This window comes from Lonchura striata, chromosome 5 (assembly GCF_050655825.1).
Source record: "Lonchura striata isolate lonStrDom1 chromosome 5, ASM5065582v1, whole genome shotgun sequence".
Lineage (NCBI taxonomy): Eukaryota > Metazoa > Chordata > Aves > Passeriformes > Estrildidae > Lonchura > Lonchura striata.
Window position 1 is genome coordinate 30861443 of NC_140707.1, and position 121655 is coordinate 30983097.

The 121655-nt window shown below is 42.1% G+C and overlaps 4 protein-coding genes across 9 annotated transcripts; 2 read left to right on the forward strand and 2 right to left on the reverse strand.

The window, feature by feature from the left end:
* Positions 1–8815: 8815 nt before the first annotated feature.
* COMMD9 (COMM domain containing 9) lies at positions 8816–13764 on the reverse strand. The gene is made up of 6 exons (XM_077784231.2): positions 13697–13764; positions 13495–13620; positions 12583–12722; positions 11880–11914; positions 10564–10667; positions 8816–9763 (listed from the first exon to the last, which is right to left on the reverse strand). Exons 1-6 carry the CDS (start codon positions 13745–13747, stop codon positions 9623–9625), a joined length of 597 nt encoding a protein of 198 aa, XP_077640357.1. The 5' UTR covers positions 13748–13764; the 3' UTR covers positions 8816–9622.
* A 27-nt stretch (positions 13765–13791) lies between these two features.
* On the forward strand, positions 13792–74889 carry PRR5L (proline rich 5 like). 5 transcript variants are annotated; one of them, XM_085580200.1, is made up of 9 exons: positions 13792–20859; positions 46900–47258; positions 48625–48705; positions 52081–52129; positions 61532–61589; positions 64468–64559; positions 67864–68004; positions 69543–69669; positions 72014–74889. In XM_085580200.1, exons 2-9 carry the CDS (start codon positions 47089–47091, stop codon positions 72343–72345), a joined length of 1050 nt encoding a protein of 349 aa, XP_085436326.1. In that variant the 5' UTR covers positions 13792–20859; positions 46900–47088; the 3' UTR covers positions 72346–74889. The 5 variants fall into 5 exon arrangements, with proteins under 5 accessions (XP_085436326.1, XP_021410796.1, XP_085436325.1 ...); XM_021555121.3 differs by lacking the exon at positions 13792–20859 and adding an exon at positions 33671–33955; XM_085580199.1 differs by lacking the exon at positions 13792–20859 and adding an exon at positions 34001–38609.
* An 8403-nt stretch (positions 74890–83292) lies between these two features.
* On the reverse strand, positions 83293–104851 carry TRAF6 (TNF receptor associated factor 6). 2 transcript variants are annotated; one of them, XM_021555077.3, is made up of 7 exons: positions 104753–104851; positions 96749–97075; positions 92319–92469; positions 91566–91724; positions 90550–90621; positions 89213–89290; positions 83293–87717 (listed from the first exon to the last, which is right to left on the reverse strand). In XM_021555077.3, the coding sequence occupies exons 2-7, from the start codon at positions 97042–97044 to the stop codon at positions 86836–86838; spliced, it is 1638 nt and encodes a 545-aa protein (XP_021410752.1). In that variant the 5' UTR covers positions 97045–97075; positions 104753–104851; the 3' UTR covers positions 83293–86835. The 2 variants fall into 2 exon arrangements, with proteins under 2 accessions (XP_021410752.1, XP_085436321.1); XM_085580195.1 differs by lacking the exon at positions 104753–104851 and adding an exon at positions 104250–104428.
* A 6764-nt stretch (positions 104852–111615) lies between these two features.
* Positions 111616–114982, forward strand: RAG1 (recombination activating 1). Its single transcript, XM_021555100.3, has one exon. The coding sequence runs from the start codon at positions 111722–111724 to the stop codon at positions 114842–114844; it is 3123 nt and encodes a 1040-aa protein (XP_021410775.2). The 5' UTR covers positions 111616–111721; the 3' UTR covers positions 114845–114982.
* Positions 114983–121655: the final 6673 nt, after the last annotated feature.

Here is a 121655-nt window from a genome sequence, read left to right on the forward strand (position 1 = left end):
TTGCAGACATTTCTCTGTCAGGTGTGGAATGTCCAAATATCATAAATGCTATAATAAAAGCGAGTTAATAAGGCAATAAATAGCAATGATGAAGTCCCTGGTTGATTTCAGAAGAAACAATAAATCTGTATTTCTGTTTCAGTTAGGATGGCTGAAGGCCCCTTCACTGTTCTTTTAATCTGCTTCATCTCAGGTTTGTTTGAGTAATATGTCATCCCTCCACCCATGAGACACCCGTGGTATCTGCAGGCTCTGCAGACCTCCTAAAGGCCTGCTGAGGCTGTACTGTCTCCCAGGGTGCATTTATTCTGTACCAAGTCATATAGTAAATGCCTGGAAACCAGCATTTAAAACAAAAATAAAAGACCAAAACACCCTAGGCAAAAGGGACCTTAGATGTGAAAATGGAAGTAATGTCAGTGAATCGATCAGAATCATCCAGGCTTGGTTCAGTCCCTTCCCCACTCTGTATGAACATGAGCTTCATACAGCAGGGACTTTAAATACATGGAACTTACTTCCTGTGCCCATTCATCTGCCCACTCACAGCTACATGAGAGACAAGATGCTGCTGGATAAGATGCTACTGGAGAGGTGGAAAAAGGAAAGGGGGGTACACAGGGAAATTGTCTGGATAGTTGCCGATTTACATGGAAGGTCTAAAATTGAGACAAAGCAATGGGCTGGTCTAAAAAAACAAACAGATGGGCTGGTCTTTCACTGTGGCCTTTATTCACAGTTTCCTTCTGAAGCCTTTCACATGAATGAGGTAGAAGGGCACCCTGTTAAAGTGGGTCAGGGAGAGGTGAAGTGTTGCAATCAGCTATAAAGCCCAGCAGGATGCAATTCCTTTGAAGAGCAGTTGTGATAGTGATTTAGGTCCAGGAGTTGAACCCCATTGTATTTTCAAAGGCATATGGTACTGTAATCCTGAGGAACTTGAGAGAGAGAGAGAGAAATTCTTCAAAACACTCTTTTCTTTGTAGGCAGCAGAAAATCATTTCAGCCTTCTCTGTCGTAGGGAACAATACTCCAGTATTGACGTCTTTGTCTTGGCAGAATGCTCAGTACACGTGTAGGTTTTCCTTTACCTACACACTGCAAGAGGCTTAATACCAAGTGCATCAGTTAGTTATTCTGTCAGCACCACAATAGGTGTAACGTAGCTTTTTACCTGCTAGGCAGAAGTCAGGGGTAAAGTGAGATATTCAGAGACAGTGCAGAGACAAGCACTCGGCTCAGAAGTCTGCGTTCCCAGGCCTCACTCTCACCCCCACCCAGGCTGCCTGTTTGAGATTTATTGTGGTCCCAGAGCTGACAGCAAGGCTCCAGGTCTGCTGTAAAAGCCAAACTCAGTCCCACTAGCCAGGGTTGGACATGCTGTTGAGCCTGGAGAGCTGCAGCTGCCCCGTTTGTTTCTGCAGCCAAGGAGCTGTGAAAAGTTTGATTTCTTATAGGGCATGCAGAGCTCTCAGCAAAATCAGGCTGTGCTCCAGAGTTGCAGCAGTGCCTGCTGTTAGAACAGCCCTATGCTAGAGGGTACTTCTTCCCCAGAGCACTGCTGATGCGAGTAGGCTGTCTGTACTTAAGAATAAATATGATTAATGACCAGTGTGTTGATTTTGTATGCAGAGATTGTCCCCAAAGATTTTTTTCCCCTCTCTAGAGAAATACCAATTAATTGAATTTCATCACCTGAAAGTCAAGTTCATTTTCAGTTACTAGAAGGCTTCATGGCTCTCTTCACCATTTCAACAAAGGACAGTCTGTGTAATTTATTTTTTTAATTTTGGTGCTTTTCATTTATTACTGAATTTTTGAAATAGGATGCTGTTCTTACAGTGCCAGAGTGTAATCCACTGTGGAGTGGAGAATGACAGTGTGTATGATACAGAATGATATAAGGAAATGGAATTGTAGAGGAAGAAGAAATTTTAAGCAAAAATACCATGACAATTGCTTCTTTTGGGAAAAACTGTACTGAGATCCCCTCTGACACTGCAGATTAGATAGGCTTAGAGGGAGGGTTATCAGAAGTGTATCAGATGTATCTGAAGTTCCAAAGTAGTATTCCACACCTCTGAAAATTGGACCATTTCTCTGTGAGGTGACAGTGGTGACACAATCCACCCATTAAACTGCATAGATCAGCCTTATTTATCTAGGAAAAGATAAAACCACTGGTGTGTCAGGCAACTGGATATCTGATCCTGAAATAACTACAGTATTTTGGTAGTGCATTAACACCACAGGACAGAATCCTTGGTGTTACTGATGGAGTACCAGTGGCAGAGTCAGTCTCCTGTACAGGGCTGTGAAGAAAAGGTCTCTGCCTCAGACAGTCTGCAGTCTGGAGAAGTGATGTGTAAACCACAAGGTGGAATGAAGGTTCACCTTGATTAGATTTCTTGCTTAGCTGTTTTATTTTATTGTTTTGAAAGCACAGGAAAGGGGTTTTATTTTTTACTTGCCTAAGGACAAGGGGAAAATATGGCCAGCTTTCATTTTGTTTAAAAGATCTTTGCTTTATTGAAAACTATGTTACCACACCCACAAGGGAGTGGTGGAAGTGTCTATTTCAGTGTCTTTAATATTAGCCAGAACTTCCAAGACAGCACCAAAGGGAGAAATGAGGTCACTGGAAAGCAATGGCAAGAAATTGTAAATAAGATTGCTTACAGGGCTTATGTGGTAGATGGGAGTGATAGTGATGTTTGAAGTTTACCATCTGTGCCCAAGAAAAAGAAAACATCCTGAGATGCAGATGGCCAAGTACATCTAATGCTGTTCTTTTCAGAGAGGAAAAACAGTAGTTTCTAAAGGCAATTATCTTAACTTTCAGTTACGGAGTACAGTAAAGACATGCTTGTTGTTTCTTTGATTTCAGTCTGATCTTCTAATTATTTATTTGTCATCAGACACAAAAACCTATCAATTATCTGTTGAGATCCAGTTCAAACTTTCTAGACTTTCTACTGTTCTGGCTTAATAGAATGTGGAATAATACTGGCTGACACTAGTGGATTGAAAAAAAGAAAACATTTAAAAGTAGGGATCATGCCTCTATGTAGGTATGAAAATAAGATAAATGCAGAAACAGGCTTGGGAATGAGGCCCCAATGCCTAAATGCCACCCTGCACTAAGGAACCAGAATACTTCAGACAGTGGGTAACTTACTGATTCTGGTCGTAGATCTGCAGGGAGCTTTCTGTGGGTTGAGCCCTGCCACTGTGTGGAGTAGAGATACAACCTGGGGAGCCTTGCTGACTTGTACAGTGATTTGTTTGGAAGTGAAGATGCCGTTTGCCTCAAGACTTACTGATACAGAAAGTGTGTTTGAACACCCTGGACCTACACTCACTGATACAGCTGTAAAGAAATCAGTATTTCCAGTTAGCCCTGTCAGTGCAAAGCATTGGTATGCTGCAGTCATCTCATCCAGGTTTCTTATCACTTCAGCGCAGTGCAGAATGTCAAAGCAAACCTGATTTTTTTTTTTCCCAAAGAAAATAAGGGCCCACTGCAAGGCCCAGATTTTCAGTGTAGAGTTCCTCCTGCATGTTATTTACAAGGCTGAGTTATAGCCCTTTAAATTACAAACAAAAGTACTGGCCAACTCCAGCTAACAGCTCTGATGGATGCTATTATATTTCTGCTGCTAGTTGGCACTCAACCCTCACTATCTCATCAGCATAAAGAGATGCTGTCAACATGACAAATTGTGTCTTCCTTAGAGGGGGGGAAAAAAGCCGTACCTACTATTGTTCCAAAGCAGCCTTTACAAGAACAGTGACTAGAAGAGAGTGAGGATGAAAGCAGGGTACTATTTCACTGCCTCTCTTCTGTATGTTTACTTTGCATATTTGACAGCGCAGTGTGGTGTGTCAGTGTTGCTAGTGTGCATTAGCACTTCCCTTCCCGAGTGGCAAGATGATGCCTTCTGGGAGGAGGGGGTGCAGAAAGGTCAGCCAGGGGAGGGAATGCTTTCATCCCCGGCCTTGTATTAACAGCAACAGCACAAACGAGTGAAAAAGTAACAAGAGAATTTGTATATACATTGGACATGATGCCATTGTGCTTCTTGCACTAAATTGTTTTCTAACGTGCTTGGGAAAGAAGGAACTCTCCCTCCCCCCCATCTTATTTCCTTCTCCAGACTTGATTTTTACAGCGTGGTGCTCACCACTATTTAAAGACAAATCTATGCAAAACTCACATTGTCTGAGAGAGGCCAGTTTGGAAACATTCAAAGTTGTCCTCATTCCTTTAAATGCAACATTGTTCTTACCCTTGTAAGTGCCTAAGCTCTCCCTGGAGGACTGTGCATTCAAGCTGGCAAAAAGAAGGGAGAGTTCCTCCTTATTGATGTTTAAAATGACTGGCACAGTCCAGAGAACTGTCTGCTACTTCCATCTCTGCCAACTTCCCCTAAAATGTGCTCAGCTGCCTCAACCTGCAACTGTGGGAGCATGTGGGAGACCTGTTGCTGAGCAGTGAATAATACCCCTTCCATTCTGGTGCTCTTTGGACTCCAGCAGCCATTGATGTGCTCCCGGATTCTGAGAGCCCAGACCGCTGTGTCCTGCCGAGAAACTGAGGAGGCAAGAGAAACGGGAGACCGAGCTCGCCATCTCCTGGAGAAAATGAATGTGCGCTTTCAGGAATATTTCTTTTGTTGTGGCAGCCTTTGATTCTCACTCTGCTGTCATTCACACTGAGACGGTCAGGTGCTGTTCTGAGCCGAGCTGGGACAGCAGTACCAGTTTGGAAGGTTGGAAATACTCAGCTAAGTGGTTAATTTATGTCAAATTCTCTCAGTGCCATTTAGGCTTGAGTGTTTTAGCAAAGTAGGAGGACTGTAAATCTAGGCTCATTTTCTTGTTCTCTGTTAAGTTTAGCCTGGTTATTTGGAAAAAGCTCTTTGTCCAGAGAGTTGTTGGGCACTGGAACAGGCTCCTCAGGGAAGTGGTCACGCACAGAGTTGAAGGAGTGTTTGGACCACTGTCAAGCTCATAGCCGGATTGTTGGAGCTGTCCTGTGCAGGGTCAGAAGCTGGACTCCATGACCCTTTTGGGTCACTTCCAACTTGGGATATTCCATGATTCTGTCTCCTGAAGGCCATGTTACAGGCTTAGGGAGCTTGTGAGCTCTGACCCTGTCATGGTCCCTCTTCTTCCTGTGATACTCAGTAAAATACACCAGCAAATTGTCACAGGGTGGGTGTGCTGTGTTGGTATTTTTGTCATGTATTTTATGGGTACTTCAGCAGCAGCATTGTCAGTGGCAAAACTCACAGGCACTAATAAGTCCAGAAGAGAGGTTTATAAAGCATCAAGCAGCAACAATCAGATTCTTATGTGCTTAGAAAGGCAAGGGCTGTTTGGCCACTGATCCTTACAGTGAGGTTTCTAGTGCATACCTATGATTTTTTTGAGTGTAACTGAAAAACTCAAGACCTTTAACACATTCTCATCAGCCTTCCCACAAATGTGTCCCTGCTGTAGTTTGTGAGGTTTAATTGGTGGTGCTAGTGCAGCTGCCTTCAAGCAGGGGCCAGATGAATGTGAATCATGAGAGCAGATGGAAACGCTGGGCAGGATGAGCACATACTGATGGGAGGGTAAACCAGTGTCTTGCATTGTAATGATACAGGGCTGTGCTGGTGCAGTGATACTGGAGACTAAAGTACATAATCTTAACCAAGTTATACCTTGGAGAAGTCAGTTAATAAGGCAGGCCCTAGCGTCACGAGCATTATTAATCTCTTACATTAAAAACAGAGCAAAAAATCAGCAACTACCTGCACACCATTTGTGCAGATGGAGGAAAAAATACATGAGAGTTTGTGTAATTACTGTGTCATGGACTAAAGTTTCTGACAAAGGGGTCAAAATGTTAGAAAAGGATCTGGGGAGGTGGTATTCCTCAACTTCAAGTGCTGCCACTCTACAGCCCAGTGTGATCTTTTAAGGGTATATAAAAAAGAGTGGCAAATATATTAAACTGCTACTTTTGTAGGGGTTATTATGACTCAGAATAACCACAGTTATAAAACAGCTGAGGAAATCACACCACTAGGTATGTTGTTCCTAGTACCAAACACTAAGATTAAGCTGGACTGTTGTGGTTTTTAAGAGAGATGTTCATTTAACAAGAGAACCTTCCCAGATCAATCCCTTGATCCCAAAATGCCTTCTTCAATCCTGATCTGGGCAGGTGGCCCCATCTATATTGTCAAAGAAACTTTATTATATCCAGTGAAAATTAGATAGCAAAAAAATATAAACTAACATTTTTGACTTAGGTCGAAACAATGCTAAACTGCAATACTAGTAACAAAATAACTTGTTCAAAGTCAAACAGTAAGACTTCAGTTATAAACAAAGCAAAAACTTTGTATAGATGTTAGTTTCAGAAGGCCTTGAATATATAAATTTCATGTATTAAACTCAAAACTTAAGTATAGAGTAATTATTATATCTTCACCAAACCATCATGAGTCTTAGAAGGTCTTCTACTGTTTTAAACCAGTGTTTAAAGATCAGTAGTTGAAGTAGAAGCTAGGAATCTTAAAGGCATTTTCTTTCTAAGCTTTTCTTGCTCTCAATCACATCTGCACAATTTTTAGTCTGAACACCCTAAAGCACACATTTTATTGCAATAAAAGGTAGCATTGTTTGTCTCATTTTGAATAATACAAAGTAGGCTTTAATGTTTGTAATGCTTTTTCAACACTTTGACACAGATTCAACACAATGTCTGATTGTTGAAATTCCAATTTGAATTTAACTTGCATACTGTGTTTTACAGATAAATTTATCACTGTTTTGCTTACTGTAACTGAATTATCACCATTACCAAGTACACATGTAGAAAATGAGTTTTCTATTTCTCAGACACTGGAATGAGGATGGAGCTTTTAAGCTCCACTTCACAATGAAGGCTCATGGTTTCCTGGCAGGAGTTCATTCAGGTGATTCACATACTATGACAGTTCATTCTACTAAAGTACTTGGACAGTCCTCCAGAAACATTTGTGGTGATGACCCCATTCAAGGGAGATGCAAACAGTTAAGTGAAGAATGGCCACTGCAATTCTGAAAGGCACGGAATTTAGAGCTTACAAGGCTTAGTCATCAAAAGTGGAGAGGGACTTTACTGCTTAAATAGGATGGAAAAATGGAAAGGCAAGAAAGAAGTAAGCAAAAGAGGACTGTGTTGGCACAGTAACAAACTGGTAACAGAGAAGAGATGAATACATCATCTTTTAGGCTAGCCCTACCAAATAGCAACAATATGTGAAGGGCGGATGAAAATCTAACTCATTTTAAGAGAGCAGTAATTTTATGAAGAAGATCACATATGATTGCCTGCAGTAGCAGGCAATTTATTCCCTTCCTGTGCAGCAGTCTCCATAAAAAGGACTTTTATGTGAAGTTCTCCTGCTGTCTGGGTAATGATAGTCCTACTCAGCCTCCTTTGTTTTATATACCTTTTTCTGATCAGTCTCAGCTCTTCTGGCTGAGGAGGTAAGAGTCCACAATAAAATACCTAACAATTTAGGCAAAGATTTGAAGGCAAGCTCTCACAGCATCCTAAATATTTGGCTAGAAAATACCAGTGTTGTCTTGCAGAATGACTTGACATCTAGCCCTTGAAGTCACCAGATGTTTGGCGTGTCTCTGGTTTAGTGGGCACACTCCTTTTTGTTAAGACTCCACAAGCAACTTTTAGCTATCTGCAGAAAGCTCCACTCCACCACCAGAAAAGCCTTTTCAATTTTAAAAAAATCTTACAACTATTCTATAGCTGTGTAATTGTTTTACATGAGAATAACAGTTCTTCATTGCATTGGACCCTACATTTTGACTATAACTTCAGTATTTACCTCAAGGATTTCCTCTGTGTTTTGACTTCCTCAGCTCCTCTAACACTACAGTACTTCATCCTGAATTATTTACCTCCTCAGTGATTCTTACCTTCTAAAACACTACTGTACAAACTATTGGTTTTTATTATTTTTTAGGCTAGGCTGCAAAGACAACAAAAACTGAAGTACTCTGTTAGAGATTCTTTTAAGCTTGAATCTTACAGAACATATTTGTAAATATCCATCTCCTCCATTGAGATGTCCCTATTATACATGAAATGTACCAGTTTGCCTTGATATCATACTAAGCATTATAATCTTTCTCAAGACATTAACAAGGAACTTGACACGGTTCATCTTGATGCATGAGCTGCATTTCACCATTATCTTTTAAGGGCACAGCCTTCACTTACACTTATACTCTAGCCTGAACTTTGGGGAGATATGTAGAATTAATTAACAAAGTTCTTGTGGTTTATGCACACTTCTTAAATGATTTTCTGTTTCTAAACACAACAAACAATATTTTGTGTCTTGAAGGACAGCCCAGTATTGTAGGGAAGACTGGATTTTGTCATAAATACATTTGGATACAGACTTCTACGGAAGCTCATCAAAAAGAAGAATCTGAATTGTGGTGATTTTATGCGTTTAACTCCTCCACACTCACAATGCACATATATTTATAAACTTCTAGGTCAGGGTAATCACCTCTAATATTATACAGAGGTGATAGCCATGGAAAAAGGTGCCCTGAAACTGTATTACAATGAAGAGAAGGAAGTTTTAAACATTAATCAATTTGAATAGGAAATACAAGACCCTTCTTCAGCAATAAACATGAACATCCATTAAACCAGCCTAGAAATTTGGCACCATCACAAAGAGGCTGAGGTAACCAAGGACAACATCTTTTTCAGACTGAAAAGGATTCACAAAATCAATTAGGAGTTCATTCTTTAATTAAATGAAGATTTACACAAACAACAGAACACTCTGAAGACATATAGGCACATATTGACACAGAGGGGTTTCCTACAGCGCAGAAAACAGCCTTCAATTCTTTATTCTCCCAGTTTGGTTTTTGTGCATCAAAGACAAAGCCCCGAGTCCCAAACGTGAATTACCTGAACTCCTTTTTTTCTTTTCAAACAGAAGGAGGAAATTAGTTCTGCTAAAGATGTTCAGAACAGTAATTTTGCAAATGGTGCTATGAAGCTGATCAGAAGGGAATGTGTTGTAGCATAACTGCCCTATTTCAGCACATCATCCTGTAATAACAATCTGCGTGCTTCATTGAGAGGGAGAGAGTGGAACATCCAGCGGGCACCTCAGTACATGCACATCCCTGAGAGAAGCACCCTCCTTTTGTTGGAAGGCAGCCCATTGCCCAGCTTGAGCCTTTCAGAGTCTCATTTCAGGACAGAGATAGAACTTGCTTCATTGGCTGCAGCTATTTGCTGTTTCCAGTTATGACCCTTGTGATTAAGCCAGGCTCTGAGCCCTGAAATCCTCTTCTGAAACAGTCAACAGCTTTTGTTCAACAACATAATAGGAAACCATTTTTTGGCATCCAACCAAATGAGTATTTGAGTGTTAGCTTTTCAAAAGCTATCTCATTAATTCAAGAAAGAAACGTCTTTAGGTTTTTTTTTGCTGAAATAGACAACATGTTACACTAGGCTGCAACTTCTGACAGCTGTAGGTAGAGAATACTTCCCTTTGCTGCTGGAATCCGTGGCCTTGCACATTCATTTGTTTGCAACAGCAGAAAGTTGGTCCCGAATCCTTCCCAGACCTTCTAACATAGTGTCCAGAGTTTCTTTGCTCAGTTCCACAGTCAGTGCAGAAACAACAGGGTTATTTCCACATAAGGCAGCATCTTCCTGAATCTTAAAGTAGGAATGCAGATGGTTAGTTGAATGAAAAATTCATTTATGCGTTTTTCCAGAGCCACTACAAAAGTCATCAGTTAATACATAGATTAAACAAAATGGTCTGAATTTGGAATCCAGCTCCATCCTGAAGAACCATGGCACATTTTCTAAGCTGTGCCTCACTAGTGAAGTGCACTCCCATTGACAAGAGTGCAAGTAAGCACCCACTGCCATGAGTATTGGGATATTTTGAAGATAGCTGTGGCAGGAAGCTGTGGCAAAAGCATCTCAGTAGATACCACACAGATACCACATTAACCCCACCCCACACACAAAAATTAGATTTTAATTCCTCCTCTGAATCCCACTCATCTGATTTTTATTAGTTGGGGGGATCCAAAACTCTGCAGAACACAAGCAGTAAGTTAGGTATACTCCCCAAATGATAGATGTGGCCCGTGAAGGAAGTTATTAGTAATCTCAAGTAATTTCCCAACTAATGAAGTCAGCTAAACTTGCTGATGGAATGCTTAGGATTGTGGCTTCATGATTTATCTTCTTTTTTTTTGTAGAAAACAATAGTGAATAGGAACAAACATGGTGACTTTCTCACATCTTCATGCACACAAAACTTCTGTGCAAGAGAGCTTTCATCAGAGAAACCACTTCCATGCTCTGTGGCATTTCAGGTATCATCTCTGAGAAAGTCTAATGGCCCACCAGGCACGAGACAAGCATCAGATGCCTCTCTGAACTGGTTGTCCCTGGCAAGTCAGGTGTTCATTATTTCAGTCCTTCACAGCCACTGCCATTACCTTTAACTGCAGCAGGCAGGTAGGGACTGCCATTCTTACAATGCTGTCTGAAGATGTCTTGATGTCCACCCTCCAGTCCATGTCTACTAGCCGAGGCAGGGAGACTGGGGGATTAAAAAAATGTCTGTTAAGCTCAGCAGCACACGATGATACCGGACCCTGCAAGCTGACTACCACCATGCACAGACCTTTCCACTTCTGGCCCTGGGAAGCATACAAGTTTAGTTCCTACTATGTGGTTTCCCATCATTTTACTCTGGAATAAGCCAGGCTCTGAAGACCTCTCATGACTCTGGAAGGGCAAAAAGGGTTCTCCCATCATTACATGCAATGATAGTTCAGTGCAAGAAGCAGAGGTAAATTCCCAAAGCAGATGGGAGAAGGAGAGCAGTAAGATGTCTTCTCCACATCTTTATGCCCTGCCTTGCTGCCTGCTACACTCAACTAGTGTTTCATCATGAGTTGCTCTGGCACCTGCATGCTTATTACTCTGCTCTGAAACTGGTAAGAAAGCCCTCATGAAAGCTCGTAAAATCTAGCAATATAAAACATGTTATTTCAAGTTCCCCAACCAAAGCATCCTGCAGAACAGCAAATATATTGACAAACTGCAATCTTCACATGCTTTAAAAATATTTCAAATATCATCCTAATTACATGCAGCCTAACAGAAACCATTTAACAGGTGCAATACTGACACAAATAGCTCAGCTGGAGACCTCTTGGGCCCAGCCAAGGAAAGAAAGATTGGTCTAACTCAGCTGCTAAGGAAATTGCCGTCTCAGTAGACAATTGCAGCCTGTCTGGATTCTGCCTATTATAAGATGCTTAGTGTCTTCCTCAGGGGTTGATTGCCAGCCTTCCTACTGACTACAGACACTCAAGTCGCTTCCTCTCTGTGCTTTATTGTCGAACTGAATTTTTTTTCTGTCTGGGGAAAGGCTCTCTCTCCCTGCTCCTGCTGCTTCCTTGCACAGAGCTCCAGGGGGCAGTGCACAACTGGCTGCCTTGCTCGTGCTGTTGGAACAAATTCCAGTTCACAGTCTGTTAGGGCCAGCACTTGGCAGCATTTGCAACAACACAAAATACATCTGTTAAGCTTTGTATGTTAATTTGCAAAGACTGATTGCTGGTGGCGTGGGAGGGGCAGGAAACCATTCACTTTTTTATGTTAACACAGATCAATCTGTTGGAATGTCTGCCTTGGACCACTGCCTCGCTCCCTCTGCAATGCATGTCAGATACTTCATAAATACAATATTAAGGTAATCCATTATTTCCTAGCAGACAATCTCATTCCTGAGATTACTACTTACTCTGACTGGCTTGTGCTTCATTCCTCCAAGCAGAGCTGTGAAAAAATTGAGAAAACAGTATCAATAGTGCTTTGAGGAAAAAAAAAAAAAAAAAAAAAGAGGTAAGCATTTAGCATGGCTTATCCCTGACAGAAAGGGCAGCAGCAGTAAACAGGAGACAGAGACTGCCTGTGCTACTGAGTGCCATGGAAAGCCTGGGACTGGTTGGTAATGGCAGGCAAACTGGTGACCAGCTATGGGTTCTTCTGGAAGGACAGCTCGTTTAAAGCCCACACCTTCCTCCCTAGTTTTATCAAAGCAATGGGCTCCAAGCACTGAGATGTGCAAGCAGAACTGCCCTCCTCTGCCACCACCTCATGTATGCTCTATCACACACAGTGCTGCTTCACCTGAGCCATGGTGACAAGTGGATGGATATCCGGATACTAGCCAGACCTTCTAGAGCTGAAATCCAGCTTTCTAAGTTTTATCATCAACAGTAGCATTTTTTCACCACACAGCTGTTAAAATAAAAGGGGCTTTGCATCGGGAATGTGGCCCACATCCATTTCAGAAGTCATGAGAAAACTCTGTGTGCCCATGGCTGTGTTTCCTTGGCCATTTAAAGAAACAAGACTCATGTTGTCAACTATTCACATATCAAACCACGTACACAGGCTTTAAATCTTCAGCTGAAAGCAAATGGCAGGTGGATAGCACTTACATATTCTCCAAGATTATCTTGGTCAGGAGGTTTTTCAGATTTTGGTGGAAGTTTTCTGGGAAGAGACAGAGGATGTCTTCTGCGCTGGTCAAGCCGCGGTACACCACGTGCCTGGTGAGCTTGTGCAAAGCAGACACCAGCTGTCAGGAGGCAAGAGAAGGGGCTGGGTTGAAAAGGATCACATACAGTATAGGACGGGCCTTCTTAGCCAGGAGACAAAGGTTATGCTGCGAGACTCACACTGGACAGCCTTAGCAGGACGGGGGGCTGAGCTCCCCAGCGCGCCCCGGTTCGCAGCCTCAGCCCGTTCCTTTCTGCCGCGGGCTCGGGTCCTTGAAGCAGCGGCCGCGGAGCCCCGCACCCTCCCGAGGCTGCCACCCCCGTGCCGGCGCCGCCCGGCCCCGCTCGCTCCCGGCCCGGCCCCGCTCGCTCCCGGCCCGGCCCCGCTCGCTCCCGGCCCGGCCCCGCTCGCTCCCGGCCCGGCCCCGCTCGCTCCCGGCCCGGCCCCGCTCGCTCCCGGCCCGGCCCCGCTCGCTCCCGGCCCGGCCCCGCTCGCTCCCGACCCGGCCCCGCTCGCTCCCGACCCGGCCCCGCTCGCTCCCGACCCGGCCCCGCTCGCTCCCGACCCGGCCCCGCTCGCTCCCGGCCCGGCCCGGCCCGGCCCCGCTCGCTCCCGGCCCGGCTCCGCTCGCTCCCGGCCCGGCCCGGCCCCGCTCGCTCCCGGCCCGGCTCCGCTCGCTCCCGGCCCGGCCCGGCCCCGCTCGCTCCCGGCCCGGCCCGGCCCGGCCCCGCTCGCTCCCGGCCCGGCCCGGCCCGGCCCCGCTCGCTCCCGGCCCGGCCCGGCCCGGCCCCGCTCGTTCCCGGCCCGGCCCGGCCCCGCTCGTTCCCTGCTCGTTCCCCGCCCGGCCCTACCTGCTCCGCTTCCTCGGCGCTGACGGCGAGCCCGGGGCAGGCGCGCTGCGCCAGCGGGCCGAGCGCGGCGGGCGCGCTGGAGAAGCACTCCTGGCACAGCTGCCGCACGGCGTCCTTGGACGGCGCCTGGCGGGAGCAAAGCGGGGCGCTCAGCCCGGCCCGGCAGCGGCGGCCCCGCGCCCCGCGGCCCGGCCCCGCTCACCTTCAGCAGGATCTGCAGCGCCGCGAAGTCGCCGTCCCGCAGCGCCGCCATCTTGGCGCCACAGCGCCGCCGCGCCCCGCCCGCCGCCATCACGGGCCCGTCAGCGGGGCGGGGCGCGGACCGGGACCGGGACAGGGACCGGCACTGGCACAGGGAAGCCCTCTGTGTGTGGTGCTGCCCCTGCCTCTCCACCCGGGGCGTTTTCTGCTCTCAGTGCAAAACTGCTTCGGAAATTTGCTGTAAACGCGCTGCTTTCAGCCTGCGGGAACGGGAAGTGAAGGATCTAGCGTGGCACTACCGCAGCGATACGGACCGTTGCCTTTGCAAGCTGTCTTTCACTTTTAAAGGGATTTAAATAAGTCCTCTTTCTAAGAGAGAACGTCTTCTCTTTGCCTTGTGTGGCTGCCAGCACATCTGGATCCGGGGCATCACTAATCTATGGTCTTTCCCCATCACTGCCTCTGTCACACCCCATCCTTATTTCCATCTCCCTTGGTTTGTAAGCAGGATATTGCACAGTGAAAAATGCCAACATTTAAACGCTTCTTCCACTGGGCTTCAGAAGCCTGACAGGGAACAGGGTTTACTTTTGTAGAGGAACAGATTCCATGCTACATACTAGGATAGAACAGAAACTGAAGGGAAGGATAGTAATTTTTGGTTTCTGGAATGAAAGGTTTGCAGCTAGTGGGTGCAATAGCACCCCACTGGGGAAAAAGCATGGGGTAGTGGTTAGAGGTGGGGTTTAAAAGCTAGGAAACCAGAATCACATTCTCTTGACCCTGCTTCAGTCTTTAGATGAATCAAGGTAGGTCAGTTTTGTCATGAGTGCCAAGAAGGTAATGGAACTCTGTATAATATATAACATCCTGCAGTAGTAAGTATGGGCATTTATTAACATCAGTAGTAAGTGTGGAGGTTGTGAAAGGATAAACAGAATGAAGGCACTGTGAAAAAAACAGCACTGTGTTCCAATCCGAGGAAGTATGCCTGAAGGAAACAGGTATTGTTCACAGGATATACTTGTCCTTGCGTCATTGACCTCTTATAATCTGCCTGCTTGTCTTGCTTCCAAACCAATAAGGCTAACTTTTTCTAAGAGGTAAGCAGAATTTTTCTAAGCAGCAACACTTCTGAAATGCCATATCTAACTGGGGAGAGGGACACATTTTTTCAAAGTCTTTCTGAAGCAAAGACTTTACAAGACTTCAATAAAATCAGCTTGATCCATGCCTAGTGTATTAGGTTTCTGTGGCAAGGTTCTTGCAGTGGGAGGCTACAGGGGTGGCTTCTTTGGCAAGTTGTTCGAAACTTCCCCCATCTCCAACAGAGCCTGAGCCAACTGGCTCCAAGATGGACCTGCCACTGGCCAAGCCTATCAGTGATGGTGGGCTAAGAAGGAAAAAAAAATATTTATTGTACAGAAGTAATTGTGAATCAAGAATGGAGTTAAGTCCAGGTAGCAGGGAGGGGTGGGGGGAAGGTGTTTTAGGATTTTTTTTTCCTTATCCAGCTCTGATTTTAACTGGTAATAAGTTCAGTTAAATTCTCTGAATCAAGGCTGTTCTGCCCACGATGGTAATGTGAGTGATCTGTCCCTGTCTTTAATTCATGAGCCTTTTGTTACATTTTCTCTTCCCTCTCTAGTTGAGGAAGGGGGTCATAGAGTGGCTTTGGTGGGCACTGGGCATCCTGCCGAGGTCAAACCACCACACCTGTGCTAAGGACTGAATAACTGAGTAACTTTGTCAGCCAGGTAGGTGGAGAGATGCAAAGGATGGGAGGGTGTAGGGTGGGGAGAGTCGATAACTGTCACTGCCAGATCCCACGGGATTGTGTGGCAAGAGAACATTTACCTGTGAGTCACATAATCAGAGCAAAGATGCAGCAAGAACAGCTGGCATTCTACTGAATTTGTTGTCCAGCCCACCTCCTATTGCTGCCATTTCCTCACTCTGGGAGCCTTATAATTATGGGGAAATAATGACAGGTTTGATTTAATATCAAAATTGAAATGCTCTTTGTTTAATATCAAATTTGAAACAGCTGAAGCCAACAGAAATGCTTAGTAAAATGCTTTATTTGGTTTGATATTTTCTTTCTTTTATTTTCTTCTTCCCTCCCTTCCTTCCCCTCCTCCTTCCTTCCCTTCTTCTTTCCCTCTTTCCTTCCTCTTTCTTCAAGGTCAAGGCCTCCAAAATGAAATTATCAGGGATGAAGTGAGAGACTGCATCCTGTAAAGAAGGCTGGCCCTGTGATCAGTGTGATTATCAGGAAGGTTTGAGAAACACCAGTTCAATAATCTGCTGTGCCAGAGGCTGAGTTTGAAAAAAGAAACCCACTTAGGGGAGTGAGATGGTTTGGATGACCTCCAGATGTGTTTTCTCACAGCCCTTTTTTTACCATGATTTCATGTCTGTATCACCCAAGGGGACTCAGCTGTGAGTCTGAGCCTGCAGATGAGTCACAGCACCATGTGCAAGAATTGGGTTGGATCTCATGAACCAAATTGTCTAGTCGTTGAGACTGAAAATTAAATTCTGCCTCTCAGCTGGCAAGTTTGCCTGCACCCAGGCCTGGGTAATACAGCTGGAGTACTGACTGATGTGACTCTCCCTTGGTTGAGCCAGCCTAGGGTATCTGCAAATGGTTCTCCCTAAAGGAGTGTAAGTATTTTTTTTCCTCCTTGAGAAGTGAAAACAAGAAATACCAAATTAACTTGCCTACAATTCTTACCTGGAGAACTGTAATTTTTTTACACTCCAGGGAAAGAACCAAACAGTTCTAGCTTACTTTATCCATTCAAGGGTCCCTAGGAGAGAAGTCCTTGGGATATTAAGGATTTGATGGGAAGAAGTATTAGTTTTTTCCCCACAGCATAGCCTGTATTCACTGGAGCATGTGTAGCAGAGGAGTGGTCTCTTCTTTAAGGGCTTCCAGCTGCAAGGCAAGGCTCTGCTCTGTAACTGCTCCCTGCTGGGTGGGTGCAATTTTAGTAAGAAAGTTGCCTATCCTTTTCCAAATTAAAAATGCAGGATTTAGCTCCAAGAAAATGCATTAGAGAGATGAAGTCAAGTGTGTTCATGGGCCTGGATGTAGACTGTGTGAGAGAGGAAAGCTCTGTGTCCCAGCCAGTCTGTAGCTAAGCCCTGCAGCGCTTCGGAGAACAGGATTTCCAAACAGTCACCCATAATTAGTATTTTGACATGTTACTTTTTGCTGGAATTCAGAAAGACTGATTGGTCTGTGTAATTGGAGAAAGTTTCTGAATTGATCACTGCACTTGACAGGTAATCCTTGCTTTAACAGACTTAGGCAAGTCAGGTTCTTTTCATCTTACAGTTTCCTACATTTATTTATGTTGGTGAAACCCATTAACTATGTGATAGTGAGGATAGGCTAGAAGCACTGGGGATACACTATGGGCATGATGAGCAGTGCTGGCCTGGCTCTGCATGGCTGTGCACCCTGTTCATTGCCACTCTGTTGCCTCTTGCAGTGGCCCAACAAAGTTAATGTAATATAGAATGATCACCCTTCCTATTTGGCCCCATCTTTACTCACTAAGGACTCAGCATCTTGACAGGCTTTTATTGTTAGGGTTTTTTAAGAAATGGAGCCAAACCACATTGTTAACATTCGGGTTTGTACTCTTCCGTGTCAGTTTTCAATCACCTTTCAGATGACAGTATTCCTTCCTCCCTGGCCTCTCAGCTGAAACAGCTGAGCTGCCTTTTCAGTTTGGATTGCTGATACTTGAGACTCTTCAAATGGGACTGCAAATTGGAGGGTAAGACCACTGCTGACAGATGTGATCCATAAGGCTCGTGCCAACAGATACTCTGTGTGCTCTGGAAGTCTGTGGACAGTTGCCTGCATTACAGCTGGAAAGTGAGCAGCCTCACACTGCTGTAAATCTGTATTAAAACTGGAAAGTGAGCAGCCTAACACTTGTAAAGAACATATTGCACATTAACAGCTAATCTAAGGTAATTTTCTTTGTCCCCTGCTGCAAGACAATCTCTATAAAATTTGATGGGCAGCTCAGACTGTTCATGAGATTATGAAAATCTGTTCAAACTGCAAAGCATCACTGGGACAAAAAGAAGCTTTCTGAGTGTTTTCCAGCTGAGTGTATTTGTCCTAAGCATCATACCAAGCTTTTACCATTGTCTTTATTCAAGGTCTCATTCAGATTTAACAACCATTCATTGATGCTTACAAAACTCCTGGGAAAAAATTCTGTAGAAGAATCAATGGAACTGCATCTGGTTTTGTTAAGCAAATTAAAGCATGCAACAAAACATTTTCCATGAGGTATTTGCAGCCCCAGTGGCATAAAAGAGTCAGCTCTGACAAGACAGGAGGAGTAAGCCATCACAAACAAAAGCAAGACATTTAATAGCTCTTATAAAAGCAAAAAAGTAAACAAGCTTTTCCTCCCCACTCTCCTTTTGAATGTCAGTGTCCCTCAGCATGACGTGGTCATGCTGAAGCTGAACAAGGAGGCAGAGGCCAGCACCAGCATGGGCTCCCAGCTCTCCCTTTTGGCTGCTGGAGGTGATCACCTCTCTGTGCAAGCAACTCTGCAAATACGGAGAGGAAGGCAGCAAGGGAAAGTTCAAACATGCTGGAGCTCACTGGTAAACTGGTCGACAGCAGCTGCCAGAAATGTGTCCTGCGAGACAAGGTACATAAGACAGCACGCCTCAAATGTGCCTGCTTCAGTTGCACGGCTTCTTTCTTCCAGCAGAGGCAGTTACCTTCCGTAGCAAGTCGATGAGATCTGTTACTGGGAAGCATTGCTGGCAGGAGAGCAGTTCCTGCACATCTGTGGGGCCTCAGGCCACCTTGATGACTGGTGGCAGTTTAGCCTTTAGAGTGAGACATCAAGGACAGCTCTGGAGCTGAAGTGATGCTAAGTATAAACAAACCAGCTGTAGGCTAATTTCACCAGTTTAATGTTCTGTACTCATTACAAAGTCTCACTAGACCCCAGTCTGCCATGTTGCTGTGACACAACCTATAAACTCTGCCTAACCATTCTCAGTCTGCTACTTTGTCTTGCTTCCCTTCCACTTTTCCACAGCCCAATCCCACTCAGTCCTCTGCACTGCCTGCCTTCAACCACTGGGTGCCAGGTTCCCAGCAGGGAAGCCGCTCACACACTGGCTCGTTCTCCTGCACCAGGAGGAGAAGCAGCAGCCTTGAACCACTTCACCCAGCTGTGCATGTGCTCAGTTTACATTTGTGGTCAGGGCAGGTGTGTGAAACTGCCAGTGGCAGATCAAGGCAGCCTCGGTCACCTAGGGACTTCAAGGAATTGCATTTTCTCTGCTCCTGCAGCTCAGGCTGCCTGCAGAGAGGGAGGTAAGGAGAGCTGCAAGATCGTGGCTGTTACCTAAAACTGCAACAAGAGCCCCATCAGTTCATTTCATATGAGAATAGCTCACAGAGAGAGAAAAGTCACCATTAGTTTAACTCGCATCTCAGTAAGGCAAAAGGATTCATATCCCATTATCAAGGAAATACTGGAGTCATTCAGGCCCCTTTTGTTGTGATTGCTGCCTTTTATTGGTTTGAAATTACACTTTTGGAGGGCTTATTTCTGCCTTACTAGCTATGATTGCCTTTTCATTCTGTGTTAATCTGTGTTAATATACTGGCTAGCTCAAAGAGCTCCAGATTAAAGTGCTAAGAATAGCAATAAAATCATAAAGTCAAAGTTTATTTAAACAATGCCTTGATCACACATATAATTGCAACGGTAAATGGTTTCAATAGCAGTTTTCAACAAAAAGCAGTTTCTTTCTCTATTTTATATGGCTTAAAACTCAGAAAAGAGGAGGTATAACACAAACACTCAGAAAAGCCTCTGTTAATGCCTCAAAACAGAAGAGCAGAATTTTAAAAACTAAATAACTGGAATATAAATTTCTCTTTCTCTAGAAAGCTAAAGCTCTACCTCTCCACAACGACATGCTTAAATTACCAAGTCATCATAAGGGTAAATGTCAAGATAAATACTTTGAAAATGTCCTTCCCTATATTATTAACATCACTGTGGACTCTTAAAATTAAAAGGCTCTTTAAAGCGTAATTGACTTTTTCATTATTTATCTGCTGCTGCCACTGTTCTCTTCCATGTGTGTAAGCAGTAAATCCCCAGAGGGATGTTTCATATCTGTATAAATGTATATTAAATGCTTTGCCTCTGGCATTTTAGAAATAGCACAAATGCAGCTGTGTTTGTGCATCTATAATTTCAGGACATGAGCCAGTCTCTCAAAGAAGTTCCACTTGGCAGCTTATATTGTCTTCTCTGGAGTTTCATAAAATATCCAGTATTAGTAAAAGGGTGTGTGAGACGACGTCAGAACAGTAGAATTTATCTAATTATATTAAGGCTTCAGACTATGTTTATGTGAAATATTATGCCACAAGTAAATTGAATCCAGCTAGTTGTCTGCTGGGCTCTTACCAATAGCATATGAATGATATGCAAAATAGTACAAATTAATTACTTTCTTTTAAGGGATGCTCTTTAAGCAGATTATGTAAAATACACCAAAACAGAATTCATCCCCAATGCCTATCATTTATTACATAGTAAATGCAGCATGTCTAACGGAAGTTAATACTTTAGAAAAAATACCTTTAACCATTTTGTGTGCATTCATCATAACTCAAAGGGGGAAGCATGAGAGAGGTGATGTTTGGAGGTGAAAACAAACAAAAAATTGCAGTTCTGCAGGTCATGCAGTCATGCTGTGTGCTGTGCCCAGTAGCTCTGTGTCTCCAAGGGATGCAGAGCAGCAGCTGTGACCCTGTGAGCACACGAGGTGCAAAGCAAGCTGTGGTGTGGCAGGAGGGAGCTGTCAGTGGTGTGACTCTCACGCTCAGCGTGTGAGCTTTGGCAGCTCTGGTTTGTCAAAGATGGGAACTGTGTACTGGTCGCTTACTTCTGAAAGCAGAAAGTTCTGGCGTTTATGTAGTGCATGTCCCGTTGGCTGGAACTAATTTCATGAGGGTTTGTTTTCCTAATTCAGAATAGTTTATGGCTGTGGTGTTTTATGTTTCTTTTCTCTCAGTGAACTGCAGAATGGAGCCTGCAAAACCTCCAGCCTCTTAGGACACAGTGTGTTTAATCCTGCCATCCCAAGGTATGTAATTTGATGAGTTAGCTGAGTCTTTTGCTATGCTGAAAAGAGTATCTAAGCTTTGGTGTGCTTGTTGCTCTGTTTCCTCCTGACTGATACATCCTGCAAACAATCCAACTTTATTCCTTGTTCCCACAATGAGAGCATTGTACAGCACAACAGATCAGCATCAACTGATGTGTGATGCACGGTGCCTCATCGTACCACAGACTGAATCAAAGGGCTACTGAAGAGTGCCAGAGCTTTAAAAAAATGGTGTAGCTGAATCTAGAATTTGTTTTGTTTTGATAGCTGTTGTTTAAACCAGGCTCCCCAGTATATTTTCTGTTAAAAACCTCTTTTGATGTGTCTGTAAAATTACCTTAGTTGAAGTGTAAACCAAATGATCACGACTCAAACATCAACCCTATGAAGCAATTTCCTGGCTAATAACTACAGATGCTGCCCTGTCACTGGGTTGTTTTACCCAGGCTGTGCATCCCCACTCTGACAGGTTGTATCAGCAGAAGAGCCACTGCCTGGGGAACCAGAGCTCAGGGGAGACAGCTGTAGGCATGGTTTTACTGGTACAGTGTTCCTGTGACAACAATATGTTTGCTGAGGATTTGTGTCAGCTCAGGAAGAGAATCTGTGCATGCAACAGAAAGGCTGGACTTTGGTACCTGACTTTATAATTTCAGTGTGTCCACATACGATACAGACCTGTGATTATAAAATGCATAGAGTATATAAAATGTAAATACAGTGGTGTAAACCAGGCCTTAAAGGTTTCTCTAGTCTCGCCTGTAACTCTGTGCCAGTGCTACATGGGAGCACTGCTGTCTGAATCCTCCTTGCAGCATCTTGGCAATGCACAGTGATGTTATGCAACTTCATTATGCAGTGACACAAATACCATGGAGCTGAAGCACTGCTTTCAAGAAAAATTTCTTCCAGCAGTAAAAACAATGTTTAAATCAACACAAACGCACGGTTTTGGTAATAAGGCAATTGTGGGTCACCAACTGTTCTGAATCAGTGTGTCTTGAAATGAAGCAGAATGAATTCTCATACCTTCAGATACAAAATGTCAGTTTAGAGAAGTGTAGATGCTTTACACCTCAGGAAGTATGCCTAAAAGTAGGACCTTGTATACCAGTTTGGAAATAGAACCATGTGTCAGGCTGTTGTGCCTTTGCATTGTGGCTCTGGTGTGCAGTGAAGTGACAAAAGCGTGGGACAGAGCACGGCCATTGCAGCAGTTCTGCCAGCAATGCTTGTGATGTGGCTCCACTGGTGTTTTAGTTTGGATCAGGACTGTATTTTTGATGCAAATCTCCTGAACAGCTTTATTGCCTGAGCATCATTTGGCATCAGGGACTGATTTGGAGTGCAGGGGTTAGGTTCTGTTGAGTGAAATTAAACTGAAAAATGTTCTCCAGAAGTGTACCCAACATGCTCAGACCTCATTAGGCATTCACTCCAGGGGATCCTAATGAAGGTGATTTGAATTGAAAACAAACTGGAATATGTATAGTGTGCATGTCAGATCTTAGCAGCAGCTGTCTGTGTAGATCATCTATTTTACATATTCTTGGTCTGCTTGACCTTACCAGGCAGATGGGACTTGATCTGAGTTTTAAAAGTAGTTGAGAGAACCTACTGAAAATTTGGCTCCTAATTTTTAATTTAATTTTCCCCATAAATGAAATTGACCATGTAAAAATTTTACTCCTCTGTAGACTACAATCATTAGTGAATTACATAATATTACTGAAAGTGATTTGTCATTTCTGTAAATGTGCTGGTAATGGTGAGGAAAATCGCTAGTTTATTCTATAATATTCTCTAATATTTCACAACTTATACAAATGGTAAATATTTCAGTTGTTGAGGAAAATAGACTCCCTTCAAGAGTGGAATGTTCCAGCTGAATCAGCACACAAAATTACAATGTAACTATAGGAAGTTGGGGGGTAAAAAGGGAAATTGCAATAAGAATCCCATGTCCTAGGTAAAAATCAGCATATTGCAACCTAAATTGGTTTTGGACTAGCATTTGCCTCTGCTTTTATTGTAAGAATCAATGTGATTTTTAAGTAGTCAGGATCCTATCAGCAACATTTTATTGGGAAACAGTCTGGAAATGCTCTAATTCCATAAACTGAGGCAGAAGTCCTAGAGAAAACATGTTTTCTACGGTAGAACATAAAGAGTATTCACAGCACCCTTGAGAATTTTCCTGAGTGTTTCTTAAAGGAAAGGCATTTGAGATACTGTTTAATGTAAGGACTTAAATTGATAAGTAAATGTTAGACAGTGTTTGGAGAAAGTTGGATGATAATTAGTTACAGCTGCATTTTCAACAGTTCGTACTGGGACTTTTTCTTAAGCAGAAGCAAACAGGAAGCATAACTCTTTCAGTATCATGACTGATTCAAATTTGATTGAACTAGGAAAGAGAAGTCTATAGTAACAAAAATTTAAAACTCTATTTCCTTCCTGGAACAGGAAATGTAAAAATAGGAATAGTCCACTTCCAAATACTGCTAAAAGAGGTGAAAATGTCTCACTCATTTCCATAAAAAAAGCACTTTACAGTGATTTTGAAAAGCAAGTACAGTGACCTGACCAGCTTCATATATGAATATATAACATATTAAAAGAACTGACAGAAAACACAAAAGTACATAGAAACCTTAGCTACCTTGGTTTTCAACATCACTATTACAAGCTCCAAACCAGTGTCAATCAATTTAATCTCTGTGAACTATGAACCATTATTGATCCATAAAATGTAAGAGTCCAGACAATGGAATACTTGCTGATTTCTGACTGTTGGAAGAGAGCAATATCAGTATTCCACTCAAAATCCCAGTTAAAATGGCTCTGATTATAACATGTAATTTAATTTTTGTAAAATTACAACATTTTATTAATTGTTAGGTGCTTTATTTATTGAGCAAATTGGCAAACACTAATATGTAGAATGCTCCAGAGACTCCCACTTTTATTTTCCTTTTTTTTTTTTTTTTCCCTCAAACACTATTTGGCTTGTTAATTACAAAATGTTGAGAAACAGTTTTCTTACAAGTCAGGTTTATCTTGTTTATCTGAGATAAACTTGTTTATTTGAGATATTAAATCTCAGCTGGAAACTTCCTGTCCCAATTCTCTCTTTGTCTCAGCTTAAACCCACAGTAAGCCCCAAATACTACACAGTTCCAACCCCAGTCATCTTGAAATGGGAGCCTCAGAGTCTAAAAATCTCCTTCTGCTGGAGTCATGAGAATCACTGTGTTTGAACAACCATTCCTATTTCTCAAGATAAGGAGGCAGGAGAGGAGCTTTAATGTTTCTGAGGTCTGCTGCATGGGCAGCTACTTCATTAAAGAGGCAGCCGTGTTTGGGGGTACTTGAACAGACAAAACTCTCAAAATGCTGAGGCCAACTCTCCACCCATCTTAGAGCAGGGAGGTTTCTTCCACTTTCTTGGGAGCACCCAGAAGCCTGCACTCACCTCCTTCTGCAAATACGATTTACATGATTAGCTGGAACCGAGTCAACTCCCCCAGACTGGGGCACAGGATACAGCAGGATTTTAGTATGAGTTGGGTTTCCTGGAGGGAAGTCCAGCTAAAGAGGAGTCTTGCATTCTCCTCAGTCTATTGTTCAGTCTGACTTGGACCCTGGTCTTTTCTGTTTATTTGCTGGGACAGCCCATCTCCCCGCATACCAATCTGTGTGTGTACAGTAAACACTGGAAGCTCATTGTAGTGGTAATAAGGCATTGCAACTACAAGAATCCAAATCTTCCTGGGTCAGCTGCTGACCTTGGATCTTTCTGCCCTCTTGTCCCTGCTGGCAGGCTCGTGCAAGAAGGTAGGTGCAGGCAGTGTGTATCCTGTGCATATCCTGAGCACTGCTGCATACCACAACTTTCATCAGATGAGAAAAATATCTGTATGTCAGCAAAATGCCTTTTTCAAGGCTTATGGAGGTGAAAGAAATTTTTTTGCTTAAACTCCTGTATTTATAAGAGAGGAAAACTTTTATTTGGTTAATTTTGTGACCACTGTATGTTGAGAAGGGGATATGGAATCACATTAAGACTGGTTCAAATTGGCTTCATTGACTTTGCAGCTCAGGCTGTGGCTGTGTATTTGGCAGCAACTCCTATTAGTACTGTTTTTTCTCTTTGCCTCCTATGCAACATATGCCATGGAGTTTTCTCCAGCAAGACACCTGTCCTTCACAGACTTTGGGAAACACAGACGTGAAAATAATTTCAAAGCTACCTGTAAAAGAAAAGTGATTGAACTGCAGGGAGCACTTCATGCTAGCTTCAACTTAGCTAATACACTTTAAAATAGTGGTGAAAATGACTGAGAGAAGTCATCTTTCCATATGCTTTTCCTGTTCCTATGGTCCACCTAAGACATCTGTGTTTGGCTACTGTCAGAGACAGAAAACTGAGCTAAAGGGACCCATTCTGGCCCTCAATATGTTACATTGCCTAATAACCAAATGCAAGCTGGCAGGGATCCCTGCTAGCCTACCTGAGCCAGATCTATGCAATCAGGCACGTTTCCTATTTCCAGTTGCTTGTAACCATTGTATAATTGGATAAGCAAGCCTCTCTTAGTGGTAGAACAACTAATTTTTAAACAGGCTGATAATTCATGGTGATAATGGATCTGTCAGATATCATGTAGGTGCCCTTGCTTTTGCAGCTCACTTCCAAATTCCCCTGCCTAGTCCTCAATATCACCTCTCCCTCCTTAGCAGCCCTGTGTGCTGGGTGTAGCCTAATGCAAAGTCCTTTAATGAAGCACATGCCCCAGCTGCAGAACACCACAGGCTGTCACTGTCACTCTGCATTTGTACCTGGCTGGGCAGACCTCCTGGCCCGGGAGGTGACACAGTGCCAGCCAGGCATTGCTTCACTGAGCTGTCACCAGAGCTGCTTGTCCACAGGTCAGGACTGTGCCTGTCCTTAGCCATGGCCTAGCAGATTCAGTGTTGCAAGGGAAGGATGGGAGAGAGTGCCTGCTCAGGGCATGGTGTGTGTAAATCCAGTGCATAATGATCCAGGGTAAATTACTGTTTCCTTGGAATGTTTTTACCATTTTGATTTCATATATTTCAACATATGTGAAGGTGTGAAAATAGTGGGAAAGGAAAGCAAGGGGGGAGGGAGAGAGGAAGTGAAGAGGCAAAATGCTTTATTTGCTGAATTTTTTTGGTTGCAAAGCCCAGGTGTTGTCCCTGTGTCTGTTCTAGTGAGTTGGCATCACATACACACACACACACACAAAATCTCGTATTTCCTTTAAATGGCTGAAATTCCAGTCTGACCTGGCAGAAGGGTAAATTCCACGTAAGGAGCAATATCCATAGAGAATTTTTGAAAATAAATCAAAAATCCGAGAGACTGAGAAGAATTCTTAAAACTGATGATGTGTCAAACTGATTTACCCAGCTTCATATTGGCACAGTTGGGTTATGACTGTCCCTCACAAAAATGCAGAGCTCTAGACACAGATTCCACACCTGGTGTTCAAAAACCTGTGTTAGCTCACTGGAGAAGTGTGTCTGTACACACAGCCATGTGGCCACCATAAAGTGTCACTCATAAGCCATATGAACATGTGCATATGGGATTCTTGAGTTAATTACATTTATTCTGGCAATAACAAGCTGAATTTCACAGGTGCACAAACCTTCTGGTTTGCAAAGACTATGCAGAAGGTTGATATACAATCTGCATCTTCCTTTATACAGTGCTTTTAGCATCTTGTATCCTTTCTCCTGCTTTATGGTGTGTTCTGGGATAAAGGCTTTATGTGATAAAAATAGATAATTTGGGATCAGGGGCATCTGATCACGTGGTGGAATTCTATGAAGCTGTCCTTCATTTTACCATCCTCATACCTCCCACAAGCTGTGCATATTATAGGTGTTTGCATCTTACTCTGTGTATTGCAGTTCGCATTTCAAATGCGTATACTTGTTCTCCAAGCCTTCTCATCCTCCCTAGTTTAATCCTACACTCCAGCCTCACTGTACCCATCACTTCTATGCCAGAGGTCACTGACATTTCTCTGTGAGACAAGGGTTAGTCAAGAAAGAGGCATGGAGTTACTGAGTTGTGACTCACTCATTCTGCCAGGCCCTTTCTCTGTGCAGACAAACTCAGAATGGCCAAGGGTTTTCTTCTTCCCCCACACAGCCTCCAGCCACCTTCCCCACAGCACAGCCTCATTCCTGGGCAGACAAAATAATATCCTTTAGCCAGTAAAGGCATCTTCCAGTGTGCTCAGCACTGCTACGTCTGGCAAAGATGACCTGGCAATTACAGTGGAAGTCAAGAGCAGATGAGTAAGTAAGCACCAAGGTGTAAATATGTACTTTCTGTCTGTGGCACCTGGCTGCATTCTATCATTCCTCCATTTATCAAGGAAGGCAGGGTCACCTCAGGGAGGTGAAGAAATGTCAGAAGCTGTGCCAAATCAACAACATAAGCCACAAAACAACAAGTAAGAATCTTTCTCCTAGAGGAAAAGGCATATCTGCCCTCATCCCACCAACTGTGGAATGGCTGAGGCTTCAAGTTTCTCCCACATTCTCTCTGAATATAAATATAGGCAGAGCTGCTCTGCCTTTTGGTACAGCACATGATTTCCTCATGGCCCTTGACTAAACTGATTCTTGTGCCAGTCAGCTCAGGAGGTGAACATGTCCTTCTGCTTTGCACACAGATTGGTTTTCAGCTGGCTCTGAGAGCTACATCAAAGTGACAGTTCCAAATGCATTTAGGAGTTTTAAGGAGGAAAGCCTGTTTTTTTCTCACTAAGAGAAATCTACCCCCAGTAGTGACTTTCACTGTTTTGGAGTGCTTCTGTCCTGCAGAGCATAGCATGGTCTGCAAATGAGGTGTAGATAGTGAAAAAAAGACAGACTGAAAACCAAGAGATGAATCACTCAAGTCAAGAATGAGTAAAGGAAGACACCTTAGAAACCTCCTGTAATTAGAACAGTGTGCTTTGGTATTCATTCACCAGTGTTCACTCTTTTCACCTTAACAACGATGCTGGCTTTCAAAGACAATATGACCCAAAGCTGGTGCCAGCAGACAGCTGATATATGAAATACCAGACCTCTCTGCAGCTGCTAACTGAGCCATTGGCCAGCCTGCCAGAATTACCCAAATTACCCCCTGTGGTGAGATCTTCACTGGCACAGCCTACAGAACATAAATGGCCATGAAGTTGGCTCACAGCAAGGCAGCATACATGGCAGAAAAGCTTGCAACTCTACTTCCAGGCCTGTCCTTACACTGAGAGAGCACAGTGAGGTTCTCCTGGATTCTTAGGCTGGTATCATGGTGGGACTGACACAACACTGGATCCAACAGCACAAAGTCAGATCAAGCTCCCTGCGAGCAGTGAAGCCGTCTCATCTTTGTAACCCAGCTCATCTTCCTGGTCCAATTTGCTGTGCAGTCACTGAGATATTGATGGCACAAGGGAGGGGCAGGGCTGGCCAGAGCTAACAGCCAAAGCCAGTGTGAGATTGCTTTTTTCAGTGGCAATCACAGCGGACTTTGGTGCAACTAAGATATAAGAAACTGCAGTAACATGAAGACAGGAGAGGAACTGCGGTGACAAGTAGAGAAAGACAGGCCAGGAGAGGGAAGAAAGTAAAAGGTATTGTTTTCAATGTGAGAGCTGAGTGCAATGATATTTGTAGCACTATTCTTTGGAAATATGAGTGATTATATTTTTGAAAGATGGAGGAAAAGATATCACCGTAATCTTGGTATGAAGTGACTAAGGTCAGGGTGGGATATATTGCTCTGTAGGTAAGAAAGGACATTATTTGAAAGAAGACACCTAGAAAATATCTGGAAAATTTAGACATTGCCTGAAAATGAGAACCTAGAGAAAGAATAGTCTGACTTAAAAACAATGCCCAAATAAATGTGTGTGTGTGTATTTATAGTTAGTATAGTAAGCTCAAAAAGGAAGAGAAGGGACTGAAGCAGAAAAGGTAACCATGCACCGGTAATTTAATTGGTCTCTGTGTGTGAAATTACCTGAAGTCAAGATGAAAAATAGAAGTGACCAAAAGAAAAAAAGCCCCCCCTGAGGAAGCCAAAGGATGATACACTAATGAAGCAATTAAAGAGGAAAAGGAAACAGTAAGATGGAAAATGAAAGACAAAAGTACTGCCATGTGTTTCAAAGATTGCTGACATGTCAAAGATGCAAACTGCTCTGAGGATTAACTGAGTCATGGTAGTTAGAAAACTCCTCTGATGCAGGAGGCATAGAAACCACGTTGGAGGGGGTTTAGGTGGATGTGTAAGATTCCAAGTAATGAATTTAAAGATTCAATTAGTAAATTGACATCAGAGATGAAAGGCAAAAGGGAGATGGAACAGATGGAGATGCTGGAGAGACAAATGAAGTCAGGAGTAGGATGGGAAGACTTAAAGCAGGAGGATGGAAAGAACAGTGTGTTATGCTTGACCTTTGGAAATTTATATTATGGTTTCTAGCAGGGGTTAGTGGAAGGAATACTGGTTGCTACTGCCTTTGCCTGGCTCTGATTTGGGGTGTGACTGTAAAGCATCAAACACAAACATACTTCAGTTATTTTCTCCATTTAGATCTCTGCCCGTGGGTTATTTTGTTTGTCTTCTCGTCGAGGTTTGCCACTGGCGTGACAAACAGTGCTCTACAGAGGAGGAAGCTTTAGAAACACAGAAATTAAAGATGGAAAATTCCTCTGTAAAAGATCAACTAGCCCACTGTGTTTGGTAGGCCAAGGGATAAACACTGTGGGGTGCTTATTTAAAATACCACAAGAAGTCTTCCACAGCAACTGCTCCACCAGGCAGTGGATCTTACAGCCATGCCATTGTGACAGTACTCATCCTAATCTTTTTGCCTTGTTTCATCCTAGTTTTTCCCTCCTCACGATAAAAATGCTTTCACTTCTGTTAACCAAAATAGTTGTTCTCCCACAACTGCATTTATTTTTTTGTAACGTTGTGTCCTACACACCATGCACAGCTGTATTTAGTTATTTCAATTCACATGACAGGGTCTCTAAATCAAACCTCATCACTTCTGCTTTTCAAAAAATAATTAATTTATGTTTACTGATGTGTTTTTGATGAGAAGATAGTAAGGACTGAATGCAGTATTCCGAAGAGTTTCCACTACACTACCAGCAAGAGAGGCTTTTGTTACAGTTTCTGTTTATGAACTCTACTATCCCATTGTTTTCTTGTTTCTGTTTTTTTTTCCCTCCCATCATCTCAAATTATGGGCCTATCTAATTTACTGTCTGGGTCTCCTACTATTTTAGGACTCTCTCAGCACTACAGCTTCTGAGCCTTCGTCTTCTCAATGAATATCTGTGACTTGAAATATTTTTTGACAGATGTAGTAGTATAGCTGTATGTTTCCCTGTGAAACTATATTTTGTTTCCTGGATATAATTTGTACCAGAGCTTTGACTTGTAAAATTAATAGAATAGTGTACCCTCAACCCCAACAGTTTAGAGGTGTTTCCTTCCCTTCTCCTTCCATCCCCAAGCTTGAAATAATAAAAATGAACACTTAACTGCAACTAAAGAAAAAATAATTTTTTTATTATCTTTAAAAGAGTTGTTTAAGATTCATGGCATTGCTGATATATGAAATTTTCTCACTATACTCCCAAAAGGATGAATTGCTTTGTTAAATAATTTCCAGTGTCACTGAGGATTACCAGATGTGTCCTCCCTGTCTGAGATGTGATAGGAGGTTGCTGCTCCCAGCTTCTTCCCATTTATCTGCCCCATACTCCTTGCTACAATCTGCAAGGCATCTTCCAATGTAGCTATTGCCTAATCCTTTGTTGCCAAAATCATCTACTTTAGTTTAAGTTTTTTGGGTTTTTTTGCTGGCCCCTCCTTCCCACCACACATTGGACAGATGCAGTAAATACTTGCTATCCTTGCAGATGGAAAGGGCAAGAGATGCTTGTGGATAGGGTAAGAATAAAATGTAGGTTGGTGACTTCTTAGCCTGTTTTAGCTGCAACCTTCAGCTATTTGAAATTAGTGCCAGAACTGGTAATGCTCTTCAGAAATGATGACTGTCCTCACTGCCCTCCTCACAGACTACACCGTGGGTCTTTTCCCAGGACTCGTTTCTGGGAAGCACATGATGCTGAAGACCTGTTGGATCACACAGCCAAAGCGAAGGCGATGCATTGTGGGTTCATCCCATCATCAAGTGCATTAGAAGCAAACTAATAAAAGGTCACATCTGTTAGTCACAACTCTTGTGGTTAGGCTCTTATTGAGCAGCAGGCTGTGTGTGAGCAGGGCGTGTGTGCGCTCAGTCTCGCTATAGAGCGTGCTACAGAGAGGATGTGTGGTATTAAGGCAGAATGGCAAAAACAAAATTAAGGCTGTAGCTATATTCTACATGGCTGTTCATAGTAGAAATGTCTCTGACAACATTGTTGATGTTGTCAGTTTGCCTCCTATTCAGTTCTCTGAGACATGCTGTAGGACAAGGCCATAGAAGAGCCCGTTCCTCTCACAGAAAGCAACAGGAATGCATCTGCACCACACATTGTTTTTGGGGCAGAGAACAAACACCTGAGAATCATCACTTGTCTATGTAAGGCAAAGAGTTTTCTTTGAAAACCATGTTCTCTTCTTGCTCAAACCACAGCTAAAAGGGGAAAAGCAGCAATTCAAGGTATTTTTTTCTCATCTGTCAAACTGAACACAAGTCTTTTCAGATCCCTTTCACTGCTGCCTTATTCCACTTGGACAAGCTGTAGGGCAGGATTTACCTTATCTAACTTTGAAAGCTTGGTGTGTTTTTCATGGACTCGGATAGCTAAAGTTAAGTAAAATGAATCCCACCTAAGTCTTTTATCTGTTTCTGCTGGGCTAATATTTCTAGTTGTCTTTCTTGTCTGCCCTTGCCATATATTAAAGTCTTCCCAGTGCCTATGGCCCTGCATAACACAACTGGAGGCCCTCACCCTCAGAGACAAAAACTATTTTCTTTCCACAGAATCCTCACTTCTTCCTAATGAGGAAATTAAAGAGGACCTCCCCTTTCCTTCTGGTGTGGTGGCAGGGGTCTTTTCAGCTCTTTCCTTCCTCTTCTCCCACAAGTGGAAGTCCAGCCCAGCCCCTGTGACATCAGGATGGTCACAGTAAGTCTGTACTGTGGCAGTGATGTCTCTCAGTGGTAGTCCTGAAGCTAGAACCACATGGGTATGACAACCACCTTTTCCTTCAAAAACCTTATGCAGGAATTTGTCCCACACCTGAAATCTCTTGTCAAATTTTGATTCATAAATATATGAGTTAAATTTTGGGGAAAGTTGCCAGCTTGTGGGATGGTGTTTTGGTTTTTTTAGAAAACCTGGGAATTTCTCTTAAATGGAGCATGCCACCTGAACAAATATGTCAGACCACCAGACTCTTCACCTGAGAATTCCTTAGGATTTTTGCTGGCCCATGGAGAACAGTTCAAAGTACAGGAAGTCACATCCTTGCTTTGCAGCCAATCTATTTGCAGTGATGGTCACTTCCCAGCTATGCCTTGAGTCACAGATTGGGATCACCACTCAAACTCCACTTCAGCAATGCTGTCCCTGAAAAATAAGTAACTGTTGACTTGAAAAACAGGTGCAGAATGAATAGCAATATGCACTTTTAATTATTAGTAGATTAACTGATTTTATATTCTGGGTAGGTATCAACTCTCATCATGTGACACATGAGTCTGGGACGGGAAATATGTTTTTGCATGTGTCCATACAGCTTGCAGTAAAGTCTTGTCTGCAATCCCTAGGTAAGATTTTGTGTTCATAACAGTAAACCCGAACTAGCAGAAGCAATGGACAGCAGGTAAGGTTCACAGTACCTCAGTGAGTCTTTGTTTTAAACATCTGGAGATAGAAAAAAAGAGACATGAGAATACATCTCCTACAAACACATATGGCAGCTGTTCTTACCTAAGCTTACTATAGATATCGACACAACTTAAAAGCGTTAAAGATCCCAGCATTAGCTAATGGGTTTACATACTGGTTTCAGAGTAGCATTAGCTTTTTTCATTCTGAGACAGCTGTAAAGTTACAATTTGAATTCTCTTAACAAGGAGTGCGTCAGGTTACCAAGGTTCACCAGTATTGTGCATAATTCACAAAAGGCTCTTCAACAGTTCGAAAAAATCATACTATTTTACCAATTTGGTTTGTCTCCTTTAAGCACTTAAAGTCTCAAGGATTTTCAATTAATGAGTAGCTCTCCAAAAGGTAACTATTTGACTTACATGTTCCATGGGATTGCTCCCTGATTGGAACTAATTGCGGCTTTTAATCTCTTTAAGGACCCCGAATTACAAGTGGTTTTTTTCAGCAGTTTCCTGTCTGATACCTGCTGTAGGCTGTGACAGCAGAACAGAGCAAACTGCACGGCGGCGCAGCTGCCAGAGGAACCTTGAAGCATGAGATCAAAATAAAATAAACCCTAACTTTAAACGGCACATCCCTTCCCCCGTGCTGCACGACCCGTTGTCTGGCTGGGTGCGCCCCGAGCCGCGCCAGCGAGAAGCCGCCGCAGGTCCAGCATCTCCCGGCCGAGCCGGCGAGACCCGGGGCCGGCAGCGCCCCGCGGGACCCGGGCCGGCCGCCCTTCCCCGGCAGGGGCCTCCCGAGCTCCTCCATCCTTTCCATTCCTTTTCTTTCGCTTGAGGTCAGAAGAATTTAAACTTCCTGACTCCGACGGGACGGGAACCCGCAGGCGGAGCGGGCTGGGAGCCGGGGAAGGCAGGCGCGGCTGGCCCCGCTCCGCCCGGCCCGGCCCGGCCCGGCCCGGCCGGCTCTTGTCTCGGCGGGGAGGAGCCAGCCCGGGGCAGGCTGTAGCAGCAAGGGCTGGCCGGCCGCCAGGAAGTGTAAAATCCTGGCCGGTGGGTGGCAAATTTCGCCAGATCGCGGCGAGGAGGCAGCGCGTCCGTCCGTCCGTCCGTGCGTGCGTGCGGCGGGCGCGGAGCGGCAGCCCCGCGGCCCCGCGGCCCCGCAGCCGGCCCGGGTGAGTGCGAGCCGCGACCTCGGCCGGCCCCGCTCGGCCGGGGGCTCGGGCAGCCCGGGCCGGCACGGCGGGCCGGCGGCGATGCCGCTGGCGGCGCCGAGGGGATGTGATCTGTACCGGGGGGCGGCTGCGGAAGGGAGCGGGCCGGGCCGGCTCCCCGCGCTCCGCGGTGCCTCTGGAGCGCAGTGCGGGCGTGAGACCTGGGTAAGTTCTCCATTTAAAAATATTAAAAATAGACCCTCCGGCTCCATAGCGCTGCCGAGTGAGTCATTTCCAAACCAAATGTCTCGGTCTAACCCTTCCCCCCAGGAGATGCAATAATTCTGAAACCGGGGCGGAGGGAAAGAGATTCTTCTCCCGTCTCTCTCTATATAAATTGAATTAGCACGTAGAGGAGACAAAAGCCATAAGAGTAGTTGGCCACCTGTTTAACAAAGTGAAGCGTAGCTCCATCCCTTTCTTTATTCCCTTGTACCTCTCCCATGCTGTCGCCGCCCATCTTTCCCCGACGTGCAGTCGGAACCTCTCTGTCCTAGGAATATTTACAGTGCTTTCCAATTTCCTGGGCATAATCGACTTTCCACTTCCTTCCACTGCCAAACACATTCACTGCCACCGTCTTCTCCGTGGGACATCAGCCACAGCCACACGTCATTCCAGCAGTCTCCCCGGTCAATGCAGCTCCTGGCTGTCTATGCTGAAAAGAGTGGTCCAAAGCACAGCTCTTTTTTTCCACCTTTTCCAGTCATATGATGATTTGTTCATGTAAGTGAGCTGTCTTGACTAGAGGGATACTTCATTTGTCAAAAACAAGTGCTGAGCGTATTTATAGGCAATGCTGCAATTTTGTGGTGTGAAAGACCTCGGTTATGCAGAACTCTGTACCTGGATCAGCGTGCAAGACCTGTTTACATCTTGCATATAGCGCTCTTTGTGTGTGTGTGTGTGTGTGTGCATATTTCATGTATATACCCATAGATCATATTTCATGGTGAGGCAGCGTGCACAAAACACAGGAACTGATACATAATTTACGTATTTCTTTTTCTTAAACAGTCCAACTGTGCAGTAGCCCCTGACAGTATTCCTCTAAATCAGAGGAGTGGTCTACTAATGAACTGACTTTCCTGAAAGCCCCCTAGCTGCAAGTAAAATCCTCTCCTCTTACCTGTGTGAAGAACTTCGTTAGCAAAAATTTTGGCATCAAAAAATGACCTATAGTTGAAAATCTGTGCAGTAAATTATGTCAGCTGTTTTACAGCCATGACGAGGATGTTAGATTTGAGAACATGATCTGTGGTAGCAACCCAAAACTTAATGGCCTGTCTGTGTAGGTAAGTGAAGAATTGTATTGTAAAAGACTGGCATTCTTTTTTTGCTGCTTAGATTAAACTTCTCCTATTAGAGCTATGTGTACTTTTTACAGCCAAGAGAGACCATTGTGATTGATTGACCTGTCACACAGAGTGAAGAGTGCTAAGAAATTCCTGCAGAAGGCATGCAATTTTTCTTTTAGCTGTAACATAGAAGAAATTCATGAACTTAGGGGTGCTACCAAAAAATGAAAAGGTTATTCTCTTTTGTTTCAAAACACAAGAAAAAGTGGACTTCAAATCCTAAGTAAATGCAAATTTCACAGTAATCTAGGCTGAGGTATGCTCTTGGTGCACAATTCATTATCATTCAGAATGGCATTCTTGCTGAGATACAACATCTGAGGGAGCAAAGTTCTTGGGCTTGGGTCAAAAAACATGTGCATTATGATGATGTTAGGAAGAAACTTTTCCAGAGGTGGTTCATTCTTGGTTGTCTGTGAGGGGGATGTCCTAAATCTCTGGCTGAAGTAGCTGTCATGTCAGATATGGTATGTTGCACTGGGCTCTGCACAGATGGCAGTGACAAGGGTGGGCAGGGAAGTCCAAGTGCACTCAGGCCCTTTTTGGGAGTCTTTTTTGATATGCCAGCTTAATAGTAATATCTCCTTTTGGCAGTTTTACAGTACAGTTAAGGTGACAGTTTTGCATTGGTCTTCCGCCTTCAAGGTAAAACTCTTTGTAATAATTTCATGCAGTGTGTTTATGGGTTGTCTGATATCACCTGAAACTCTGATAAGACTTTCAACGTTCGCTTTCAAAGTTCAGCTGGAACACAGGTAGTGTTTACTGAGTCCTTACTCCCTTTTGGAAGAATTTCAATTCCTTAAATTTCCAGCAACCAATGACAGAATAGGTGAGATATTTAACTTTTTCTTTGATGTATCTTTCATTCCTATGGTAAGTGTGGAGGAACTTGCATGTATCAGCATGTATCAGCAAGGATTTAAAAGTAGCACACAGATAAGTACTAGAATTTTATCCTTTTTGTAACTCATATTCAGCGAGTTCAGTTTTCATGTGACTTTTTTAGGCAACTGTAGTATTTGTGGATTTTTTTGCCCATAACGTCTGGCCTTTTATACTCATTGTTTCTGCTGATGTGAGTTCAAGCATAAATATATACTGACTAAATATGTGCTGGGTTCCAGGGCCTATTCAGTAGGGCATAACAGCCTGTTTTTACTGCACAAATTGTGTTTAAGTGCAGTTCAGAAGATGGACTGAGGATTTTAGCAAAACCCCATTTACACTACAGCTGGCTGAGGATGGGCTGTGATGTATAAGCAGCTACTTAACTGCCATGTTTTGTAGCCCCAGGGTTGAAAATGTAGGGCATATTTAGATTTTTAATAACAACAACAGGAATGTGAAAACAAAAATCAAAGAAAAAGGAATAAGAATGAAGTGCAAGAAAGCACAAAAAACAATAGATTGTCATTCTAATTGCAGTACAGATAGTTCTTAAATAATTTTGGTTGCTGACTTACTGTTTGATTTTGATAAAGTATATCTTGCATGCTGTCTGATAAACATTCCTAGAAAATTAAACACGTCATTACATTTAGACTGATAATGACCTTTTTGCTTCTGAAATGACATTTTTCTCTCACTCCATGCTTTTGCTTGGCATTCAATCATAGAAATATAGAATGTTTTGGATAAGAAGGGACCTTAAAGATCATCTAGTTCCAAGCCTCAGGCATGGGCAAAGACACCTTCCAGTAGACCAGGTTGCTCAGAGCACTATGCAACCTGGCCTTGAACAATTCCAGTTTCTCTAGGCAACCTGTTCAGTGTTTCATCACCCTCACAGTACAAAGTTTCTTCCTAATGTCTAATCTAAACCTATTTTCTTTAAAGCCATTCCCTCTTCACCTATCACTGCATGCCCTTGAACACAGCTTCTCTCCAGCTCTCTTGTAAGGCCCCCTTTAAGTTCTGGAAAGTGCTCTAGGTCTCCCTGAAGCTGTCTCTTCCCCAGGCAGAACACCCCCAACTCTCCCACCCTGGTATTCCCTCCACTCCTCTGATCATCTTCATGGCCCTCCTCTGGACTCCTTCCAACAGGTCCATGTCCTTATTGTGCTGGGGGCTCCAGAGCTGGATGCAGCACTCCAGGTGGGGTCTCAGGAGAACAGAGTGGAGGGGGAGAATCAGCCCCATTAACCTGCTGGCCACACTGCTTTGGGTGCAGCCCAGGACATGGTTGTCTTTCTGGGCTGCAACTGCACATTGCTGGGTCCTGTCAAGCTGCCTGTTCACCAGCACCCCCAAGTCCTTCTCTTCAGGGCTGCTCTTAATCTATTCTTGGCCCAGCCTGTATTTGTACCTGGGATTGCTTTGACCCAAGTGCAGAGCTCTGCACTTTGCCTTGTTAGCTTCATGTTCAGGCCCTCAAACCTGTCTAGGTCCCACTGGATGGCATTCCTTCCCTCCAGTGTGTTGATTGCACCACACAACTTGGTGTCATCAGTGAACTTGCTGGGGATGTGCTCAGTGCCACTGTCCTTGTCACTAACAAAGATGTTATATGGTGCCTATCCCAGAAATGACCACTGCTCTCCACTTGGATAAGGAGCCATTCACTGTAACTCCTTGTGTGACCACCTTTAAGAAAGCAAACTGTGGCTTGTCTGTTCCTCTCTTGTGAATTCCTTTAGGAATTTGTCTAAAAGGTCAAGTGGTCTAAATGGTCAAAGTTTCTCTGATATTTGTGAAAATATTTTTAGAGCCCATGCTGAAGGGACGGTTCTTTGTGGGTGTTATCACTTCCCACATGGGTGAAATTCAGAAGGGAAAACAATGCTAAGTTACTTTCTGGGTAAGAAAACATATTTGTCAACTCAGTCCAAAGACCTTTTCTACAGAAAGTTTGATAGCTTACTCATACTTGTGTCATTCAAGTGATACATTCTTGGGCTGTTTTTCTCTGGTAGGGGTACATTTATTAGGGCATCTGTTGAATGTAGGAATACTGCCAGTGGACAGAAATAACTCAGTGTATTTCATATTCTTTGTTTTCATGTGTGTTCCCATTTAGCTGTATTTCTTGAAAATCACTGCTAATCAAGTGAATTTAAGACTGATAGGTCTGGTAACAACAAGAGCTACAGACCTGGAGGCCTGAGATCCCTGGAGTACTGCTTTGCTATTAAATCAGCTGTGGTTTTTCCAGTGTTATCTGCTTGAGTAAAGCCTTGCTGTAGAATTGGAGACAAAGCAGTGGTGATTTTACATCTGCTAAGTGTTGGTGGGTGAAACTCAAAAAACAGATGCAGGTAAGTTTGGTACTATGGATTACGATACCACCACACTGATCCATTTTGAAAGGATGGTTGCTGCACCTGTTATGGATGCAACTCTATGGAATGCCTAAAATATCCTAAAGCTTTCAGTTAATCAGAAAATGGGGATAGATCTTATTTTCTCCCCTTCATATCTATTCCTCCTCTCTATTGGATTGGTTTTTTATTGTACCAAAAAGGTGAGTGTGTTTTTTCATTCTCAAACCACTCCATCAGTTTTATTTTTCTGAGCCTGTGTGACATTTTTGCTTTTTACCTTTTATAGCTGGGTTTTGGTATGGTAATTGCTTATTGGGGGATACAATTTATTTCAACCAGATTAAATAATCTGTTAGTGCATCTAATTTAAATTTGTCTCTACCATCATTCTGGTCAGGTAAGGGATTATAATGAGCTCTTCTCTTATTCTCACCCAGGCACATCAGAGTGTTTTGCAACCATATAATGTCTTTCAATAGCGATAAAAATTTTCTCCATTTTTTTGAATGATGTGAGTTCTAGGAATTAAAAATTTTGTTTGAAATAACATAGAACATCCATGGTGGAAAACAAAATAACTTTTTTGTCTTAGATGCTGTTCCTATATAAGAAGATATTTATTTTTCTATGTGTTCTTTACTATGAGAGGATCTCTTTAGTTCACACTGAACTGGTTTGCTCTGTGTTATTATTGATTTCTTACATTTTTAAATGAGTAGTTGTACTATCATGTATATAGATGTGAAGTAGCAGTCTTACTTTGAACTGGCTGTAAACTCCAAGGGGTCTCTCAGCTACAGAGAAGGTTCTCAGACCATGGTGGGATATACACAAAGGTTTTTTCCCCTCTTTGTATATTTAGTCTCACTCCTAAGCAGAGTTTCACTTTGAGTTTCAGGTTTATCTCAGAAACTCAGAGCACAGCTGAGTGGATACCACTGAATTTCTTTATAAATGGTTCTGTTATCAAAGTCAAGTTAGATCTGTTTGTGAAGCTGTTTGAGATGTGTGGTGAATAAAGGCATGATGTGGGTCAAACTGGAAGAGGGAATATGCAAAAGATGGGGATGGAAAACAGGGATGCTTTTGTCTCTGTTGTGTAGATGGGTGTGTACTAGGAAGATAAGGAAGGTGAGATCTTGTTTTGGGTAGCCAGTGTTTTGTGGAAGTAAAATTGTTGATTGTATGATTGCATACCAGAGTGTGAGCTTTGTATCAAGAGGGCTGTTTTTCCCTATTCTATTGATGTCACTTTGATAGCAAATTTAAGCTCAATATTTAAAGTCTATCCATTTTAATTACAGATATGTGAAGCCAGTAGATCACCTCAGGACTGTTTATGGGACATCAAGTTACTACCTTTGTGGTGTTTAAGCAGGAAAAAAAAAAGACACCTTTTGGTATTGAATTAGCTTAGGAGGGGGGAGGTAAGGAGAGGTAGATCAGATTGATCCCTTTCTCTCCAGCCCTGTCAAATAATTTGAGAAGTTCATTAAAACCGCTTAGAGGGATATTTTTGTTTGATGAATAGGATGATGGCTTGCAAGGTTGAAGACCAGGCTAAGTCACTTCACTGGCTTAGCAACTTTTATTTCCTCAGCCAGAAAATTGAGCTAATTATTTTTACTCTTATTAGTATGCCTCCAAGAACGCTTGATGAAAGGAGTGATTTGCAGGACTGAGTGGCCCATCTGCCTGGGGCTGAGCCTCCCTGGGATCCCTCAGGGCTTTCCCATGGTGCAGGGCAGGGTGGGCAGGCTGCAGACCTGGGGCAGGCAGAGGGCAGCCCTGGCAGCAGCTGGCAGTGCATGGGTTGGCAGGAGGTGAGTGATGGGGTTGCAGGTAATGGGCTTTGGCTGGCTGAAGTCCTGCATTCCCCAGCTGGCATGAACCTGCACGATGAGCTTGGGGAATTGTCTTGTGTTCCCCCATGGAACAGCACCTAGGGCACAGCACTTCATTTGGCTGTGCCCAGTGGAAGTGGAGCATTGTCCTGCTTCCATGTGGATCCTGCCTTTGTGCTGAGGAGCAGGGGCATGGCCCCTGAGCCTGCCTATGGTGTATGATCCCTCATCACAGCCTCACTACAGTTTCCCATTGCAAAATTTCTGAGATGATTTTTGGGATTCAGAAACGAATGCTATTAATGTATGGGTGGAAGAAGCTGTCTTTTAAAGTTTGTGACTTGAATCAATCCTACTGATAAGACTGAAAGACCTGAAGGCTGGTCTTGCACTCTTCCACTTACCTTCCTGAACTGGGAATGTCTCCTGCAGTGCTCCTGGTGCTGGCATGAGCACACCTAGGGATAAACTTTTCCTTATGTGAGGAGTTGCTCACAAGACAAAGTGTCACCACTTTTCCATGCTGCTTTAGGAATTGATTTAAACCATATTAAGATCAATATTTAGTTCAGTTCGTGTTGTTTTATGCGTTGTAGATTAAGCACTAAACTTTAATGGGTCAGATAGCCAAAGGTGTGAAGGCATGGAAGGATGAGAGTGTAGGAAGGAGAATGCCTTGAAATTGGACCCTAGACTGCTTCAATAGTTTTGAAACTCTTGCTTTCAATAGCTTCTGAGGTGTATCTAAGACACAGCTTCTGATCATTGTTGACCAAAAATAACCTCTGTTAGTTATTGAGTGAATCTCAATTTTATCATCTTCTCTCCTGAAAAGTAGGGGAGATGATGATCAAACCTTGTTTCATTTTAAGAAACTGAGCAATTGGGAGCTATAAGAGGAACAAGACTCCAAGTTACAGGTTGTGAGCTGCTTTTCCACTTCTCAGTGGGCTGCATAGCAGGTAAATGAAGGATTTTTGTCAGAAGTAGTGTTTTCATATCTTGTCAGTTGAACTCTCATCAAGGGTTTTGCCAATCACATACTTCGTTAAAGATTTATTGGGCTGGAAGAAGAATGAGTTAACAAGAATCTGGTTAGCTCTGTGCATACTTTTTGTGTGTGAGGCAGGATGGGACTGCTCATTAAGCATTGGAGGCTTAGTACAGTGGGGCATTTTTCTAAAGATTACACTTCTTCTACACTCAAAATGATTACAAAATACTCAGGTGCATGTTGCAGTGTCCAATTTGTATATTTTATGATCACAGGTCATCAGTGCCACAATTGCATGAAGCATATAAAAGACAAATATAAGCAAGTGTATATTTTTCTTCATTAAGGGGCTATTTTTAACACTAAAAATAATTAAATGGCAAAACATCAGTTATGTCAGGATAACCCATCATTCTCTGTTGCTCTGTTTCATTCTCCACTATTTCTTTCCTTCCTGTTTTAAAGTTACTTTTGGACTTGTGGCTTTTTGGCCTGAATTTGTTGTGAAGTAATGTTGATGAAAGTTTTCTTCTAAGAAGCAAAAACAGTTGTAGGTTTTTCTTCCATGTCATTTCTGTTAGCAGCTGTTAGAGTTTTGCAGAGAAGACATCAGAGGAATTTTAAAAAGTCTGTTCTGTTAAATCTCAGTTACCATGGGCCTTTTGTTTGTTTGGCCCCAGATTATAATGAAGATTCATAATTTGGAGACCTTGCTGCCAATTTTCAATTTGGGTTATTCTTTCTTTAGTAGAGAGAGATGTTGAAGTAGGGGTGGCTCCTGATCATGCTTTTCTTCCAGACAGTCAGATGTATTGTGGTCTGTTGGGAGGGAAAGGCCGATTCATGAAATCATTTTATAATGATTTCTCTGTTGTTTTTCATGGCTAACAGAAAACAAGTAATAAAAGTTTCCTAGCTTCATGACTGTAATGTTTTTATAAATGTCTGTATCTATGTGTGCTGGAAAAGGATTTGTCTTGATGCTCAATTATTTTCTTTGAAGATTCATATTAATCCTAAAAGTGTTTACTCAGATGTGATGAATTACGCGTGGATGAAATTACATTTTTGTGAGATTGACTCATGGTCCTGCTGTGCTGCCTCAGTTGGGGACATTGACTTTCCTCTTTGCAGAGTTAGCTCCCCTGAAGACCTGAGTTTTACACAGATGACAAATCATCCTTGTTAGAGGTCTAGAGAGTTTTGGTAGCTGGACTTCAAGATGATAATTGGAGATAAGGAAAACAAAAGGACCAGGGGTTAGGACATCTGGAAGAGAAGGGAGAGCAGTACCTATCTCTCTGACTTAGTTGTGACAAGTGCCTTGCCAAAAAAGGTGTGCAGGGTCACTAAGCAAGATGAGGAGAGTGGGGAATGTTTTAGGATATATCAGCTGGCAAACAGTTTGAAATCCCCTGATGCCATGTAAAACATTATCCCAGCAGCTGAACCACGTGGCAGTGAAAAATTATCTGGTGTGGCTGTCACTGCACTTCAGTCTCTGACTCTTAATATCTTTTAGAATTGATGGAGAGAATGTTGTTTGGTTCCTGGAACATGCTGCATCCTGGTGTCTCCCATCATTCTGTGTTAAAGGGGAAAAGTAACTGCTTCTCTGTAAAGCTTTTTCAAGTTCTGTGTTTGCTAATAGGATTGTGATTATTAGAAGTTAAATTTTATTTTGTAGCCTTCTGAACAACTTTAAACCTGGCAAGAGGAAACTACAGATGTGAAAGAGTTTATACTGAAAGCCTCTAGGAGAACAGTGTCTGTTTCTGAACATTTCTGCATAATTCTGTGAAAGTTTTCACAGCAAGATGAAAATTGTCCCTTGCTCAGCATTTTGCTAAATGCTGTTTGTTCCCAATAGCCTGAATACCATGAGGGCTTCTTACTAACCTATAACTATGTTAATGCCTTTCTTGCCACAGGGGTAGCTTCTCCCAGTAAAAAGCCAAAAAATTGCACACTGCAGAATGCACACCACAGATATTGCCAAGAAACTGCTGCTGCAGCTTCCCTGTGAAAATTAAGCATTATTTACATGGCTTCCTTGCTTTGGGGAAAACTTTCAGTGGAAGCTAGTTGCTGTGAAAGGAAAATCTGGTGCGATGGAAGTGTTTGATTTGGTTCTGGTGCTTTGCTGTACCTTCAGGTAGGTGCACAGGATCTGCAGAGTACACATTACAGAAGTCAGTTTTTTAGTAAAAGATCTGTTACTTTGAGCTTTATGGAACTCTGAAAACAGTTTAAATGGGCTGTGGGCATGGGGAGAGAATGGTCTTTCTCACAGGCTGGCATTTCCAGTTCTGGTAACATGCGGGTCACTTATGCTTGGATACCATTTAGGGTTAGGCTGCCTTCACCGTAAGAGTTTGATGTTCCTGCCATTTAATAGTTCCTGGGTTTAGATAAGATAGGAGAGATTTGTGTCTCTGAGTCCTGAAGAAATGAGACTGTGGTCAGGTCCTAAAGCTGAAGATCTTGCTTTAAATTCCTAATGAGATTCTAAAGTAAGGTTGACTTGACAGTAGCATACATTGCAGGCTGGGTTGGGGAAGGAAGAGGGGTGTCTTATCTGCTTTTTCCAGGCAAAGCTTGTTTTTATCCCCTGGTGACTTTTAACAGAGATTAAAGAAAACAGCATGTATGTTTCAATGAGCCTAAGCACATTCCCTAGGTAAGAAGTGCTCAGGAAATTCATTCTGGAGCCCACTATAATGCCATGGTTCTGCTGTATGGAATGAATTTTGTAAATCCATAGCCCAAGCTCAGAAGAGACTTTCCTGGTTGTGGTGTTTTACTGTTTGCACAGAACAGGCCAAAGAATTTCCTACCCATACTTAAATTTATATATGTTAAGGCACAGAGGTTGTTATATTGTTTTACATTTCTGAATTTATGTTTTCCCCTTGCAACTTAATATAATTCAAATGAATATGAATGCATCCTATAAAATAATTTCATTGTTGGGGAGAAAGGTGCTTGCATGCCTTTGTGGCACCTGGAGTAGTGGTAGGAGGAGGCTTGTGGGTTAGCACATCTTAACCACTTCTTTCTAGCCCTGCTAAGTGCCTGCTAGAAATAATACTTATATTGCATTTTATACCTCTGAAAGTGAAAGGTGTCTCTGCCTGTGGCAGGGGGGCTGGAACCAGATGGTCTCTAAGGTCTCTTCAAACCCAAATAATTTTGTGTTTCTATGTGTAAAGATTGTTAAGTGAGAAATTTTACAGTGCTGCTGGGAGAAGTGAGCTGTCACTCAGCTCCTCATGCTGTCAGCTTTGGAACTTGTAGACAAACACTGGCACAAGCTCTTGTTTTGCAACAGAAGCAGCCTCTATACTTGGGCTTTGCCTTGTGGCCACCCTTTGGTCTGCTATGAAAAGAACCTGTCTCAGCTCTCCAAGGTGCTGTAGCTTTTTCCTCTGGTGATTCTCACGTGGTTACAGTTGTCAATGGAGAAATTGCTGGCAGATTGAAAATGTGTGAGCAATGTCAGATGAACTGGTCCTGCAAAATGCACACAAAAGATCCTGCTGATGTGTTTGTACTAGTTTACATTTAATCTTAATGTCAGAAAGTTATGATCTTGTTTTTATTTTAATTGTAACAGAGCAGCCAAACAATCAACAGATTGCTGCCCTTTCAAGCAACAACAGTTAAGGCTAAGCTTATGTCACAAAAGACTGTCTGGGCTTTGTCATCTCTGAAGACAGTCAGGAGTTGCCTAAAGGCAGGAAAAAGTTGCACTTGTAGCCTTGTTCCAGTTCCACAGAGATCTCTGCAAACTGTACTTAGCTTGTGAGGGTACAACAACCATATTTATTTCCTGACTAGCACCAAGAATGATAGTACTGTGTGTTTCAGTGTCTAAAAAGTGGAGTGTTTTTCTTCATTAACTTCCTCCTTGGCAGGGCACGTGGTGTCCATGGCACAGCAAGGGCCTTCCAAAGGCTTCATGGTGATTGATCAGAATCTGCCAAGGCTGTGCAGAATTGGGGTAACAAAGTGAGCTCAGCATGAAATGGGGCTGGCTAGGTGAGGAGAAAGCTGTTTTCTTACATGTAAGAGTTAATTATAGTTTGGGCAGTGGAAAGATTTTCACGGGGCTGAACACCAGACAAATTAGTGCAGACACATAGCATTGTTTTTGTCTGACCATCTCTCTTTTCACCTTGTGCTGAAGATGTAGTAGAAAAGACATGTTGCTTTACATCTTTCATGTGCAGTTCAGTTACACAACTTTTTTGTTTGTTTCTTTTCTCCTCTGCTCTCCTGTGTCCCACATCTCATTCTCAAAACTGCCAACTGCATCTATTCCTTGTATTCTTCTAAAGTGGGAGGATTTCAAAGTACAGAAGCTTTGCCAGAGTTTTTTTGTGGCTTTTATTCAAGCTCACTTCTTCTATTTCTGTGGTTTACTTGGGGCTACATAGTCATCTACATGGAGATGATGATCAGAGTGGAAAATACGGGCATTTCGTAACTGGCCTAGCAATTACTTCTCATGCTGTAGAAAAACCAGAAACATAAAAGCCCTGCTCATGCTCAAAATATCTGGATGTTTGAACTCTTTTGAAGAAGCTCCTTATTATATTCTTTTTGTAGTGAACTGATAGCAAATGGGTTTATTCCCTTGCACAACACTTCTCAAAAAAAAAAGTACTGTGTTAATCTATTAATCTTTTTTTCCATTGTTCATATTTTGTACCTCTCTAGTTGGAATTGTTTTCTCTTTCTCCAGTTACTACTGTTTTATATACAAACTGAGTGGCTAACTCTATTTAAAGGTATTTGTAAGGGCCTCTGACAGAAGAGTTGAGGCATCTCTGTTCTTGCATCTCTGCTAATTGAAGTCAGAGATGTGTCAATCACATTTCTCTCCCTCTGAGGATTTTTCATAGAGGTGCACAGAAAGAAATGAAAGAGAAAACAATTTCTATTTCTGCTCCTTGTTTTTTCTATGTGGAATGTGTTTAGAGAATTGTTTACCTGGAGTGAGTGCTTGATTAGATTCTGGTGAGGAATGTTTGAGCCTGATGGCCAATCCAATCCACCTGTGGCTGGACTCTTGAGAGAGGGTCACGAGTTGAGTTAAAGTTAGAGATAGGGTCAGAGAAAATAATATGTAGTTTTAGTATCCTCCTTTTATATAGTATATTGTATTTTAACATAGTTATAATAAAGAAATAATTCAGCCTTCTGAATTGAGTCAGACATAATAATTTCTTCCCATTGGGTTCGCCTGCATTTACAATAAGAGAGATCATGCTTGCATTTCTGACTGGCTCTGTTGGGTCATTGTTTAAGGGGCAAGATGAGAAATGGGGCTGTTGAAGAACTCTGGAATTCCAGAGTCTTCCCAAAGCTGCTGTGAATGGCACAGGGTGTTTTCATCCCTCCCTTCTCTTCCTTACTCTTTTCCTTTCTCTTTGCGTTGCAGGACTGCTTCAGTTCCTTCATCATGCAGCACATGCCACAACCCGACGGGACGGGGAATCGCTAGTCCAGGGCTGACTCTGGTTTTTACTGAGCCCTTGGGCTTGAAGACTCATGGACATTGCTGAGACTGATGCTTAAACCTTCGAGAGAAGAGCCTTTCTGATGGTTCTGCTCCCCTCCACCTGACCCTATGAAAGGAGGGTTCACCATAGCTGTGTCCTTTGCGCTGCAGTTCCACAAGATGGGCTCGTTCAGGAGGCCCCGGCCTCGCTTCATGAGCTCCCCTGTGCTCAGTGATCTGCCCCGGTTCCAGGCAGCCCGGCAGGCCATGCAGCTCAGCTCCAACTCTGCCTGGAACAGGTCAGCAGGACCCCTTGGCTGCACTCCTGCCCACAGCAGCTCCCAATGAGGGCCACGTGTATAAAACATATCCCTCGTGTTTCATTACCCTTGTGTTTCACACCATCTCTGCTCATCTGTTTATAAGCATGCACGAATTTTTGGCATGTCCAGGCTTTGCAGGCATTGAAAGCATCTCTGGAGTGGAAAGATTTAGACCTACTAGTGCTCGGTTGGTTTTGGCCAATGTTTTTCAGCCATAATCTCTTGAGAAACAGAATTATTTTTTGTTAACAGTTGCATTTTTAAGCGCCATTTAGGAAAACACATTCATAGTACTGTAATAAATGGCAGTGTATTAATTCACAAAGGCATGTATTTGCATATTATGAAGCTTTTATCACAGTCAAGTTCCTCTGACAACTACTAAGCTTGTGGCTTCAACCAGCATTTCCTATTGATAGCTAAATCTTGTCCGCTGTGTGTGTCATGCAGCAATGGCAACTGGAAAAACAATGTGAAAAGTAAAGGGTGAGATGTCCTGCGTCTTGATGTGATGCAATAGTCTGCTGCCACCTTCCCTCCTGCCACATGGCTCCAGCTCTGCACTCTGCAGAATGTTCTTGCTTGCTGACCTAGCTCAGTTTACCAATGTCACACAAAAGTAGCCTGGCAAAAACATTGCAGTTTTGTGCCATGATAGTGAGCTGAGGTCTGTGAAGCATGCAGATGCCATAACTGGCCCACAGAAGGGAATGTCTATTTAGGGAATGACACATGTCCTTGTTAGACATGTCAACCTTTAGACCTGCTAAACCTTCTTGTCTCTTGTCACTTTATGACTTCCTCTGTGCTGGTGAGAGAATTTGAAAATACTCCAAGAGCATCTTACAAGCATTAACAGGGCTTAAACTCAGATCTGAGGTGATGGCTGGCTGCAGAACATCTTCCAGCATGGCCAGGGTTTTGCCAGATGCTGCAGAGTGGGTAGTTTATGGTAGGATCACTGGATAATGCAGCATGATGTGTTTAGCAGATATTACAAAAAAAAATCTATGTTTCCTCATAGCAACTAGCCTACAGCATGCAGCAAAAAAGCCCCAAACTGCTGTGTTCAAGACACATCCGGCACCAGGAGTATCCCTATGACAACTTTCCCTTGCTTACCCCAGGCAGAATTTGAAGTTGGTTCTACTCTGTCTCCCAGGGGAGATGTAGGTAATTAAGAGTAACAATTTCAAGGTGAGAAGGAGTGGAACTAGTTAAGGGCAATTAACTTCACCTGGTTGTAATCTCATTGCTTTTGGTGCCTTGCTCATGTTGTGCTCTGTGGTAAATCACGCTGTTATTCATGGATGTTGTCCTGTCTTATTTCTTTTTTTGGCAGCGTACAAACAGCAGTGATAAATGTGTTCAAAGGGGGAGGCTTGCAGAACAATGAACTTTACACCCTCAATGAAAATATCAGGTAGGTTGCTAAAATGCATGAAAATGGACTTTTGTTGCTGCTTGTTTGGTATTTGCTGGGATCTGTTGCCTTCAGAACCACAGTTCAAAGATATTGGTGGGAGGAGAAGGGATGAAAGCAAATTTAGGCACAGCTTTGGGGTTTCTGCCTAAATTACTTCTTTCTTGCTATTGAGTGACATGAATGGCACAGGGTATTTGGATAACTTTTCTTCAACTTATGTAGCTTTGATAAGGATGGGTTGTGTATTGGCTAGGATTGCAAGGCTTTTGTTCCTTTCTAGGAGCTGTGCCTATTTTGGATATGTTTTATACATAATAATATTGACATCTCTTTTCTGAAACCAAGCTTCTCAGAACTGTGGACTGTTTAAAGCAAACCACAGCATTTCGTTTAAAAGCTTAATCTTCACATGATAATTTTAGAGCAAAACCTGAAAATATGAACGGTAAAGATAAAAATACTACAAACCTAGCTAACATTTTTGTCACTGATGCTAGTGATAGTTAGAAGTATCATTTTCTTTTAAAAGCAGGTTTCATGATTATCTGTGGTTTCATTCTGATTAGTTGGAAACTTTGATTAGCAATAGATAGGACTGTAGAGTAGATAAAGAACTATTTATTCTTGCCTTGGTTCCAAGTGCTGCTGAGAGGAGTGTTGTCAGGGCTAATGGTCTAGGTTCCTCCTTCTCTTTTTACCACTGCATCCATATTAATTCATCAAGAGTGCTGTCACACATGTTGCTTCCTCTTCTTTTATATGGCCTCCTCTCATTCCTATTGCATTTTTTTGAGCTCCAAAAGACTCAAATGGCAATTTGGGCTAAGTATGTGCTAAAGAGCAGTCTAAACTACCCCTTTCCCCACTTTCAAAATAAATGCAGCTATCAGGGCAGGAGACTCTGTCCAATTTGGTCTAGTCCCAAACCCAAAAAGTTTAATATAATTCCTTTTGAGAGTTGAGCAAGGGCAGCATCTTGCACTTTAATGATATTTTAGTGTGTCCAGGTCAGAAGTCTTCAAGTTAGGTTTAAGTACTTGGAGCAGTCTTAATTCTCCATGGGATGAGTATTTGTGGACTTGAAAATAAAAACAGATGTCATAAAGCTTGGGAAATACCTAAAGGCCCAGCTGGTTAGCAGACCTGGGGGTGGCTTTGGGCTTTGTGACTTGCCTGTGGCAGTGGCTACATCCTGCTTTTCGCCTGAAGCAGGAGCTCCTTCCCACCCTTCCAGGGAGGCAGAACTGCTGTGCGGTCTGGGCTTGGCCCCAGAGGCTGGACCATGCTGGTTGCTGAAGTGAATGCAATCTGGTGAAAACCAGGCAAAGAACAGGAAATTCTTTATGAACTGTGTATGCTTTGAGAACAGTGCTGATGGTGGGAGGGGAAATGCCCTTTTCCATATTCATGCACTGCCAGGCTGCACTTGGAAGCACTCACCTTGAATTACATGATTAATGTTCCTACAGGTGCCCTGAGCATTGGTTACATCTCCAAATGTCACTCTTTAAATAGACCATTTCACATCCAAGTAGCTCATTAATACCCATCTAAGGAGCAAAGGACAGGCCTCTGCATGTGTGTCAGGATGAACACCTGCAGCCTCTCACCTGTGGCTCTTGATGGAGCTCCCAGCATGGGCTGAGCTCTGTGCACAAGGTGAATCTCTAGCTTGACACTGGAGAAAAGCCAAACCTCTGAGACAACCCTTGTGTGCCATGAAGTTGAGCTGGTGCATTTTCCTTGCCTTGCCTATAGTTGTCCACTCAGCTCCAGGGTTGTGGTTTGCAAATGCAGTAAGAGGTTCTCAGGTTCTGCACAATGCTTCATCATTTGGCAGAGGAAAACATGGGACAGTTTTAAATGAGGGTGATAATGACAGGACCAGAAGATGAGTAGTAGGTGGTAACATTTTGTTCTGGGTTGCTGCCACCTAGTTTTTATCTTGCTGTGATTTTATACATTTCATTAGCTATTTTTTTTTTTTACCACTCTGAAAGTCAGTTGTCACGGCAAGAGGAAATGTAAGAAATGCTTTTGGTAAATGGAATTTCTGTAAGTGGGAAGTGACCTGGCCATCCTTAGGAAGAGACCCCTCTCTTGATTTTTTTCTAAGCCTCTGGTTGCTGGTCTTACCTGCATGAAGCCAAATCCTGCTAGGCTTGTCAGTCAGCTGGTGGAGAGCCTGCTGGATTTGGCTGAAGCCAATGGAAAAGCTTCTGACAAATTGATGCCTAAAGACTTACCTGGTTTATTGATCTCACCGACACAGACATGGGCTTTGATTTGGGTGGGTGAATATAAACACTCAGAGACAGAAAGAGTAAAGGCATGTTGGCATGCAAATAAGTGTAGAAGCATTGTAAAATGGTTAGAGAGGAAGGCTATCAAATTTGACTTTGAGCAGAGATGAGGTAAAGTGGCATAGTTTGGCAGTAAAAATCCAGCCTAAGAACTGGACGGTTGCTGATTCAAATGCTATTTTCAAGCACTCATGACTATACTTCACATTGGTAAAAAGCAAAACTCTTAGAACAGAAAGAAAAAAAATGCACAGTGTTTGGCATTGGAAAGTGTTGGGCAACCTTTAAATTTATGCAGAATTTACTGCTACAGAATTTATTCTCAATTACTGGAAGCTTAATGTGCAAATGCACTGAACTTCCTAACTTGTTTTTCAGTGCTGCCTCTGATGTAAAACAATCCTGATTTTTATATATTTTTTTGAAATATGAATGTGTATTAGAGTTTAAAACTTTTATCACAGCATGATTTAAAAGCCAACAATTTTCATCAGAAATACTTCTTTAGAGTGAGTTTTGCCTGCCTGTGTGTATTAAAACACCTCTTGTTAAATTTCTAGAATTTATTCCTTGGAAAATATGGCTTCTTTTTTATTGTTTGAAATGTGGTAGTTAAAATGTGGGTGTGGCTTCTGCTTCATTTCTCCTCTCCTTATCCTTACCTTCTACTTCCAAAAGAAAAGGAAGTACAACATTGGGGAGATATGCTGTCTTCAGTGACATGAAAGACATCATTGTTTAAACAGAAAACCAGAAAAAATGGTGGATTTCATTCTAAATAACTACAGCGTTCTGTTCATTCAGGGGGGGTAATTTCTTTTGTTTTGCTTGTTCTAGGTGTATGGTTTATAATTAGAAGACTTCAGAGAAACTGTTTAATTTCTTTAGAATTTGAGAATAGCCTTTGTAAAATACATATGTAACTGTAAGAGAAATCTAACTGTGACCAAAAGCACCCATTCCCTTACATTCCTGTATCTTTGGTATGACTGGTAGTAAAGTGCAGATATAGCTGTAAGAAATGACAGCAGTGGCTGCTACTTCATGGCTCCATTCCTTCTGTCTACAGACGGCTCCTGAAGAGTGAACTTGGATCCTTCATCACAGATTACTTTCAGGTATTGCATGACTTGCTTGCTTTATTTTGAGGTTTGCTCCCTTCAGCTTTTTAGTCTATAACAAAATTAGGATCCTTTTTACGTGCGTGTAGCCCACAAGTTTTTCTTTTGTTTTATTGTGGAAGATGATGGATGTACTGAACTTTTTAAATGTGGGCCATATATAGCCCTGGGAGTAATTATTTTTATTGATGTGAGTGCAGAATTAAGGATAATCTTCCTTTGCACTTAAGAAAGGCTGCTAGTAGCATGCCAAGATCAACAAAGAATTCACTTGAAGTTTTTAAAGAAGATGGGATGCCTTTTCTTGAGTGTAGAAAATTCAAAAGGTTTTCTGCAACAGGGGCCAGCAAAGGGAAAGAGGGGAGATAATGACGACTGCTTGGAGGCAGGAGGGGGCAAAGAGAAGGAAGTTTCTATCAGCAGGAAATCAACCTGGGTGCTATTTGCCTTTTAGTCCTGCAAATACAAATGCAGTTTATGAAAAAGGAAAATGTGCAAGATGAAGTAAGACTTGAACAATCACAAATGTGAATACATGTTGCTGTGTTTTATTGTTACTGGCCAGATAGAGGTTCACGTGTAACTGCTCGAGAGTGGGTTGGATGATTTTTAGAAGGCACTGATGTCTTTCAGTGTCTTATTTGTTCAGTTTAATTTGTTGATTAAAAAAACCAAGAAGGGCTGCTGGAATCAAGGGGGTTTTCTTCCCTTTGAGTAAGAGAGAGAAATTTCTGTACTTTCTGAAGCGGCTGATGCTGCTGTGTGCGTGCTAACAGCTTAAAAGAGGAAAAAGAAGACCAGTGTTTTTTCCTATCAGATTACATGATTTATTAGATTACATGACTTTAAAAAATCCCCCTGCTGTGCTATCAAGTGAGAAGAAAACTCCTGCCCCAGGGGTAGTTATGTTTCACTTCCTCAGCCCCTCTCTGCACAAGTTGTTTACTGCGGAGGCAGCTGTTGGCAGTACAAGGCAGGATGTTTCCTAGACCCTGAGTGAGGTGGCAGCCACCAGCACTCACATTTAATTTCTGGAGTATTTTTACTCAGTGTCAAAAGGAGCAACTTGGCATCTGTCAGACTTAGCCTGAGGTAAAATTTTTGGTGCAAGCAAGTTGTGAGAGAAACTATGAGATAAAGGCTATTGTTGGAAGTGAGATTTTTCCCTCTGTGAGCTAAGATGCAGACTTATTTCCAATTCTAGACTAACAGCATATGGCCATGATAAGTTACCACTCCCTCCTGAATGTCTTTCCTCAAAACTCCTAGGGCCATGGAGTGGGGAAATACTGTTCTTGTGCCAAAGAATGGCTGACAACATTATTTCATTTGTCTGTGGGTTCTGTTTCACTGCTGATGCCAGCTGAATTATGGCAGTACTGCTGCCACCAAAATGAGCAGAGTTGAATCAAGCTGCTGATTTGGCTGAAAAATAACCTTGAAAGAAAAAACCCAAAGTTTCCAACTACTTCCTTTGACGTGTTGTGGTCATCACCTCTGACATGGGGGAGGTGCTGGGAGTGGGTCACCAGGATGCAGAGTGGAAGTGCATCTTTTTGGCACTGACTTCCTCTGACATCTGTTAAAGCCCACTGAAAGATATTCCAAGAAGCAAGTTTTCTGTCCTCTTGCATTGAAATGGACCTAGTTCTGTGTAGCCAGGCAGTTTTAAATATCCTAGCAGCAATCAGAGCAACTAACTGGATCACGTAATATTTAGATGTGATGAACTGACTTGAATATTTTCTATTTCTTATGCCATGACACTTACAGCTGGAGCCACTAAGAGGAACTTTAAAATCACATTTGTTTTAAGTGTTGGGGAATTTATATTATGTAAATTTTAAACACACATGCACATTTTTTATAAGCATTGAATATTTGAGTATAAATGGAACAGAGCTTTTATAGTAAGACAAAGCTACCTTTGTGATCAACTTGACTTAATTACAAGTCCTTTTCATCAGCACTCATGCAAATTAACAGTTATTAGCTCCTGAAATTGCTAAAGGAATGTTTAGGAAATGGTTGGAGTTTATGCAGTCTTTTTCTGCTACCAAGTCATCATTATATCAGAGTTAATGAATCTGTGTTGTCTTCAAAAGAGAAATATAATTCCTGTAAGGGCTGCAGTGCAAACTCAGATGTTTCATTCTGAAGGAAAGTTGTGTTTATAAATCTGCCGCTTTAGCAATCCTACTGTATAAATAAACTCCTTGGATTGAAGCCTGAGTGAAAATGCCAGATAGTTGAGACTTGCAGCATTTACTGGAGGTCTACCTTAAAGCAGTGCTTCATGCTCCAGGTTTTTCAGTACTGACTTTGCCCATGAAATGATTTGAGAATTTCCTGAAAAGGGGCATTTGTACCTACCTCTCTGCTCAATAACCCAACAGGGCACCACCATTTGCTCTCACTGCTGGATTAGTTTGCTGGTGGTCAGCTGAACTGCAATAGGTGGAAATCCTATGACTATGGAAGGTAAGAGGCAGGATTTGGAGGAGCAGGGTGTACCAGGAAGTGGGACTTCTCTGGTGCAGCTGTGTGATTTTTCAGATAAGCTCTCTTCATTTTCCTACTGTCTGGCCCTCATGTTGGTGGAGAAAATATTTAAACATAAAATTAGCAAGTGGTGATAAATTGATGCACTATCTGCCCAACTCTGCAACAGCCTGAAACAAAACCTTTGGAAGGGAAGAACTGACTTTTCACTCTGTGTGGGCTTGTTAATCTTGAAACTTGTGGGGGGCAAAATGGAAATGCATTTATGTATATTAATTCCAAACTGTCTCCTCCCAAGGCAGAGAGACCTGATTCCCTTCCCAGGCACTGTAACCTCTCCCAGAACCCATAGGCTGCAAATGCAGAAAGTCAAATGCCCAGAGCTGATGCCTGATGTCCACTCCCCGCACTGGCAGAGCTGGTAGGTGAGGAATGGCAAGTGGACTGTGTTTCCTCATCTAATCCAATGAGATCTTTGATGTCTCAAAACCAGAGGCAAGCTGTTACATAATTTCCAGCCTGCTGCAGTGGAGAGCCACCGGAGGTGGCAAGTCCTGACTCAGAATTAGCTGCAGCTTTCTGTTTGTGCACCGAGCTGCAGCGTGCGAGAGCACGCATTGCTGAGGTGTCAGGCAGAGTCCAAGCAGCAAGATGACAATAAATAGCTGAAAAGTAAGCGGTGTCAGCAATGAGGCGAGCCTGGGTCCAAACCAGAGCTGATTTTATCTTCTGCCTTTGAAGCAGTCAGTAGTGGTGCTGGTGAACCTTCCTGTGGTCAGAGTCCCTCTCGCTGTAGGCTCCCCAGTTGTGCAAGTTGGCTGCGGTGACAGGGGGAAACCTGCTCTCCTCCCTCTCTTGTGGCACCATGAAGCTTTTGTTTCGGTCCCCACTGCATGTTTTCCTGGAACTCCAGCCTGGAGAGATGACTCCAGCATCTCTCATGATGTTTGCTCACTCCTTTGAAAGGCTGCTTTGTAAAGCCTAGCTAACAGCATGTGGCTGCTTAGCCAAAGAGAAAAATACAGGGTATGTGATGCATCCTTTCTTGATGCCAGGTTTTTGTCTACCTGTTTCACAGCAAGCAAGGAAATAATTGTGTAGGCCATTGCAGTGATGGTTACTGCTGGATACAGGCAGCACCAGCTTCTCTCTGGCCAAGTGCTGTCTTGTGCATGCTGTCAGGGGCTGCAGCAGCTCGGCTGCTGCACAAGGAACAGAGTTCACACTTGTGTGATTTGCAGAGCTCAGCTCTGTGCCTGCAATACTCTTTTGGGTCAAGCTGCTCTTTATTATTGTATTTGTCTTCTCATAGGCTGGGAACCTCTGTTCATGCAGGTCGGCTAATTATTTCTACTTCATCTGCCCCTTTCCAGAGCAGCTTTCATGGAGCAGCTCCAGAGGCTCCATAGCAACTGCCCAGATTTGTGATCATGGATGGAGTCCCCTGGCAGCTCAGCACTGCTGTCAAGCAGAGGACCTAGTCCTGGGTGGCAGCAGGGACACCTCCTTTCAGACCCTGCTCTCATGGAGTCTCTAGATGTGTGTGAATCCTTCCCAAGGGAGCCAGGTTGCTCCCACTCAAACCATGGTCAGTGTGCCATGGCTGGCTGAGCAGGATCCCCCCTGGAGCAGTGACAGTCAGGGGCCCTGACTGTGGGATTTTCCCAGAGCTGCTGCCTGGTCTAGATTGTAGCAGTGCTGCCTACTTGGTCTGCTCTCCTTCTTACTCTCCCTGCCTCACTTTCATCTCTTCAAGTGGGCTTTCTCTTTTATCTGTTATGAACATAACCGCCTATAGGAAGAGTCATTTTAGGATGTGATTTCATATTTATCTTGCAGTTTCTCCTCTATGTGGGATCGAAGTGATCTCTCTACTTCTGTCAGTATTTCCCCTCTTGTTAAAAAAAAAAAGGATGGGGGTGGGAGGGTGCTCTAGATATGAGATGCTGCAGCTCACACAAATTTGTGTTTTGTGAAACACTGCCAAGAATTAGGTAGGTGTTTGTGTGCAGCTGGCAATGACTTTGTAGAAAGTACTTGCCAAGTAAGTTTGAGTGATGCTTTTTTCCTCAAATTAACATCAGATTATCCACAAAGCAATGGCTATGTGCTTGTAGAGCCTGTAGAAGTGTGGTTTAGCAATAGAACACAAAGCCTCAGCTGACTATAAAAGGAGCGGCATTTAAGAAATGCTGTAGTGTTCTGTAGAATTCTTTTTCTTTTTGCACCCAGCAAAATGAGGTCAATTATTTTGAGTATGTTCTGGATCAGCGTACTTGTGTTTCAAGCTTATGATGTTTGATGAACTCATTAATTTGGATTTGAAGGTGGCTTTTAAAAGGCATGCTGGCCATGTTTGGCTTGAAGGCATGAAGGGAAGAATCTATCCATAATTAAATGGATACTTGTGTAAACCTTTTTTCTCTCAAAGATAATGACTTATTTGTCATTAGCAGGAGAATTCATTTGTACCTTGCTGTACTGCAGACATGGCTTTCAGGCAAGATGTGAAGTTGCTTGTGATGGCTTGAGCCTCCTTGATGTTTTCTGTGGAGTTGCAGCCAAAGCTACTCGGCTGCTTTTCGCCAGCCTCCTGCTTGCATGTAGCACTCACAGCAGAGCAAGTGGTGGCTATCACCCCAAAATCCTTCCTGTTGGCTCTGTGTGGAGGCTGGCACCACACCCATGTTGCTGACTGAGTGCCTCTGACAGGCAGCATCTGCTTTGCCTCGGGCACAGTCCGATGGGTACCGTTTTGCCCAGGGGCTACTGGGGGCATGCACAGGAAGGGCCCCACTGGGAATGCCCAGCCCCTGCAATGGGAGAGAGGGAAGGGGAAGGTGCTGGGCACTGCAGGCACTGCTGGTTTGAGAGAGGAGTCCCAGCTATTGTGCCTGGGACAGCTTTCACCTTCTGGGAAGATGGTGGGACTGGTATTACTCCATTGGGCACACATGGAGAAATTTGCCTCAATTTCTCTAACAGGGAAGGGAAAGAGGAGAATATCTGTGCCAGAAAAAAGGAAAGTGTGTTTTATAAGGTGGTGTCTGACTGCCTTCAAATTTTTTTTTATTCCAAATGATTTGAATATGAGTTACTTTAAAGAGTAGCAACCACAGACATGTTGTGAGAGGGTCTTTACTGAGGAGCAAATGCAAAGTGATTCTTTTCACTTTGAATACTGTCTTTAAGAACTTGGGGCATTTAAAAATTTACTTAAGAGCTTTCTTTTAGCTGCCCTTCTTACTGGTGTATCTGAGTCAGCTATTTTGGTTTTCTGCTTTGAGAAAAGGGGTCAGCCTGTGAGATTTCACAAGATCACTTCTATCTGCTGCAAAACATCTTTCTCCAGATTTCTCAACTGCACGTACATATTTTGAAGTTGGGACTTTGCTTCTCTGCACAGCAGAGCAGCAAAGAGTAAAGGCAGGTTTGCACCTCTCACAATGAGCATAGAGCATCCCGTGGTGTCCCAAGAGCAGGGTGAGGAAACCACCCTGGGGAACCAGGAGAAGCTCATTTGGGGAGGGAAGGCAATCCCTGCTTCCTCAGGCTCCCATCCCTGTTCAGCTGTAACTGCAAAGAGATGGAAGGTGGCAGCTAAACTTTTTCAAATAAATGTACCTTTCAAGCTCACTTGGTATGAGTCTTTATCTGCTCTTGCTTTAAATAGAATTTTTTTTTTCCTCTTAGCTCTGTGCTTCTGGCAAGTAGGGATGCAGCAGCAAAATGAGACTTGTAATCTAGACAAGGTCTGATACAGACCTCCACTGCAGCTGCATTGAGTAGCTTGTATTGATTTGTCAGCAGAGCCTGTAGGGTTTGTTAAGGACAATTTGTCTGTCTGGCTTGCTCTGAGGGATTAATGTTTGGATTTAATCAATTCCTAAGCCTGTGACTTCTTGCAGAAAAGATGGAGAAGTAACATTTCTAGATATTTCTAGGATGGGGAGAAGGGAAATGAAGTGTAGTTGATTTACTTAGGTTTTTTTTAAGTATCTTCCACAAGAAAAGGAAAAATCTGAGAGGATAAGTGAAAAGTCTGCAGTAACTACAGTAACTATATAGCCCTAATCTCTTTTTTTAAGGAAACCTTTAGAGTGAGATTATGCAATCTCTTTAGCACATGGAATTTATAGGAGCATTATAAATTTGTTACCATGGGGTAATGATTAAAATATCTATTTTGCAATAGATAGATCTGTGCTGTCCATTAACATGTATAAATGTGTTCTTTGGTTGCTGACATAGCTGCAAAAGAAAAAAACCAAAAAAATTCTGGAAGTAAAAAAATCAATAATATTTACTTTTAGGCAAAGTATCAGGAAAATTGTATCCAGAGTGGGAAATGTATGTAAAATGAAATCTAACATTCTATGGCAGATAGAGAAGGATTTCATATTTCCTGAGAGAAGCACAAGAAAATAAGCATCACATCCTCATATGTGTGTGTGTATATATATACACAGACCTTTATATTACCAAGTAGTTTAAAATAATACAGTATTAAAGACGAGCTGTAAATTTCCCCTGCAGTATATGAGAATTGCCTTGAGCTATAGGTTGAAAAATAAATAAATTAAGTACTTTTATTAATGAACTGAAAGGATTTGGAAGGATTCAAGTGCCATATCACTCCAACATTATCTATTGTTCAAGCAGAAAAATATTTATAGTGTGAGTTTCACTTTTTTCCCCTTATGGTTTTCTTCATTACAGATTTCTTTCTCTCTATTTTTTCACACTGTTGGTTTTCCCTGGCAAGTTTTTTTGTTGTTGTCCAGAGCATGATATGTGTAGCCATTTATTTCTGTTGAACAAATCTAAAACTTGAATGGACATCCTGACAACTTAATATTTCCCTCCAAAGCCCATATTTCTGCTAGAGTATCTTCATAAAACTGTCACCTTCCACTCATTGCTAACATTTGGAAATGCTGTAGTTTTTTTTCATTGTGTGAACGTATTTATCCAGCTTGCTAAATCCTGTTGTCATTGCCCAGGTGTAAAATATCTCCCAGCCTGAGAATGCCACAGAGCAATCTTTCCTCCTTTTTATGCCCAGCTTTGTGTTAGCTTTTTGAAGGGAAGACACAGAGGTGTGCCGCTCTCTTGGCTTGGGGTGCTTCCACAGGTGCGTGTCCCTGTGTCAGGGCTGAGCTGGGCTGGTGTGTGGCTCCTGGAGGCAGGTTACAGCGCAGAGCAGGAGCACCTGGGCAGGATGCACTGTGCAGCACTGTGGCAGCTCATCAGGAGGCTGTGGTGGTGCTGTGGGGAGAGAAAGAGGTGTGCTGTAGAGCTGTGTTTGCACTGTATATGCCCTCATAATGCTTTGTCCCTCCATATCCCCTCTTTGTACCTGTTTGGTCCATCCCAGCTTTCCCATCAGTACCTGTATGTCCATCAAACCTCAACCCACCCCCTGTCTCCTCCCAGGGGATGTGTCCATCACCTGGTGACCCTTCCCCTTTGTCCAGATCCTTCTCCCAGGGTCACCAGGTAACTGGACCCTGGCTGGGACTCCTCCCTGACCCCCTCCTCAGTGGTCACTCTGAGGCCTTGCCCCCCGAGAGCTGCTCTCATGTCCTTCCCCCATTGCCTGCTCGGGTTTCCCCGCCCCTCTATACCTGGCTGCTCCGGGCTGGGAGACCCTCTCTTGCTCTGGATGCCCTTTGAGGTCAGATGTGGCCTGGGACCTCTCCAGGCCCTCTTTAAACTTTGGAACTAATCCTGAGGCAGAGCGCCTCTTTCCTTTGCTTGTGGGACCAGCTCGTCTTTGGACTCACGTGGGAGCTTCTCCCAGCCCCCCGGGATCCAAGGAGAAGTTCCTTCCCTCTGCCCAACTCGCCCCACTGCCCAGCTGGCCGGGCTCCACAGGGGATCTGTCCCCGTGGATTCGAGAGGGAGACGCAGCAGTGTGCCTTGCTCCTTGGCTGATGGAAGGTTCAAAAGTGCAACTTTGACCTGAATCCCCATTAAAAACAGAAACAAAACAGTGGGGGAATCATCTCTGACTGTTGTGGGCTACCCTGATACTGAATCCTTTCAGAGGGGCAGAAGGCCTACATTCTCTCAGTATGATCGCTATATCTTTTTTAGGGTGCAGTAATTGTGTGTTATGTGTGATTGCAGTGCCTTTCTCTGGCATTCTCAAAGCTTTTCAGAATAACTGACTCACCTGGTGCTATCAGGAGAACAAAAAGATGCAAAAAAGTTGTTTTTGCATCATTCTTAAGTTTGGAGAAGTGGGAAGAAAAAGTTTATCAGGTATTTGGATGTCCTGAACTGCAAACAGGCATATTGATGTCTTAATCTGTCTGGTCCATGAGAGTTGAGTTTATCTAGAAAGACCAGGTCCTGCCAGTTCTTCTGCAGCTTGACACTGCATACTGAGATGATCCAACTTCTCAGTACAAAAAGAAAGGCCTCATGGAAAGACAATAGGTAGGAATAGAGAAGTAGATGTTAGGGAGCTGAACTTGGCCCACTGTGCAGTTAGACAAGCAATGAGCAAGTTCAAAAAGGAGAAGAGAGTGGGACATTTTCATAGCATTTGACTCTTTGATCACCATCATGTAATTGAGTTATAGCATATGTAGGTGCACCATTATGGTAAGAACTATTTTATTTTCTTGACTCCCTCCCTGTGACCCTTCCCATTCATGGGAGACTTTTCAGTCTTTTTAGCTGTGTCTGTTGCATTCTCATGTCTAGCTGAACAAGAGTGGGTTAAGGAATGTCTAGCACTCACACTGAGACCAGTGCTGGAAGAAGGTACTACAACATGGCTAATTTTAAGATTAATGCATGCAAAGTGGGTAATATCTGACAAAAATGCATTCTTCTATGTTGATTATAAATAAATAAAAGGCAAATGCATGTCTTTTCTCTTGGCAGAACCAGCTCCTTGCAAAAGGCTTGCTGTTTATGGAGGAGAAGGTCAAGCTGTCTGAAGGTAAGTGTAGCAGGAAACCTGTTTTGGAAGGGAGTTGTGCTTTGATGTTTGGTCAGATGAGATGATTTGCATGTCTGAAAAGTGTACAGCCCTGTCTGGTGCTGTCCTGGGGTGCCACACAGCCCCTCGGGAGCCCTTGCGAGGCTGAAGGGTGGGCTGAGGGTGGGCTGTGTGAATAGCCACAGAGACACGGTGCTCCCACCAGCCATAACTCACCTCAGGAGCAGCAGCGTGGGTCCCGTGTGGCAGCTGAACCTGGGCTCATGGCAGTTCTGCTCTGGACATGGATCCTCTTGCAAAACTCCTTGGAGCTGCCTTCTGCCTTTCATTTCTCAACATGATTTGCAGCTTGATGTAAGCATAATTTTGGTTTCTCTGTCACGCTTTTGGGAGCTGAACTATCATGCTTTGTGTAAAGAATGGTCCTTCTGGTGGGAATGAAACCCTTCAGGAATGAAGCTGATCACACATGGAGTTGTGTTCAAACTGCTGCTGCAGAGCTGTGGGCCAAGGCAAGTGTGGTGTGGCCACTCAGTGCTGAATGTGGGAAGCTGCTCCCATTTAGTAACTGCTCAAGCAAAACCAGCACAACTTCATTCAAAACCAAGCTGCTGTTTTGTTTGACCCAGTTTTCTAGCCTGCAGGGAAGATCTCTTGCTAAACACCAGTGTGTTGTATGTGGGTCATTAAATGCCAATAGATGCTTTTGATCTCACACCGTTTGCTGGGCCTGGATTCCTCTGCCCCATACTTCACCAAGTGACTTCACCCAGTTGGCAGGCTGTAGGATTTGGGCCCCAAAGGAGTTATGGGGTTGCCAGCCTCATGCTTGGGGTGTGTTTCTTCAGAATTGGCCCTGTGAGGGAGGAAAAAAGGCAGACTCCTGTATTTTCCAAGATGTGGGAACCTGCCTTGCCACTACCAGCTCTTCAGAATGAATGTTGCACAGCTTACCAGAGACTTTGGTTTCTGTATTCATATAAAACTATTCTAGGATCTGCTTTAGCATTATGAAAATTGAGTTTGAGTTTCTAATAAACTGAGAGCTGCCCAAGAGAATCTTGCAGATGTTCAGGTAGTTTGGGTCAGATGAAGTTTCCCAAACAGACAGCAAAACACCTTCTATGCCTTATTTTTCTGTCCCCAGCTTGAAGTGACACTGAAGGAACCACTTAGCTGAGCAGGCTGGCATCACTGCAGGGGATGACTCTTGGGCACCTTTCTTTTATAATGTGTGGGCTTGTTGCAGGTCTTGTGGTCACAGCAGTGAGGATTTCTTGTACACACTTCTTGGTTAGTTCTGTCTTTCTGGAAAACTTACACTGCCCCTGCACCCAGACAGAAGTGGCTGCAGGGCATGGCAATGTTTTATCTGTGTCTATTTTTCAATCACACCTCTTTAACATGATTTTTCTTTATACAGTCTGTCAGAATCTCTTTCAATGCATGCAGGATTTACAATTTCTTGAAGAAACAAACCATCCCTGTTACCACTTCAGAAGGGGAAGTGATCTCTGATGTTTCATTGTGTTTCCAGACAGCAAAGCATTGTAGTCCTGAGTAGGAGGCAGAGGAGGGAAAAATTTGAACATTCAATTGATCTGTTTCCTGCTGGTTTTTTTCACTTGCACTAGGCTGTTGTGGGAGTGTTGGGTAGTTTCTTGTCTGCCTGCAATTCCAACTTTGAAGCCATAGTCATACCTGACACAGTGAAGCATCTCTTTCAAATTTTCTGTGGTTGCTGGTGAGCTGGCTCTCTGCTCAAAGGGAAATGTTTGCAGGATCTAGTGCTGCTGGCTCCCTTCTTTCTGGCCGTGTCCTAAGCAGCACAACCCATGGGCAAGCACAGTAAAAATCTGTGTGGGTCTGGAGATGAGGAAAGCACTTCAGTGCAGAGTGATAAGATTCCTTTGAGTTACAATTTTGCATGTATTCCAGTTCCTCATTTAGGGCCTTTAGTGACCTTGAAGATGAGCCTTCAAACCTGTCTTGAGTGACCATCTTCAATTACTGCTCCTTGAGTCTAAATTGCTTCTGAGCTCCAGCTGAGACTTTGTGGGAGGTATCCTGGAAAATTCTTTTGTCATAAACTTGTGGTTTTAACTCTGAGTCTATTTGCACCTGAGATTTCCAGAGATGTATCTAAAACTTGAATTAAACATTGAAAACCTTTAACTTAAAAATTTGGAGGCTTTGGGCCCAGATGCTGAGGAGTGCACAGCTCTGTAAGTCAAACCTATGAACATAATTTGATCACAATTGTATTCCTGTTATGGGAATCCCAAGATTCATAGCTTAGCCTGCCTTGGTTTTAAGTACCCAGTTACATTTGGGGATATTTGTTTGAATTAGAGTCATACAAGCGTTGGCTACAAGTGGATTTTGTCTGGGAACCTTCACAAGTGCCTCATTTGTCATTAGTGCCTTTGCTGGGATTCCTGACAGGTACCTGGCTACTGCTTGGTACTGAGAGGATGCTGGAGGGGGCTCAGCTCCTCTAAAAGCTCTCCCTGACTCAGTTGCAGGGTGATGTTGGCTGTGACCTGCTGGTTCTCAGATTCAGCTGTTTTGTGCTAGTGAGCATGTTAACTGTGAGCTGTACAATTGCACAATCCTGTGCTGTGGAGTTAAAGCCTCTGGTTCAAGAGGGGCTTCACTCTTGTTGGAACTAGTCTCATGTTTTGCACAGAACAAACAGTGGTCACAGCTTTGTGTTGCTGTCTGTTAAGGGGAAGCTTAGCTGAGTGATGTCCAGTTTTGGGCAGAAACTGCAGAAATGAAGTCTCTTGCTTGGGGAATTAGAGAGTACTTGGAAAATCCAACCTGATTTTAGTGTCCCCCGTCACTAAAGCTCTTGCTCCAATCTCTGTTTCCATAGGTGAGGATCGCATTGATGTCCTGTCTGAAATCTGGGATCACTATTTTACAGAGACTCTTCCTACACTCCAGGCAATATTCTACCCAGTCCAGGTAATCCTAAGTACAGTTCAGTCAGGTGAAGCAATGAACTGCAATGCCTGCTAATGGCAAGTGGTAACTTCTCTGTCAGCACTGTTTGGCCAGTGGCTAAATACACGTCAAAACCTTTAAACTAAATCTTGGAGGAAGTAGAGTTTATCCAAGTATTAACTGTAAAGAAGGACTGCTAAAATCTACTGGACAAGCACGGCGTTTTGGGCTGAATTTATTCCCAGTTGTCTGCTCTCTGTGCTTAGCTAAGTTTGCACACTGAAACTGGTGGACTATATCTTGTCTAGACTGAAGCTCTGGGCTATTTGTATTTATAGTTCCTTCTCTTTTAAATAGCTGTGACTGTTGGTGCAGATGACAACACTGACAGCTTGTCTTAGAGGTGTAAATCTGAATACTAGATCAGGAGAAAACTCACCCTAATGACTTTTGAAGGACATATATCCCATTTGTGCCTTTGGAAAATCCTCAGTTGGATTTTTTGAAGCTTCAGTAATGGAACATATAAGTCTACAGGTAGAGGAAGGATGAACACTTTATGTAAAACCTTTTTACACTCTGTATTTTGAAGGCCAAGTATCCCATCAAAAGTATTGAGCTGTATCATTTTTTAATGTAGTTTTATCAGAGTTTCTATATGAGCAGTCTAATCACCTCCCCAGCCTATTTTGATTTTTCTGCCATCAGAGGAAAAGAAAACTGTACCTCATGTGGAGAATGACGTTCTTGGAAATGCTAGCCTCCTCCCCTTGACTTTTGCCTCTTCTGGAAGACATTATTCCCAGAGCCTTTTAAAATTATTTTTCCCTTGTATTGTTTGAAAGGCAGCAGGTACCGCTCAAAGCTTGCCCTTTTCCTCTAATCCTATTAAAGCTGGCATTTCTTAAAAGAGAAAGGACTTCTGCAAAGACAGACACTAACCTTTCTACTGTGTTTATTTTTGTTCTTTCCTTGCTTCAGATGCTTGAAGGTAGGTGTTTGACAGGTAAAACTGCAACTATAATACCCTCCCTTTCTCTCATTTTGCAGCTAACCCTCATTGAGGGAGTGACCTATTTAAGCAGGGGATTGTCTGCACTGCAGCTACCTGTGTACTGTGGAAACAGTTGAGTTGACTGTGTCACACCCACTGATGCTAATAATTCTGCCACTTCCCAGAAAGATCTACTGCCCTGCCATTAAATGTCTGGGATGAGAAATGGGCAGAAGTTTCTACACTGTGGGTACAGCTTTTTAGAAGTAACTTAGTCAGTGGTGAAAGAATGATTATAGGATGTTGAAATTCTTTGAAAGCATAATATTGTTTTGCTCTATTTGTCTTGTCACAATATCTGAGTCACTCAAAATATATCAGCAAAGCTGTAAAGTTTGGGGAGTATTGTCAGTTTCTGGATGAGGAACTGAAAGGTAAACAGGATATTTAAAGCTTTGTAGGCACCCAAGTACTACACTAATGTATGGATTATGCTGCCTAAATACATCCAAGAATTTAACTTGGAGTGAACTGCTCTAGGCTACCACAGAGAGAGCTGCTGGTGAAGCAAGAAATAAAAGTTGCTCTTATGCCAGGCCAGTGTCCTAATAACAAAATTGGGCTTTTCCTAGAAATAGGGAACTGTATGTAGCCACTTATGTGGTGTGTCACAACATGTAAGGAGAGCTCATCCAGTGAGTGCCTTCCATCATGCTGCAGTTCTTTGTACACTGCTCTGGTGGATGGGAAAGTCAGTTTGTTCCTGATTCCCTATGCTTTTCTGCAAATACCAGCAGGTTTATTTAGTTGTGCTCTTCTGTGATCCCAGCAATTACTCATTCAGAATGAAACTGAGTCAGCCACATGTGGGAGCATATGTTACCAAAGGTGGTAACTCACACCAGCCTCACATCTCAGCTAAGTTTAACCCCAAGGCTCATAGCTGTTGTGGAAATATGACCTTTAAGCAGCCAAGTTGGTTAAATTGCTGTACAGAGGGAAACTATGCAAACAGGTCACTCACTGGCTTTTGTATAGTTGCAGCTGTTGATGTGACTGTTGGTGTGGAAAAAAGAATAGCAAATCTTGTTTTGCTTGGCACAGAAAGGTATTTGCATTTTGAAATGGGGTATGAAGTTAATGGGACTAAACTGCATAATATAAATAAAAAGTTTGCAGCTGCTGAAATACAGTTTCAAGATATAGGTATTGGTCTTTCCTGCATGTTTTTTCCCTACACAGTGATGGTTTAAAACAGCAAACTGCTTTTATTGTGGCTGAGCTGCCCTCCATGCTATTGGTTTTAATTAATATTTGCATATTGATAATGCTGTTAATTATGACATGCAACCTGTTATGAATTAATGATTAACTGTTGTTAATTTATTCCAGCTAAATATTTGCTATGTTGAGTGTGTTATGGAGATCATAAAATGATTCCCAAGCAGACCATGAGGCAGAGATTAACATACTGAGAAGAACAAGGCAAACTTTACAGGCTGGAAAGTGTTGGGCAGGACTGAGAGGAAAACTTCTGCTATTGAGTTGCAGTGGGGCAATTGAAAGTCTTGCAGATATTAAACATAGCAGAGGGGAGGTGGTAACACCAGAATGCCAAATGGAGTTAGACTGTGTTTAAAAATGCTGAGAAATATTATATCATCTGTTAAGTCTGCTCACTTGTGTTGTTGATGTAAAATAGGAATGTCTTGCAGAGGATATTAAAGCTGTTGCTTTTTAAAATTATATTTGGTTCAAGCAGTCTTGCTAGCTTCACTCCAGCCTAAATCCTAAAATCTGTAATAGACTAACTTGTAGATTTTTGTCATATCAGCAAGGTCTAAAGTGCAGACGTTGAGCAAAAAGAGGGTACAATATAGGTCAGAGGTAGGTTTAGTTAAGAAATATTCTGAGACTGAGAAATATTCTGAGACTGAGAAATATTCTGAGTTCAGAAATATTCTGAACTTCATTCCCTGGCAAACCTTCTCTGCTTTTTAAGCTCCAAGTGCCAGAAGCTACTGGGCTTTTTTGTGAACCAATTGGAGGGCAAGTGGGTTTTGTGAATACATACATAGTCATTTGGTGAACTGCAGGCCCATTCCTGGCTACACTCCAAACCTACTGGTGCCACAGATGAGCTGACGCCCACTTCAGAATTTGTGTGAGACTGAGAGGGAAGAAATTAAAGAGTAGCATGAATCCTCAACATGAGTGACTGGGGGGGTCACTGGTTCTGCCACAGCAGCAATGGACAGAATAAACCCTCCTGTCTGTGTGCCTATGTGCTGGTATGATGCTCACACGTGGATTTTGCCTTTGTGTTTTTAGGGTCAGGAATTGACTATCCGTCAGATTGCTCTTCTTGGCTTCAGAGACTTGGTCTTGCTAAAAGTTAAGTTGGAAGAAATCCTTCCGCTGGTCCAGACAAAAGTTCCAGCTTCCATTGTCCAGATGCTGTTAATTCTGCAGGTGGGGAACCTCTGCTCTTCTTTGTCTGACTCACTTGAGTTTCTTGACTTTGTTGAAATCATACAAACGCTGGAGGGAAAGTAGGGGTGTGATGAAGGGGGTATGATATGTGCTTATTTGGGAACAGTCAGTGTTAGAATGAGAGCTGAATTTGGATGCCCTGAGCTTCCCTGGGAACATGTAAAGATGTTACCTTGAAAGAGCTGTTTTCAAGGCAACCTCTCCTCCCCATCTAGAAATAGTGTCAGGACTCTTTTTTTCCACACAAATTTTCATCTGAATGCCTCTTTGTGCCCTAGTTTTCCTGATTTCTCAGCTTTGCAAGGACAGGGCAAGTCTCTACCATTAGAGGAGAAATACCTTTTGACAGCAGGCAAAATGAGGGGCCATCTTTCAAAGGCCTCTCCCAAAAGATCTAGACATCTGTGGTAACTATCCTCTTTATCCAGATCTCAACAGAATACTTTCCAAGCATGCCAAATATAGCTAGTTTTGGTTTTTTCTCATATTGCCCAGTCTGACAGTCCTGAAAAATGCCATCTTGCATGTTTGAGTTGATAGAATCATAGAATGGTTTGGGTTTGGAGGGGATCCTAAAGATCACCTAGTTCCAGCCTCCCTGCCGTGGGCAGGGACACCTTCCACTAGACCAGGCTGTTCAGAGCTCCATCCAGCCTTCCTCTGAACCATGTGCAGGACCTTTCATTTGACCTTGTTGATTATCATGAGGTTTGCACAGGCCCATATTTCGAGCCTTTCAAAGTCCCTCTTGGTGGCATCCCTTCCCTCCAACACACCACACAGCCTGGTGGCTTTTATTTCTTCTCCAGCGTAATGTGTGTCTGAGAATTAAACTTTATGAAGCACAACCAAAATTGCAAGGTGACTAAGCTGGTAGTTCTGTATGAGTTCTCACTGTCTGGATGTTCCAGTCACCCAGACTGGAACAGCAGGTGGTATTAAAGTGCTACCTCTTAACATTTCCCTGAAATGGTTTTTAATACAAGAATCTTGAAAGCAAAGAGGATCTTAAAGCAACACATTTGAGGAAAAAAGCTAATTGAGGCTTTGCAGGAAGTCTGAACGGTTTCTGAAATTGCTGTTAAATTGGTTGGTGTTATCTATCATCTTCACAGCTGTAAGCTGAACCACAGAGGGTGCTTTGCCTGCAGTCCTGCCTAGGGGAAGAGCAGTGTTTTGCCCAAGGCGTGTTAAGGCTTTTCTACAAAGAGGTGTTTTCTGGTAGAAGCACCCTGGCACAATTCCACTGCTGCAGTACGCTGTGCACATCCTCAGTGTGAGCACACCTCGTACCTTCCTGTCCCTTGCTCAGAAAAAAGAACTGTCTGCTCGATGTCCATAAGGCGTGGCTGTAACTTGGACAGAGAGATTGATTTGAAAGGCACCCAAACCTCCATCAGCTCCAAAAGCTTTGCTGACACAGTTGGGATATTCCAGTACAGAGAGAATTGGCAGACCCCAGGCTTTATTCCAAAATCTTTTAGGGGTTATGTTGACTTTTTGTGTTTGATTTTCAGAGTGTCCATGAGCCTACTGGCCCCACTGAGGGCTACCTACAGCTAGAAGAGCTGGTGAAGCAGGTGGTATCACCATTCTTAGGTTTGTGTGAGGATCACAGCTCCTCTGGTAGCACCTACTTGCTTGGTAAGACATGCACATTGTACTGAAGCCATTATTGGGGCACACAGGTTGGGTAATGGGAGGCATTTGTGCTGGAAAAGGAAACAGTGCATGACTCCATGAGAGACAGAAAACAAAGGCTAAAACATCCTTGAGAAGGCCCTGATTAATGCTTCTGGATATAGATTTTTGTGACAGGCTTTTTCTTGTCCATGACCTAGTGAACTATTAGTGCCCCATCACTGCACACAGATCCCCACAAAGTCTCCTCTCTCTCTGGACACGGACTGAATTTTAAAACCCCTTTGTCCAGGCCTGGTGTACTGCTTTCACCACAGTGAGAGACTGTACCTGGTCCTTTGCTGCCTGCTTGCTAGCCTGCTTCAACTGCTGCATCAATCTGCTTTTGCAAACAGCAGAACTGTTGCATATTAATTCTGAGGGATGACAGGAATTTTCTTCCTTCCATCTGAGGATTCTGTTTAAAAAAAAAATTCCAAATTAAAATTCTGTGTTTAAAGTATGTACTAACATGTCTAGATGAGAGAATGGCACCTCTCTTAAGGAAGAGCATGATTATTCTGGGAAACTTCTTCACATGATGCAGGAGCTCTGCTTACATGTGTGGCCAGCCAGAAGAGATTGGCTAGCTAATGGGCATAGTGTTACTGATTTGATAGTCAAAAAGATTTAAATAGAACAAGTGAAGAAAACTCCAGTCTCCCTCTGTTTCACTAGCTTTAGCATTTGCTTCAATGCAAAATTGTAGCAAGCTGGAGATGCACAACCTGCCCTGTACTACACTTAGCAGCATATGAGGAGAGATGGTCTTGTGGTAGAAGAATTTATGGGAACTCAGAAAATCTGTGCCTGTAATAAACTCATGGCATTGCTTCAGGAAAACTGTGGCTCAGGATTTTTGTTCCTGTGGTTGCTGGTCAATCTTCTGTACGAGTGAACATGGCTGTACAGTTCAGTGTGAATTTGCAGATCTGATCCTAGGGCTCAGTCTAGACCAAAATCCCCTGTAAAAGTTGGACTTTGACAAATTTGATTGCTTTGCTGTTTATGGACATCTGCATGCTGCTGGGATGGATGAAAGGTAGCTGCCTGACCTGTGCTGAAGTTTCTAGCCATCCTGGATTTCTGCCAGCTGAACGAGGCATTTGTGCCATTAAAAAAAAAAAAAAAAACTACATAAACTGGCCTTTTAAAGTTTATATGCCTTAAAATAATTGAACTTACTTCGATTTTAGCTGTCATTTGTTTGTGAATATTTCCAAGGTGGCCTTTTACCCTTGCTCCAGCCTCTGCTGAGCATGAGGAAAGAAGGAATTTCTGTTTGCAGTACAAGACAGGGACTGCAAAACTTCACTTTTCTACAAATAATCTTGATATTTTTGAAGTGCTGCTAGGGAGGTGGCCTCTCTTCCTTAATTTTCACCTGTAATCAGACTTCTTTCTCTTCCCTCCCCCTCTTTCAGTCACCTTTTTGCTTTCTTAGAACCGGTTTCTTCTCTCACTAGGCAGTGAGAGAGGATACTGATATAAATGGCAAGCAATTCTAAAGCTTGTGACACAAAGAACCTATAAAAGAATTTGTTTCTCAGGATTTTCAAACAGCAGCACAGTTCATAACAATGAAGTAACTGCACTAAATAAAGTTGAAATTTAATAACCATCTCACACAGTCACTTAATTTATCAGTCATGGTCAGTTGATTTACTAACTATTTTACATGGTCCCCCATGATATCCTTCTCTCTAAATCAGAGAGAAATGAATTTGATGGGTGGAAATGATGGTGAAGCCCAGTAGGTTCCCCGCAGTAGATTTTGGGAAGGGTGCTGTTGGGCTCTGGGTGTGCTTGCATTCTACACAGCTGCTCTGGAGGCCAGACTGCCCTCTGGACTGGAGCCTTCAGGGTAAATGAGAATTGGGAAATGTGACTGAAGGTGTCTGCTCCCAGCTGTGAGTACACCTAAGGCTTCAACCTGCAAGGCTGCTGTATCTTAAGCTGATTTAAAGAAGAGATGTGTGAAAGGGACATTTTGATAAAAGAGAAGACTCTCAGGATGCTAAAGAGAGTCCCTTGGCTACACTGGTGACATTTTGACTCACTTCTCTTGCAGGCAGCAGCCCCTAGAGCAGGATGGGAGGTCTCTCCTCTCTGGGGCAGAGGCAGATCTCCTTTCCCAACACCTAGCAGTATGAGCTAGTGAGCTCCTGACTGTTTTCCAGTGGGAATGAAGTGGGGCGCTCTGTGGCTGCACACTGAATTCTCTGCGTTGCCCGAGGCCAGCCCAGCAGTGTGAGCAGTGCTCTCTGTGTGTGCTGTCGACCATTCCTGCTTCCTCTTTCTCTTCCAGAGAGGCGGTACTCCAGGTCCTGCCCGAAGGCCCTGACCCCGCTGACAGAGCAGGAGGGCGAGGCTTACCTGGAGAAGTGCGGGAGCATCCGGCGCCACACGGTTGCCAACGCTCACTCGGATATCCAGCTCCTGGCCATGGCCTCCATGATGCACACGGGAATGGTGGTGGAGGAATCGGACCCTGCTGACAAATGCCTGCTGCTGCAGCCCAGCTGCTTCGGCCACAGGCAGTGCTCCAGCGAGCCCAGCATCGCCGACGGCCCCGAGGGAGCCGCGGCAGCGGCCAGCAGGCAGGAGCCTGCCGAGCTGAACTGCACCTCTGTCAGCTAGAAGGAGGCTGGCTGAGGAGTGGAGAACTCTGTGCACTAAGATGGACGAAGTGGTGTGTCATCCCTGCTGGGAAAGCAAAAGAAAAATAGGAATTTTGCTCGTGTCATTGAAATGGGCTCGAGGGTTCATATGGCTGAGAATGCCATCTAGATATGTTCTTTTACCAGTCTGGGATCATTGTTGATGGAGGTACCAGGCTGCTCCCTAATGACCACTGAGGGCTGCAAAGGTTTTGCTGTTGAACAGCACAGTCTGCCTTCTGTAAGCTTTCTTTCTCTATTAGTATAAGCTTTTTGGCATCAGGTTTCCTTCTTTTTCTTTGGTATGATACAAATTGAGTTCTTTCTGCTTTTCTCCATCTTTCCCAAATGTGCTTCTTTGTTCTTTGTCCCTGCAGTGGAGGCCTCTGTGCTCAGTGTTCTCTTTGCTTCTGGTGCTAGCATGGTGAATGCTGAGCACTTCCTTTCTCTTTTAAAGTTTAACTCAGGGATGAAGCCATTTGCATCCTGCAGAAAGATCTGCTGAGGTGGCTTGTTGAGAGGAGGAGATCCTTCATTTTGCTTCCCATAGGCATGGATGAAAAGTCTAAATCAGAATAATCAGACTGTTTTCCCAGACCCAAAGAGAACCGAGTATATGTGGAGTCTGAGCTGAGTACTTCATATGAAGTACTTTATTTGGTTCCAGTCATATCTTGAGGGTTCTGGTATAAATTGGGTGCAAAGGATGGCTAGGGGTATGTAAATTTGGTGCAAAATATGCTGAGCATCCTGTCATTTAGCATCAATTTGCTCTCAAAATGCCACTGTTGATAAGGCTATGATGAAAGAGAAAATCAAATGGGTAGGAGATGCTGCACTTGTGTGGAAGGTGTAAAGGTGCTTCTCAGCACTGGGCCACCATGACTCCAGATCAGGAGGTGATCAGTGTTTCATCCTGGGCCTACCCTGGTACTTTTAGCACTTGTGGATTTTATAAGGCTGAGGATAATCAGCGGGGTGTGGAAAGGAGTCCTGTCTCAGTGTATTCATGAAGTGCTCCTGACCTCCAGTGGTATCTGACTCAGTGCAGTATAGCTTCTATGATAAAGTGAGGGCTCTTTGCAGTCTGTGGTTTTGTTTTTATTGTGAAGATTAGGAGTGGGTCTGGTCTGCAGGTGTCTGTGTTGGACACTGCAGTCTGCAGTGTCTGTTTTGTAGCATCTCTTGGTACTCCAATGCTGCTTCTGTGGGGACAGATCCAATCTGCTTGACCTGTCCCTGGGATTCTCTGCTGATGTCTTGCTAAGCAGATTTGCAAGTGTCATTATAGGCTTAGAGGTAAACTGCAGTGCTGCCTTAAATGTCAAATCCCATTAAAAATATGGACACGACACAACTACCACTTGAATCTACTCCAAGTGGTACTTTATAAATAAATGTGTATTGACAAAGAAACAGAAGGTTAGGATGAGCCTTTGGGATGTTGTTTTGCATGCTGTGACATTAACTGTAGAATTATCCCTGCTTCTGCTGGGCATTAAACATCTTCTGCTCCACTGGCTGCACTGGAGTACAGCTCTGACCTGCCAGGATTTGGCACATGTGGCAAAAGGAGAGCTGGTATTATTTGGTAACAAAGCGTCAGAAATACCAGCTATGAGCACAGGCCATGTTGCTTTGATAAATGAGGGTGTTGCTGTGACTGCCGTGGTTTGCAGTGTTGAGAGAGATACTTGGAAGAGCCTTCTTTTCCCTTCTGTCAGCAGAGCTCTTGGCATGTTTGGATCCCCAGCTGTGCTTTCCATGTCAGGAAAAGAGGTTCAGTTGTGCTGCCTCCTCCTCCTCCTCAGAGCACCCACAGTCCAGCAGAGGCCAGGAAGATGTGCCTTTAAGCAGCATTCCCTTCAGGTGGATTATAGGATAAATTGCTCTCCTGTTCATAAATTGGCCTGACCAGGCCAACTTACTGTCATCTGCCCCAGGGCAGCCATGGATTGTGCAGGAGCTTCAGAATCTCTGTGGTGGCAGCAACACCATGCTGGTCTCACCTTGGCACGGTCCCTCCAGCATGGTGGTGTCTGCTCACAGTTAATTTCTTTGGCCTCTTGCTGTGACTTAAAGTCTTCTCTTGGTCACATTGAGGTGTCAGGGGAGTGGTCACCCTACAGCATTTCAGTTCACTCTGAATGAATGAATGAATGAATGCTTTTCTTCTTTCTGTTTCTTCTGTAACCCATTTGCCTTCTGTAAATACCCAAACCATTTCATTTAGAGAGCAGCACCCTCTTTTATGGTGAAAACTAGAACAATGTATTTATTTCCTGACATATTCTTGGATCATCTCTAGGGCTGATAGGAATTAGTCCTGGTTTTAACTTGAATTTCTTTTGTTTTACACAAATGTATGATTTTAATTATTTTGGTTTTGTATCTGTTACTTTGCAAAAATTTGCACCAAACCCTCTGAATCATGCACTTCCCCCATTGTTTTGTTTTTATGGAGAATTAAAGCTGGTGGCTTTACTTTGTAAACTGAAGTAAACACAACCTGTTCTGTAAACCACACCGAGTGTATGGTCGTGACCACCACATTTACAGCCACGTGAGATTGCACAAACCTCTGCAAGTGCTTTTTTTTCACAGGCTGGGTGAACCTGAAGGTGTCTGGAAAGCTGTGCCATGGTGGCAGTGTGAGGCTGGCCTGGGAGGGCCTGGGAACAGCTCTGAGGGGCAGTGCTGAGTGGCTGCTCTCTGCTGAGGAAGCTTCCAGTCCTCTGGAAGCAAAGACTCTGTCCCCATGCCAGAGCTGCAGCATGAGAAGCACATGCATTTTGGATGCAGGGTTCTGGTTTGGGGTTGGTATTTGCTGACTATGTCACATGGCTGTGACAGGGCCACAAGCTGGGTCTTTTCTACCCTCGTGGTCACCAACTTGAGAAAACCTCCTGGAGGAGCTGTCAGAATGGGAAGAAGGAATTTCTCTCACCACCTCCTGAAGTCTATTACCTTCTGCTTCGATAATGACCTAGACTGAGTCACTTCTCATCACACTGAATCTGTCTTCCTTTTTTACTGTCTCCTTCTTAAGGTGAGTGATTTATTCTGTGTCCATGCAATTCTGTCATAAACTTATTGATGGGGCTATGCATAGTACCACTGACTTTTTTCCTGTTATTTCCCATAGCCAAGCACATGGTTTTATTGCTGGGAAGCAGAGCTGCTTCTGGTCCTAGCCACGTGGACAGCCACTTAGTTTATTTTTAAAATTTTTAATCAATCAGAGGACTTGTAGTATATCTTGCTGCTGGCACTGATGGCAGCAGGGTGAGCACTGCAGGGTTTGGGTTGCTTTTTCTTTTTAGGTCCAAATGGCAATGGGTTCACCTGGAAGGCCTTTGGCACTTGCCACTGAGTCAGCAGATGGAAAATATTTGGCTCTTAGAGGCAACCTGTGTCCCCCAGAGGAGAAACTGCAGGTCTAGCGAGAGACAAATTGTGGTATTTATGGTGTGCTTAGTTATGTAAACTTCTTAATTTTGCTGTAGTCTCAGAGTAGGAAACCTTCCTAACTAGATTCTCTGTTTCTTCCCAACCTGGCTCCTTCCCCATGCCAGCAGCAGGACTCCTGGGTCTGGCAGAGTGCACCTCCCTTGCCTTGAAGGAAAGTTGTGTCAGACAAAGCCACCAAATGGGTGTCTGAGCTCCTGAAAGAGGCCAGGCTGGCTGTGTTCCCTGGCTGCCCCTTCCCCACCTGGGACAGGTCCTGCACTCAGGAAAGCAGGTGAGAAAACAAGACCCACCCAGGCATGAATTCCCCACAGTGCCCAGGGAGTTTCCCGGGGTACCTGAGCTGGAAGTTCAGCCCACGGCCAACATTCTCTGTAGGAAAGTCACTGCAAATTTTCCTGTTAATTAAAAGTGTGAAGGGCAGGGTATTTGGTATTTCCCTGAGCAAAGAGAAGGTAATTAGTCATCCTGTTCATATTTCAGATATGGAAGGTGCATCTGGCAGGACAAAAATAGGTTAAATGGGATATCCTTGCTTGCCCACACATTTGGAGAGGAGTTTCTCTTCCCCCTGTTATTCCAACAGCTCCAGGTAAGGGCACCAGGCATTCAGCTACATAAACAAAAGCTTTACAACAGAGGTAGCATCTTTTAAAGCAATTTTCCAGCAAAGATACAGCTCATTCTCATCAATGTGGTGCTCAAAATGGCATGCTGTGAAATAACTGCCACTTGCCACCTGAAAATTGGCTGCTTTTTATTAATTACTTGCATCTGAAGGTACCTGGAGTACCCTTGTTAGTTATCTCCACCTGGGAGAGCAAGTGCTGTATCAGTTGTGCCAGTTTACACACCTCATCCCTTCCAGGGGACTAATCCTGCCCCAAGCACTTCTTCACGTCTTGTGAAAGCTGTCCTAAGTCCACAAGGAGTGGCAGCTTGATGTATGAGTAGTTTGGGTGCATTTCTCCAAACCAAGCGATGAAAAGAAGTGACAACCCCAGTGCATAAGTAAATGAATTGAAAACTGTCATTATTTATCAGCAGCTTGCTGTGCATGGCCAACACACTCTTGAGGCCACAAATACGGGCTTATGTGTAGGAGACTCACCTGTATGGGAGAGAGCAGTAAAGAACAGGTATATGCAGGTAAAAGAAATAGCTGGCTAGATTAAGCTTCATCTGAATAATTGGTATAACAGATGGTAGAGGCTTTAATTATAAGTCACCAGACTTTGCAATGAGCAAAAGGAAAGCAAACTCCTTAAACAAAGACAATGACTTGAAGAGTCCTACCTACCCTAAAATGCCATGGCACGGAGCAGATTTTCAGTAGCTGTGAATTGCAAGAGCATTCAGGGAGTTACTGTTTGAAGTGTCTCTCATTTTGCTTCAAAGCTAATTCCCACTTATGCCAAGAGCTAGCTGATAATTCTTGCACAATAATTATTATCGACCGTGCACTTAACAACCTCTGTTGCATTGGAAAATAGATTGGAGTCAGAGAATTTTTCTGACCTTGAAATTTATGAAGACAGCTGCATTGGCTCACACACAGGCATTTTCTGTGGTTGAGTTTGGGTTTTTTTATTTTTAAAAATAATTTTTTTTTTTTAACCTGAAATATTGAGTTCTGCTAGAATTGCTTGGGCTTCTCAAAGACAGACCAGTTACAAGATGTTCAGTCTTCAAGTCAGTACTGCAACAGGACTACACAGAAAGTGACAGAATTTATTTATATTGAATGTCAGTAAGAAATCACAGACTGTGGCACAAATGACCTGCCCTGCAGGCCTCTGAAACTGATTTACACCCATCACTGGTAAGCCAGCCCTCTTTTTCACAAGGGGTTTTTAATCCTCTTCACACTAAAGGCTTATTGACTAACATATCATATCAATTGTTCTTGGAGTAGAAACTTGTTCACCCTTGGTGCCTGTGTATCTATCTCATGGCTTCACTATGACAAGTGCTAAACCTGTCTTTCTTCAGGCACATCTCAGGTTGATGGATTGTGTATTTGCTCTGTGGTTGGGTATGAGATGAGAGGGTGGGAGAGGCTGTTCTGCAGGAGACAACTGACGGTATGTGTGAAAAGTGCCTCTTAAATGGTCTCTGCACCACATCTAAAAAAACCCTCTCTTCTAATACATTTTTTTTTTTTTTGTGGGAATGGGAAAAACATTCTGATGTGCATTTAGAACTTTGAATCTCAGAGATTCAGAATCACTGTCCATTACAAGTTTGAGTGAATGCAGAGGATTTCTTGTTGCTTTTTGCAGGAGACAGAAGTGGATGACGATTACATGCTGAGCATTGCTGTGTTAGGTAGTGCAGATGGAGCTCCTCTGATCTCCTGCATTCAGCCTGTCACTGAATGTCATCAGTCTCTCTTCTGGCTCTTAAATGTTAACATCTCTCTTCCCTGAAAGCCCTGCAGCAGCTTGGAGAGCTGCTGCCCACTGGACCCACAGTCCTGGTTAACTTCAATGGCTCATCCTCAACAGCACTGTTTTAAGTAACCTTTCTGACCATCCAGGAGCTGCTCTGGCAGTCACACTCCCACCTTGTGAGCTGTGGGAAACCCAGAACTGAGCTGGTAAGGAAACCTTTTCTCTGACTGTGAGTGTGGGGTGTGCAGCAAGCCAAGAGGGGCACCCATGGGGTTACTGGAGGCACCCACTGTGAAGGGGCTTTGTTCCCAGCAGTGATAGTCTGCAGTGCTGGGAGTGTGACTGCCAGAGTGACTCCTGAATGGCCAGACAGGAACGTTTCCTTAACAACCTCAGGGAAAAGGAGCTGCCACCATCCAGTCGTTCCCCTGTCAGAGTGGCCTGTAGTTGTTAAAAAAGTCCTGCTCTTTGAAATCAAAGTAAATGCTGCAGTAAATGAGACCTGAGAGCATTTGACTCACAGAGCTGGTGATGCCTTCAGAGGGCAGCAGTAGCCTCTCTCCACTCCTTCTCTGGCTTGGCAGTGCTTACAAAGACTCAGCTCTACATGAAGTAGAGAGTGAGGGTCCATTCAGCAGCAGATACTGCTGTTTGTAGGGACTGTGGAGAGACCAGTGGAGCAGAACTAGGCCTTTGAGGGAGTGACTTTTTACTTTGCAGATGTGTTCTTCCCACATTGCTTGTTTGGGATTGCTCTTATTGGGGAAGCTTCCAATGGGCTTTTGAGAATCTTAGAGGAAAGAAAATCTCTTAACCCTCCAAGCCTGCCCTCCCTTCCCCAGGCTCTGCCTGGGACAGTGGCACTCCTCACCTCCATCGCTGCTGTGTGTACTGCGTGCTGTGGGGCCTCTGACCTGGGTTGTACCTGCAGAAAATATGGGTTTGGGAGGAGGAGGTCAGCAGAACCCATGGGCCAAGCTCTGACAGTCTTTTTTACAGTGAGGAGTCCAAAACTGAACACAGGATTAGAGATGTGGTTCAAAGGAGCTATGAGTAAGTACAATTCCATGGGAGAAAGGCTTTTACCCTTTCTCATTTTGGTTAAGGACATGTGGTGCTGTTGGATGCATAGTTCTGGCTCAAAAACCTGGGGACAGTTGGACTGGGGCAATTTTTATTAGAATTTATTTATCTTATCTTTGTACAGATACATTATTATGTATTATACATAATCTATTTATAGCATACATTTGTATATACATTTAATACAGTACATCAATATAATACTACATTTAATAATTTAAACATGTCTTTTTATGTGTATCTTTTTAATTTTTTGAGTTTTTGTAATCTTTATAATTATTTATCTGAGACTATTACAATTGGACTGAGAATATACAGGAACCAGAAATAGGCAGAGGTTAAAATATGGATCCTTTGCATTCACATCTTGGTTTCCACTGCTGTTTGAAAGCAGCCAAGGAACCAAGTAATCCACTGTGGCTGTTCATCACTGTCCTGGCTGTTTGGTGGTCTGACCTCCATTTTCCCAACAGTACTGACTTGCCTTTCAGGATAATTGTTTCTACCCATATAAAGTCTAAATCCCTTCTATTCCCATAGAATCCAAAAGCACACACTGTACAGATCACTGAGATGAATTTAAAATATGCAGTCCCTGCATTTTATCTAGAAGGATGTGTACAGGCACATGCCTCTATAAAGGACTTTTGCATTAAGAAACTCAAGCTCAGGGAGTTGTTTCTAGGAGGTGAATCACACTGGAGGCACTTGTTTAGGCAAGTCTGAACTCCATACTGTGAAGTTTATCACATCTGGGTGTGATACTGAAACTAGGAACACTTGTATGTGTCACTTTTCCCTGGCAGTACCTTCGCTCCTTAACTCTGTTAGCAAAGGCCAAGGTCATACCTGGCTGAAACTATTCCTTTATTAATGGCAGAAACAGAAACAAAGTTAAATCTTGGACAGAAACAAGTCCACGCAGGCAGGAATACCAGAATGGAAATACAAGTGCTAACTCAAGCATACTGTTGTAGGACTTAACAGGTCAAACTCCTGGACTTGACACCTTCACCTGACACCTGCTGTGTGAACACTCAGTGACAGCAGCAGCTGCTGCTCAAGACAGAAGGGGAAACCAGCAAGTTACTAATACTGGTCTGTAGCAGGAGTGAGGATTCTGCACATCAGGTGAGACAAGAAAAAATTTGTGTTGTTGCCATTTTTTCTTTTTTTTTTTTTTTCTTCTCCTGTGTGTCAATTATCAGCTGAGTTCCATGGAAATCAGGTTCTGTCTGAGAGGACTAAGAAACTGAAACCTCACATTTTTGGACAGTTCATCACAGAGCTAGAAAGGTATCTGTCCTGTTTCTAATCAGCTAAGAGAATGGAGGAGGGGTCTTTTTGAAACTTGTCAGTACCAAACTACAAAAACACTGTTCTGTTTATGCATTGCTCCCTTCACTGTTGAGTAGGATAAGCCTCTGGCCAAAAGCCACTAGAAAACATAGCCTACAAATCCATTCTGCCCCAGGCCAACACCTGTCAAGTCTGGCCAAGTCAAGTCAAACTTGCTTGGTACCTCAGTGAGAAACTCTCAGCTGGAATCTTCAGGACCATGGGTAGACCAGGGCTTTCCCCCTGCTTCATCAGCAGGTGACTGGCTGCAATAACCATCCCCCTGGCGTGGCAGAGCAGGCAGCTCCTGGAGGCAACAAAGGAGCAGCATGAAATCACTGAACTCAGGAACACTCGGGCTGCATGGCCTCAGAGATCAGTCAGAGCACAAACCAAAAGGAAAAGAAAGCTCATTAGTTGAGGCTGGGAATGTAGCTCTTTATTAAAGAAATTATTTTCCTATTGCACAATCCCCTCCTCGCACACAGTTTCATGAAGTTTCCTATTCCATCGGAGAGGAAAACCCCCGGCCAAAATGCAACTTTCAGAGCTGTTAAATACAAGTGGTTGTTTCAGTGGAGCAAACATGTTCAAAGAACATGATCACCAGAAGAGCAGACAGAGAAGCAAGGCCCCAGCATTTGAGCAGAAAGATTATTTTCACAATCCTGTAGCTCAGTCTTTATTTGCTCTGCATTCAGCATACACTAGCAAGGTAAATTATTTTTTACAGTTTTTTTTTGAAACAGAAAGAATTGCAGTCTTTTAGAAGGGTTGAGAAGTGGTGGCAACAGGTCCACTTGGGATAAAATATGGATGAGGAGGGACTCAAGATATGATGACTACTTCGGAATCTTTCTGTTTCTGTGCAGACAAGAGGAAATGCAAAAAAGAGAGGACAGGAGAAACAAGGCCAGTTCTGGCTGGGGGTTGGATTTTTTAATGCTGTTGCAAACTGGAAAAGCTGACAAGCTTAACTTAAGCATGTATCTGCTTTTGTGTTCAGAGATGTATGTTTATCAAGGTGGTTAGGTTTAATTGTAAAAACTTAAAACCAGTAAAGGAAAAAGACCTGAAGGCCACAGCTCCTGCTGTCTGGTACTTCAAGGTCACTAAGACTGTCGGGTCCAGTGAGGGTGGTGATGGCACAAGGGTTGACTCAGTCCAGTGTAGTCAAGCTCTCCCAGATGGAGTGGACAGTGGTGGTAAATGACGAGGGTGAGACCAGTGCCAGGGAAGTGTTTCCTTTGGTAGGTTTTTGTGCTAGAGTAAAAATTTCCTATTTGAGTGATATGAGATTTTTGATTTTTGGTATTTTTTTTTTTTTTAATCCAAGATGAGTAACAGGCAGAATTCATCAGCCCTCTTACTCATTTCATCCAGACAGGCTCCTCACCATTTTTGGTCGATTTACCTCCCCTCGTATTGCCTTCTATTTGCTGCATATTCCAATACCACACTCGACCTTTTTCAGGGCTAATTCAGGAAGTTTTGTTGGCTTCTGTAACTGTTGTTTTGGAACAGACTAAATAGTCACAGCTCTTAAATGAGAGACGGCACAGAAGAGCTGAAGTTTAGCACAGTGTAGCAAGGAATGGCACAGAGAATTTCTCTTTCAGCCAGAACAGCTGGAGTGCTGGTCTCCTGCTTTTTGGGGATGAGGAAGGTAGCAAAGCAACTGGTTTGGCACTAGTTAAGGATTTTAGCTAGAACAAACACATTCTTCTTGTGAGGTCACTGCAATGAACAGTATTTGTTCAGGAAAATATCCAGTCAGAGTATCCTGGTCCACATCTACTTCAGCCATTTATTTTCCAGAAAGGTACATGTACATTTGTACTTGCATGGGTGTGAACATGCTCCTATATTGCTGCTCTTCTGCTTCTGCACATGGACTTTGCATTCATTCCTGGGGCAGCTGCAAATGCCAGCTTTTCCTGCTTAAAAAAAAGGTCATTATTATTCCATCTCACCAAATGAAGATTTTAGGGCACTTAAAAATGGATTAACAAAACAGATAACCAATGTCTGAGCAAGCCTTCCTATCCATTACTCATGGAAGCTATTAGGACCAACCTGGATGAAAGACAAAGTCATAATTAACTTGACATTAACAGCACATTACTGCAATACTACTAATGTTACTCAGAAGAATCTTAAGATTTTGAATATTCCTTCCTGCAGATGCTATTAAAAACAGATCCAGGTTGAGATAAATCTGAGATTGCAATAAAGTCTGTACCTCTCTCACTGAGAGGAATTCCCTCTGGTTTCTGATCTCAGCCTCCTGCAACAGAGTTTCAGCCCATAGTTGCTTTTATGACAAATAAAACAAACAAGCAGATGTGGCCAGAGAGGTGATAGTGTGCAGCGTTTTTGAGAATTACATCTTAAATTACAGGGTGATTATGAGAACACTTAATTTATTATCTATTACATGAACTGTATTTTCTAGTAATTAATAAAACTATCAACACTCTTTATGAATACCAGAATGTTTTTATCTTGAAGTATATTCTTTGCCTTCTTGATGCTGTATGATACCACCCATCTCTTGAACCCACAAGACACACTACCACAGCAGTCCTGTATCAGTTAATATTTTTTAATAGACCTCAATATGAATAAAGATGCAACATGCAGTGCACAGTTTAATTAGTTTATTTTTTAAAATTCTGTCAGAAATATAGCTGTGCATTAGTTACAAAATATATTAAACTATCAATCCATTCAAGGGACCAGGAGTACTTTCATTTTGTTCAAATGCAAACCAATACAAAACTTTAACATTGACACAGAATAATCTTTTGCATCCATCATCAATGTATTTGGTCTGCTGCCATCTCTAAATAAGAATAGAAAGGTCACCCTGATTTAATTTCATTAGCAAGCTTAATCCCTTGATAGCAAACATGACCAGACACATCATGAGACTACTTAAAAAACAATTGTATACATCTCACATTATCTGAGGTCCCACATATACATTACAGACCAACATTTTCAGCATAATAATTTTCCCTGCCCTGCAGGGGAGGACATTCAGAGGCAAAGAGATAACACATTCATAATATATTATAATTGAAAAATTTGTGCCATAGCAGCTTTGCAAATACATGTACTAAGAGTTGGTGCCTTAAACATGTTAAAGACAACAGAAATTTGAAAAATAAAAGAAGCTAAGCCACTTTTTAAACCACCTTGAGATCTAGTAATGCTGCAAAGCATTGATTTACAGAATGAAACCCCACTGCTGAACAAGTTACACAGGACAGGTTAATTAAAAATTTTCTTTGATTCAGTGACAACTCAATGCTGCAGACCTTTCTCCTTCCATTTAAATAGTTCTAGCAATTATACCTCAGTCTACCATGGTAAAACAAGTTCTCAAAAGAAGATTTAAAGAAAGGGAAAAGACAAAAATTGAACAAGTACATTAATAAATATTTCATTATCATTTATAATCTCTTTTATGACAGTAAGATTTAACTGATACTTAGAAAATGATCTCTGACAGTCTCTCATGTAATACTCTAATATTACAGTAATTTGTCACCACTCAGAGTTCTAGTTGGCAATATAAAAATACAAAACTAGTAGAATAGCAGCAGTGAATAAAGCATCCATATTACTGTGGCCAATACAGAATTATACATGCAGTAGCCTTCTATTCTCCATTGGCTTGTGCTATTGTACAATTTTAACCTGAATAATTTAAACCCTGCCACCACAGGGAGTTTCCTCCTCAGAGGCAGAAGTACATCAGATCTAGCAGATAAGGCTCAAAGAAAAAATTCAATTCAAAATGCAAATCTTCAAAAGCAAAGAAAGTGTTAATGCATTTAGTGGGACTTGGGTATAAATGATTTTAACAGAGAATAAGGACATTTTTCTTATTTCTAGGGTTGAGGAAGGACCTGGAGTAGGAAGAAACTCTCAAATGACAAGAGTTTTTTCTGACTGCCTCCCCCTCCCTCATCTCCTGCCCGCAAAAAACAAGAAGGGAAACAAAAGAGAATGGTAGTTTTTGAGCATCTTGAAAAAACACAGATAGGTAACAGCCTGAAAATGGAGAACTCGTGTACAGTGCCTTCTGTGCAGTGTGGCTCTGTGCACTGCCATGGACATTGACAGCTCTTGGCTAAGAATGGCTTTACTGAGAATGCTCCAACTGAAGACACTCCAGATCAATTCAGCTGATAGGATGAGGCTATTCATTATAAAATCTACTTTGGTTTTAAAGCTGAGATATTTCCCTATTTTGAGTAACATATGCTCACCTGTCCCCTAAATGACAGAGAATCAACTAAAGTCACCAACAACTTACTGCATTTATCATTAGCCAGGAAGTTCATGCTTCAGTAGTGACAATACTCCATCAAACACAATCCCTCTTCCATCTAATTTCTACAAGCAGGTTCTAATAGGTTCTACCAGCAGAAGAAATTTTACTCATCTGGATATGATGAACAAAGTGGAAGGTTGAGTCCTGGAACTTTTACCTTTCATGCAGGCTGGCAGAGTATCCTCCCAAACTACTGAAGTATAGTAGTCTTTCTTTAGTCTTATTTATATTAAGCAATGTGCCCTTTCACCACTGGTATTGCTCTGATGATGCCACATAGTTGGAACACACTTCAGTATCTCTTAAGCTGCAGTGTCTCCACTCTTTATGTTGTTCCACTGCCTTGGATAAATAATATACGTAAGCTCATGCATTGTTTAGTTCTTTCTTCAGTATCTGGACATGTACTTAGATTATGGGGTGAACAAAACTTTTTTCTTCCCTCCGTTTAAAGACAAGATTCAGAACTTTATCAGCACCATGAAAGTTAAAATGTTTAGCACCAGTGAACTTGAACTATTCAGCTTTGACTGGTCAAAACTAACATTTACATGGCATACAATCAGTACAGAAAACAATAATACAGCATTAGGAACCTCTTTGACACAGTGAATCTAGTGTTTGATAAACGAGTATCTATGAAAGCCAGATTTTCTTCCTAAATGCAAACAGGATTACAATTTTTTCTGACACTGCTGAATTAATAGGCTTTCCTTACCATCCATATTGCTGAGTTGGCCCAGTTCCTATTGTCTAAAGGGACAGGAAATACCCACAGCAGCTGGATGCTGATATGCCACACAGAGAATTCACAGGGGATGACTTGGGTACCTCACCCACAACACCAAGAGATCTCTTGAACAGATGCAGGTCATGAGTTCAACTTTGATACAAATCTGGGTTTCAACAACAGTAAAACAAATTCTGCATCACCCTCTCTGTTTAGTACATCCCTTTGCTCAGGTTTGTACTCACAACCTGAAACATGTCCAGCACTAGGAGATCCCACCAGCACAAAGGGATTTCAATCAAATGCTAAACTTTCGTATCTCTTGATGATTGTGGTTAACATTCTGAGCCTAGAGCACACACTTACAGAAAGATTTATCAAAATAAAGAGAATTAGGAAGGCACATTCAGACCACATTACAAATATTTCTTCAGTAAACTCAACTCCGAGTCATTTAGCCTTCTCCACAACCCTACCTCACATATTTTGGAAATACCACCATTAACTGTGCATCATATCTGTATCAACATGCAACTTCCTGAAGGAGGAAAGGGTCAAAGCATACCTGAACCCCTGGTGACATGAACAAAGTCTTAACCCTAACTTCAAACTTCAAGAGACACATAGCCAATGCAAAATTCTAGATAAGTCAATATAGAAACTCTCTCAACTTTCTCAAGCTCTGTGGGGAAAAAAAAAAAAAAACCCTCATCTTTATTAATTTTGTTCCTTCCTTGCAACAGCATCTATTCCAAGGCACTGAGGTGAAAAGACTTACAAGTCTATTCAATATGACTAAAGTTTTACCAAGCTGAGATGCACAGGTTCTGCAATAGGATTTTCCTGTAGGCAGTTAAGTTTGACTAACATTTCATTTATTTAGCTTGCTACAGAAGTAGTTTATTATTTTAAGAGAGAACCTTACCAAATATTTAAACATATAACCTCATACAGAGAAAAAAATACCAGCAACAACAAAATTCCATTCAGGTGAAGATCAACTGTGTTGGCAACTATGATCTTTTACAAACCCATTGTGGACAATGAAGCACTTTTGCGATCCATGTGGAAAAACATGAGTAAGGCTCCATTGCTCTGGTTAAGACTTGCAGGCTACATGGCTCCATCAGTACTGCGGGGCTGGAACCCTTCCCTGCGGACACTGCTCAAGTCCAGGCGCGTGAGGACCTCGCAGCGCACCAGGAGCGTGTCATCCTTGATGAAGGTTCTCTGTTTCAAGGTCTCCAGGTGCATGAAAGTCACATAACCAAAACCTTTCGGATTGCGGTGAATTGTTGGTCTCTGGAAGGCCAGTAGCTCTGGCTTGGCTTCCATCACCTCTTCATGGTTCTGCCTTTCTGGGCCTTCTGATTGATCCAAAATAGAAAGTCGAATGGTGCCTTGGAAAGGCCAGGGCAGGTGGCTGTCATATTCCCCTTGCATAGTGTGCACAAACAGAGAGATAAAATTAGCACAGCGCTGAGCATTTGGTAACTGGATATGCAGGCGCAAGCACAGCTTGTAGCCAGGCTTTCCTGTATAGAAGCCAGGACTGTGCAACACTACAGGTCTCTCTTCTTCCTGGGCTCTCTGCAGTCCACTGAAGTTCTCAATCTTCCAGATATAAATACCATTACATTGTTGCGCCTCCATTTCAGTAATCTTTCCCTCCAAATTTCGGATAGTACGTTTGAGTTCTGCCATGTGAGTGTTCTGCGTCTCCATTTTAGCAATGAGTTCCCTGATTTGGTGATCTTGTCTCACCAGACGACCTTCCAACTGCTGAATAGTTTCCTTGAAGTTTTCAACTTCTGGATTGCAGTTGTATGCAGCATGTGACACGTGTGAGAAAAGGGCAGGCTCAAAGGGTAGGCCATTGATGAAAGGTACAGGATTTGCAGCAGTAACACTGATATTTTGAAAACTCTGAGCCATCATCCTCATGTGAACCTGAGTGAACTCCTGCATATGCCGTGCCAGTTCATTCCTTTGCATCTAGGATTTAAGAGATACGGCATTAGGAACACATCAAACATCTGCAATCACATTTTAAATGTGGCTCTGAAGAAAGTCAAACAAGTAGCTGCTTTCTTCATGTGAGAAAAGCAGTAGAGTGAATCAAAGACAAAGGTGTGGCAAAATAGCACTTTACCAACAGAGAGCTTCAAATTTAAGATCACCGTTAGGAAAAATTGAAAAAGAAGTTCAAATAACAACAGCAAATCACAGAATAATTTAGAATGGAAAAGACCTTTAAGATCTTTGTGTCTTTGGCCCGACATTGATACAGCTGGCGTTCAACAAAAGCATAGATATGAGGTGATTTCAGCCTAGAATTGTTAACCTGAGAAGTTAAGATAGAACTGACATAAATGACTGCAATATAAATCAGGTATGTCCATTGTTTTTGTTGGTGTGAGACTTTGGGATGTCTCATGTTCTTGTTAGAATATTTATCATTAGTAATAGCATATTGTATAGTTGCATAATTCTATGTAATGTTTAATAATGGACTCTTTGATTGTCTTTTTACAGAAGCTGTAGCATCTTCAGGAAAACAACAAAATTTAAGTTCTCCAGAAAAGACTGAGAACAACTTCTTATTAAAGGCCAACATGCACACTTCAAATGGAGGCAATTTTGAGTAAAAACATTAAGTATTTCAGCAGTACATACAGTGAGAAATAGGAAGAGTATATTTCAAACTGTGCACCTGAAAGTAAATGCAAGATATGAAGAAATATGGAGTATTTTATACTGAAAACATTCTAGTCAAATATTCCAAAGGCAAGCACTGTGCATTCAAGGTCACCTTCTTGTTAATGAGCATTCATGATAAAAAAAAAATCCAGATTTTCTAGGAGTGATAATTTCCCTATGAATCCATCAATTATGGTGCACATTCTCAGTAACACTGCTCAACTCAAAACAAAGACATGGTGCAAGACTGTTGGTGAGAAATATACTTAGAATTTTTCTGTGTTCTAAATCCCTTCACTGATTTGCTAAAATGCTCCATAGTACCAAATAGTGTCTGAAAACTGATGTGGAAATGAAGGGGAAAAATCCATTTTTACAAAGAGGTATTAAAAACTAGAAATAATAGTATTAAGATTAGTAATTATAGAATTTAATAAAATTGCTTTATGGAGCTCTAGTAGTCATAAGTGTATTTGGCCACAACTTTGGAAGAAATGCTCAAACCTACTTTATTGACATGAAAGCTGAGAAAACGTGAAATAATAAAAGCAAGGTAATCAATCAAATTGTTCACAGAGCTTTTCAAATTTGAAAAAGCAATTTTGAAGTAAAATGTATCAACATGCATTGTTTCAGAATTAAGACAGCTCAAAACAAAAACCCCACAATCATAAATCACTGAGGATTTTGGTTTGTTGAATTAGACAAGAATAGGAAAACACATTACAAAAGCAACAGACAAAATCATGCAGAACATCTTAAATTCAGAAGGTACTGATCAAAAGCTTACCTTTTCAGGACACCCAAAGGCACTGTAAAAACATGGCACTGGGGCAGTAGGACAATCATTGTCATAGTGGTTAGGCATCTACAACAAATCAGATTTGATATTACTTCTCCATTAAGAGTATTCTCTTATCCAAAAAGGATACAGCTGGATGGATTTTGAACAGGTACCTGAAGTCAGATCAGTTTATACGTGTATAAGTTCTTAAGGGAATACGGAAATTTTGAACAGATGTTAGCTGATGATAAAAATTATACATCCCACTTGTATGTACTGGAACTCACTGACTGTTCTTATGTTAGGCCTCAGAAAGCATTCAGGTTTCCTTGCTAGACCAAACACTTTTTGTTTCTATACTTATTGTGTCTCTATTATCATCTTCCTCAAAAAGTTCAAGTTACTTCCTTTTTTTTTTGTGGTCCATGTTTTCCACATCCAGATCAGTCATCTCTCTGCTCTGGATCCCCCCTATCCACTGTCCCTCAAAAGCACAACTTCAGCAGATACCTTATGAGCCCTAAACAGCAAAGGATAATTCAGTGTTTCACAGGCAAAATCCCTGTTAATATAACCCCAGGTGTTTGCCTTCTTTAAATATCATGATGAAGCACAAGGCTAATAAAGATCAGCTATTATTACAAATGTTTAGCATTCTCTGTTCCCCACTTCTTCAATTCATTATTCTACCTAACAACTTTTTCCTTTGTCATTACTAAGCTCAATCCTGTTTCTCAGAGTATTTGTGCAATTTTACGAGACCATTCTTTATTTTAACCCAGGCCATCAACATAGTTGCCATCGCAAATTAAACAAATCAATATTTATCATTTTCCTGCCAATGAAGTTATTATTGAACAGAAGAAATAATAATGGCTATTATAGCAGTAATGGACAAGCAGAATTCCAGCCAGCATCCCAGTTTGATAGTGAATTTACTGATAGCTACTTTCCAATAGTGGCTTTCCAAGTACAAAAACTCCCCATCTCTGCCCAAATCAAAACACCTTCTTGTAACATCAGCCATAACCCCTGGAAGTTGTTGGTATTTTTTCAACTTCCTTCAAGATGAAAGACATATGACATGGCCCCTGTCAAGAAGCAGTACAGCTGAACAATGTGATGTGCAGCCAAAATCCTACAGAGGTTTGCCAGACTGCAACTGCAAGCTGGAGTGGCATTTAAGGGAGTATCACACCTGCACTGGACATTTTCAGAGAGGCAGGTAGTGATTTAGCAGCTAGTAGACAAACTGTATCTTCAAGTTTAATTTCAGATTAAAGAAGCAATGTAAAAATGAAGCATCTGACTTAGAATAAACAGAGAAAAAGGGAGTCTCTTACCTGCTCCCTAATGAGCACTGTGTTGCAATATTCACAATATATACTGGCAAGTGGGCAGGTTTGGTCATGAAGCTTAAGTGATCAAACAGAAAAAAGAAAGGCGAGAAAGCATCAGTACAGTTGCCCAATTTAAGAGAAGTCTAATTACCCTTCATCAGACGTAAGATTTTTATTCATATACATAATTTTGCATGTAGCTATATGCAAATGTGAAACAAAGAGAATCCCTTTACCCTGAACAGTATGTTTTCTGTTATTGCTTTTTCCTGGACTTATACATGAGCTTCATAAAGTTGCGGATATTTTATTTCCTAAAGCTCTTATGCTTCAAAGAAACCTGATTTTAACCCTAAGTTTCTAAAATTAATGTTCAATTGTACTGGAACTATATGAAAGCACTTTTTTTGCTTTTTAATTGTATTGTTGGACTATATGAGGTACATTTGATTGACAATTCACAATATTAATATCCAAGAACATTCAGTAGTCATTGAGATAAAAGACATCCCTATAGAGATAAAGAAATGGTAACAGCAAAAGGAAACTATTATCCTCAGTATCACCCAAGTAAAAAATGCAGAGCCAGGGGAAGAATTCAGAAATTATCTTGGTCTTGTGTGGTAGCAGATGTCCCCAAAATAATTATCTCCTGATACATTCTCTCCCCCAGGCATAAAAACTGCACATGTAAATACTGCTTTCTGTGTTTCATGGGCAGTAGATACAGCCTATCTGATGGTAAGGTCAGAAATCAGTGGTTCTTACACAAATCCACAAGTCTCCTCACACCACATGGTTCCACGTAAGTTTGTATTTAAGGACAAACTCTCCCCAGCTTTTGCCTGTTCCAGGCTCATGTCTCGAGTTTGCAGCTTCTCAGCTGTGCAGGAGCACAAAGAGCTCTTCTAGACCAAAACCTTTCAGCTGATTTTTCTTTTGATTTATTTTTACTGCTCTACCCTTTCCAAGCAAACCCATGTGAATGCAGCTTGACAAACTGAGACTCCTGCAAATACCTCTTTATCTTCATAGGCCATAGACGTGGCACAGTTTGGGCAGCACACTTGACGCCTTGGACACTCGTGGGTCATGTGCTCCTTCAGATGGTTCTTTGGGAAGGTTCCTTGGCACTGAAGGCATTCCACAGTGGAAAAATCACACTGCAGCTGGTGGTCCTGCAGAAGGGCAGAAGAGGGATTTGATACTTCAAATAAGAACTATCATCTCTTCCATTTCCAAGAGAAAGCACAGTACAAGACAAATTAATCCCAATCTTTTCTTCATGCAAGGAAATCCTTATACACTTATGCTGACTCAACCAACAGCCTGTTACTGTCCCACTACAAAGGTCAATGTTTCATGTATTCAGAGCTTTAAGAAAGCTCTCAGTAAAAAATTAGTTTTATATTTATTCTTTTAACTGCATATATTATTTTCCAAAACAGTTATATGTAGCTACTTTGAGAGACTATTCAATTGACTTTAATAAACTTGTGTGAAGCATGGACATAGCTGATCAAAAGGCAGACATGAATGATCCTCAGCAGAAAGCTGCATTAGTACAATTGTCATGCACTGTGATTCTCCCTTGAGAATCACCTAACTACAACTAAAAATCATTAAAAACCAGTATGTGTAGCTATAATCTTGAAAGAAAAACGCATGTAGTCAGCATAAATGAGTATCAGGTATGACCATCTATATAAGTTAATTCAAATTTTTACTTGCCCATGAAAACAAAGTTCTATATTTTCAAAACTACTTCTTACGTCTAAGTGCCTGAGCTCCATCTTCATGCTGCAGCCCTTGTTGGGACATTTGACCATTAATGAAAGGATTTCCCGTTTGGCGAAGTTGTCAGGAAAAAGTTGATTTTCAAGCAGAATTTCATTGTCTACAGGACATTTGTGACCTGCATCTCTACAAGGCAGAAAAGCAAGAAAAGGTATTCCAATATTATCAACAGATTTCCAAGCACTTAATTTAAAATATTTTTTACACCAGCAAGACATTAGTGGCCAAATAATAACACAGTAAAAAGATCTTTAAAAACAATGGTATTTATGTGGCAATGATCAGAAAATATGAAATGTATTTCAGAAAAATTGAAAACGCACAGTTTCACTGGAGGTGATATGACTGGGGTTGCAGCACTTTTCAAACTCAAACACATTTTATTTGTACAAATGGCATGTTAAGTACTCTGGAAATAAACTTGAGGAGTATGTAAAGACACTAAGAACTTACAGTCCTGTTTCTGCAGGTACTTCACATAGCTCCAACATCAAAGAATATTTCACATGCTACTTCAAAGCAATTACTTAAACTTTCTTAGACCTCCTCTCATTTCTTTCTCATTTTATAAACAGCCAAGGTGATCACAGCTATGAATAAAAGCAAAATTGTCTTTTTTTCTTGACTGACTTCATCTGTTTAGCATTACAGTACACACTGCTCAGTTTGCTGGTTTTGTTAAACAACCATTTGATCAGCTGGTCATCCTTCAACTTCACTATACAGCAAATAGGGTGAAAACCTCCAGACACAAAAATTATTAGTAACTATGAAAATTACACTGGACTTAGAACCGAATGTTGCATCTGAAGCCATTTCAACAGCAAACAGGCTGGAAGTCACTGCTAACTGGTGAAGGTTTGGAATCTGATGGAACATGGATGCCTGCAACCTGCACAAGGTAACTAGCAGCCTGCTCCAGTTCATCAGGTTCTGTCTGCCTGCATGTATATACAAAAATCAGTAGAAATGGAGTAAAAAAGGGAATCACCTCCATCAAACTTTCCAGTATCAGCTCATTCTGAAAGCAGTAGGCCAACATATTGATTCACAATTAAATAATGCAGTTAAAGAGGAATGAGGAATCAAAGCTCCTGAGTGCTAACGGAAACAGCAATAAAATGGAAAAATACATGGGGCGGAAAAATGTCAGACAGCACTTGTGGTGCAAGACTGAAAGGCCAGATCATTGTCACTGCCTGCAAGCATGAGGGGAAATAGAACCTAGTGGGCTGTGGAGACCAGGAAGGAATTTATGTTCTTTGTTGGAAAGGGAAATAATTGCTCAGCAACTTCATCAGCAACGCTACTAGAGGAAGTGGAGGTAAAGTTGCCACTTCAAAAAGAAGTAATGAACTTCCTTTCACAAGTTTTGCTGGCAGAGCAAGCTCACCACATGCCTGAGAATCACTCCTAAACAAGTACAAGAAAGAAAACACTTAGCCTGCCTTGTTTCAGAGCTCCCCGAGCTATGACCAGTGTGATCTTTGTCACAAGCTAGAAATGTTCCCTCACTTCACAACCTACAGGAAATCAGTTTTCACAGGTATAGCTTGGTTACAAACGCCCTGTTTAGTGGAGCATGAAGACAGCTCAATAGGCCTGCTGATAAGACAGCAGCTTTATTTCTATAAGGAAAAGCTAATCATAAATCAGAGTAGCCAACAACAGATTAATTTGGAATAATGATTACCAAATCCCTAGTTTAAATAACTAGCAGATAAAGGGCAACATAAGAATAAAATGCAATTTTCCAAAGCAGGAGAAGTGTAGTAAGGGAAAAGCAATAACTCATTTTAGGATATTAAACTGGCTTCAAATACTATTTACAAGAATCAGGATTGTATTTAAAACACTACTAAGGTCCATCTACAAACAAAGATGTTGCTACATATTTCCTGTGACAGAATTGAATTTATGTACCTGAGTTCTAGCTCACATTACAGTGAAGGCTTTCCTATGCTGGAATTTATCACACTGCGCTCTGCCACTCACAACAGTATCTGTGAAACAATGGGCACCTGCTACAAAGTACAATGACTATTCCTGTAAATTCCCTTGAGATTAAAATACAGGTATCAAGAGTAAAGCCAGAATAATTTTGAAAGAAAAGCCTGCTCAGTGGTTTTAACAAGCGAGCGGTTTAGCCGAGAAGCTGAGACAGTTGGCAGAGACTTTAACTGCAGCCATGCCAGCTGTTGGATGAACTGCCAGCACCCAAAGATGTCCCTGCTGCCCCTTGGTACCTCACAACTCTGCTTTTCCAATAAACAGAAGTTCTGCTATTTGGCAAGCTCTACTACAAACCCTAAGTCAGCCTTGCCCTAAGATACAGGAGAGGACTGGAGTGAAATTGAATTAGCTACTGCACCTGCAGTTAATTCTTCTAAAATTTCCAGCAATATATTTTGTTGACAAGTAACATTTGTAAACACATTTGTAGTTACTTAGGTAGATAAGCTTCTCCTCTTCCATGAATTATAACAATTCAAAGTACTTCAGACAGCTTTATTTAAAAAGCTACCAAGATTTTCTGGGAGGCAAACTTTTTACTGTGATGAAATCTCATCTAATCATGTCCTTCACACTGTAAGATCCAAGAGTCCAGTTTTTAAAAGGTTTTTACATTTTTTTCCTAACTGCAGCCACAACTTCTTCCACACAAACAACTGTTTGTGTAAGTCATAAGAAGCAATTACTCAAAAATTGCTTTTCCATCCTTCATAATTTAAAATTCTTAATCTCTGTGTTCACTTGAGTTAAGACAGTGGAGAAATGAGGAATGAAGAGAAGCAATTTTTCCTGATCAAATGGAGGCTGTGACAATCACTTAGTGAAAAAAAAGCAGTACTTAGAGAATGTAAAATCCCCCTTTCTGTTTTCATTTTAGTTCTGTAGAAGCTTCTCAATACCTCAATCAATCTGGTACTGTAGACAGTACATACTGCAAATCAATACCATACTGTAGACACTACATAATCCAAATCAATAGCTTGATCTATGGATGCCAATTAAGCATGCAGGTCAGCCCTTCAGGAATTCTGGCACTTCAAGCTGTCCTCCCTGCTTTCACAGTCACTCAAACTGCCCTCAAAGACAGAGTTCAGTGGGGAATGAGGGAAAACTTTTACCAGCAATGAAACATCTGAAATATTACACTGATGATCTATAGTCTCAAAAGAAAAAAATGCTTTCCATCTTGTTTAGTATTCACTGAAACAGTCATCACTACTCATAGAAATGAAATATAATACAGAAAAGGTATAAAAGAAGCAGAAACTTCTGGTCATGGTCCTGTTCATGGAGAAATTCTTCCAGAGAATTTGTGTAGCATAAACTACAGAGAAGCCCACAAAACACTGTATTCAGAGAACATAATTGCTGGCATACTATTCATTTAGTAAGCTACAAATGATGGGATAGGGAAGAAAAAGAAATCGAATACAGCTATGAACAAATGGTATGAAAGACCAATCAAGAAAGCACTGTCCATTTTGCAGGCTATAAAATAAATGCCAGGGAAAAACACAGTAACCCTGAAGACAGTTTAATGATCTTTACAAAAAGTGTGCAAAGTAAGGTTGAAAATGAGCCAGTTCTACATATGGGTCACACAGAATTGAATATATAAATTCCTATTAAAGTGACATTTGAGCTATCTGAGCAATTACTAGATAAAAAATTTGGCTTATGCTGAAAAGGAAAAATCCTACAGCATAATATCTATCAATGTAATCCAATACTCACTCACATGTGTGGGACACTGATGACTTCATTTTTAGATTTAAGGCAAGTGCTCTCTACAAGGTACTCTCTGCCCTTTCTTGCCCTTTCAATCATCCATTTTTATGAACCCAGCCTGCTCTCGCCTTTCTGTCTTATTCCCAGGCCCTCATATGCCACCTGGTTTCCTCTCCTGATGCTTTGTTCAAAACTATTCCCTCATCACATTCTCTCTTCCAGCTCAAGAAGGAAGCAGCTAATTTCAAGTGAAGAACTGAAAGCATGAATTGCCTTATCTGCACCAAGAAATCAGGTTGTCTGTAGTTTTCTGTAGTTGTCAAGAGAAATAATCATTGGCAAAAGACAGGTAGTTTTATAATCCTGAGCTGGAAATGGAACTTATTTGGGGGACTTGTCTACCTTTCCTTTTTAATTATTATTTGAAGTTTAATCATAACTTGAGTAAATCTGTGAAAACGGCAAATCATCTAAAACTCATAAAACTTCCAAACTTGTGACATTCTGGCCATATATAGCACCTTTAACGAATAGTAAACTTCCAGAGTTCTATCAGCACTCACTGGTAATACATCTTGGGCAGCTCTATTCAGTTTAGATTGACCTTGAACTGCTCTGCTACATGAATTTCTTCTTAAAAACACCTTCCACAAGTTTCCTTTACCTGATGGATTTGACAATGCAGCCTTTGCAGAAACGGTGGCCGCACGGCGTCTGCACCGCTTCCCGCAGAGCCATCAGGCAGATGGGGCACTCGTATTTGCTTTCCAGCGGCGGATCGAACTCCACGTCGTAGCCCTGCGTCTCCTCGCTGAAGGAGCCGGGCGCGGTGCCCGCGCCGCTGCCCACGCTGGAGCTCTCCTCCTTGGCTGCGGCGCTGCAGGCGCTGGCCATGGCTGCGCAGCAGCCGCTCTCCCCATCTCGGCCTCCACAGCTGCTGTCACTGTGCAGCAAGCTCATGGCAGCTGAGCGACGGCTACACGGGAGTGCGCTGCAACGGGGCGAAAAGGTGGATTAATTTGAAGTATTTCAAACCCTCCCTCCCAGGCAAGAACAATATTTATTTACAACTAGAAATACTGGAACGGAGTTACAGATTTGGTTCTACTCAAAATCACTGGTTTTGTTTTGTCCCCATTATCTTTTTTTGCTTATCTTGTGATACGTAGGAAAGGACACTGCATCCTGTCAGCATAGTTCAAACACCCCCCCAACCCGTTCTGTAATCTCTTACATATGACTATCTGATTTCTGTAAAAAAGAAATCATTCCTCTTTGTCCTTGCTATGTTTACTGAAGATGATTCAAATAGATTTTATGTGAAAAAAATGCTTTACAGAATCAAGTTTTCTTGGAGGACAACAACTCAATTCCCTATTTTCCCTGCAGTGTATATATGCTATTTACCATTTTCTGTATCAAGCAATTCACAACATAGATTTCAAACTGACTTAGCTGCAGGAACACAAATAAAATATAAGTCCAAGTACCTAAACCAAGCAGCTGATGTGCTCTAAATTAAATTCAAATATACAGCACTGCTGATAACATTTTAAAACTGCCAACAAGACTTTAAATTGAGTAAGAAGCTACAAAGGAGATAAGGATAATAATTCCACAGCTCAAAAGCTATCTACAAATTACTAGTCTACTCCAACAGAGCTCTTGCTCTCCTTTCCCTCTTGCAGGCTAGCTGGCAGGGAGGACAAGGGACATGATTGTAAGAACAGAAGATAAAAGCCGCCTTTCCCTGAAGACTGGTGGATGGCATACTAAAGCCTGCTTTTACAGCACTCCTCCAAAGAAGGGTGAACTCATAGGTATGAAATGAAAAAGTGCACCTATCCCCAAACAGTTTGCTAGTGCTCCTACACAGAGAGAACCTTTAAAAAAGGTCTTAACAACAACTACAAATTCTAAAGACCAAGAAACCTTCCTCTCCCCTGATTCTTTTAATGGTTACAATCATTTTCTTAGAATCCTGCTGTGGTTAGTTTTCTATAAATGGCATTTCTTTGAAACACAGAGATTATCACCAGCTGCACGGCAGTATGAGTCGTCTGAGGGTTATGGAGCCAGGCATGCAAAACAAGCCCAGTAAACTCAGATTTGATAATCTTTTGCACAGCAGCATAGACAAATTCTCTTGCAGTGTTCACCTAATGAATTCACTGTAATACCATTATGTCATTTAAAATATATTAGGGATGGAAATCCAATCAAGAGATGAAATCATAAGAACTGTTTATCTGCATCACTACTGCAGATGCTGAGGACAGAAGAATGAATAGGATTACCTTGACCATGAACTCACAAAACTGAAAATTTTCTTGCCTGTATCAGAATTTGAATACCACAACACATTTTTACAAAATGTTCATGGACAAGAGGAGGACATACAGGTAGTTTTATTTGCATATTTATTTTATGACATCTTCAGTGTCATAAAATTAACAGAAATACTAATCACACAAGGCCTCAACTAGCATTTATGGGAAACATATTTTGAACACATGCAAAAATCACAGGAATGTGCTTTAGACCATTTACATGATAAACAACTGGCAATACTGCCACACTATGAGCTATTTTTTTCCAGCTATTCAGACCATAAAAAAGAGGCTTATCTATCTAAAGAAAAGAAATTACCATATTTTGGTTATAGTAAAAATAAGCAAACCAGAACTTTTATTCTGTTGTATAAATATATGACTTTCCATCTTGTTGGGGTATGCAGGGGTATGAGAAGTATCTGGAGAGCAACATTCTTGAAATTTCCAAAATACCATTGAAGGTACAGAACCTCAAAACACAGGCTGAAAGTTCTGAGTTGTACTGAACTGGCCAGCAGTGCTCCCTTTCTGCAGAAATTACTCTAGAGCAGAGCTGTCTGGAACTACACCCAAAGAGTGCTACTCATTTCCACTCCTGTTTTCCACTTCAATGCATTGCCCCTATACATTATCCACCACAACAGGCTTTATCACTGAGGCTCCTAAACACAACAGCAATACAAATTAAACACTGAGCGTGCTCCCAGCAGCTGCTCCAGCCACTGTCCAGACAAGAGCAGTTTAATCCCACAAAGGCACCAGCTTCCCCGGTGACTTAGAATGGATGCAGAGGAATCAGTGCTAAGAACGATGCTCTATGTGACAGAGATTTTTTTTTTTTTAGCCTGCCATCAGTAGATCTACTCTCTCCAGAGAAGAAACCCAGCTTGTTTCCACTGTTAAACTAACATAACTTATTTAACAACTGCTGCAGAGGATGATCAGTCCATGGGCCACATTTCATGAAAAATCATGGGAACTCTATTGGGTCAATGGAGTGGGAATGTTGGTATGCAGGATATTAGAATCCACAGACCATCCTAGGACTGAAAAATTCACATTACTCTATGCCACAGGAATATATTTAGTGAGACTAAGAAAGGGAAGAGGAACATACGTCCCTTTAGCAATGTCACAAAGGAATTCAGGAAGTCACAAGAAGAAATATATGCACTTCACAAGAAGTGCATGACTCTTCTCTTGGGCTGTTCCCGGGAAAAAAAAAATCCCATACTATTTACAATTCTGTTCTTATAAAGAAGAAGCCAGGATCTGACTTGGTATAATCTGACTAGTTGAACACTTTGTAGATTTAAGTGCTATGCAAGCACTATCTCTTTGGCCATTTGAACTGTTTCTACAGACATAGCAGGTATGTGTATGCAGTCTACAGAAACCAGCTGCCATACTAGAGTCAGTTTAATGAACGAGTCACTGCAATCAGCCAACATCCCAGTCTGACACAAAAACCCCTTATTCGTGATATACGCCACTCCTACAATAAGCTTTTTATCTGCATATGACCAAGTGGTTCACAAAAAAAGAAGTGCAAGTATCTTTTTAACTTGGGAAATTCAGGCACAAAAAAGCAATTTATGGTGATTAAGAGCCAGATTTTAAACTTTGTTCATATTTTATCTAAGATAGGATTCCTCCTACTACTCTTATCAATTTTACCTTATCTGTGAGCAAAATCCTCCTTCCTCCACACATAGTTTAGTTGTGGGGCAAGGCACAACTTTCCAAATCAAAATCCACACTACTGTTACTCAGACAATTAACCAAGGCCTTATTACTCCAGCATAGTTCAAACTAATTTCTCTATATGTTTTAAGTTCTGTACTAGGAATTAGACCTGTCTCTTGTGGAAGTTACTTTATCGTCCAAGAGTAGAACATAGGTTAATCTTTTTGGACAGAGCAGTGCTAGGATGAAACCAGCCACAGGAAAGTGTACTTTGAATAGTAATGACAGGACTTTTCCCCAGTGAAGGCAGAGCAGACAATCTGTGAGCTTACTGTAACAGTTTTTCACCTTCCTCTCATGGGGAATTCAAAAAATGCTTAGGCTAGAAAAGGATGGATTTTAAACCTCAAACTAGGATACATCCCAAAATTCAAATCAAGCTGCTATCCTTTATTTTTGATTATGAAACAGGTTTCTAGTGAAATAAAATTAAGATCTCCTAAAGACCACATTAGTTTTTCTTCTTACTGATAATAGCTGCTGTTCTTCCTCTGTGCTGAACAAAACTAAGTCAAATACAAGTGCAAGAATATCCAAATATTAATTTATATACCTTGTGTACACCACAGCCTTGAGAACTTATCCTTTTTTTTTTTTTTGATGTTAGTATTTTAACACATTAAATGCTTTTCTAGACTGCTCTCTGTACCTTTTTTGTTTCCACAAAATTCAGCTTTCAGAACCAAGAATAACAGCAATTAAACTGGATCGTTACATCGTAATTCTTGCTTTTGCTAGTGTGGAGTTTCTAAGGCAGAGAAAGTCTTAAACTACATTTGGTAATGTACCTGAAATGCTCTTTTCTAGAGCTAGGAAGTGCCCCCAGACCTGCTGACTCTGGAGATGATGGGCTTTAGCTTGGGCACAGAGGTATGCAGGCCTTGGGCTGGCAAAGGTTGATTTCGCTTTCCAAGGCAACAGCTATGTTGTTTGCCAACAGAAAGAAAGGTGCTTTCCATGCCAAGTGGTAATGGACAGAACTTGTTTGATCATTACCTGTGCTGCAGAAATCTGGGAATGCCCTAAGGATGAAACTTTCATGCCCCAGAAAAGACAGTTAAAGGACAGTCAAAAGAAAAGGAGTTCCCATCCTGCTCTTCCAACTTTGAACCATAATGACACCTTCCTTCACTAACCTGTGCTCTGCTGCTATTTACACTGCTACATTACACAGTGATTAGGCTGATGTGAGATAGCACAGACAGGCAGAAGAGCAAACTCCTGCGAGAATAATGTACCTTATGATGGAAAAAAACTACTTCCAAACGGAATTTAAACTGCCCATATTTTAAATTAATGCATGCAACAAAGCTCAGTACTCTGATTTTTCAACTCCCATAGTATAATGAAGTTGAGTTAGGACTCACAGATTTTCAAACACCAAACTCCTCTAAATAAATAAAAAAAATCATTGGTATAAGAAAGTATCTTCAGATTGCCTGTAAAATCCCACTATCATTAAGAGCATTAGGGAGGAAGTAAAATTAGGCATTATATACTATTTACACTGAAATATAAAATCATATTTTAAAGCATTAACTTACAGAATACTGTGCAAGGAAGTATCAGTTGTGATATGAGAAATTTTTTATTATAAATCAGGAAGTGCTCAATACAATTAATTTCCACATGACCTTTTCTAGAAAATTGATACTGACTACCCATATAAATAATCAATCAATACAGAAGACTATTCCAAATCCTTTTTCTTACTCAAAGTTCACAAATATAATTAATTTCCTTGCAGCCTGGACAACACACACAAAGCAGGGAAATGCCTTTAGCACTGCATCGACAGAAAACTGGCCAAACTTTTCTCTCTTCTTCAGCTACCTTGGATATGTATCTGTAGATTTCTGGGTCATGAGACTGACAGACCAGTGGAGTGACTTTGGATAATTTGTTTATGGAGTAATGCTTGCAACACTTATTCCCAGGCACATTAATCAATGGTCTACTGATAACTGATAAGCACCATATGTTTCCAGTAGGAGGTTTCTAGCTATCATCAGTATGGTCTCATCCAGGCAGAACACATGGAATTATGCTAATGTCTTTTAATTAATACCTATAAAACACGTTCAAAGCTATCAAATGGCTAGACAAGCTGAGGCGATGGGAGAGTCAAGCAGAACTTGTAACTGCAAAAACGAAATTATTTCTTGTCAGCGTCTGCAAGCATGTTGCTTATTTATTTGAGATACAAACTTTCTCTTTTTCTAATAGCAGCAACCTTTCAGACATCCACTCACACCATTTTAAAATGTGAACCTAAAGACTTGAAAGAATTTTTGTTTGAGGCAAAACCAAACAACATTCAGAGATCACTAGACTACCAAGAGCTCCTGACTAGAGCAGAGCAGCCCTTAAGGGGGTTTCTGAAGCTTTCCAGGTGATCTCTCTTTATTTGCAAAGAATGCTGTCAGGCTTTAATCATGTAAGTATTTTCATGCTTGAATGTTACTTAGGAGACTAGATGGTGGCACACTCACAGTTGCATTCATATTTTATCCTATTGAAGCCTGTCAAAACAAATTTAATTTTAGTGAGCAGTGAAAGTATACTATACTGTATTTAAAAAGATATTCTATGGGTTTTTCCATAACCAAAAAAAAAACAAACCCAGGCTAAAATTCCCTGAAACTTTCTTCAGTTTATTAACTTTTAGACAGAATTTGCTGGGAACTGTTCAGAATAACAAATACAAGGAAAGCACTGTTAGTGAGAAGAACAGTACTATTTAACTCTTTACTTTGGCAGTGACTCTGGCTTCTGTTCTCCCTTTGCACACTAAGAACACATTGAGATATGTATTATTCCTTTCTATACCCCTCAGTAGATGAGGGGTACAGAGAATGTAAGATGCTGCCCTAGTGGGGTCAAAGTAAACACCCATAAAGCACTTCAAAAAACAGGCAGGGAGAGGTATGGGTGTGAACAAATGTGGTTTCCACAAGGCACAGGCTCCAGGCTACACTTAATTACCATGCACCTCTACAGGCATGAGGCTTGTATGGGGCATTAGTAAAGTGATCTGAGACCCTGGGAAAGCAAACAGTGAATTAAAGACGCATTCTGAAACAACTACATCATTACTCCTTTTCACTCCACCTTACATTTACTTCTGTTTTCTTTTTGACATGCTTTATACCAGGAAAATCTTAATAGCCAGTTTTCACAATCTGGATCTAAAACTGTTCTTTTTTAACATGTGCTTAGATAATCTGTGCTACTGAGATACAAAAGTTACTCTTGACATAGTAAACTCATGGAAGTTCAGTGGGAGAAGAAAAGAATGCATGTTCACTTCAGGTATTTTTTCATGCTGAACTACTATCAGCATAGGTACCTATTGTGTGTCTTGTCTTTCTAAATACAGTAGCAGTTTTCTAAGACAGAAAGCAGTACTGCAGTGTTACAATACCACAAAACTTAAAAATACACTTATGTCTTGACAAGTTCTCATTCAACAGAGTCTGACTTGAGCTCCATGAATCTTTTACTCATTAGGAAAAGCTGTAGGTAATGTGGGATATACAGAAGAATTATGCCCAGAATGATACCATGAAAATAATCCAAGTGTTTTTATCACCATACTTCTGTGACTTTTTCCCCCGTTCTTGTACTAGAAGGAGAAGTTTTATGGCCTTTTCATTCTATGGGGAAGATAAAGCAGTTTGCTTGCAAGTCATTTAACAGCTGGTGAACACAGTGCAAAATTCACCCAAAGCTTCAAATCGATACTTTATTAATCACTCACAGTGGTAGCGAAGACACCACAAATCTAGAGCTGAGGGGCAGCGTGCAGAAGGTGTCAGAGGCAAACATGGGGGAATACTTTCGGGAGCTTTAATGACTAGGTCCAAGGGATATAATTAGAACATTTTCCTCCCACTTACAGCCGAGATTTCCGTTTAAGTACGAAAAGGCTCAGCGCGACCTGAGCCACACGAAATTGATGGAAATTACTACTGAAGTCATAATTTATTACTCGTGTTAATAAAGATACCGTAAATATTAAATACAGTCTCTACTAGAAAAAAGGAGCTACCGGGTTTAGAAACAGCAACCCGTCTTGCAATTTACCCTTTAACGCGTTCCCGAATAATTTCCTGAGTGTCTCTGTTTCACAGCCCGAGTTCAGCTGATGACGCGCGGGAGCACAGCTCCAAGTGCCCGCTGCCCAGGCTCCGGCCGCTGTGCGGTGGCAGGACAGTCCGTCCGGCCAGGCTCCCACCCGCCGGGCCGCCGGGAGCCCCGGGCCGGCCGGGCTCAGCCCCGCTGGTTTCAATTCCGGAGCACGCAGCCCGGCGCGCCCCAGCCCCACCAGCGCCCGGCCCCGGCGCAGGCCGCCCTCCCCGGCACCCGGCCCGGCCCTGCGCCGAGCCCCGAGCGCGGCGGAAGCGGCCGCGGGGCTCCGCGGGGCTCCGCGGGGCAGGGCAGGAGGCGGCTCTGCTCCCCCGCCGGCAGCCCCGCCGCGGGGAACAGCACTCCGCGCCGGGCGCCGCCGCAAGCCCGCAGCGGCCCGAGCCCGGCCGGGCCCTCGCTGCCCGAGTCCCCCGCAGCCCCCGCCCGGCCGCCGAACTCACCGCGACCCGCGGCCGCTCCCAGCCCGCCGCCGCTTCCGCTTCTGCCGGGGCCGCGCCGGAGCGGCCGCTCGCAGCGGGGCGGCCTCCCGGGCGCGGCGGCCGCTGCAGCGCCCTCTGCCGCCGCGGAGGGGCAGCGCCGGCGGGGCGGGGCCCCGCCGCCCACGGGCCCGTCCCCGCCGGCGGCCGCCTCCTTCACCGGGCCGGGCGCGCTCCGCGCCGCTGGTCCGTCTGTGGAGAGGCATTCGGATGCGCTCTGCTCGTCCTGAGCGCCGCTAAAAGCCGGGCGATGAGAGCCGGGCCGTGGTGGGGCGGTGTGTATGCTCTCGGCTTGGGAAAAAAGCCATTTCTCAACGCAAACCAAGTGCTCCCGAGAAACAATGTCCTCTGCCCGCCCCAGCTGTGCCGCGGGGACTCCCGCAGGCACCGGGGCCGGGGGGATGCGCTGCCTCCCGCGGGGCAGCAGGCAATCGTCAAAGTGAAATACCGGGACAGCTTCATTTCCTTGGGAACGAACGAGGGGAATTTGGTTGGTTGCATTAGGCAGTTTTCTTGGGAAGAAATTCTGATTAACACACATTTAAATCCAACAAACTGTTGCCACTGTTTGGGGGGATATGAGTGGGGGGTGTGTGTTGTTTGCTGGGAGCCACAGTTTTCCAGGGATTTTCGGTGTTTCTGTCTGCATGCCATGCTCCCTGGGAGCTGCAAACCACTGGATTGTTCCATGGCTAGAGTACCTCTCCCTCTGCAGGTGCTGCTCCTGGAGGCAAGGCCATGCCAGACCCTAACGCACCCCTCCGAGCATTGCTTGTGCCCAAAACATACCTACATTTTTTTTTTGTTAGGACATGCCACGAAGCTAAAGAGGGAGAGAAATAGCTGGGCCATCAGATAGGGCTCCAAATAATCACAATAAAGAAATAACAACATTAAGGACAAATAAATAAATTGAATCTTTGTGGACCCACTCCTGGACAACTGGACAAATTTCAGAGCTACCCTTTTTCTCCTGCCAAGTGAACATACTGTATGCTGCTTTCATGAGCTGTAAAATGAGGAAGTTCATCACTGCATGGCTTTGTAAAACAGATAACCTTAGATGGAGGGTTTTATATGTCTGAAAAATCTTTTTTTTTTTTTTTTTTTTTTTAATCTGCAATCTGTCAAGGGCACTGATGTCCAACCTATTTTAACTGAGAATTCAAGGAATTTATCTGGAGTTTTTATTCCAAGAATAAATGAATTCTTTTATTCAGAAGGATTTCCAAATCTGTAAGGCTTAGGCCCGTTATCACATATTAATTTTCATGCTGTAGCAGAAACAAATGCAAAAATACTTTTCTCCACTCGGTGGTGCCAACTGCACAGGGAAAACATTTTCCAGTACTGGATCTGTGCAGCTCAAACTGTTCGGCAATTGTGCTCTTACAGGCACAAAACACATCCAAAGCTGTAGCAATTTGAGATCAATTAAAATCTTTAGCTGCCTGCTCTATCCCTACAAGACAATATTTTTCCAAGGTGATTTCCTGTGTACTTGGAAGAAAAGCACTTGACTAGGCTGTTGTATGCTCATGTGGTTCCTTTGACAAGGAAGCTGGTGCCTGTTGAGTGGGGTTTTGCACAGGAACTCAGGCTCCTGAAGGGATGGGACAGGCAGCCAGCCACCCGAGTGAAGTTTTGAATAAGCACCCCAGAGGGAGATATCTGCTAAACTTCTCAAAGAACCTCAAACTCCTCAATCCTAACAATGCACATTGTGAGGGAACTGTGCCTGCCATTTCAAGATAAGAGAGAAAATCAGTCTGTGACTGCAGAGAGTGATTTTGATTGATATCTGGCATTGCAGCTCAACCTGATTTTTTTTTTTTTTTGAAGGTCTCTTCAAGTGTTAGGGAGTGAATAGTAAAATAAGTATGTTGTTAAGAAGTTCAGGGAAAACAGCAGAGTAGTGAGCTCAGGCCCTAGCCATCTTATGTTCTCAGATGTCCAGAAATGCCTCAGCCATGACATCCTTGTCCCACACTGCCTTGACCTGGAATGACATCTAGGGCTTCTGATCTACTTTATCCTGAAACTTCCATTCAGATGTTTCTGATTGGGATTTATTTCATATTAGGGTTCTCTGTGTGTCAGCATCTCAGCAAGGATTTCAGCATTTGTCTCTAAAACCTTTTACTTTCTCCATGCATTGCATATTCCATAAACACTTTGTTTCCTTTCTCCATACATTACTTGCTTTGGCATGAATCTTTACACTGGTTTGCAGGTGCTGTCATGTGGCACAAAGACTCAGGACTAACCACTTCTCCAAGACATCATCTAACAAGAATAGCTTGAGTCAGAATAACTGGAAAAGCACCTGGAGGTGCTGGTTGACAGCTCAAAACCAGCCAGCAGTGCCCAGTGGCAAAGAAGGCAAATTATACCCTGGCCTGAGTCAGCAATAGTGTGGCCTGCAGGACCAGGGAAATGATTGTTGCTCTGTACTGGGCACTGGTGAGGCTGCACCTTGAATCTGGTGTTCAGTTTTGGATCTCCCACTACAAGAAAGACATTGCTAGGGCAATGAAACTGCTGAAGGGTCTAGAAAACAGGTCGTATGAGGAGAAGCTGATGCAGCTGTGGTTGTTTAGCCTGGAGAAAAGGAGTCTCAGGGGAGACCTCACTGCTCTCTTCAACTGCCTTTCCTTCAAGGACATTGTATCAAGGTGGGCTTGGGCTATTTCCCAAGCAACAAGTGATAGGACAAGAGGAAATGGCCTCAAGTTGTACCAGGAGAGGTTTAGATTGGATATTTGGAAAAGTTCTTCACCAAAAGGGTTGAAGATATTGGAACAAACTGGTAACAGAAGTAGTTGAGTCATCATTCCAAGGGGATTTTTAAAACACATGAAGATGTGTCACTTAGGGACAAAATTTAGTGGTGGACTCGGCCATGTTAGGTTTGTTGGTTAGACCTAATGATCTTAAGAGCCTTTTCCAACCTAGAGGCTTCTATGATTCTAAGAACTGAAAGCATTGTAAGATGAGAGTAGATAAAAGAGTATGAGTCCTCTCACCTATTTTAGCTATAGCATACATCAAGTACTACAACTTTTGCTGGTTTTTCTCCTGGCTGACATCAGATGCTGTCAGGTAAGAGGTGCATTAACTGGGAGATCCTGACCACAATGTAAGCACTGTGGCCTCCCTCAGCCACCTTCTCAGGGAAAATCATGCAAGTCAGAAGTCGATTTTGAGTCCTGCAGGATCACAAAGTCTCCAGAAAAAGGGAAATGCTTGAGTGTTTATGCAGTTTTTCTCCTGTTGCAAATCCCTGCTTCTGGAGTGTGAACTTAGGTTCATGTTTGAAAGGACCTGATGGATCACTAGAATTTTTTGCACAATGTTGTGTGTAGAGACTGAAAACTTTCAGGGTGCTGTTATACAACAGCATCTTTCCACTTTGAATCAGTTTTTGAGATAGCTGCTTTGTGGAAACTAAGCATAGGTTTTCCTCTTGGGCTTTCAGGAAAAAGACTCTACTGGCTGCTGTTTGTGCTCACCTATGGGCCATACCTGCTGTAATACATACCAATTACTCAATAAGTAGGTAACTAACTTTTATATTGATGATTTGTCCTACCTGCTCATGGCATTCAAGACCCTAGATACACATTACTAAAGAGGTAATAGCCATGAAAATTAAATACTGGTATCAGAAGCATGGATATTTTGTGATCCCTGTTGTCATTCACCCAAACTGCAGAAGGTTGGCTGGGGAAGTGAGACATTGGTCTTCAGTGAAATAGTTTTGATGTGGAGCACCAGGGTGACCAAGACTAGGTTTTCCTCTCAGAGAGTTAACAGTGAAGAAAGCAGTTATGAAACTATAAAGAAAAAAGCTAAAGGCAAACTTTGTGTTAAAAAACAGTGCAGGTGCTCCTCAGAGAGAGTCTGCATACTTATCTCAGAGCCCAGAAGTCTCACACAAGACGACCTTGTTTATATGAATTTTGTGGTTAAGCCTCATAAATTGCCAGGTGCCACCTGGATTTGAGAGTTCTGTATTGTGTTCAGTTCAAATAAACTGTGGTTAGCACCAGTGTTGTATGGGGAACTCAGAGGGAGAAGGATAAGTGAGATAAACAGCACTGCAGTGTCTTTAAAAAGCAAAGGGAACACAGAAAGAGTGAGAGCGCGCATAAGAGACAGCAAACAAGCCTGACATTTGGAACAAACTGGGCAGGCTCAGCAGCAGCTCTACAAACTGACAACGAGCTGAAGGTAGGCTAGCAGTATTAATGACAGCATCCTAGATGCTTGTAGGACATCCCAGTGTTGGTTCCTTATCCTGGTTTAATAAGCAGGTCAGTGATTTTATATGTGTTTCCTCACTCCAGAGGTTGTTCTGTTCATTTTGGTGAGCTTTATTATAAAGCAAAGTCTTCCTTGATGTGAAAAAAAGTATTGCAATCTTGCTTGTCTTCAGAATTGTATGAAATACTGTGATCTGGGGAAAAAAGGGATTTCTTTTCCCTTTTCAAGAGAAAAAGAGGTGATACTGAACACAGCTGTTTGAGTTGATTAGATAAACATGGCTGGAGATTCATGCCTGGGGATCCCTCTATAAGAATCTGAGAGGAGTAGGCAAAGTGAAAAAAGATTGTTCAGCATGACCCCCAACAAGAATAACAGAACACAGCATTTTTCATGAGTAGCAGGAAATATTCCTAGCACTGGGAAAATTTCTTGCTCTCCCAAGAGAGCTGCTGTAATCTCCACTGCCTAGGAGCTAGACAATTCAACAGCATTTGATGAATAGCCTGTTGGCAACAATTAACCACTGGAAAGGTGAAGGTCTGGTAACCTGAGAAGGCATCCTTGTCATTCATTTCTTCCAGGACATGTTAAATGAAAGAGGAAAAGAAAAAACTGCTTGAACTTTCCTTTAGCATGGGTAAACCATGTCGGATTCATTTGAGCTGGTGATTAGTAGCAAGAGTCAGGTCATGGCTTTGGAGATGAGTGTGGCACTGCAGTGGTACTTACTCAAAGGGTCAGAAGAGCAGAGATAGTATTAAATATTTTGCATTAAATGCAGTCCATGCTGGCTGTTTCTTTACAATGACTTTGATGTCGTCCTGTAGAGACATTACTCATGGTTTAAGAGATTCTGAAAGTGCTGCTGGTGATGGTGAAATTACACAAAATTGCATAGGGTGTTATGTAGAAGAGAAGGATTTGTGGGCAGTATAGGGCAACTAGGTATTCAATTACTCTTCAGGTGGTACAGAACTATTCAGGGGAAATGGGTTACTGGTCAGAGCATAAATCTCACCAAGTCTGTCACAAGATGCAGACAAGAAATTGAGACAGTAGCAATGCTCTGAATACATCTGTGCACAGCTGCACCTCACAGATCTGTGAACAGCAGAATACAAGCATGCTCATTTCCAGGCTGGATCAGCAATGGACAGCAGGGGATTGCAGTGCAGACAGATATTCAGGAGTATAGGCAGCTGGACAGAACAATGTGGGCAGATGGGGACAGTGGTATGGGCAGCCTGTTCTCAGTGGGATGGAGTGAAGAGAAGCTGGGAAGAAAACAAACCTAAATTTTAGTTTCCAAACCTAATGAATGATTTTAAAGTAAAACTCGGCTCTTCAGGAAAGAGCTAATCAGACTGGTATGTTATTTTGGATGTGGAACTTAATTAATGCATGCAGTCCTTTCCCAACAGACTCTGAAGGGCTGTACTGAAATGATGCTTTATTGAAAGGTTATAGATGAAATTATCTCAGAAACCCTGGTCATCATCACTTTGGACCTTGACTTGGATGTATTACCTAATGAAGGAAATCTGAAATAGCAGCAAACAGATTTCTAGCAAGCTATAAGGATTACAAAGTGATGATAACATCAGTAACAGAAATCACAGCTATATAATTTCTAGTTCTAGTGCATTGTCTTAAGGTACAGTCTTCCTCATTTTTTATTACTCACACCTACCAGAGCAGTAAAACCAAAATAAGTCAGAAAACATAACTGAATTTTCTCTATACTGTTTGTTTACCTTGTGCACTTCTCATAGCCAGGTAATGACAAATAGGTTAGTCACTCTTGTTTCTATACAATTTAATTTTCTGGGTCTGATGCAGTAGCAAAAAGTTTCTGTGTTTTAGGTGAAAGTCTTGCATTTCTTTTTATACACACCGTATTTCCATGGAAACCACATTGGTATTACTTTTGGCTGCACCTCTATGAAAGCTAAAATTAGGGTCAAATTTACAGACATTTTCAGATTTCCAGTACCAGCAATCCTTATGGAGAGATCTCAGCAAGATACTTAATGAATGACAATGTATAAATATTCTCTTATTATCAAATCTGAAGCCAGTATGCATTGCTGTATCCCCTTTGGAGTTCAGGGAACTGTAGTGTAGACACACTCCTCCTGCCTTAATGGAGCTACTCATTAAGCACATGCCAATCTGGGGCCTGAATAAAGTCTACACTGGCACTGAGTAGTATGTGCTGCTCTGCCTCTGTGGAATGCCATGTATGAGACACTTCTGACCAGATTCAGAACTAACAAGGAACATGAGAGCAGTGGGTTTGCTGATTTAGATAATATAGCATGAACACACAAAGTTTTACCTTTCAGACACCAACTGAGTTCAGTTTCACATTAAAAAAATCACCAACTCTCAGAATGTAATGCTGTTGCCTATAGTAGCATTGCTTATGGTAAGCTCAATCAAGCAAAAGAAGGAAGGGGCAGATTTGGATGCTTACTACAGGATGAATAATGGCTTCATGTAAGGTGCACAGGTGAACAAATAGACATGTGATGCCTCAGGATCGAAGTCAAAATAAATTTGGAAGTTCATCTCATATATTGCGTAGACAGCCTTTTAATTTGGAAATTAAGCTAACTTACATCTTTCTGTTTCTCAGGTGATCTGGTTTCTGTGAGACTGCAGATGTCAGCAGCATCACAAATGGACCTACCTGAAGAACTTCAGCATACATATACAAAATTTTCTGAATGGAAATTCAAGCTCTTTAAATTGCGATCATTTGAAAAAACACCCTCTGATGACAGCCAGCACATACACAAAGACCAGGCAGAAGAGGCTGTTTCTTCAAACAAAGAAATCATCCTGCATAAAGACGAAGCAGTGCCAAGAGGAGAAAAGACAGAGTTAACAGGCAATAGGCAGGGACTTGAGGAAGATGCCCATGCCATGAAAACACAAGACATTAGAGCTCATCAGAACAATCTGAAACAACTCTGCCGCATCTGTGGGGTTTCATTTAAAACTGATTGTACCAAGAGAACTTACCCAGTGCATGGACCAGTGGATGATGAAACTCTGTGCCTTCTGAGAAAGAAAGAAAAAACTGCGACCTCTTGGCCAGATCTTATTGCTAAGGTTTTCAAGACTGATGTGCGAGGGGATGTCGACACTATCCATCCTACTCGATTTTGTCATAACTGTTGGAGTATTATACACAGAAAATTCAGTAATACTCTGTGTGAAGTGTATTTTCCTAGGAACAGCACAATGGAGTGGCAACCCCATTCCCCAAACTGTGATGTCTGCCATACTACCAGACGAGGAATCAAGAGGAAAAGCCAGCCCCCAAGTGTGCAACGTGGCAAACGTGTCAAAACCACTGTGGAACGTGCTCAGCTAAACAGAGGTGTAAAAAACCAACAACTCAAACAAGCACAGATAAATAACAAAAATTTAATGAAAGAGATTGTCAATTGCAAGGATATACATCTCAGCACCAAGCTGCTTGCAGTTGATTACCCAGTAGATTTCATTAAATCCATTTCTTGCCAAATTTGTGATCATATTTTGGCAGATCCAGTGGAAACAACATGCAGACACTTGTTTTGCAGAACTTGCATCCTTAAATGTATCAGGGTTATGGGCAGCTATTGCCCCTCCTGCTGGTATCCTTGCTTTCCAACTGATCTGGTAACCCCAGTGAAATCCTTCCTGAACATCCTTGATAATCTGAATATAAGATGCCCTGTAAAGGAATGTGATGAAGAGATCTCACATGGAAAATATGGCCAACACCTCTCTGGCCACAAGGAGATGAAAGAAGGAGAGCTCTATAGCTACATCAATAAAGGTGGCCGACCGAGGCAGCACCTCCTGTCCTTGACGAGGAGAGCTCAGAAACATCGTCTGAGGGAACTGAAACGTCAAGTCAAGGCTTTTGCTGAGAAAGAAGAGGGTGGTGACATAAAAGCTGTATGCATGACTTTGTTCCTGCTAGCTTTGAGAGCAAAAAATGAACACAAACAAGCAGATGAACTGGAGGCTATAATGCAAGGGAGGGGATCTGGACTTCATCCTGCTGTTTGTCTGGCCATCCGAATTAACACGTTTCTCAGCTGTAGTCAGTATCATAAAATGTATAGAACAGTGAAAGCTGTCACTGGGAGGCAGATCTTCCAGCCTTTGCATGCTCTTCGCACTGCTGAGAAAGCCCTCCTCCCAGGTTATCACCCATTTGAGTGGAAACCTCCCCTGAAAAATGTATCCACTAACACAGAAGTGGGAATTATAGATGGACTATCAGGACTGCCGCTCTCAATTGATGATTATCCAGTAGACACAATTGCAAAGAGATTCCGATACGATGCAGCCTTGGTTTGTGCCTTAAAGGACATGGAGGAGGAGATCTTGGAAGGCCTGAAAGCAAAAAACCTGGATGACTATTTGAATGGCCCCTTCACTGTGGTAGTAAAAGAGTCCTGTGATGGAATGGGAGATGTCAGTGAGAAGCATGGAAGTGGGCCTGCTGTCCCAGAGAAGGCTGTTCGCTTTTCTTTCACAGTCATGAACATTTCTATAGAACATGGGAATGAAAGCAAGAGGATCTTTGAGGAAGTAAAGCCCAATTCAGAGTTGTGCTGTAAGCCCTTGTGCCTTATGCTGGCTGATGAATCAGATCATGAAACTCTGACAGCAATCCTGAGCCCCCTCATAGCAGAAAGAGAGGCTATGAAAAACAGTGAACTGCTGCTTGAAATGGGAGGCATCCTGAGGACATTTAGATTTATCTTTAGGGGTACGGGATATGATGAGAAACTCTTGCGGGAAGTGGAAGGGCTGGAGGCCTCAGGTTCCACTTACATTTGTACCCTCTGTGATGCAACCCGCTTGGAGGCCTCCCAGAATCTGGTCTTCCACTCCATAACCAGGAGCCATGCTGAAAATCTGGAGCGATATGAAATATGGAGGTCCAACCCATACCACGAGTCTGTTGATGAGCTCCGTGACAGAGTGAAGGGTGTTTCAGCCAAACCTTTTATTGAGACTGTTCCCTCCATAGATGCATTGCACTGTGACATTGGCAATGCTACAGAATTCTACAGGATTTTCCAGATGGAGATTGGTGAACTTTACAAGAATCCTGATGTATCTAAAGAGGAGCGGAAGAGGTGGCAGTTGACTCTGGACAAACATCTCAGGAAGAAGATGAACTTGAAGCCCATGCTGAAGATGAGTGGAAATTTTGCTAGAAAGCTCATGTCCAAAGAGACTGTAGAGGCAGTATGTGAATTAATTAAGTGTGAGGAAAGGCATGAAGCTCTAAAAGAACTAATGGACCTTTATCTGAAGATGAAGCCAGTGTGGCGATCCTCATGCCCTGCCAAAGAGTGTCCTGAATTGCTGTGCCAGTATAGCTACAATTCACAGCGTTTTGCAGAGCTCTTATCTACAAAGTTCAAGTACAGATATGAGGGCAAGATTACAAATTATTTCCACAAAACACTTGCTCATGTTCCTGAAATCATTGAAAGAGATGGGTCCATTGGGGCCTGGGCAAGCGAGGGAAATGAGTCTGGAAACAAGCTGTTTAGGAGGTTCCGAAAAATGAATGCCAGGCAGTCTAAGGTCTATGAGATGGAGGATGTCTTGAAGCACCACTGGCTGTATACTTCCAAGTACCTCCAGAAGTTCATGAATGCTCATAAAACATTAAAAAGCCAGAGCTTCACCATTGATTCAGGGGGTAGTTTAGGTGACTCCTTGCCACTGGAGGTCTTGGAAAACAGTGATACAGCAGAACTCTAAATGTACAGCACCTTTGGTGTTGGGTTTGTGATGGTGTCTCCTTGCAAGGAATCAGATTCTTCAAACCTGTAGAGGTACAGAGAAGTCTGAAATTTTAAGGTGCTGAGAGGAGTTCATTTAATAAACACTGTGTGTGTTGGGCATTCTCCAAGAGGAAATGCACTGGTGCATTTACCAGTTGTTATATGAGATGAAAGCAGAAAAAATTGCAAAGAAGGGTCTTTGTTTTGTTTTGGTCATATTGTTTCTAAGGGATAAAATCAAAGTAAACAAGGTTTTAGAGCAAGTTTTAGTTGGGAGGAAATATGACTGTGGAGAGTTGTGACAGTTGCTGCAAAGGAGAATTGCTGTTTCTTTTGTTTGCATTTCTTGGAATATTTTGTTATTTACTTTTTAAGAGGGCTTGATGTTTTTTGTGATGGTTCTTTAGGTTTTATAAGTAAAGATTCATCAGTGAGACAGTTGGATAATTGTTTTGGATAAAGTTCAGTTATTTTTGTAGAAAATACTTACTAAAGATGCAAACTTTGATGTCACATACTCTACGAATATTATTATTTAACATATATACTGTAATACTGCTTAGGAACAGATGATGGTATCATCATGCTAATTTACTATATGATAGGAAAGGTAGCTGAAGTTTTTAGAAGACATTTTTATCACAGCCTGTTTACTCTGAAAGGCAAACTTGTGCTCCTAAATCAGGATTTACAGTACCTTGTGGTTATCTCATTATATAAAGTACATTCAAGCTCTGCTGTGTTATTTGTCGCTTCATGAGCATTTACTTCTATGGTAACTTCAGTATATAGTACAATTTGCATTTGTACAGTTTTATTGAATGAATTCCTAGCCTCACTGAAGTCACCAGTAAATCCTCATTAATACCAGTAGGTGCACAGTTTCACCAAGTGACTTTAGTCACAGCAGTCCCATTTCTCAGGAGATGGTTATTACCTTGATCAGATACATGCCAGTAGGATATTTCCCTGACTGCTGCTGCTGTACTGCAGCTGTATCTGGATACCAAACTTTTTCTCACCTGGGATATACCACATGCACAGCTTCATTTCCCAAAAAAAGAGGGATAATTTTTATTAAACTCAAAGATAGTTGCTTACATAACTAGTTAAAAAGCAATCAACTCTCTTGAGCATTCTGTATGCCATATTTTTCACTATTACAGCAGTGTTTAGTTGGTATTTGTCTTTCTGAAGTGATATGTAGTACATTCATAATTCATAAAATTATGACTTTAATTCACTGACATATTCATGAACATACATAAGTACCTGAGATGCCTCCAAATCATCCAGCCTTTCAGATCTGCATCTGTGGCTAGGGTGTTACTGTGTTTGCAGTAATGTTTCTGAAACAAGATTAAATGCGGAAACAATCAAAGCACGGATCTAAAAGAATCCACTTTTTTTTTTTTCATTTTGATGTGGCAGAAGTTGGTTTCTGAGTGTAAGTGAACAATGAATTTAAAAGAATTAATGGTCTGAGGTTTGTTTTGCAGTATCTTGTTCCTGTTGTTTAGTATATCTTTAAGGTCTGGCATTTACCATTTATGGACAATTAAAAATAGAATTAAGAGCTAGTAATTAGTACAAATATTAATGTTATTCTAGTTATGCCTTTCTTTTGGTTTCAGCTAATTAAATCACTATTTTTAAAATAGTCTAATTTAGGATTTTAGTTTAACATGATTTTGTTAAACATAGTTTAACACAATGTCAAAATATGCAGTTGGAAATAATGTCTATTCTGTAAGCAGTCATGAGAGCTACAGAATTTTCTGTATGGTGTATCATGTATATCTGCACTTACTGAGTGTTCATTTCTAGATTAATATTTTTTTTTAATTTCTTTGAAAACAAGTATTTGTTATATAGCATAAAAAATAGTTTTGCATAACTATCATTCTTTACCAATAAATGCAAACCACAAATAGACTGGTTTCCTAGGAAGTATAAATAGCAGGTATAAAGAACATTCTCAGGCAGTTATAGCTTTTCAAATACAGTTTTCATATTTGGTCAGCATATATTCCATTATATAAATAGTTGCACACTTTTATTTTCTTCTGTATGTATATTTAGGATAGATGTTTTACCTTGTGTTGTATTCTTGAGTTTTCTTGAATGAATTAGGGGTTTCTTTAACAATCTTCACTCCTCTCATGGTGATTTTCACTCCATTTAAGTGTTATATATAGTTCTCATTGCCTTTTGCACAGGAGTGGATTTCAAATAATCCAAAGTCATCCATAGCAATGGACTGTTACTGATACGCATTTGTGTCATGGAGTGATGGACCAGACTTTGTTGATTTTGCACATGTAATTTCAGTGACTCTAACTGAAACGTGGTCAAATTCCAAATTGAATTTAACAGACTGCTGATATAACAGTTCTCAGTGTCTATGACTGGGCTGAGTAAGTTTGATCCTTGTATGTATGGTTTCTCTAGACAAGCTTTACATCCTGGGGTAACTCATCAAAATGAACAAAATGTGAGTGGGGACAGAGGAACACAGTGCCATGTGGCAGCATTCTTTTGTGAGATATTTTAAGCTATAAAGTCACATTTCACCCTCTACCAGCTCTGGGCAGGATAGCTGACACAGAGAGGTACTACTATTTTTCCCCCCTTTTCTGTTTTTTGGGTCTTGAATTTAGTTTAACCTTCTATTTCCCCATTATTGACATCTTTCTGTGAATCAGTTGAAAATTTTGAGTTCATTAGAACAAATATTGAAAGGGTAGGTACCTGGAAGTGAAGCTTTTGTAAAAAGGGCTTAAATAATGATGCTGCATGCACACAGCCATGCACTGTAAGGCCAACAAATCCTGGCTGCAGACAGGTGCAGCATTTGGTAATGCAGCCTGTTGTTAAGCTTTCTGACTTGGAAGGGGCTTTAGAAACATGGAGAAACTTCTATTCATGGTACTCTTTCAAACCTTCACATTATCTTTTTTACATTAATAACTGGTACAAATCCTTCAGTAATTACAGTAAATAATTACCACCTTGTTCTGAAAGTGTATTGACTGTAGCTTTCATACAGCCACTTTATGTATCTTGTTTTGTTTGGTTTTGTTTTATTCCAGGGTTTGGTATTGCGAATTGCCATGTTATAAATGATGTGAACTATGTGAGGAGCCACGATTCTGCTATCATATGTTCTTCTTCCTCACAGGAATAATTATATTGTCTTTACATAAATTAGCTTTGATTTTTAATCAGGTAGCTCAGAAACAAACTCAAGATATTTAAAGGATCCTAATTTCTGACTACACTGAGTTATTTGCTTTATTTCACTGAATGGCTTCATAATTTTACTTTTTCTTAATGTATTACAGTTTCTTATCTCATCAAACCAGTTTAAAATAAAGTCTTATAAATATTTAAGTTTCTGACTTTTTATTTCTTACAGTTTTTCAACGATGCACATAATTTCCTTGTGGTAGGCTTAGTTTTCATTTAAATTGTGGATGCTTTTCACAGTTAGGCTGTTCTAATACCCAGAGGCAGCTGTGATTCCAGCCCTCTTCTGGAAGTCACCAATTTAACACAAATGAAGATTGTGAATCTCAGCAGTCCTTTCAGCACCCTTCCTCACAGGCAACTTTTTGACAGAACACTAAACTGATAAAAACAGTTTTATTTAGTCTGTAAATGTCTTTTGGTTCATTTGCAAATACCATCACAGATTTTTTTGTAAAATCAGCCTTGCACTGTTATCACTGTACTAATACACTAAGTATATTTTGCATCAAAGTTTGGCTCCTCACTAGAGATTAAGCTGTAAAGATTAGTTCCAATCTACCTTTCAGTCCATTATTTGTAGCTAGCTTCATTCTACTTCAGAAAAACCTTTCTTTCTTCCTTACAATATCTACAGGTTAAGAGATTTATGTGAACCAACTGGTTCAACTGGTTTGAATGGAACTAATGATGAGCAAATCAAGCTATCTGATTTCCTGTGTAATCAGATAACAAGACATCTAATATTTATCTGGACTTTATATCACCAACTCAGCTTTTTCATCTGGCCTCAAGTAAAAAAAATGTTGGATGGAAAAAAACAGAGCCCATATAAAGCAAAAACCTAAGCCTCAGCCAGTTTTCTGGTAAATTAGGATGATATAACTCTTTAACTCCTAAATCTGTAATAACTGACTGAATTTTATTTTCCATGTACTCCTGTGGAGAGAAGATGAAGAATAATGAGGCTTGCCACAGTTCTTCAGAGTACTGCTTTAGGGGACCAAATATGGTGTAATGGTCAAGCAGCTGACCAGCTGCAACTACTAAGTATTTCCTTAAGTGTTTAAGGAGCTTTTGTACATTTTCATCAAGCTTAATATTGTACATGATACAAAAAGACACATTAGAGGGAATTTAATTAGCAGCTTTTCTAGCAGCATCAGGAGAGAGGTCAAGAGGTGCATATTTAATACTCCCCCTCTGGAGATGAACATTCTGGGCAAGTGGACAAGTAACTACCACCTCTATAAAGGAGGTCCTGCACATCTGTGAAATGGCCAGAGCCCTGTTCTTCCTGTACATGTTTATGTATTGAGAAACTGGAGAGTTTATAAGGTTATCCTCTTGCTTTCTTTTTTTTTCTTTTTTTTTTTTTTCCAAAGTAAAAATGGACTCTACAGTGTACAGTTTTTGAAGTAGAGACAACAAATTGGGAGTTTGACTTTGAAAGGCTCAAGCCATTCCCAAAAGTTAATCATGTTTGAAATGGAATAAGATAGGAAATCAAATATAGAGGGAGCTGAAGCCACCAATCATGAAAAAAAAGTAAGCCAATCCTTCTGTCTTTAATACACAGGGTTCAGCAGTAAATAACTTAAGAAATTCCATATCAATCTGAATTCAATATTTTCCTTTTGCTTTTGGCTCTCACTTGCATTATTTCCACTCCTTTCAAAGGTCCATTGGTGCAATGAGTCACTCTGAACTAGAACACATACTTTAGTGCTACCAGTAAAGTTTGTGCTGTGCTTTTCCTGTAAATTAATCAGGTACTTCAAGGTCCAAGCACCTTTCAATAGCAGTAAAATCCATATATTCTTCTCATAGAAGCTGATAATAGCAATACAGTTTTACTAAAATGTGTCTGGGAACCATGATGCCTGCTTACTGTGGTTACAAAACACACAGGTCAATTGGATGCAGCTACAATAGAGATTTATTTCTGCACTTAAATCTACTTCATCTTATCTGTTAATTCTAACCTGCCTGAGCAAGAAACATCTTGTATTGATTAGCTGGTTTTGAAGACAATGAATGCTTTTGAAGTACCTGACTCAGGAAATTAGGTGCTTTCTGCTGTCTTGAATGTTATGTCAAGTGTCAGGCTGAAGTTTGTTTATCTCTTTATGTTCAAGTCCTTTCAAATATTTTCTGTTTTACTTACTACTTCTTTTTCCTGCAGTAGCTACAGTCTCTGAGATGTAATTTAATGCTGCTTGTACAGCCTTTCACTATGAAGCAGGGACATGCTTTAACCAAGCAATTTTCCCCTCCTACTCAAATAAAACATACATTTAAAAAAAAACAGTTCAAATGCACAGTACACTTATGTTATGGGCCCAGTGAGGTATAACATGAAGTCTGACTGTGAATTGCTTTTTTTCATAGCCACAGCGTTAAGTAAAGAACAACAGCTCAGGTAAGAACTGGAAGGGACCACAATATGTGCCTGTTCTCCCAGGGATTCAGGGAGTCACTGCAGCTGCAGGAGTCAGTTCTGGAAATTCAGAGTTGCTCCCAACATCCTGCAAGCACACCACCAGTGCCTGAGCCACAAGGCTTTATCTCAGGCTACATATCACTTCTCCCAGGCCAGTGTCAAGATTTCCCATTACAAAATATTTCAATTTTTTTTGTCTGCAATAGCAGACAAATTTGTCATACAGTGTGCTGTCCAAGGAACTTGAGATAATGACAGTAACTGAGAAAGGTAACAGGTAACAACTCAGACTGGGTATTGTTAGGGAATTCAATAATTATGGGCAGCCCAGTAATTGTGAGGAGTCAAAGTGGCAAAAGGGGAGTTTTGTTATGTGAGTATATTGTCCTTTTTTGTTGGTGTTGAGATGATGTGGCTTTAATATAGGTGTGGATTTTTTTGGTTGATGTAAAGAAGTGCATGATGAAGACATACTTTAATGACAATTCAGCTCTCTAAGACCTATGACTAACCTGCAAAAGGGGATATTGACTATTTAATCAGTTTGAAGGGACTTTACATGAACATGATATTAACTTACTCCTTGGAAAAACATACAGCACTATATACTCTGAGCTTACATAAAGTAACATAACAAAGGAAATGGGAAGTTGGCATTGAAATCTATGAATTTATACCCATATGCAGGCTGTAGACAGGGCAGTTAGGGTGATATACTTCTCCTTTAGAAGCTCAATCCAAAATTTAAGCTCCCTCAGCACATGAAAAGTTTGTAAATGGAAACTTTGTATGGTTGCCCTTTACTTTTCTTTGCTGTTCAGTTGGGGTACTAAGGCTTTAAGGGGAGTACTGTGCAGAAACATCTGTGTTGACAGGAATACTGTGCTCCACACACTGCTTGGTAAAGGAGTGGCTGCTCAGGGTCTGCACATAGTGATCAAATAGCTGACAGCTGCTCCTGTTTTTCTTTTTTATTCAGGGATCCAGCATGAGAGTTGGACTGTGAATACTGAGCTATTATTGTTGGCTCACAAATGTTGAGCTGCTGGTATTGATTTTCTGAAAAGATGTTTGGAGCAGTAACAAAAATAAAAAA

Bases quoted from the DNA above. Each gene is read 5' to 3' on its own strand.
- PRR5L (XM_085580200.1), top strand. From the start codon at position 47,089: ATGAAAGGAGGGTTCACCATAGCTGTGTCCTTTGCGCTGCAGTTCCAC. The intron at 47,259-48,624 runs GTCAGCAGGACC...TTTTTTTGGCAG, and splicing joins TCCAACTCTGCCTGGAACAG to CGTACAAACAGCAGTGATAA. The intron at 61,590-64,467 runs GTAAGTGTAGCA...CTGTTTCCATAG, and splicing joins GAAGGTCAAGCTGTCTGAAG to GTGAGGATCGCATTGATGTC.
- COMMD9 (XM_077784231.2), bottom strand. From the start codon at position 13,747: ATGGCGGCGCTGCGGGACGGCGACTTCGCGGCGCTGCAGATCCTGCTG. The intron at 12,723-13,494 runs GTAGGGCCGGGC...GCCTCCTGACAG, and splicing joins GCGCCGAGGAAGCGGAGCAG to CTGGTGTCTGCTTTGCACAA. The intron at 9,764-10,563 runs GTAATGGCAGTG...TCCTACTTTAAG, and splicing joins CCTGCCTGCTGCAGTTAAAG to ATTCAGGAAGATGCTGCCTT.
- TRAF6 (XM_021555077.3), bottom strand. From the start codon at position 97,044: ATGAGCTTGCTGCACAGTGACAGCAGCTGTGGAGGCCGAGATGGGGAG. The intron at 91,725-92,318 runs GTAAGAAGTAGT...GCCCTTCTGCAG, and splicing joins TGGAGCTCAGGCACTTAGAC to GACCACCAGCTGCAGTGTGA. The intron at 87,718-89,212 runs GTAAGCTTTTGA...CTTAAATCCTAG, and splicing joins CCTTTGGGTGTCCTGAAAAG to ATGCAAAGGAATGAACTGGC.
- RAG1 (XM_021555100.3), top strand. From the start codon at position 111,722: ATGTCAGCAGCATCACAAATGGACCTACCTGAAGAACTTCAGCATACA.